Source organism: Homo sapiens, chromosome 1 (genome assembly GCF_000001405.40).
Source record: "Homo sapiens chromosome 1, GRCh38.p14 Primary Assembly".
Taxonomy (NCBI): domain Eukaryota; kingdom Metazoa; phylum Chordata; class Mammalia; order Primates; family Hominidae; genus Homo; species Homo sapiens.
In genome coordinates this window covers 227,709,502-227,847,043 of record NC_000001.11, presented here as the reverse complement: position 1 = coordinate 227,847,043, position 137,542 = coordinate 227,709,502, and the positions used below count along the sequence as shown (strand labels likewise).

Genomic DNA, 137,542 nt, shown 5'->3' with positions numbered 1-137,542 from the left:
ATATAGAGTTGTACACTCTCTCGTGTGGTTTCTTACCTTGTCTCAGTTGATGGATCATTTTCACTTGTCATTTCTCATTTTGTGTATTTTTGTTCTTATCTCCTGTGTTGGGTAGGTTAGTGATCTCTCCAACCCCTGTCCACTGTTTGATATTTTCCAAGGAGCAGACTTTTGAAATATGAGTTTTCGGTGCTTTTCTGACTTGGGGCTCCTTCATGCTTCTATCGTGTTTGTTCCTTCCTTGTGTCTACTTTCAGCTCCGGTTACCCCCACAACACACACTTTTTTTTTTTTTTTTGCAATTGGATGTTTAAATGTCTGCAGCTGTTTTATATGTACAGGCGTAGGCATGTAAGCAATGACCTTTCCTTGGGCCTGGGCTTTGACCACATCCCACAGATTCAGAGGAGTGTGTCTGTGTCATCGCCCCTCTGTTTCTGGAAAGAGCTGATTCGGCCTGTGCTTCTCCTTTTCTGAGAGCCTCAGGAGGGGTGATAGTCCCCCTTTCTGTGCATGGAAGAGGACAACGACTCCGGCAGGGGCGGAAGGAGCCACACAGGTGATCTCAGAGGCTTGCTTTGTAAATATTTAATGATCTTATCAAATCTCAGGTGCACTCTGCCCAAGCTGGGTTCTCCCTGACCAGCCCCTCTCCCCCTTCCCTTTTTTCTTTTGTACACTTGCTCATCACCTCCTGGACTCAGCATCCACCCCCGGGATAGGTGGCCCTTGTCTGCTTCAGAGAGGCCAGGACAGGAGATGCTTAGGGGTCTGGAGGCAGCTGGGCTGGGGCAGGGTGTGCAGCCATGAGAATCCTAGAGTGGGTATCCTGACCTCACAGCACTGACCAGCCAGCCAGCATGGCCATTAGGACGCTGAGAGTGGGCCCCAGAGCTGGAGAGAGAGCAGGGGCTGGCTGAGCAGGAGTGGGCGTGATTTCTATGTTATCACATATCCATTTTGAGAAATAGGAAACACTGGCATACACTCCAGGGTACAGAGGGTTGGAGCAGCCTCGGCCCCAGCTCACAATTCCAATCTGCAACCAGCTGCGGTTGAATTCACAGACAAGTGGGCCCCCGGAGTCGCCCTAGAAAGGAAGAGGGAGTTTTTTGTGAACTGGGAGTCCCAGGCCTGCCGCCTCCTGCACCTGTCCCCCAGGGTGCAAGGGGGTGGCTGTGCAGACCCTGCTGGAAGGGGCCAGTGCCCCCCTCTCACCCAGCCTCCCTACTGGCTGCAACACAGCCCAGAGTTGCAGGGGAGGCCTGCTGCAGGCATGCGGCGTTCACACATTGTCATACATCGCCCTGCTCAGCTTGGGGCATGGCTGCAGGGCTCCTGCTAGTCAGTGGGAGGCCAGAGTGGGGTCCTGTGGGGTCCACAGGCACAGGGCACCCATGACCTCTGTCTCATGGACCAGGAGGGGCACACCTCACACACGGTCTTAGCATTCAGGATGTCCCCAGCACACAGCATGTCGGGCATGATGTAGGACATGTGTCCGTAGAGCAGGTGGCACCAGGGCTCCAGGATCAGCGGGAGCTGCATCTCCTGCAGCTCGTCTGAGGTCTCACCTGTGGGAGGAGGGCTCCCGTGAGGGGGCAGCACCTGCTTCGTGTGGGGTGGGGGGATCCCTGCCCCACAGTGGACACCAAGGGGATAGCCCATGGAGAGGAGCCCCACTATACGTAGGAAGGAGCCCTGATGACACATAGGGATGAGTCCCACCACACATAGGGAGGAGTCCTGACCACACATAGGGAGGAGTCCTGACCACACATAGGAGCTCCACTATACATAGGGAGGAGCTCCACCACACATAGGGAGGAGCCCCACCACACATAGGGAGGAGCCCCACCACACATTAGGGAGGAGCCTCACCACACACAGGGAGGAGCCCCACCACGCATAGGGAGGAGCCCCACCACACATAGGGAGGAGTCCTGACCACACATAGGGAGGCACCCCACTAAACATAGGGAGGAGCTCCACCACACATAGGGAAGAGCCCCACCACACATAGAGAGCAGCCCCACCACACATAGGGAGGAGCCCCACTACACAGGGAGGAGTCCTGACCACACATAGGGAGGAGTCCCACCACACATAGGGAGGAGTCCCACCACACATAGGGAGGAGCCCTGACCGTACATAGGGAGGAGCCCCACCCCACATAGGGAGGAGTCCTGACCACACATAGGGAGGAGCCCCACTGCCCATGGTGAGGAGTCCCACCATACACAGGGAGGAACCCTGAACACTCAGAGGGAGGATCCCCACCAAATGAGGAGGAGCCCTCACCACACATAGGGAGGAGCTCCATCACACAGTGAGGAGTCCTGACCACACATAGGGAAAAGCCCTGACCACACATAGGGAGGACCCCACCACACATAAGGAGGAGCCCCACCACACATAGGGAGGAGCCCCACCACACATAGGGAAGAGCCCCACTACACATAGGGAGGAGTTTTGACCACACATAGGGAGGAGCCCCACCACATGTAGGGAGGAGCTCCACCACAAACCGGAAGGAGCACTGACCACACATAGGGAGGAGTCCCACCACACAGGTAGGAGTCCTGACTACACATAGGGAGGAGTCTCACCGCACATAGAGAGGAACCCTGACCACTCAGAGGAAGGAGCCCCACCACACGTAGGGAGAAGCTTTGCCCACTCACAGGGAGGAAACCTCACCACTCATGGGGGGTAGGGGAGGAAGCCTTGATCAGACAGGGAGTAACCCCGATGACCCATGAATGAAGTCCCGACCACAGATGGGGAGGAGCCCAGGTCTCACTGGGGAGGATCCCCACCACATATTGAAGGAACACTAACCTTAAGCCTAACCCCTAGCCCTAACCCCAATCCTGTGTTTGGTTTCCTGAATATTTATATCAAAAAAGAAACGATTATAAAAGTTAAAACAAAAGATGTCAGACAGAGTAAAAGAGTGTTCCATGAAGAGTCAAATCAGGACAGAACAGTCTGGGGAGTTGAAAGTAACACAGAGGGTTTTTTGTTTGTTTTGTTGTTGTTGTTACTGTTGTTTTGAGACAGGGTCTCACTCTGTCACCCAGGCTGGAGTGCATTGGTACAATCTTGGCTCACTGCAACCTCCACCTCCCGAGTAGCTGGGATTACAGGTGCGCACCACCACACCCGGCTAACTTTTATATTTTTAGTAGAGATAGGGTTTCACCTTGTTGGCCAGGCTGGTCTTGAACTCCTGACCTCAGGTGATCCACCTGCCTCGGCCTCCCAAAATGCTGGGATTACAGGCCTGAGCCACTGTGCTTGGTTGGTTTTTTGTTTGTTTGACATTTTTTTTTTAAGATGGAGTTTCACTCTTATTGCCCAGGCTGGAGTGCAATGCAATGGTGTGATCTTGGCTCACTGCAACCTCTGCCTCCCAGGTTCAAGCGATTCTCCTGCTTCAGACTCCCAAGTAGCTGGGATTACAGGCATGCGCCACCACACCTGGCTAATTTTGTATTTTTAGTAGAGACGGGGTTTCTCCATGTTGGTCAGGCTGGTCTCGAACTCCTGACCTCAGGTGATTCACCCATCTCAGCCTCCCAAAGTGCTGGGATTACAGGCGTGAGCCACCACGCCCGGCTGGTTTTTGTTTTTTGTTTTTGTGTGTTTATGTGTGTTCAAAGATTTGTTGGGTGTGGGAGAATGGGAGAAGAGGGAAAATGAAAGAGGAAATATGTGTTGTTGTGGAACTGGATATCATGTAATATCATCTAAGTGACCCAAATAAATATGAGGGCTACTTTTCAGTTACGTTTGGTTTTCTGGCCTTGACTGGAGCATCGTAAACCAAGTCTTGCGGCCTGCAGCTCATTTATGCATCCTGGAGCCCTGTGCTACATTATGTATGGATGGCTTTTTTACTAATTCTGCCAAGAGAAGGCTACACATGTCTCATAGAAAGGGCAAGGCTATTCCTAGTGTCCGTCTCAGGGTGTTAGGAGAATATAAAGGCCGGTCCTCATTAGAGACGGTGAAGTCTACTGCTCCTTTGATCAAGGTTGGAGCTTTCCAATCTGTGGGCTGTTGTTCCTGAGGGCAACGGATTCTCTGTAAAGGCCTGGGAATCCATGGATATACTTACCACGACTTGTCTGTCAAAGATGCATGGTAAGAAGTTCCCTCAGAGGCCGGGCATGGTGGCTCACACCTGTAGTCCCAGCACTTTGGGAGGCCGAGGCAGGTGGATCACCTGAGGCTGGGAGTTCGAGACCACCCTGACCAACATGGAGAAACCCCGTATTCTACTAAGAATACAAAATTAGGTGTGGTAGCACATGCCTGTAATCCCAGCTACTCAGGAGGCTGAGGCAGGAGAATCGCTAGAACCCAGAAGGCGGAGGTTGCGGTGAGCCAGAGATCACGCCATTGCACTCCAGCCTGAGCAACAAGAGTGAAACTCCATCTCAAAAAAAAAAAAAGAAGTTCCCTCAGAGAAGGAGAGGTGGAAGGCCAGATGGGGCAGGGCCACAAAAGCAGATACGTTATTGTCAATGCTCTAGTTTCCCTGTTGGATTGGTGTCCATATTATTATAAGCAAGCAAACACTGAAAGAGCACCATGCAGGAACAAATGTAGAGTAAATTTTTTTTTGATCTGAGAATTAGAATGAATCCAATTCTGTGCCCCAAACAAACAGAGATGGACAGACACCAGACATATGAAATGGCATTCAGTGTCTAAGAAGGGAGAGAGGGCAGAGCTGAATTTGGGAAAGCTTTCCTGGAATGAGAGTACCTTGAAGCATGGATATGACTTGGGCCTATAGATCACAGATAGACCTGCAGGCACTATTCGCCTGCCCTGCTGCTATAGTTGGGATGTTTGTCCCCTCCAAATCCCATGTTAAAATTCAACTCCAAATGTTCGAGGTGGGCCTAATGGGAGGCATTTGGGTCCTGGGGGGTGCATCCCTCATGAATAGATCAGTGCTGTGGAGGTGGGGGGAGTGAGTTCTCATTCTACTGGCTTCCAACAGAGAGAGCTGGTTGTTAAAAGGAGCCTGGGAACTCCCCTCCCCTCTGGCCATGTGGTCCCTTCCCCTTCCCCATGAGTGGAAGCAGCCTGAGGCCCTGAAGCAGATGCCAGCACCATGCTTCTTACAGAACCCTGAGCCAAACAAACCTCTTTTCTAGAAACTACCCAGCCTCAGGTATTCCTTTACAGCAACACAAATGGACTAAGACAACTGCCTGCTTACATGCCCTGGCAGAGAGGAGGAGGATGCACACATTTGTGAGATGGAGCTGGAGATTGAGGGCTGTTACTGGGAGGTGGGTGGTCCTGGTTTTGGGTGAACTGAATTTGGGCATTGGGTCAACCCTTTCCTGGTTGTGGTTAAAAATGAAAGACTAGTGAAAAATGTGGTCAAGGATTACTGGATTTAAAGCAGCATTCATGCCAATATAATGTATAGAAGAAAAATGCAGAACAAAAGTATAAGGGGTTAAAGAAGAAAATGGAGTTACGCTATTTAAAGTGTTTGTACTGCTGAGTAGTAAAATACAAGTTCAGGGGAAATGAACTGCACTAGTGGGTCCCCTTCCCCGCCTTTCCCACATGGGTGCCCTCTGCCATATGTCTTGCGGTTCCTCTCATCGAGGTGCGGTGTCACATTTCACCAGTCCTTGGATCTGAATTTTGCCACGGACGTGGTTTGGTCAACGGGATTTAAGCAGGGGCTTGGAAAAGTGCTTGTTTCTCATTGTCTTGAATCTTCACCACTGCTGAGGGGTGCAGCTAGGCCAGCCTGCTGGATGGAGACAGTTGCATGGGGCAGAGTCCAGCCCCCCAGCTCAGGCTATCCCAGGCCAGCCAGCAGCCTGATGGGAGAAGCTCAGCCAAACCAGAAGAACCCACAGGTTACATCACCGACCCACAACTGCCTGAGCTCAGTAAAGGCCCGTTGCTGGGTGAACCAGGCCTGCTCACTCTTTATAATGCAGCATTCTTGTGGCAATAGATAAAATGATACAGAAATGGTATCTAGGAATTAGAGGCTTCTCTAAAATACCAAAAACGTCGTCTTGGTTTTGGAAGCTGGTGGCTAGCAGCACTCACAGTAGAATCTGGAAAAATGAAGGGAAAACTGATATAGGAGGTCGGGAAGATGGTGGCTTGGGGGATGAAGTGGCACAAACTGTTGCTGATGGAGACATGGAAGGTATAAAATATGTTTAATGAACTTGAGAGACTTTGCAAGGTGACTTCCAGGCTGAATGACGAAAGCCAAGTGGCTGGTTCTAGCTGAGGATAAGGCACTACAGAAAAGAGAGAAACTCGAAAGAGAAGATGCCAATTTTCAAACAACTGTAGAGGACACACAGTGAAGAAGGGGTGAGCAAACTCTGTAAAGGGCCAAAGAGTAGACACCGTAGGCTCTGCAGGCCATCTCAGCTCTGCAGCCACTGCTCCACTCTCCTGTTGTGGAATGGAAATAGCCAGAGACAATATGTAAATAAATGGGCATGTATATGCTTGAAGAAAAATGTAGGGACACTGAATTTTGAGTTTTAAATAATTTTCATGTTTTATGAAATATTCCTCTTTTGGGTTCTTTTCCGCCCCAACCATTTAAAAGTGTAGGCTGGGTACACTGGCTCACCTGTAACCCCAGCATTTTGGGAGACTGAGGCAGGAGGATCGCTTGAGCCCAGGAGTTCGAGACCAGCCTGGGCAACATAGTGAGACCCCCATCTCTACAAAAAATACAAAAATTAGCTGGGTGTGGTGGCACACGCCTATAGTCCCAGCTACTCAGGAGGCTGAAGTGGGAGGACTGCTTGAGCCTGGGAGTTTGAGGCCTCAGTGAGCTATGATCACCGCACTGCACTCTAGCCTAAGACTGTGTCTCAAAATATAAAATAAGATTTTAAAAACAAAAGTGTAGAAACCATCCTAAGCTCACAGACAACACAGAACCAAGCAATGGAGTGGATCTGACTCCTCATCTGTAGTTTACTGACCCCTGTAAGACAGGGGCTGCGGTTTTCTGGGTTGGAAAATTAAACTGTTTCTGTTCGCAAGTCTTTCTAGCTAGCAAAATATTCTCAAGATAAAGCCGAGGGGCAAAGAGAAAATCAAGCAAGACATGGCTCAGAATAAAGATCCGCTGAGGGTGTGGCTGTTGGCACCTGTGCTAAGTCCTCGGAAGAATTAAGAAAGTGCCCGGTAGACATCCTCTGCTGGATGACGGTGACTCTAAGTACCCTCGGGGTGCTGTCCCTCAACAGTCTAACACACCCAAAAAGGCGGCGATGACATTTAGGAAGTGTTACCTCAAAAAGAGTGGTGGCACATCGAGGATGTCAGGAGAAGACATAGGAATCTGAGGTCCGCACTTGTAAAACTGTCGCCAGTCTGAGCCACAAGATGTTCACAGTCTCAAAAGACCACCAAGCCCTCAAGAAAGTCTGAGAAAGTTGCTCAAATGCAATACATATAAAAGACCTTTTAAAAATTTGTTTTTCAGTTACACACCTTTTTTTTTTTTCCTTGAGACAGGGTCCTGCTCTGGTTACATACCTTTTTTTTCTTTGAGACAGGCTCTTGCCCTGTTACAGGCTGGAGTGCAGTGGTGTGATTATGGCTCACTGCAGCCTGGACCTCCTGAGCTCAAACCATCCTCCTGCCTCAGCCTCCCAAGTAGCTGGGACTACAGGTATGCACCTCCATGTCTGGCTAATTATTTTATTTTATTTCCTTTTTTGTAGGGATGGGGTCTCACTATGTTGTCCAGACTGGTCTCAAACTCCCAGCTTCAAGCAATCCTCCTACCTCAGCCTCACAAATTGCTGGGATTACAGGCTTGAACCACTGCACCTGGCTCAGTTGCATACATTTAAACAGGGATGTGTTTTATTAAAGCATTCAGGCAACACTGACTTCCTTAGGGCTGGCAGGAAAGAAGCATAAAAATGCAAAACATTTTTGGCTGAACCTGAATGTATCCACGTTACCTCGCATGGACCAATTTGTGCTGCCAGAACACTTATTCCTTGGCATTAAAATGGAGCAGTAGAGCCGGGCGTGGTGGCTCATGCCTGTAATCCCAGCACTTTGGGAGGCCAAGGCAGGTGGATCACTTGAGCCCAGGAGCTCGAGACCTGGGCCTGGGCAACATAGTAAGGCCCTAGCTGAATTTTTTAAAATAAAATAAAGAATTTTATTTGAAAAGAGAAATACAGATATTGCATGTATTTACAATTATCATAGACACACAAATTGGTGAAATACTACAAAGAAATAGGAGTTTTCACATTATAATGGCCAAAACATCCATCTAACTTGCTCAAAGCAAACAAAACTTAAAGCTGAGTATGTAAGTCCTGTAGCTTAAGACATCCTGGCACCATGACAAATAGACAGAATGAACATTTTTCAAAGCCTGCTTAAGAAGTAGCCAAGGAGACGAATGCAGAAGAAAGGATGTCTCAGGGAACAGGACCAAGAGCCATGGAAAACAATGGATCATTCGAAACCTTAGCAGGCATTTTGTAGAAATGAGTAGGCTGACTCCAAACACAAGTGGAAATGCAAAGGCTCCAGAGCGCCCATGCTGGCTCTGACCACTAGACTACAACGCTCATCTGCAGGGCGGTGCTCAGGAGAGGGCCATGGACAGCACCACAGGCCCAGCGGGGGCCACACATGGAATCACAGCAGGCATGACGCCACCACCAGCTGGCTCAAACTTGGCCTTTTCCTCACACCATATGCAAAAATTAATTTCAGATGGATCTTATGCCTAAATATAAAAATTAAATTCAAAACGCTTCTAGAATAGATGTTGAAAATTATCTTTGTAAACTTACAATAGGCAAATCTTTATAAACAGAATATAAAAGACCCTATGTGTGAAACCAAAATATTAATATAAAAATAAATTGGACTTCATCAAAATCCAAAACTTTTTCCCATCAAAAGACACTACTAAGGAAATTAAAAGCTGGCCAGGTGCAATGGCTCACGACTGTCATCCCAACACCTTGGGAGGCTGAGGTGGGAGGAACGCTTGAGGCCAGAAGTTTGAAACCAGCCTGGGAAATAGAGCAAGACCCCATCTCTAAAAAAGAAAAAGAAAACAAAAAAAGAAAATTACAAACCAAGCCAGTGCGGTAGAAAATATTTGCAATACACGTTGAAGTACATGTATCCAGAATATATAAAGAAACTCCTACAAGTCAGCAAACCTCAAGAAGAGGCCATGACATGAGTAGCATAACTGAAATGAAAAAGATGGCACTACCAAGTATCGGCAAAGAGGTGCAGCAACTAGCACTCTCCTACATTGCTCACGGGATTGAAAAATGGCATGACCACTTTAGAAACGTGTTTGGCAGTTTCCAATAAAGTTGAATTTATCCCTACACCACAGCCAACAGATTCTACCAAGCATAGACCCAAGATAAACAAGTACCTATATTCCCCAAAAGACTTGCACAGTAAGTATCTGTTGCAGATTTGTTCACATGACCTAAACACTGATGGCAACCCAGACGTCTATTAGCAGGACTATGGAGAGAAGACACTTTGCTGCGTGCAAACACTGAAAGAACTCACAACAGGAAAAGAAGGATGAGCAGCTGATATGGAAACAACATGAATGAATCTCAAAAACAGTAGTCAGCGAAAAAAGCTGGGCACAGAGGAATCCATGGTGTGTGATTTCATTAACGAAGTTTAAGAAAAGGAAAAACTACTAAATGATGACAAAATTCAGAATAGTGTTTACCTTGGCAAGGCGGATTTGTCACCTGGGGAGACTGGAAGTTTTCTCTGGTGAGGAAATGTCCTTTATCTTGGAGGGTGGTGATGGTAGTGCAACAGGACTATTCATGAGTAAAAACTATCCAGGCATGGTGGCGCACGCCTGTAGTCCCAGCTCCTCTGAAGGCTGAGGCAGGAGGATCATTTGAGCCCAAGAGTTAGAGGCGGCAGTGAACTATGACTGTGCCGCTGCACTCCAGCCTGGGTGACAGAGCAAGACCCTGCCACTAAAAGAATAAAATAAGATTAAATAAATATATAAATAAAATGTTTGTCTACACTGAAATATTTATGGATGAAATATAGTATCTGGAATTTGCTTTAAAAATTCATTGTAACTCCAATGTTACAAGAAATAACATTTTAAAAAATGAAAAAAGAATATGTTAACATAATTCAGCTGTACACAATATTTGTGGATTTTAGAGTTTGTAAACAATGTCTCAAATAAAAATGTAGAGTATAAAATAAAGGCATTCTCACATGAAAGATGAGAGTTTCCAATGAAAATTCTGTTATGGAAGCTTTTATTTTATTTTTTTTTTTTTTTGAGACGGAGTCTCGCTCTGTCGCCCAGGCTGGAGTGCAGTGGCGGGATCTCGGCTCACTGCAAGCTCCGCCTCCCGGGTTCACGCCATTCTCCTGCCTCAGCCTCCCAAGTAGCTGGGACTACAGGCGCCCGCCACTACGCCCGGCTAATTTTTTGTATTTTTAGTAGAGACGGGGTTTCACCGTTTTAGCCGGGATGGTCTCGATCTCCTGACCTCGTGATCCGCCCGCCTCGGCCTCCCAAAGTGCTGGGATTACAGGCGTGAGCCACCGCGCCCGGCCGGAAGCTTTTATTAAAAACTTTTTTGGCTTGGTGTGGTGGCTCACACCTGTAATCCCAGCACTTTGAGAAGCGGGAGGATCCCTTGAGGCCAGCCTGGGCAGTAAAATGAGACCCCCATCTCTACAAAAAATAAAGAAAATTACCTGGATATGATGGTGCATGCCTGTGGTCCCAGCTACTCAGGAGGCTGAGGAAGAAGGATCGCTGGAGCCTAGGAGGTTGAGGCTGCAATAAGCTGTGTTCATATTACTGCACTCCAGTCTGGGCAACAGAGCAAGACCTTGTCTCGAAAAAAAAAAAAGTAAAAAACAAACAAACAAAATCTCTCTTTTATAACCAAAGTCTTGCTATGTTGCCCAGGCTTTTCTCAAACTCCTGGCCTTAAGCTATCGTCCTGCCACGGACTCCCAAAGTGCTGGGATTGCAAGCATGAGCCACCACACCTGGACAGCACTTTTTAAAAATCAAGGCAAAATTTACGTTACATTAAATTAAGCATTTTAAAGCAGACAAATCAGTGGCATTTAGTACATTCACAATGCCATATAATCATTATCACCTTCTAATTCCAAAACATTTTCATCAAGCCAAAAGTCACCCCAGACCCTGTCCTTGGTAGCCACCAATCTGTATTCCATCTGTATGATTTGCCTGTTCCAGATATTTCTTATACATCGAATCACACAATATAGGACTTTTAGTGTCTGGCTTTTTCACTTAGCATTGTGTTTTTGAGGCTCGACAGTGTTGTAGCACGTATTCCATTTTATGGTTGAAATACTTTTCCATCCTATGTTTATGCCCCAGTTTGTTTCATTTTTCCACTGTGGGACATGTGGGCTGTTTCCACCTTTTGGCTACGTGAATAGTGCTGCTATGAACACACATGTACATGTACTTGTTTGAACACTAGCTTTCAATCCCTTGAGTACATACCTAGGAGTGGAGTTGTTATGTGTGGTAATTGGGCCATAGGGTAATTCTATGTTTAACATTGTTTTTTAGAGTTGGGGTCTTGCTATGTTGCCCAGGCTGATCTCAAACTCCTGGGCTCAAGCAATCCTCCTGCCTTGGCCTCCCGAAGTGCCGGGATTAAAGATGAGCAGTGCACTTGGCCTGTTTAACTTTTTGAGGAACTTCTAAACTGTTTCTGCAGGGAGTATGTCATTTTAAATTCCCACCAGCAATGAACGAGGGCTCTGCTTTCTCCACGCCCTTGCCAGTACCTATTTTCCATTTGTTTGATTACAGCCATTTTGGCGAGGGATGAATGGATGCTGGGGTTCTGTCTTGTGTTTCCTAATGACTAATGACGTGGAGCATCCTTGCATGTGCTTGTGGACCATTTACATGTTATCTTTGGAGAAATGTCAGTTCAAGTCTTCTGCCCATTTTTAAATTGGGTTGCTTGCTTTTTGTTGAGTTGTAGGAGTTCTTTATATATTCTGGATACTAGGCTTTTATCAATTCATAATTTGAAAATATTTTCTTCCATTCTTATCACTTTCTTGGTATTGTCTTTGATATACAAAAGTTTTTAATTTCAATGAAGCCCAATTTATCAATTTTTTTTGAGACAATTTAGGTCTGTTACCTACCTAGGCTGGAGTGCAGTGGTGCAATCTTGGCTCACTGCAGCCTCGACCCGCTGAGCTCAGGTAATCCTCCCACCACAGCCTCCCCAGTAGCTGGCACTACAGGCACTCGCCACCACGCCCAGCTAATTTTTTTTTTTTGAAACAGAGTCTTGCTCTGTTGCCCAGGCTGGAGTGCAGTGGTGCAATCTCGGCTCACTGCAACCTCTGCCTCCCGGGTTCAAACGATCCTCCTGCCTCAGCCACCTGAGTACCTGGGATTACAGGTGCACACCACCACGCCCGGCTAATTTTTGTATTTTTTGTAGAGACTGAGTTTCACCATGTTGCCCTGGCTGGTCTCGAACTCCTAGGCTCAAGTAATCTGCCCGCCTTGGCCTCCCAAACTGTTGGGATTATACACACGAGCCACTACACCTGGCCAATTTATTTTGATGCTCATGTTTTTGTTGTATCTAAGAACCCATTGCCAAGTCCAAGGTTGTGATTTCTTGACCTATGTTTCTGTATTTGTTTCCTAGGGCTGCTGTCACAAAGTACCCCAAACTGGGCAGTTTCAAACGACAAAAAGTTTTTCTCTCACAGCTCTGCACACCTGAAGTCTGACGTTAAGGTGTCAGAAGGGCCAGGCTCCCTCTCAGGGGTCTCAGGGAGGATCCTTCTTTTCCTCTTCCTAGCTTCTTGTGGTTGCCAGAAATCCTTGGCTTTCTGTGGCTGGCAGGTGCATGGCTCCAGTCTCTGCCTCTGTCATCACATGCACACTCCATGTCTGTGTCCCTTCTCCCCTTCCTATATGTCCTTCAGTCATATTGGACAAGGCCCCACCCTAACATCCTCATCTTAACTTGATTACATCTGCAAATAGCCTATTTCTAAAATGTCCCATTTATGACTACTGGGGGTGTCAACTTCAACATATCTTTTGGGGGACATAATTCAACCAACAACAGTTTTATTCTAAAATTTTATACTTCGAGTTGATATACTTAGTCTTCAATAATTTCCGTGGTAAATTTTGTATATGGTATGAAGTAAGGGTCCAACTTCATTCTTTTGTATGTGAATGTCTAGTACAATTTGTTGAACAGACTGTTCCTTCCCCATGGAATGGACTTGGCACCTTCATTGAAAATGAATGGGCCAGTGATTCTGAACTCTCAATTCCATTCCATTGGTCTATATATCTCTCCTTATGCCATAACCCACGATTTTGACTATTGCAGCTTCATGGTATATTTTGAAATCAGGAAGTATGAGTCCTTCAACGTTGCTTTTTTTTTTTGAGATGGAGTCTCGCTCTTGTTGCCCAGGCTAGAGTGCAGTGCCACGATCTTGGCTCACTGCAACCTCTGCCTCCTTGGTTCAAGTGATTCTCCCGCCTCAACCTCCCAAGTAGCTGGGATTACAGGCACCCATGACCACGCCCGGCTAATTTTGTATTTTTAGTAGAGATGGGGTTTCACCATGTTGGCCAGGCTGGTTTCAAACTCCTGACCTCAGGTGATCTGCCCACCTCGGCCTCCCAAAGTGCTGGGATTACAGGTGTGAGCTACTGCACTCGGCCATGTTGTTCTTTTTTAAGATTGTTTTAGCTATTTGTGGCCTCTTCTAATTACATATAAATTTGAAGATTAGCTTTCTTATTTCTGCAAAAAGGGGCATTGGTATCTTGATAAGGACTGTGTTTGTAGATCACTTTGGGTAATATTGTCATCGTAACAATATTAAGTCTCCCAATCCATGAACATCAGCTGTCTTTGCATTTATTTAGGTTTTCAAAAATTTCTTTCTGTAACATTCTATAGTTTTCAATGTAGTTTTGTAGTTTTCATCTCCTTGGATACATTATTATAGGTATATTTTGGTTTGGGTGCTATTGCAGATGGAACAATTTTCTTAATTTCCTTTTTGAATTGTTCATTGAGGTTGTATAGAAGCACAACTTTTTTTGTGTGTGTTGATTTTGCATCCTGCCACTTGGCTGGATTTTAAAAATTATCCGTAGTTTGATTTTGTTGTTACTGTGTATTTGTTTTTAGGATTCATTGGGATTTTCTATATATATAGGATCATGTCATCTGCAAGTAGAGATAGTTTTACTTCTGCATTTCCAAAGTGAATTTCTTTTGTTTATTTTTCTCACCTAATTTGTCTGTCTAGAGCTTCTGGTATAATATGGAATACCAGTGGTGAAAGCAGGCATCTTAATTTTGTTCCTGATCTTGGAGGGAAGGCTTTCGGTATTTAACCATTGTTATATTTCACCAGAATTAAGTCAGTATTAATCTGACTGGATTGTGATAAACAAAGCAAGCCCTACAACCACTGTTTAGAAAACATCTTTTGAAATATAGTCTAAAAAATCAAGGGAAGAATGAAAATGGCATACCAAAAGGCACTTTGTTAACATAAAAGAAGGCATGGAAAAATGAATAGAGGAAAGAGAGTATATAGGTATATAGAAAACATTTAGCAAAATGGCAAATTTAAATCCACAAAATCAATAATTACATTAAACGTGAAGATGGACTAAATACTTCAGCCAAAAGGCAGAGATTTCCAGACTAGATAAAAAAGGAAGACCCAACTATATGCTTTCTACCAAAAGATACACTTTGGATTCAGAGGCATATATAGATTGAAAGTGAAAAGATGAAAAAAGATATCCGTGCAAATAGTAATTGTAAGACAGCCTAAATGGCTAGATCAATATCAGACAAAACAGACTTTAAAACAAATGTAACTAGGGACAAAGAAAGACAGTTGATTAAATGATAAGATAATCAACACACCAAGTAGACATGATTATAAATATGTATGCACCCAATCAGAGCCTGAAAAGACATGAAGCAAAACCTGGCATAATTGAAAGGAGAAATAAACAATTCAGCAGTCATAGAGATTTTAGTACTCTACTCTAAATAACTGCTTTTTTCTTTTTCTTTCTTTCTTTTTTTTGAGATGGAGTCTCGCTCTGTCACTCAGACTGGAGTGCAGTGGTGTAATCTTGGCTCACTGCAACCTCTGCCACCCAGCTTCAAATGATTCTCCTGTCTCAGCCTCCCAAGTAGCTGGGACTACAGGTGCATGCCACCACACCCAGCTAATTTTTTATATTTTTAGTAGAGATGAGGTTTCACCATGTTAGCCAGGGTGGTCTCAATCTCCTGACCTTGTGGAGTGTTGGGATTACAGGTGTGAGCCATCGCGCCTGGCCCAATAACTGCTTTTAAAAGACAGAAAACCAATAAGGATATAGAAGACTTAAAAACATTATCAGCCAACTTGACCTGTGACTTATAAAAATTTCCACACCAATGACAGCAAGACACATATTCTTTCCAAACACACATGGATCATTTACCAGGACAGACCATAGGCTAGGCCATAGTACATGTCTCCATAAGTTCAAAAAGTGTAAAATTATAGCAAGTATTTTTTTCTAAGCACAAGGGCATTAAAGTTAAAATTAACAATGGGAAGAAATTTTATTTGGAATTCACCAAATACTTAAAATTAAGAAACTTTGAAGAAAAAATTATGAGGGAAATTAGATAATATCCTCAACTAAATGAAAACAAAAACACAGTATACCAAAATTTGTGGGAAGCATTTAAAACAGTGCATAGAGGGAAATTTATAGCTTTAAATGCTTATATTAGAAGAAGAAGAAAGGTCACAAACCACTCTAAGCTTCTACCTTAGGAAACTAGAAAAAGAACAATTAAATTCAAAGCAATCAGAAGGAAGAAAATAAGAAAAATGAGAGTGGAAATCAATGAAATAGAAAACAGAAAAGTAATATGGAAAATCAGTGACCAAAAATCAGTTCTAGAAGACAACCAAAATTGATAAACCTTTAGTTATAATGACCAAGATAAAAATAGAGAAGATGCCAATTACCAAAATCAGAAAAGATGAAATATTACTACTATCCTTTTAGAAATTAAAATAAATGATGAGACTATTATGAACAACTGTGTGCTATCAAATTAGATACCTTAAGGCCGGGCACGGTGGCTCAAGCCTGTAATCCCAGCACTTTGGGGGGCCGAGGTGGGCAGATCACCTGAGGCCACGAGTTCGAGACCAGCCTGGCCAACATGGTGAAACCCTGTCCCTACTAAAAATAATAATAATAATAATAAAAATTAGCAGGGCTTGGTGGTGGGCGCCTGTAATCCCAGCTACTCAGGCAGGAGAATCGCTTGAACCCAGAGGCGGAGGTTGTAGTTAGCTGAGATCGCGCTATTGCACTTGCCTGAGTGACAAGAGCAAAACTCCATCTCAAAAAAAAAAAAAAAAAAAGTAGACACCTTAAACTAATTCAAGAAGAAATGGGAATCTGAATACACCTGTATAAGAAAAAGTAAAAGTAATAGGACAATAATAAATACATAAAGTATATAACAAACTAATAATAAAAATATCTTTCCATAAAGAAAAGCCCAGGCCCAGGTGGCTTTGCTCATGAATTCTATCAAATCTTTAAGAGGGAAACAATACCAATACTATAAACATGAATATTTTTCTTATACCAAAACCAGACAAAAACATCACAAGAAAAATTCAGCCAATATGTCTCATAAATGTAGTTGCAAAAATCTTTAACAAAGTATTAACAAATTGATTCCAGCAACCTAGAAAGACTATTATACACAATGACCAAGAGGGATTAATCACAGGAATGCAAGGTGAGTTTAATATCCAAAATTGAATATAATATATCAATAACATAAAAATCAGGAGCCACAGGAACATATCGATAGATGTAGAAAAAGCATTTCTTACTCCTATTCATAACAAAGATACTCAACAAACTAGGAACCAAAGAAGTCTTCCTCAATCTGTTAAAAGATATCTACAAAAAAACCCCACAGCTCACATCATTCTTGATGGTGAAAGACGAAACATTTCCCCCACTAAGATGAAGAACAAGGCAAGGATATCCACTATTCCCAGTTGTATTGAACATTATATTAGAGGTTGTAGCCAGTGTAATGAGGCAAGAGAGAGAAAGCCTACCCACACTGGAAAGTAAGAAGACTGTCTTTGCTCACAAACAACATAATATATGAAAAAACTCACAGTGAATTACAAAGAATTTAAACTACATTTCTCAGAATGAAATGAATAAAAATCAAGTGTACTTCAATATGCTAACAATGAACAATTAAAATGAAATTGAGAAAACTGCATTCACAATAGATTCAAAAATCATAAACTATATACAATATACTGTATATAGTAAACATATGTACAATAAAAGTATAAGTATATACAATATACTGCCTAAGGCCCATGAGCAAGAGCTAGTGGGAATTTCTTTGGGAGTGCTCAAAAGCACTTTTTGGACAAAGGAATAGACATTTTTCAAAAGAAGACATACAAATGACCAATAAGCATATGAAAAAATGCTCAATATCACTAATCGTCAGAGAAATTCAAAACCACAGTGAGATACCGTCTCACACTAGTCAGAATGATTATTATTAAAAAGTCAAAAAACAACAGAAATTGGTGAGGATGAAGAGAAAAGGGAAGGCTTATACACTGCTGGTGGAAATGAAAATTAGTACAAGACTAAAATGGCCAATTGGAAGCAGCTGCGGTCTGTGGCACTCACAGAGAGGAATGAAAGTGGTAAGTGAATTCAGCATTTTCAACTGAAATATCCAGGTTCTCGCGCTGGGACTGACTAGGCAAACAGGTCCACCCATAGAGAATGAAGAAAGGCAGGGTGGGGTGATGGCCTGCCCAGGAGCCACATGGACCCAAAGGAATCCCTGCCCTCAAGTCAAGGGAAGTGGTGAAGTGATTGTGTGATTCCACCCTGGGAAACCACACTTCTCCCATGAATCATTGCAACCAGCAGATCAGGTGATCCTCTCATAAGCCAGTATCACCAGGTCCTTGGGTCTCTCTACACAGAGCTGTGTGGAGTCCTGACAGAGTAGCCACTCAGGCACACACGGAGACCCAGGAGTTTTGTATACTCTGGCCCCAGGATTCCCAGCAAGGTGGGAAACCTGTCCCTACATAACCCTGGGGGGTGGTCCCTTGTGAGAAGGAACAGAATCAGGGACCCACTTACAGAAGCAGCCTGGCTGCTTCTTGGTAGTGCAGCTGTGCTCCTTTGTTGAGGACCCTTCTTCATCCAGATTGTCTGGACTCTCCAGAGCCGGCAGGCTGGAACAGCTGAGTTGACTCAACTGCAGAGATGGCACTGCTCCTCTCCCTGGGGAATTGGTCCTTCTTAAGCAGATTCCAGCCTATCGCGACTGGCAGGCTGGAATTCCAAGCCAGTAGTCTTAACTTGTGGGGTGCCATGGAGGTGAGGCTCACAGAATGATGCTGCTTGGCTCCCTGGACCCAAGTAATAGTAAAGGGTTCAACAAGAAAAGCTAACTATCCTAAATATATATGCACCCAATACAGGAGCACCCAGATTCATAACGCAAGTTATTAGAGACCTACAAAGAGACTTAGACTCCCACACAGTAATAGTGGGATACTTTAACACTCCACTGATAATATTAACAGATCATTGAGACAGAAAATTAACAAAGATATTCAGGATCTGAACTCAGATCTGGATCAAGTGGACCTAATAGATACTTACAGAACTCTCCACTCCAAAACAACAGAATATACATTCTTCTCATCACCACATGGCACTTACTCTAGAATTGATCATATAGCAAAAGTAAAACACTCCTTAGCGAATGCAGAAGAACTGAAAACATAATAAACAGTCCCTTAGACCACAGTGGAATCAAATTAGATCTCAAGATTAAGAAACTCACTCAAAACCACACAACTACATGGAAATTGAACAACCTGCTCTTGAATGATTTTAGGTAAATAATGAAATTAAGGCAGAAATCAAGAAGTTCTTTCAAACTAATGAGAACAAAGAGATAACATATCAGAATCTCTGGGATACAGCTAAAGCAGTGGTAACAGAGAAATTTATAGCACTAAATGCCCACATCAAAAAGCTAGAAAGATCTGAAGTTAACAACCTAACACCTCAACTAAAAGAACTAGAGAACCAAGAGCAAAAAACCCCAAAGCTAGCAGAAGACAAGAAATAACCAAGATCAGAGCTGAACTGAATGAGAGAGAGACATGGAAAACCCTTCAAAAAATCAATGAATTCAGAAGCTGGTTTTCTAAAAAAAAAAAAAATTAATAAGATAGATCACTAGCTAGACTAATAAAGAAGAAAAGAGAGAAGAATCAAATAAACACAATCAGAAATGATAAGAGGGATATTGCCACTGACCCCACAGAAATACAAACAACCATCAGAGAACACTATAAACACTTCTATGCAGATAAACTAAAAAAATCTAGAAAAGAAACTAGAAAATAAATTCCTGAACACATACACCCTCCCAAGACTGAACCAAGAAGAAATTGAAACCCTGAACAGACCAATAACAAGTTCTGAAATTGAAGCAGTAATAAATAGCCTACCGACCAAAAAAAGCCCAGGACCTGATGGATTTGCAGTTGAATTCTACCAGAGGTACAAAGAAGAGCCAGTTCCATTTCTACTGAAACCATTACAAAAAATTGAAAGGAGGAACTTCTTCCTAATTTGTTCTATGAGGCCAGCATCATCCTGATACCAAAACCTGGCAGAGATACTACAATGACCACAACAAAACTTCAGGTCAATATACTTGATGAACATCAATGCAAAAATCCTCAACAATATACTGGCAAACCGAATCCAGCAGCACATCAAAAAGCTTATCCACTACAATCAAGTTGGCTTCATCCCTGGGATGCAAGGGTGATTCGACATACGCAAGTCAATAAACGTAATCCATCACATAAGCAGAACCAATGACAAAAACCATATGATTATCTCAATAAATGCAGAAAAGGCCTTTGGTAAAATTAAACATTCTTTCATGTTAAAAACTCTAAACTAGGTGTTGAAGGAACAGACCTCAAAATAAGAGCCATATATGACAAACCCACAGCCAATATCATACTGAATGGGCAAAAGCTGGAGGCAGTCATTGCCCTTGAAAACCGTCACAAGAGAATGCCCTCTCTCACCACTTTTTTTTTTTTCTTGAGATGGAGGTTCACTCTGTCACTCAGGCTAGAGTGCAGTGGCACTATCTCGGCTCACTGCAACCTCTGCCTCCCGGGTTCAAGTGATTCTCCTGCCTTAGCATCCCGAGTAGCTGGGACTACAGATGTATGCCACCATGCACAGCTACTTTTTTATATTTTCAGTAGAGATGGGGTTTCACCGTGTTGGGCCAGGCTGCTCTCGAACTCCTAACCTCAGGTGATCCACCCGCCTCAACCTCCCAAAGTGTTGGGATTACAGGCGTTAGCCACCGCACTTGGCCTCACCACTTCTATTAAACGTAATATTGGACGTTCTGTCCAGGGCAATTAGGCAAGAGAAAGAAATCAACGGTGTTCAAATAGGAAGAGAAGTAGTCAAATTATCTTTGCAGATGACACGATCCTGTATCTAGAAAACCCCATCATCTCAGCCCAAAAGCTTCTTAAGCTGGTAAGCAACTTCAGCAAAGTCTCATGATATAAAATCAATATGCAAAACTTGCTAGCATTCCTATACACTGACAACAGGCAAGCAGAGAGCCAAATCATGAATGAATTCCCATTCATAATTGCTACAGAAAGAATAAAATACCTAGGAATACAGCTAACAAGGGAAGTGAAGGACCTCTTCAAAAAGAACTACAAACCACTGCTCAAAGAAATCAGAGGGGACACAAACAAACGGAGAAACATTCCATGCTCACAGACAGGAAGAATCAATATTGTGAAAATGACCATATTGCCTAAAGTAATTTATAGATTCAATACTATTCCCATTAAACTACCATTGACATTCTCCACAGAATTAGAAGAAAACTATTTTAAAATTCATATGGCACACAAAAAAAAGCCTGAATAGCCAAGACAATCCTAAGCAAAAAGAACGAAGTTGGAGGCACCATGCTACCCAATTTCAAATGATACTATAAGGCTACAGTAACCAAAACAGCATGGTACTGGTACAAGAACAGACACATAGACCAATAGAACAGGATAGAAAACTCAGAAATAAGACTGCACACCTACAATCATCTGATCTTCAACAAACCCGGCAAAAACAAGCAATGGGAAAAGGATTCTCTATTTAATAAATGGTGCTGGGAGAATTAGCTAGCCATATGCAGAAAGATGAAATTAGACCCCTTCCTTACACCACATACAAAAATTAACTCAAGATGGATTAAAGGCTTAAATGTAAAACCCACAACTTTAAAAAACCTAGAGGCCAGACGCGGTGGCTTACGCCTGTAATCACAGCACTTTGGGAGGCTGAGGCGGGCAGATCACAAGATCAGGAGATCGAGACCATCCCAGCCAACATGGTGAAACCCTGCCTCTACTAAAAATACAAAAACTAGCTGGGCGTGGTGGCATGTGCCTGTAATCCCAGCTACTCCAGAGGCTGAGGCAGGACAATTGCTTGAACCAGGGAGTTGGAGGTTGCAGTGAGCTGAAATCACTCTACTGCACTCCAGCCCAGCCTGGTGACAGACTGAGACTCTCTCAAAAAACAAAAAAATAAAAAACCTAGAAGAAAATCTAGGCAATACCATTCAGGACATAGGCACAGGCAAAGGTTTCATGACAAAAATGCCAAAAGCAATTGCAACAAAAGCAAAAATTGACAAATGGGATCTAATTAAACTAAAGAGCTTCTGCACAGCAAAATAAACTATCATCAGAGTGAACAGACAACCTACAGAATGGGAGAAAAATTTTGCAATCTATCCATCTGACAAAGGTCTAATATCCAGAGTCTACAAGGAACTTAAGCAAATTTACAAGAAAAAAAACAAACAGCCCCATTAAAAAGTAGCAAAGGTCATGAACAGACACTTCTCAAAAGAAGACATACATACAGCCAACAAACATGAAAAAAAGCTCAACATCACTGATCATTAGAGAAATGCAAGTCAAAACCACAATGAGATACCATCTCATGTCAGTCAGAATGGCTATTACTAAAAAGTCAAGAAACAACAGATGCTGGTGAGGTTGTAAGAACAAAGGAACATTTTTTACATTGTTGGTGGGAGTGTAAATTAGTTCAACCATTGCAGAAGACAGTGTGGCGAGTCCTCAAAAACCCAGAGGCAGAAATACTATCTGACCCAGCAATCTCATTACTGGGTATATTCCCAAAGTAATATAAATCATCCTATTATAAAGATATATGCATGCAAACGTCCATTGCAGCACTATTCACAATAGCAAAGACATGGAATCAAGCTAGATACCCATCAATGATAGACTGGATAAAAAAATGTGGTACATGTATACCATGGAATACTATGCAGCCATGAAAAAATGAGATCATGTCCTTTTCAGGGTCATGGATGGAGTTGGAAGCCATTATCCTCAGCAAACTAACGCAGGAACAGAAAAGCAAACATCACATGTTCTCACTCATAAGTGGGAGCTGAATTATGAGAACACATGGACACAGGGAGTGGGGAAACAACACACACTGGGGCCTGTTTGGGGGGATAGAGGGAGGGAAAGCATTAGGAAGAACAGCTAATGGATGCTGGGCTTAATACCTAGGTGATGGGATAATTTGTGCAGCAAACCACCATGGCACATGTTTACCTACATAACAAAACTGCACCTCTTGCATATGTACCCCTGAACTTAAAAGTTGAAGAAAAAAAAGAAAATTAGTACAACCTCTATTGAAAACTATATAGAGATCTCTCAAAGAACTAAAAATAGAGCTACCATTCAATCCAGCAGTCCCACCACTGGGTATTTATCCAAAGGAAAATAAGTCACTGTACAAAAAATACCTGCACTCACATGTTTATTGCAGCACTATTTGCAATAACAAAAATACGGCTATTAGTCTGTTTTGCATAGCTATAAAGGATAACTGAGGCTGGGGAAATTATAAGGAAAAGAGGTTTATTTTGGCTCACAGTTCTGCAGACTGTACAAGAAGTATAGTGCCAGCATCTGCCTCTGGTGAGGACCTCAGGAAGCTTACAATCAGGGAAGAAGGTGAAAGGGAAGCAGGCATGTCATATGATGCAAGAGGAAGTAAGAGAGATGTTAGGCTCTTAAACATTAGTCCAGCTTTTGCACAAACCAAATGGAGCAAGAATTCACTCATTACTGCAAAGATGGCACCAAGCCATTCATGAGGAATCCACCCCTATGATCCAAACACCTCCTACTGGCCCCACCTCAAACACTGGGGAGCACATTTTAACATGAGATTTGGAGGAAACAAACATCCAAACTATGTCAATATAGAACCAACCTTCGAGCCCACCCAGGGACAGCATGAACAAAAAAGAAAAAAAATAGAACCAAACCAAGTGCCCATCAACAAATGATTGGATAAAGAAAATGTGGTGTGTTTGTGTATATATATTATTTTATATTATATGTATAAATAAATAATATATATCATACACACCATGGAATACTACTCAGCCATAAAAAGGAATAAAATCATGTCTTTTGCAGCAATGTGGATGGAACTGGAGGCCATTATCTTAAGTGAAATAATTCAGAAAGTCAAATAATGCTTCTTCTCACTTATGAGTGGGAGCTAAATAAAGTTCACAACACAGAGAGTGGAATAATATGCATTGGAGACTCAGCAAGGTAGGAGGATGGGAAGGTGATGGGGGATGAGAAATTACCTATTGGGTAAAATGTTCACTATTTGGGTGATGGTTACTCTAAAATCCCAGACTTCACCCCTATGCAATATATCCATGTAGCAAACCTGCACTTGTACCTCCTAAATCTATAAAAATAAAAAATACATAATTTAAAAAGTAAATAAATTGGAAAAGATTTTTAGAAAAAGCACCTCTGTACTTGAGGGAATTTAGAAGGCCATGAACATGCCCAGGGTAAGACACATGCTCATAAGTAAACCTGAGAAGACCAAAACTTTCACCTCAGGCTGATCCCTAGGCTTGGTGCAAGCATGGCTAAGTATTGAAAAAGTGCCTTGGCACAGACCAACCTGCAAAGATCATAAGAAGAGATTTTTGGTTTTGTTGGTTTTTAGCTCCTGGCATTCAAGAAAATACTGTCAAAACAGTAGCTAACAGAAGCTAAGGAATAGCGACTTCAGTGACCACACATGAGAAAGGATACAGTCTTTGCAAAATAGTTTGGGAAAATCATTAAACAGACTACTATAGCTTTCAACAATCAAAACACCACAGAAAACCCTGGGGTTGGAGAGAATCTTATTTCCAGAGTTAACACATTATTATAATCAATATTCAGCCACATATAACATTCATTATATATTCAAAAGTATAAAACTCAACACTCCTGTTTTCAATAATAGTAATAATAACAACAAAAATCAGAAAAAAACTATGGCCCACTTAAGAAAACAAAATAAGTGGATAGAAACTGTCCCTAAAGAAGTCTAGACAAAGACTTTAAACAAGTGTATTAAATATGCTCAAAGAGCTAAGGGAAAACATAGACAAAGAATTAAAGAAAATCAGGAAAATAATATATGAACAAAAAGATACTATTAGTAAACAGAAATTATCAAAGGAACCAAACAGAATATTTGGCATTAAAATGGCAAATAATGGAAATGAAAACTTCACTAAAGGGGCAAAGCAGACAATTTGAGCAAGCACAAGAGAGCATAGGTGAACTTGAAGATGGGACAATTCAGATTATAAAATCTAAGGATTAGAAAGGAAAAAAGAGGAAGGAAAGTAAAGAGAGCCTAAGAGACTCCTGGGACACCATCAAATGAACCACATATGTGTTATGGTATTTTCAGAAGGAGAAGAGAGACAGAATGAGGTAGAAAGAATATTTGAAGAAATAATGGTCCAAAATTTTGCAATCTGCTGAAATATTTAAATCTACAAATTCAGACTGAACAAACTTCAAGTATTATAAACTCAAATAACCCCCAACAAGACACATTATAATCAAACTGTCAAAAACTAAAGGCAATGAATCTTGAAATGAGCAAGAGAGAAGTGTCTAGTCATGTACAAGGATCCTCAATCAGATTAATAGCCAATTTCTCATAAAAAACTAAGGAGATCAGAAGACAGTGTTATGATGTACTTAAAGTGCTAAAAGAAAAAACCTTTCAACCAAGAATCCTATATCTGACAACATCGTCCTTCAGAAATGAGGGAGAAATTAAGTCGTTCACGGATAAACAAGAGCCATGGAAGTCTGCACCACTAGATCTTCCATAGAGGAAATGCTAACTGGAGTGCTTCACATTGAAAAGAAAGGACACAAAACAGTAAGTCAAAGCCATATGACAAATTAAAGGACTTTGGTAAAGGTAAATGCACGGGCAAATATAAAAACCATTAAACCATGATATAAATCATTCTATTATAAAGATACATGCATGCATATATTTATTGCAGCACTATTCACAATGGCAAAGACATGGAATCAACCTAAATGCCCATCAATGATAGACTGGATTAAAAAAATGTGATACATGTATACCATGGAATATTGTGCAAAAAAAAAAATGAGATCATGTCCTTTGCAGGGACATGGATGGAGTTGGAAGCCATTATCCTCAGCAAACTAGTACAGGAACAGAAAACCAAAACACCACATGTTCTCACTCATAAGTGAGTTTGGTTTTTAATTCCACTTTTTATTTGGTTTTTAATTCCACTTTTTATCTGCAACAGGATTCAAAAAACAAATGCACAAAAATGATTATAAATTTGTGAAATAACTTATCTTGCAAATGAGATAACTTGGATGAAATAGACAAATTTCTACAAACGTATGAATTATCTAAACTTACACAGAAGAAATAGGAAATCTGAAAAGATCTATAACAAGTAAAGAGATTGATTCAACAATAAGAATCTCCCAACAAAGAAAAGTACAGGACCAGATGGCTTCACTGGTAAATTCTACCAAATATTTAAAGAAGAATTAATCAATCTTTATCACACTCCACCAAAAAAATAGAAGAGGAAGCAACACTTCATAATTCATTCTATGAGACAAGAATTATCCTGATGCCAAAGCCAAAGACACCATAAGAAAATATAACTACAGATCATACCTTTAAGAATATAGATGTAAAAACCCTCAGCAAAATATTAGCAAACTGTAACCAACAGCATATAAAACCATGACAAAGCGAGATTTATCCAAGAAATACAAGTGTAATTCAACATAAGAACATCAATCAATGTAATATACATTAATAGAATAAACGAAAAAAGACAACATAGGATCATCTCAATTGATGTAGAAAAACTTCATCAACATTAAGGCATTTTTTTAAAAACTGACAGCTAACATCATATTCAATGGTTAAAGACTGAAAGCATTTCCCATGAGATCAGAAACAAAACAAGGATTTCCACTTTGATCACTGCTATTTAATTTGTACTAGAAATTCTAGACAAATAATTTAGACAAGGAAAAGAAATAACAGCCATTCAAATTGGAAACAAAGAAGTAAAACAATCTCTATTCATAGATGACATGATCCTATACATAGAAAATCCCAATTAATCTTTAAAAAAAAAACAAAACTACTACATATAATAAACAAATTCAGTAAAGTTGCAGGGTATAAGGCCAACACATAAAAAAATCAGTTGTGTTGCTTTTTTTTTTTTTTTTTTTTTTTTGAGATGGAGTTTCACTCTTGTTGCCCAGGCTGGAGTGCAATGGCGTGATCTCAGCTCACTGCAACCTCCACCTCCTGGGTTCAAGTGATTCTCTTACCTCAGCCTCCCAAGTAGCTGGGATTACAGGCAAGTGCCACCACACCCAGCTAATTTTTATATTTTTAGTAGAGACGGGGTTTCACCATGTTGGCCAGGATAGTCTCAATCTCTTGACCTTGTGAACCGCCCGCCTTGGCCTCCCAAAGTGCTGGGATTACAGGCGTGAGCCACTGCACCCGGCCAAAAATCAGTTGTGTTCCTATACACCCCCAAAGAACAATCCAAAAAAGATAGTTATGAAAGCAATTTCATTTACAATAGCATCTAAAATAATAACATACCTTGGAAATAAATTTAATGAAGGAGGTGAAAAACTTGCATACTCGAATCTATAAATCATTGCTGAAAGAAATTAAAGACTCAAATAAATGGAAATACATTCCATGTTTATGGATAGGCAGGTTTAATATTGTTAAAATGTCAACATTACTCAACATGGTCTGAATATTCAATGCAATTCCTATAAAATTCCAATGGCCTTTTTTGTAGATATGAAAAATTTTGTCCTATACTTTTGGATATAGACAAAATCAAAATAGGGTGCACATACTTTTGAGAAACGAATAACAAATATGTAAGAATTCAAAGCCTGTAACATGACCAAAGGAGACTTTGAAAGCTATAATCTTCAATTTATTCATAGAAAAAGTATGAAATGTTGAATCTTTTGTATTTTCAGCTCAAAAAATTAGAAAAGTTTGGTTAAGCAAACTTAGAGTATAAAAAGTTTAACGAATGAATAGATGGCTATAGGAGTGAATAGCAAAGCACCCAACATATAAAGTCCCATGCACCACCATCTCCCCACATACACCAATGCAAAATCTGTAGCAGGTAGTTTTATATAAAAAAGGCAATAGAATAGACAATTTTGGCAACTATGATAAGGAATTAAGAGAAGTCAGAAAAGTAATAATAAGAGCACATGAATTACAGTCTTACACAATATCATTATATTCAAAATCTGGAATAAAATGAACAACTTTCTAGAAAAATATAATCCATCAAAATTGGCCTAAGAATAAATTTTAAAATTGGAATGAACCAGTAGCCATAACAGAGAGTAAGACAGAGTAATCATTTATACCCGCAAAAGGTACTAGGATCAGAGTGTTTTATGGCCACATCAAACCTTCAAGAAATAGCTAATCTTTACTTTAATAGAAACTATTGCAGAGAATACAAATAGATGGGAAAGTTTTGATTCATTCTACAAAGTCAGCAGTACACTCATGCCAAAGATAAAATCAGCTAAGAAAAAAAATTCTAGACCCATCTCACATTAAATACGTTTTTTTTTTTTTTTTTTTTTTTTGAGAGAAGGTCTCACTGTTGCCCAGGCTTTGGTGCAGATATGCAGTTTTGGCTCACTGCAGCCTTGACCTTCTGGGATCAAGAGATCTTTCCACGTTAGCCTCCTGAGTAGCTGGGACTACAGGCACATGCCGTCAAGCCCAGCTAAGTCAGCATTTTTTGTAGAGACAGGATCTCACTATGTTGCCCAGGCTGGTCTCAAACTCCTGGGCTCAAGCGATCCTCCCACCTCAGCCTCCCAAAGTGCTGGGATTTACAGGTGTGAGCCACTGCACCCAGCTTAAATGCCTATTCTTGGCATCAATAGATTAAAAGAGCAGAACTATATGATCCTCTCAAGAGTTGCCGCAAACATTTCAATAAAATCAATAATTTTCTATAATTTTTTAAAAATTAAGTAAATCAGCTATAAAAGGTAACTTTCTTAATCTGGTGTAATATATCAACCTGAAATCTCCAGGCCTGGCCACAAATGCTATAGTGAACCATTATAAGCATTTCCAATCAAACCAAAACCAAGACAAGATCTGGCATCATTTCTACTGGAGGTTCCAACCATTGTAAGAAGACAAGAAAAATAAATAAAAGATAAAATATGGGAAGAGAGTGATAAAATAGTCTTTACTAGAAGAAAATATTATCTTTTGTCTAGAACTGTCAAAATAATCAGTTGATAAACTACTAAAAATAAATTCTATAAGATGACTGGATATAAGATCAATGTGCAAAAATCACACATAGTCACAGCTAATTAGCTGTGACTAATTAGCAAATGCAATTTTAAAAATCTCTTTTGAATAGACCTAAATATTGTAAAGTGCCCAGGTATAAATCTAGAAAGAATGCACAGGCCTTTCTGGAGAAAAGTTTAATAACAAACGGTTTTTAGATAAGCTAAAAGAGATTTCTAAATTCCGTTTACAATCTTAAGGAAAACTGCTTTTAAATTTGTGTTCTTGATATACTGCATACCAACTTCACATCAAAGTAGCTGTATTTTTCTGCATACAACAAAGCCAGTCAGAAATAAAACAAAACAACAAAATATCCACACTGACAAACAAATAAATGTTGATTGACAGGTGGGGATTCCAGTCCCCAAACACCTGGACCCCCTTAGCTGGCAGAGCATTTTCTTCCCTGTGGTGGAAGAGAAGCCTTCATCCTGCCCACAAAGCCCTGCACTGTATTCCTACCTTGTTTTGAGACTAGTCCCCATCCCGTAGCCCAGCAATTGGCACTGGTAAGGTTCACTTCTGGAGTTGCAAGGCAAACCGGGAGCACGGACTCAGAAAACACAATGCGGGTCTTCAGCTGCACCAGGGCCACGTCACCTCCGATGGGGTGGTACATCTCATATGTGGGGTGCAGGATCACCCTGTTCACCTCATACCACTGGGTGTGGTTGCCGGCCACCCTGAGGTTTACGAGGCCTACGTACATGTCATAGATTTTGATATTCTTGTCCCTGTGGGGGTGAGAACAGAGGTACAATGCCCGCAGCTTCCTGTGTGGTCAGCCCACAGGCCTGGGGAGGCCAAGCGCAAGGGGCTGGCACTCACTCGGTGGGATTGAAAAGCCAGTTTCTTCCTGCAGCATAGTAGGGACCTATCTGGCTGTCTGGAAGAGTTGCCCCCTAAAGAGTCGACTTGGCCCATGGAGGCTCTGGGGACCCAAGTCTGTACACGACCACCAGCTGTACAGGCCAGCAGCCCATGCATGTGAGACCTGCTCTGACTCTTACTGACAACCTGGTTGCACACATCCCTCTGGAGGCCAGATGGCCACAGGAGAGGCGTGCCTGCTGTGCGGGGCAGCTGTGGTGAATGGGGCTGTTGGAGGAGCAATCGGGAAGGCCAGGTGCTTAGAGACCAGCCTTGCTTATGAGGACCTGGCTGTGCACTTGAGGAGCAGCCTCACTTTTGTGGGACCTGGCTGTGCACTTGAGGACCAGCCTCACTTGTGGGAATCTGGCTGTGCCCTTGAGGACCAGCCTCACTTGTGGGAATCTGGCTGTGCCCTTGAGGACCAGCCTCACTCGTGGGGACCTGGTCGTGCACTTAGGGGACCAGCCTTGCACATGGGGACCAGGCTGTGCATTTGAGGACCAACCTAGCTCATGGGAACCTAACTGTACACTTAGGGGATCAGCCTTGCATATGAGGACCTGGCTGTGATCTTGGGGACCAGCATCACTCTTGAGGACCTGGCTGTGCACTTGGGGGACCAGCCTCAAGAATGGGGACCCAGCTGTGTGTTTGGGGACCAGCCTCACTGGTGGGGACCTGGCCTTGCGCGGGTCGACAGTGGTGAAGGGAGTCGACAATGGTGATGGGGGAGGCTTGCGTGGGGTCCATCCAAGCCGCTGTGGGCACTCCGTGCAGGCCCAGCTACCCACACCATCCCAGGCCGGCGCCCGCTTACCTGTGAAAGCAGTGCGCAGCTGACAGCACCCAGTACTCATTGAGGATGGAGCCGCCGCAGACGTGGAGGCCTGCGTAGTGCACGCTGACCTGCCACGGCCACTTCCTCTCGGGCGCAGGGACGCCGCCCAGGATTTTCCCCTCCATGCTGGGCCGACCACAGGCTGCAGGGAGAACGGAGCTGACGGTGGAGCCATGCTGGGGCCACGGGAGAGGTAGGGCAGGCAGGGGACGTGGGGGAGGGGCAGGGGACACAGGAGGAAGGGAAGGCAGGGGACATGGGGGAGGGGAAGGGATGGGCAGGCGACATGGGGGAGGAGGCCCAGCACCGACAGACGCCCCAAGGGCACTGTCTCCAGCCGCCCATCCGCCCCTGGGGCAGGGCCTACCCACGCTGCCAGTTAGGGAGATTCCCTGGTTCTCTGGCTGTCTGTGGACCAATGCTGCGACCCGGGGAGGGGCCACCACCAGGAGCAGCAGCAGAAGGCCCAGGGCAGAGGGCCCGAGTGGGCCCATGACGGAAGCAGGGGCAGCCATGAGGCTCGAGGCAGCGCCCCCAGCGGGTGACTAGCTCCCGACATGTGACTGTGTCTCCAGCACAGGATTGCGCCCCCAACAGGTGGTTGCACCCCAACATGTGACTGGCTCCCACTAGCAGATGGCACTCCCAGCAAGTGAGGGCACCTGACCTGGACATGCGACTGCACCCCCAGCACATGTCTGTGTCTCGTGGATTTACCTCTCCCGACCTGGGCACATGATGGCTCCCAAGCTGGACATGTGACAGTGCCCCAACCATACCTCATATGCCTAGGTGTGGCATTCCATTCCACAGTCAGGTCTAAACACACTGGTCCATTTGAGAATTCTGTGTTTTGAATCGTGATGTTCTCAGTTTTCTCCATGGCCCAGCTTAATTCTGTTAGGTCAATGACAATTTATACATCTGCCACCCAGCTATCAAAAAAAAAAAAAAAAAGAAAGAAAAGAAAAAGAAATAGGCTGGGCACCGTGGCTCACACCATAATGCCAGCACTTTGGGAGGGTGAGGCAGATGGATCACTTGAGGTCAGGAGTTTGAGACTAGACTGGCCAATGTGGCGAAACCCTGTCTCTACTGAAAATACAAAAATTGGCTAGGTGTGGTGGCGTGCAACTGAAATCCTGGTTCCTTGGGAGGCTGAGACAGGAGAATCGCTTGAACCTGAGAGGCAGAGGTTGCAGTGAGCCGAGATCACACCACTGCACTCCAGCCTGGGTGACAGAGCAAGTCTCTGTCTCAAAAAAAAAAAAAAAAAAAATTCATTAAGCCTTCATTTATATCTACTAAAATTTATCCCATTGATTCTACATTATGGTGAGTTGTATAATTATTTCATGATATATTACAATGTAATAATAATAGAAATAAAGTGGACAATAAATGTAATATGCTTGAATCATCCCAAAACAATTTCCCTGCCAGGAGGCAACTTTGGAACTGGGTAACAGGCAGAGGTTGCAACAGTTTAGAGGGCTCAGAAGAAGACAGGAAAATATGGGAAAGTTTGGAATTTCCTAGAGACTTGTTGAATGGCTTTGACCAAAATGCTGATAATGATATGGACAATGAAATCCAGGCTGAGGTGGTCTCAGATGGAGATAAGGACTGGAGTAAAGGTAATGCTTGCCATGTTTTATCAAAGAGACTGGCAGCATTTTGCCCCTGCTGTAGAGATTTGTGGAACTTTAAACTTGAGGGAGATGATTTAGCATATCTGGTGGAAAAAATATCTAAGCAGCAAAGCATCAAGAGGTGACGTGGGTGCTGTTAAAAGCATTCAGTTTTAAAAGGGAAACAGAGCATAAAAGTTTGGAAAATTTGTAGCCTGATGATGTGATAGAAAAAGAAAAACCCATTTTCTGAGGAGAAATTCAAACTGGCTGCAGAAATTTGCATAAGTAATGAGGAAACAAATGTTAATGGCCAAGACAACAGGGAAAATGTCTCTCCAGGGCATGTCAAAGAGCTTTCTCACAGCCCCTCTCATCACAGGCCTGGAGGCCTAGGAGGAAAAAATGGTTTCTTGGGCCAGTCCCAGGGCCCCCATGCTGTGTGCAGCCTAGGGACTTGGTGCCCTGCATTCCAGCTGCTCTAGCCATGGCTGAAAGGGACAAAGGTACAGCTCAGGCCATGGCTGCAGAGGGTGCAAGCCCCAAGCCTTGGCAGCTTCTACATGGTGTTGAGCCTGTGGGTGCACACAAGTCAAGAACTGAGGTTTGGGGACTTCCGCCTAGATTTCGCAGTATGTATGGAAACGCCTGGATATTCAGGCAGAAGTTTGCAGCAGGGGTGGGGCCCTCATTGAGAGCCTCTGCTAGGGCAGTGCAGAAGGGAAATGTGGGGTTGAAGCCCCCACACAGAGCCCCCACTGGGGCACTGCCTAGTGGAGCTGTGAGAAGAGGGCCACTGTCCTCCAGACCCCAGAATGGTAGATCCACCGACACCTTGCACTGTTCACCTGGAAAAGCTGCAGTCACTCAAGGCCAGCCTGTGAAAGCAGCCAGGAGGGATGCTGTACCCTGCAAATCCACAGAGCAGAGCTGCCCAAGACCATGGGAACCCACCTCTTGCATCAGCATGACCTAAATATGAGGCATGGAGTCAAAGGAGATTATTTTGGAGCTTTAAGATTTGACTGCCCCGCTGGATTTCTGACTTGCATGGGGCCTTTAGCCCCTTTGTTTTGGCCCATTTCTCCCATTTGGAATGGGTGTATTTATTCAATGCCTGTACCCCCATTGTATCTAGGAAGTAACTAACTTGCTTTTGATTTTACAGGTTCATAGGCAGAAGGGACTTACCTTGTCTTGCATGAGATTTTGGACTGTGGACTTTTTAGTTAATGCTGAAATGAGTTAAGACTTTAGGGGACTGTTAGGAAGGCATGATTGGCTTTGAAATGTGAGAACATGAGATTTGGGAGGGCCCAGGGGTGGAATGATATGGTTTGGCTGTGTCCCCACTCAAATCTCATCTTGAATTGTAGCTCCCATAATTCCCATGTGTTGTGGGAGGGACTCCAGTGGTAGATAATTGAGTCATGGGGGCAGTTTCCCCTGTACTGTTCTCATGGTGGTGAATAAGTCTCATGAGATCTGATGGCTTTATAAGAGGAAACCCCTTTCACTTGGTTCTCATTCTCTCTTGCTTGCCACCATGTAAGATATGACTTGCTCCCCCTTGCCTTCCTCCATGATTGTGAGGCCTCCCCAGCCACGTGAACTGTGAGTCCATTAAAACTCTTTTTCTCTATAAATTACCCAGTCTCAAGTATGTCTTTATCAGCAGCATAAAAACGGACTAATACAATGCAATTCCATTTGTCTATTTTTCTTTTGTTGCCTGAGCCTTTGGGGTCATATCCAAAGATTCCTTGCCTAAGCCAATATTGTGAAGTTTTTCCCTATGTTTTCTTCTGGTAGGTTTATAGTTTTAGGTCTAAGTCTTTAACCCGTTTTGAGTTGAGTTTTGTGCAGGATGTAAGATGAGGGTCTAATTTTATTCTTCTGCATGAGGATAACCAGTTTTCCCAGCATCATTTATTGAATAGTCTGTCCTTTCTCCAATGTATGTTCTAAGCGTCTTTGTCAAAAATCAATTGACTATAAATGCACAGGCTTATTTCTTGGCTTTCTATCAGATTCTATTGGTCAGTGATTCTGTTGTTTTTTGTTTGTTTGTTTGGTTGGTTTTGTTTTGTTTTGGCCAGGATCATTCTGTTTTGATTGCTTCATAATATATTTTGAAGTCAGGTAGTACGATGCCTCTAGCTTTGTTCTTTTTGCTCAAGATTGTTTTGACAATTTGAGGTCTTTTGTGGTTCCATATGAATTTAAGGATTATTTTTTCTATGACATTTTCTATGAAAAATGACATTGGAATGTTGATATGAATTGCATTGAATCTGTAGATTGCTTTGAGTAGTACAGACATTTTAATAATGTTAATTCTTTTACTCCGTTAACGTGGGATATCTTTACATTTATTTGTATTTTCTTCAATTTCTTTCACAAGGGTTTTACAGTTTTTAGTATACAAGTCCTATAAAGAAGTATTTGATAACAAAATATGAATATAAACAGACAATAAAATAAGTATTTTGTTATTGTTGCTATTGTAAATGGAATTGTTTTCTTAATTTCTTTTTCAGATAGCTTGTTATTAGTGTATAAAAATGCCACTAATTTTTAAATATTGATTTTGTTTCCTACAACTTTACTGAATTTATCAGTTCTAACAGCTTTTTGGTGGAGTCTTTAGGATTTTCTTTGTATAATATCATGTCATCAACAGAGACAATTTCACTTTTTCCTTTCCAGTTAGGATATCTTTTATTTTCTTGTCTTGCCTAATTGCTCTGGTTAGGATTTCCAGAACTATGTTGAAAAAAAGTAATGAAAGTAGGCATCCTTGTCTTGTCCCTGATTTTAGAGGAAAAGCTTTCAACTTTCACTATTGAATATAATGTTAGCTATACATTTGTCATATATGGCTTTTATTGTGTTCAGGTATATTGCATGTATACCTATTCTGTTAACAATGTTTATCATAAAAGGTATTGAATTTTAGGCTGGGCATGGTGGCTTACACCTGTAATCCCAGCACTTTGGGAGGCTGAGGTGGGTGGATCACCTGAGGTCAGGAGTTCAAGACCAGCCTGGCAAACATGGTGAAACCCCATCTCTACTAGAAATACAAAAATTATCCAGGTGTGGTGGCGCATTCCTGTAATCCCAGCTACTTGGGAGGCTGAGGCAGGAGAATTTCTTGAGCCCAGGAGGCAGAGGATGCAGTGAGCTGAGATTGCACCACTGCACTCCAGCCTGGGAAACAGAGCGAGACTCCATCTCAAGAATAAAAAAGGTATTGAATTTTATGAAATGCTTTTTCTGCGTCTATTGAGATAATCATATGGTTTCATCCTTCATTTTGTTGCTGTGATGAATCACATTTATTGATTTGCCTATATTGAACCATGCTTGCATTTCAGAGATAAATCCTACTTGATCATAGTGAATGATCTTTTTAATGTGCTGTTGAATTTGGTTTGCTAGAATTTTGTTAAGGACTTTTGTATCCATATTCATCAGGGATATTTGTATTTGTATCTGTTCATCTGTAATTTCCCTTTCTTGTAATACCTTTGTCTGGCTTTAGTATTACAGTAATACTGGCCTCATAAAATGAGTTTGGAAGTGTTGCCTCTTCTTTAATTTTTTGGAAGAGTTTCAGAGGGATTGATGTTGCTTTTTCTTTAAATTTTTGATAAAACTTAGCCATGAAGCCATTAAATCCTGGGCTTTTCTTTGATGGAAGAACTTTATTATTGATTCAATCACTTTAGTTGTTATTGGTTTGTTCAGGTTTTCTATTTCTTCATGATTCAGTCTTGGAAGGTTTTATGTGTCTAAGAATGTATTCATTTCTTCTAGATATCCAATTTTTGGTATACAATTGTTTATAGTAGTTTCTTGTGATCCTTTTTACTTCTGTGATATCAGTTGTTATGCCACCACTTTCCTTTCTGATATATGAGTCTTTTCTTTCTTTTTCTAGTCTAGTAAGGGTTTGTCAGTTTTGTTCATCTTTTCAAAAAACTAGCTGTTAGTTTTATTTATTTTGTTCTATTGTTTTTCTAGTCACAATTTTATTTATTCTGCTCTAGTATTTATTATGACCTTCCTTCTGCTAGCTTTGGGCTTAGTTTTTTCTTTTTCTAGTTCCTCAATGTGTAGCATTAGTGTGTTAGGCCATTTTTGCATCACTATAAAGAAATACTGGAGACTGGGTAATTCATAAGGAAAAGAGGTTTTTTGAATTGGCTTACTATTATTCAGGCTGTATAGGAAGCATAGCACCAGCATCTGCTTTTAGTGAGGGCCTCAGGAAGCTTCCAGTCATGGTAGAAGGTGAAGGGGAGCAAGCGTGTCACATGGTGAGAGCAGGGGAGAGAGGAGGGAGTCCCAGGCTTTTGAAAAACCAGATCTCATGTGAACTAACTGAGCATGAACTCACTTATTACCAAGGGAATGCTGCTAAACCATTCATGAGGGATCTGCCCACGTGATCCAATCTCCTCCCACCAATCCCCACCTCCAACACTGAGGATCACATTTCAACATGAGATTTGGAAGGGACAGATATCCAAACCATTTCAATTAGAATGTTTATTTAAAATCTTTTCTCTTTTTTGCCATAAGCATTTCTTGCTATAAATTTCCCTTTTAGGACTGCTTTTGGTGCATCCCATAAGTTTTGGTATGCTGTGTTTTCATTGTTTGTCTCAAGGGCTTTTTAAATTCCCTTTGTAATTTCTTCTATGATTTGTTGGTTGTTTAGGAACATGTTGTTTAATTTCCACATATTTGTGAATTTTCCAAGATTTCTCATTATGATTTCTAGTTTCATGCCTTTGTGACCCAAAAAAATACTTGATATATTTTCAGTTCTTAAGTTTGTTAAGACTTGTTGTGTGGCCTAGACCTAACATAGGATCTATCCAGAAGAATGTTCTGTGTGCACTTGAGAAGAAAGTGTATTATGTTGCTGTTGAGTGAAATGTTCTGCATAAGTCTGCTAGGTCCAAGTGGTCTAAAGTGTAATTCAATCCAGTGTTTCCTTATTAATGTTCCATCTATATGATCTGTTCATTGTTGAAAGTGGGGTAGTGTATTACTGTAAAATACTATTATTGTATCAAGTCTATCTTTCCCTTCAGGTCACTTAATAATCACGTTGTGTATTTAGATGCCCCAATGTTGGGTGTGTGTATATTTACAATTATTATTTCCTCTTAATGAATTGAGTCCTTTACCATTATATAATGACCTTCTTTTTCTCTTTTTATCGTTTTTGACTTAAAGTTGATTTTATGTTATATTAGTATAACTACTCCTGCTCTCTTTTGGTTTCCATCCGTGTTGAATATTTTTTTCCATCCCTTCACTTTCACTCTGTGTGTCCTTACTAGTAAAGTGAGTCTCTTGTAGGCAGTGTATAGTTGTTTCCTGTTTTTTAAAAAAATCCATTCACCCACCCAGTGTCTTCTGATTGAACAATTTGATTCATTTACATTCCAGTCAAATATTGATAGGTAAGGACTTACTGCTGCAATTTTGTAATTTGTTTTCTGGTTGTTTCATAGATTATTTGTTTCTTCCTCCCTTGGTGTCTTCCTTTGTGATTTGGTGGTTTCCTGTGTTGGTCTGCTTTGAATCCCTTCTTTTTATATTTTTTACATCTACTATACGTTCATGCTTTGTGGTTACCATAAGACCTATTGGCTTAGTCCCTTTTCTGTTTTTATACCAGAATACCACAAACTGGGTAATTTATAAACAATAGAAGTTTATTTATCTCACAGTTCTGGAGGCTAAGAAGTCCAAGAGCATGGTGTTGGCATCTGATGAGAGCCTTCTTGCTGAGTCATGACATAATGGAAGGCATCACATGGCAAGAGACCAAAATCAAGAAAGCCAGAGAGAGCTGCTTTTGTAATAAAGCCAGTCTCATGATAGTGACATTAATCCATTCATGAGGGCAGAGGGATTACATTTCCAACACATGAACTTTTGGGTGGCACATTCAAATCCTAGCATTTATATAAAAATCTTATAATTAAAACAGGCTATTTTAAGCTGATAACAACTTTGATTGCAAACAAAAACTCTACACTTTCACTCCCCCCAACATCTTTTATGATTTTTTGTGTTAAAATTTACCCTTTTTTCTAATTTGGGTCCCTTAACAATTTATTATAGCTACAGTTGTTTGCAATAGTTTTGTCTTTTAACCTTCATAATAGAGATACAATTGCTTTTCACACCACACTTACAGTATTTTGAATATGACTATGTATTACTTATGCCATTGAGTTTTTACTTTCATATGTTTTATGTTATTAGGTAGTAGCCTTTCATTTCAGCTTAAATAACTTCCTTTAGCAATTCCAAGCCTAGTGCAAGCCTAGTGGTGATCAAATCCCTCACCTTTGTTTGTCTGGGAAAGTTACTTCTGTCTTACTTCTGAAGGAAAATATTCTTGGATAGCAGGGTCTTTTTCCCTTCAGCACTTTGAATATATCATTCTACCCTCTCCTGGCCTGCAGGGTTTCTGCCAAGAAATCCACTGACAGCTGTATTGGAACTCTCTTGACTGTGATATGTTTTTTCGCTCTTACTGTTTTCAGTATTCTTTCTTTGTTTTTGATTTTTGATAATTTGATTATGATGTATTTTGGTGAACTGTTGGATTGGATTTCATTGACAGCCTCTTAGCTTTCAGTACCTGGACGTTGTCATCTTTCCCCAGATTTGAAAACTTTTCAGCCATTAGTTCATTAAATATACTTTCTGGGCCTTTTTGTCTCTCCTTCAAGGACTCCTATTTTGCATAGGTTAGTCTCTTGATGTTGTCCCATAATTCCCATAGACCTTTATTTTTCTTTTCTTTTTGCTTGTCTGACTGGATAATTTCAAAATTCCTATCTTTGTGTTCACTGATTCTTTCTTCTGCTTGATCAAGTCTACTATTGTAGCTTTCTGTCAAACACTTTAGTTCAGTTATTGTATTCTTTATCTCTAGGGTTTCTATTTGATTTTTATTGTTACTATTTTGCCCAACATAGCTTTTAAATGCACACTAAAAAATTATTTTAAAAGTTATAATTCATGTGGAAGAGTAATGGTTCAAGAAGAATAAGGCAGACAAAATTTCCCTATAAGATACCAAATCTTATTATGATGCTACAGTAATTAAAACCTCAGTGGTGCATATGCAGAGACAAAAAAATATTGATCGAGAATGCAATTGTCTTAGTCAATCAGGCTGCTGTAACCAAATACCATAAACTGGGTGGTTTATAGATAACAGACATTTATTTCTTACAGATCTGGAGGCTGGAAGCCTGGGATCAGGGTGCCAGTATGGTTAGGTTCTGATGAGAGTTCTCTTCTGGGTTGAAGACTGCCATTTTTTCACTGTGACTTCACATAGTAGGAGGATAAAAGAGTACTCAGGGGCCGGGTGCGATGGCTCACACCTGTAATCCCAGCACTTTGGGAGGCCAAGGCAGGCGGATCACCTGAGGTCGGGAGTTCAAGACCAGCCTGACCAATATGGAGAAACCCTGTACTAAAGATACAAAAATTTAGCTAGGCATGGTGGCTCATGCCTGTAATCTCAGCTACTCAGGAGGCTGAGGCAGGAGAATCTCTTGAACCTGGGAGGCGGAGGTTGCGGTGAGCCGAGATCGCACCATTGCACTCCAGCCCGGGCAACAAGGGCAAAACTCTAAAAAAATAAAATAATTAAATAAATAAATAAATAAAATTGTACTCAGGGTCCCCTTTTATAAGGGAACCAATGCCATTAATGAAGACGCCACTCTCAACCTAACCATCTCCCAAAGGCCCCACCTCCTAATACCATTACACTGGGGGTTAGGATTTCAACATCTGAATTTGGGGGGAACACAAACATTCAGTCCATTACAGGAGCCGAGCTCAGAATTAAATCCTTATAGGTATGGAATTTCAATACATGACTGAGGTGGCATGGGAGATCAGTGGGGAAAAGAGGAACTATTCAATGAATGGTTCTTGGAAAAGTGGTTATCCACATGGGGAAAAATGAAATAAGAACCCTATCTCATGCTTTATTTTTTAAAAAAAGCAAACCCTTAAATGACAAAGAGAACACTTTATGACTTTAGACTGAAATATAGACACGTTTCCAATAATGGTGAACAATGTAATAAGGGCCAGCCTTCCCAATCAACACAACTCTTTTTTTTTTTTTTTTTTTTTTTTTTTTTGAGACAGAGTCTCGGTCTGTCACTGAGGCTGGAGTGCAGTGGCACAATCTTGTCTCAATGCAACCTCTGCCTCCGGGTTCAAGCGATTCTTGTGCCTCAGCCTCCCAAGTAGCTGAGATTATATGCATGTGCTACCATGCTGGTCTAGTTTTTTTGTGTTTTAGTAGAGATAGGGTTTCACCATGTTGGCCAGGCTGGGTCTTGAATTCCTGGCCTCAAGCAATCCACCCGCCTCAGCCTCCCAAAGTGCTAGGATTATAGGAATGAGCCACCGTGCCCGGCCACAATTAACAATTTATGACAAAACATAAAAGCCATCTCCATAGAAGCAGGAAATATCAAAAACATGGCAATGAATCACCAGAATAATATCGAGAGGAGTGAGGAGATCTAAGCATTCAAGCTTGTTTCTGCCCTTTAAGAAAGGGCAGCCAAGTGACTTTGTGTCATTTTTTTGGCAGTCTTTTTAGTCTAAGGAAACACATGTGGGAGTCTAGGATTCACCAAGGGTGTGGACCATGCTAAACCACACCTGCTTTGGGCTGAAAACAAGAATGGATGTACCCTAGGAGTAAGGGTGAATCAGAAGTAAACCAACCCTTTGATGGACTGAAGCCCAGCTTTGAGTCATCTTGGTGGCTCGGAAAATCTCAAGCCCTGAACTTGGTGTAAGGTAAATCCAGATTGCTAGTGCCCCCACGTGCTTAGCAGAAGCAGATAATAATCCTCTTAAGGTGATGATAATATCACCCCTAGCTTTAAATTATTTCTAAAAATAAAATTTAAATACCTTTCAGCACATAAACAAAGATGACCAGAAATGTGAGATATTATACCATGACCGAGAAACAATAGAAAATCAGACCTGAAGAAATGCAAATACTTGAATTATCAGCCAAAACTGTAAAATGAATGTGCTTATTATGCTCTAGGGGATAAAACTAGGCTTGTGAATTTTTTGCAACAACTGGAAACTATAAATTTGATGGAGATTATTTTTACGAACCAAAAAGAAACTTCAAGAAATGAAAGGCACAGACTCTAAATTCAGAACTCCCTGAATGGCTTTAACAACAGTTCAGACCCAGATAAAGAGAGAATTCATGATTTAGAAGATAAGTCAGAAGAAACTACCCAGAATGGGAAGAAAAAAAAAGATGCTCTAAAAGGAAAAGTATGAATGTACTTCAATGCTGTATACATGTACTGTTTTTAAAGCACTATTTTTGTTTTAATTTTGTTTGAATCAAACAATAAAAATAATTTATACTTCTGGCCGCCAAGAGGTAGTAACAAGAGCCAAATTTACCTTTCATCTGAAACAACAACAAAGAATAAATATAGAAAAATGAGTTTTCAGGACTTGAACATCAAGCAATGAATGACTGCCATCCCTGAGAGACAGGAAAGAAAAGGAGTTAGCCCTGTGATTGTCTCAGCTTCCAGGCCATAGCACAAGAAGAAGAAACCCATATTGAGCCTAGCAGAGTACCTGAATTGATGAGACAGGTGAGAGTCCAGGAGACCAAGATGACTAGAGTTCTCAGGACAGAGTACCAGAGATGTAAGATATGCAGACAGAGAGAACCTTAGAGAACTGAAGAAAGTTTACTTTACATACTTAGCTGAGTGCTGATCAGCACGAGCATATGAGAAACATACCCTAGGCTGGATAAAGAATTTCCCAAAAGAAAGAAAATACTACTCAGTGCTTATATCCAGGGCTGGGAATAGTGCCTGTTTCTACTAGCCAGATATGAAAAGTTCATAATTCCTGTTCGTATGATGTTCCTGCCTGAGCAATAAGGAATAATTCACACTAGACTGAGCAGTACTCAAAGAATACCAGGCATATAAAGAATCAAGAAAACACAACCCATAATGAGTAGAATAATTGGTCAACTGAAACTGACCAGTGGCTGACTCAAATGTCAGAATGAGTAGACAAGGACATTAAAACGGATATTATAACTGCATTCCATGAGATCAAAAATTTACATGGAAACCTGAAAGATGTAAAAAAGACAAACAATTTATAGAAATGAAAGAATAATGTCTGAAATTAAAAGTATAATGGATAACATTAATGGTAGATTAGATGTTATAGATAGAAAGATTAGTAAACTTAAAGCCAGCAATAGAAACTATATAAAAAGAAACACAAAGAAAAAAAGTGACAAAACAGGCATGAGACATATAGAACACAGAAAGCAAAATGGCAGACATATATCCAACAATATCAATAATAACATTAAATATAAATGAATTAAAATATCCAATCAAAATGCTGAGATTGTCAGACTGACAAAAACAAAGCAAAACAAAACAAGATCCTACTACATGTCCACAGGTGACACATTGTAGATTCAAAGATACATAGATTGAAAATAAAAGGATGGAAAAACATGTATTATGAAAACAGAAAGCATAAAAGGACTAGGATAGCTGTAATACTACCAGACAAAATTATCTTTAAAACAAAAATTATTGCTAGAAAATAAAAATAGACACTTAAAAATTATACAAAGGGTTGATTCATTATAAAGATATAATAACTCTAAACATATATGCATCTAGCAACAGAACCCCAAAATCCAGGCAGCAAAAAATTGACAATTGAAGAGAGAATAGACAGTTAAACAATAACAAGCTAGATACTCTAATAGCCCACTTTTAAGAATGAATAAGACAACTAGAATAAAGATCAAATAGGATGTGTAAGAATGGAACAACACCACTAACCAGCTAGCACTAACAGAGATCTATAGAATACTTCATGCAACAACAGCAGAATACATATTTTTCTCCAGACACATGAAATGTTCCTCAGAATAGACCATATGCTAGACCAAAAAAAAAACTCAATGAATTTAAAGGATTGAAATCATACAAATAAAATCCTCTAGCCAAAATGGAAATAAATCTGAAATAACAAAAAAAACTGGGAAATTCACAAATACATAGATATTAACACGCTCAAATAACCAGTGAGTCAAATATATCACAAGATAAGTTAGAAAATATTTTGAGATAAATGAAAAGGAAAGCACAACATAAGAGATGTAGTTAAAGCAAGTCGTGGAGGTAAACTCATAGCTTTAAATGCCTACATGAAAAAAAAGAGAAAGTTTTAAAATCAATAACCTAATCTTCCACTTTATGCAACAGAGAGAAGAGCAAACCAAACCCAAAGCAAACAGCAGAAAGGCATAATAAAGATCAGAGTAGAAATCAATGAAATAGAAAACAGAAAAAATATAGAAAAATCAACAAAACCAAAAGTTTGTTATTTGAAAAGATCAATTAATAAACTCTTAGCTAGAGTGACAATAAAAACAGAAAGACTCAACTTACTAAAATCAGGGATGATTTACAGAAAAAAAGGCTTATAGGGGAATACTATGAAGCACTTTATGCCAACAAATGAGATAACTTAGATGAAATGAACGCCTTCCTAAAAAGACACAAACTACCCAAACTTACTCAAGTAGAAATAAAGCAGCTGAATAGGCTATTACAAGAATAATTTTAAGACTTCCCACAAAGAAAAGCCCAGGTCTAGATGGCTCCAATGATTAATTCTACCACATAGTTAAAGAATTATTAATATAATTCTTTCATATACTCTTCCAAAAATAGAAGAAGAAAGAACATTTTATTTATTTATTTTAGAAATAGGGTATCACTATGTTGCCCATGCTGGTCTCAAAGTCCTGGGCTCAAGCGATCTTCCTGCCTCAGCCTCCTCAGCAGCTGGGACTACAGGTGCATGCCACTGAGTCAGGCTTTTGACTCTTTCTTTGAGGCATCTCCCTGATGCCAGAACCAGATGCAGTCATCACGAGAAAATAAAACTACAGACCAATATCTCTTATGATAGGTACACAAATTTCTCAACAGAATACTAAGGAACTGAATCCAACAATATATTGAAAGTATTATACATCATGGCCAAGTGAGATTTATCCCAGGAATGCAAGGTTGGACTAACATTCAAAAATCAATTAAGTTCATCTGTCATGGTTGCAGTGTAAAAAAATAAAAATAAAACAAACAAGCAAAAAGCCACAGAAGTCAATTAAGAACAAAATCCACATGATCATCTCAATAGGTGCAGAAAAAGCATTTGAAAGAAGTCAGGCCGAGTGCAGTGGCTCAGGCCTGTAATCCCAGCACTTTGGGAGGCCGAGGTGGGTGGATAGCCTGAAGTCAGGAGTTCGAGACCAGCCTGGCCAACATGGTGAAACCCCATCTCTACTAAAGTACCCAAAAAAGTTAGCTGGGCGTGGCAGTGGGTGCCTGCAATCCCAGCTACTTAGGTGGCTGAGGCAGGAGAATTGCTTGAGGCAGGAGAATTGCTTGAACCTGAGAGGCGGAGGTTGCAGTGAGCCAAGATCACGCCACTGCACTACAGCGTGGGTAACAGAGCGAGACCCCATCTGAAAAAAGAAAAGGAAAGAAAGAAGTCAACACCCTTTCATGATAAAGTACCCAACAAACTAGATACAGAAGGGAACTTCCTCAACCTAATAAGAGACAGCTACAAAAACCCACAGCTAATATCATACTTAATGGTAAAAGATTAAATGCTTTCTCCATAAGATGTGGAACAAGACAAAGGTATCTCCTCTTACCACCTGTATTCAACATTGTACTGAAGACTCCAGTCAGGAAAATTTGGCAGGAAAAGAAATAAAAGATATCCAGATTGGAAAGGAAGAATTAAAATGATCTCTATTTGCAAACATAATCCTGCATATAGAAAACTCTCAGGAATCCACTTAAAAAACTGTTAGAACTAACAATAGTTGCTGGATACAGGATCAATATATGGGGATTGATTTATTAATTTATTAATTGATGGCGAAACCTTGTCTCTGCTAAATATACACTAGCAATGAACAATTCAAACATGAAATAGAACAATTCGAACATGAAATAAAACAATTCCATATACAATATCATCAAAAGGAATAAAATACTTAAAAATAAACAAAAGAAGTGTGAGATTTGCACGTTACAAAATGTTGAACGAAATCAAAAGATATCTAAATAAATTCAAGGACATTTAATGTTCATAGATCAGAAGATTTGATATTAAGATGGCAATACTCCCCCAAATTATCTACAGTTAATGAAATTCCTATCAAAATCCTAATTGCCTTTTAATTTCTTTCAGAAATCAATAAACTGATCCTAAAATTCATATGAAAATTCAGGAGATCCAGAATTGCCATAACAATCTTTATAAAGAACAAAGTTGGAAGACTCACACTTCCTGATTTCAAGGTTACAAAGTTACACAAAGACAGCATTGGCTGTCTGTTGGTATTGGCATAAGGATACATATAGAGGTCAATGGAATACAATTAAGGATCCAGAAATAAACCCTCATATTTACAGTCAAGACAATTCAATTAGGAAAGAATAGCCATTTCAATAAATGTTGCTGGGGATGACTGGATGCTTAGCTGCAAACTAATGAAGTTGAACACCACCTCACACCACACAGAAAACTTAAAAGGGATCATAGGCCGGGCACAGTGGCTCACACCTGCAATCCCAGCACTTTGGGAGGCTGAGGTGGGAGGATTATTTGATCCCAGGAGTTTGAGATCAATCTGGGCAACATAGCGAGACCCCATCTCAAAAAAAATGTATATATATACACATATATACACATATATGTGTGGGTGTGTATATATATATACACACACACTATATTTTATATATATATACTATATTTTATATATATACACACTATATTTTTTATATATATACTATATATTTTATATATACACTATATTTTTATATATATACTATATATTTTATATATATATATATATATATATATATATATATCCAGGTGTGGTGGCACGTGCCTGTGGTCCCAGTTACTCAGGAAGCTGAGGTGGGAGCATTGTGTAAGCCTGGGAGTTCAAGGCTGTAGTGAGCCATGATCATACCACTGCACTCCAGCCTGGGTGACAGAGGAAGAAGAAGAAAGAAGAAAGAAGAAGAAGAAGGAGAAGGAGAAGGAGGGGGGCTGGGGGAGGGTGGAGGCAAATGAAAGATAGAAAGAGCAGGGCATGGTGGCTCATGCCTGTAATCCCAGCACTTTAGGAGGCCAAGGTGAGCAGATAGCCTCAGGTCAGGAGTTCGAAACCAGCCTGGCCAACATGGTGAAACTCTGTCTCTACTAAATATACAAAAATTAGCTGGGCGTGGTGGCACACACCTGTAATGCCAGCTACTCAGGAGGCTGAGGCATGAGAATTGCTTGAACCCAGGAGGTAGAGGCTGCAGTGAGATGAGACTGTGCCACTTCAGCCTGGGTGACAGAGTGAGACTCCATCTCAAAAACAAACAAAAAGAAAGAAAGAAGGAAGGAAAGAGGGAAGGAAGGAAAGAAGGAAGGAAGGAAGGAAGGAAGGAGGGAGAAAAAAATCATAAATCTAAATGTAAGAGCTAAAACTGTAGAACTCTTAGAAGAAAACATGAATAAATCTTCATGATTTTGGATTAGGCAATATTTTCTGATATGCTGTAAATTCCACTTCGTTATGGTATATAATCCTTTTTATATGTTTTTCTTTACTAAATACTCCTTGGGTTTTGGCAAACTTTTGATTAACTTCCAGAGTTCTGAAAAATTGGTTTTGACAATATTTGTCATTGCTTTATGGAGAAGTGGATTTTTGGGGCAGCATGACTCTACACAGTGGTGTAAGAGCTCCTTGGAGGTGACAGAGCTGTTCTGTATCCTGGTGGCAGTGGTGGTTCCAAGAATCTCCACACAGGATCCAGTGGCATAGAACTAGATGTGTTCACACACACACGCAAGGACGAAGGTTTTAAAAAAGGCTGAAAACCGAATAAGGTCTGCAGTAAAGTTGTCTGCATTGTACTCTACAGTTAGATAAGATGTCATGATTGGGGAGGTTGAAGGGCAATGGGGACTCTGAGTACTACAGCTGCGGCTCCCTGCAGGTACCTAGACATTTCAAAACAAAGACACTGAATGGTTGGACAAGCATACATACTGGACAGGTTACAGGAGGAACTATGAAGATTCACAAATTCTTGCGGTGGGGGGGACACACACATGCATACTGAACAAACATGCATGTAACATACAGTGCATGTTCACTTTGGGGTTGAGACTTAACATTTAAATGTGCTACAGTTAGGCTCTAGATATCAAAAGGTGAAGCAGGGACATGATGGTGTGGAAGTGCACAGCCTCTGTAAACTGGCCAGAACCAGTTCGTAGTCGTGGTCTCTCATCAGGAGAAAGCTCCTGAAGTCAGTGTCCCATCCATTGAACGCTGCAGTCATGGCTGGTGGAGCAGGAGGTCGGAGAGTCAGCCTCTGTGAGCTGGATGAACTGCAATTGTCTTAATGTTGCTTAGCTCAAGGCCAGTGCTTGATTGGCTGCTGGAAAAAAAGAAAACCCTTGTAGCACAGCCAGAACACAGTTTATTCTTTAAGTGTAGGGTTGTGTGACTTAACTCCTTGCCTGGCAGGGTCTTAGGTTTTGTTTACAATTTGGCACCTTCTGCCACAAAAAGTTTGTTCTGTCAGTCTATGGTCTCTGTTTTAACAGACCACAGGGACAAATCCGTCTTCAAGGTCCTCATCTTGACAATGGCCACGTCATCTCCAGAGTCTTCCAGAGAGTTTGGTGCAAGCCACCTGCTTTTGTCTGTAATCTTTGAAGACCTGGTGCAATCTCCCGTGGTGTGGTGTCTACCTGGATTCAGCAAAATTCGCCCAGCTGGACCTGCAGCAGATGCCACGTGTTGGGCGTCTTCCACATGATCAGCAGGCACACGGCAAGAAAGCTGCCTACACGGACCCCACACGGTGTTAGGACAGATGCCTTGTGATCTCTATGTCTCGTGTGACCCTCTATCACACAAACTGGCTTTAATCTCAGAATCTGGGGTCAGGGAGAGTCACACAGCCTTCACGTTAGAAGTGAATGGGATCCACAGAGCCTACTGCCAGAAACGGAAGACACCCTGCTGTCCAGGTGCACAGCTGCCCAGCAAGGCCCCACTCAGAGGCACGAAGCTCCTGTGGCATCTTAGATGCCTCCCAAGCTTCAAAGCGGGACAGGCCTAGAGCATCACGCATGGCTCCACTGAAGCCAGAGCTCCCAGGACCCAGGTCCCTCTGAGGGATGGCCCAGAGAGAAAGCAACGCAGCCACATGGCCCTGGTCCCACTACAGTGATCACAGAGGTCCAAAAGGGGCATTTCTCTTCTCTTTGTGTCTTCATGTTCCATCTAGTGAATATGTCATCCTCATTCCTTTGGATTTTGTTAGCGATTACAAGAATCCAGTTGCGTTGGGTCACATAAATTGCTAAGGAATCTGGATCACGGTCACCTTCTGGATCTGTTGGGTGCTGTAGTCTGGCTGTTCCCCTTATGCCACTGGCCAGGTAATTAGACTCAAATATGTGGGTGAATTTACTGCCTCCCTTCTGCCTCCTGCTTTTTTTTTTTTTTTTTTTTTTTTTTGAGACAGGGTCTTGTTCTGTCACCCGGGCTGGAGTGCAGTGGTGTGATCACATCTCACTGCATCCTCCCACTCCCAGGTTCAAGCCATCCTCCCACCTCACCTCCCAAAGCAATGTGACTACAGGAATGGGCCACTATACCCGGCCCACATTTACCCTTTTAATTGATTTGTTTTCTACTGCCTTTTTGAATCACATACTTTGAAATGCATACATTCTTTGGGTACAGTTTAATGATATTCTACAAATTTACTCACGCCTGTGTTTATCTCCCCAGCAAAGACACAGAATGTTTTCATCTCCTTGGAAATTTCCTACAGTCATCTGTGATTTTGTGCCTACCCCTACCCTCACAGGGACATCTGCTTCTTTCTTGTGGGTGGGTGAGGAGGCTTCTGTGTAAACTTACCTGGGCAGGTGAGCATTCAGGAGCAAAGCGGCCCCAGTCCTGTAGCAGGGCCATTGCCCCACAGACCCTGCCATTATCCAGGCCAGCTGGAGCTGCAGGTGGTCCCTGAGCCATCACCGCACCCACCTTCCTCCTGTGTCCTCTTTCCCTCGAGGCTCTCACAGCCCCCACCTGTGTGGAAGAGTGGAGTGGGGTCAGTGGTCCTGGGGCCCCCAGGCCACAGCAGCTACTTGGGCTGCCCAGGGCTTCCTGTCTGTGGATGGAGGATGCTGGAGAAGTGAGGCTGTGGTCCTGGCACCACCCCTGCTGTGTCTGGAGCCACCTGACCCATCCTGGGTGTCTGCTGGCCACTCACCATATGCCACCCCATTTTCAGCTGGGCAGAAAGAAGCTTGTAAGGCCATCACAGACAGAGAAACTGAGGCAGAGGAGAGGCTGGTCTGAGCTGGGACAGCCTGAAGCCCGGATGCTCGACAGAGCCAAGGGGGAATGGGGGCTGCAGCAGGCCAGGCCTCGAGGTGGGGTGAGAAGGTACATTCCCAACCCCAGGAGGGTGAGGTGGGGGCAGCTGCATGCTGGAGGGTTTCATGGTCCCTTTGGAGGAAGGATTATGGGAGGTGCTCCTGGATCTCTCTTGGGATGATGGGGTTTGCTACAGAGACAGCCTGGGCTAGGCCCCCTGGTCACTGAGCACAGTTCCAGACTTTTTGAGTTAGGTGCACCTGACACCTCCACCCAGCCCCTTACATAGAACATGCTTCGTCAGGCCTACCACCAGCCCATACCACCAGCCACCCCTGGGGTCGTCCAAGCACTCCTCAGGGACCCACCTCCTCCTGCTCTGCAGCCCATCAGGGCTCCCCGTTGACAGATGAGGCTGGAGAGGGCTGTGTCCAGGAGGGGATGGGACTGTGGGTGGGGCCGGCAGTAGGCCCAAGGGGAGTTTGGGCAGCTGCTGTGAGTAACCAGCCCACCATGCGCCATGCAGGGCACATTGCAGGTACATGGCAGGGGGTTCCAGAGAGGGCCTGGGGGTGCAGGGAGTTCTAGAGTGGGCCTGGGGGTTAGCAGGGAGTTCTAGATCAGGCCCTGTGGGTGACAGTGGCTTCTGTTTGGAAGGACTTTGAGAGAGGAATGGGAATGTTGAGGGGTTTGTCCACCCAACTCTGCAGTCCCGTGGCAACTGTGCCCTGTATGTGAGACCACTGATAAACCCCTGCATTGGATGGGTGGATGGTGTATGGATAGGATGTGAGGGGCTTTGGTATTTGACCTCTAGGCCAGAATACCTGTCCCTGAGCTGTGCAGGCTCCGAGAGCCCAGAATGTCTTACCAGTCACTGGCCTCCCTCAGGATGGGCTAGAAGCTCTAAAGGCCACACAGTGCCCACAGTCCAAATCCCAGCAGAGCTGAGTCCCCGTGTCCAGCTGAGATACGATCCCTGGGAAGCAGCTCTGCTCCTACACCAGGGGCCCTGCTGAGGCGCTGGAGCTCATGTTCCTGTGTGCAAGGAGCTCCCAGAGTGTCCCCAGGTCCCAGGCCACCAAGGCCCCCCCTCAGACCAGAGCCCCAGGTCTGCTCTGCACCAGAGGCCAGGAAGGGGTAGGGGAGCTCCTGAGGAAGGAGGGGGTTGGGGGAGCTCCCGAGGGAAGGAGGGGGTTGGGGGAGCTCCCGTGGGAATGAGGGAGTGGGGGGAGCTCCCGTGGGAAGGAGGGGGTGGTGGAGGGAGCTCCCGTGGGAATGAGGGAGTGGGGGGAGCTCCCGTGGGAAGGATGGGGTGGTGGAGGGAGCTCCCGAGGGAAGGAAGGAGGTTGGGGGAGCTCCCATGGGAAGGAGGGGGTGGGGGCAGCTCCCGTGGGAAGGAGGGGGTTGGGGGAGCTCCCGTGGGAAGGAGTGGGTGGGGGGAGCTCCCGTGGGAAGAAGGGGGTGGTGGAGGGAGCTCACGAGGGAAGGAGGAGGTTGGGGGAGCTCCCGTGGGAAGGAGGGGGTTGGGGGAGCTCCCCTGGAAGGAGGGTGTTGGGGGGAGCTCCCGTGGGAAGGAGAGGGTGGGGGGAGCTCCCGTGGGAAGGAGGGGGTTGGGGGAGCTCCTGTGGGAACGAGGGGGTGGTGGAGGGAGCTCCTGAGGGAAGGAGGAACTAGTGTGGGGAGCTCCTGAGGGAAGGAGGGGGTGGGGGGCACCTCCTGAGGGAAGCCGGGGGTGGTGGGGGGAGCTCCTGAGGGAAGGCGGGGCTGGGGGGGCGGCTCCTGTGGGAAGGAGGGGTTGGGGGCACCTCCTGAGGGAAAGAGGAGTTCAGGAGGTCGTGGGAGGACACCTGCCGGGGCCCTGGCGAGGCTGCGGTGCCTGTGCTGCCCGCTGGCTTGGAAGGCAGCCTGGTCTATCGAGAAGGGACCTGCCCTGGGGCCCAGCCCCGCCTGTGTGTTGCTGCCCCTCCCCACAGCTGGGCCTGTCCCAAGGTGTCTTCCTCCAACCCTCTTTGCCCCTCATAGGAGAACAGCAGTGTGAGGCGCGGTGTGAGGCTGCTGGGTGGCCTGGAGGATCCCTGCCTAGAGAAGCCCCTGGGGTCTGGAGCGCAGGTGTCTGAGCACACTGCTTCCTTTGGCGCTGGGCCCTGCAGCTCCTGCCCCAATGCCTGACCTTCCCAGCTACCCTCTGTGTCCTGCCAGGGACCCTCCTGCCAGGGCCACACCACCCCTCAGCCCTGAGCCAGCCACAGTGCCCCTCTCACCCTCTGTGATCCCCCAGTCCAGGGCCCAGCCTCTCTGTAAGTCTCAGCCAAAGTGGAACTGATCTCTGTCTCCTCCCCAGCACCCAGTGGGCCCACCCACCTCGGCTCCCTGACTGGAGGCCAGCCTGACTTCCAGCTCCTGCAGAGCCGTGGCCGCCCACGGCATTGGTCCTGTGCCCAAGCTGGTGTGGTGGAATTTGGCCCAGCAGCCCAGACATGGCTAGATCCTCCCTCTGCAATGGCTGGGGTGCCGGGGGGCTCCCAGTATGAAATTCCCTTCGCCACAGCTGTCATGTTCCTGGGACGGCCCTCTGGAGCTGGCCTGAGGAGCATCCCAGTGGGCGATGCCCCTGCCCCCTGCTGCCAAGAGGCACAGAACCAGCTCTGATGGCACTGGGTGCTGGGGAAGCTGGGGCAGCCAGCTTCTCTCAGGGCAGGGCCCTGTGTGGCTGGACAGGGGTGTGCTGCAGCTCCACACCCCAGGCCTCAGTTTCTCCCACCGTAAGAGCTTCCTGGGGATTTCCTGGGAGCCAGGAGGGAGTGCAGGGCCCTGCTCTCCCCGCAGGCACATCCCCCACTGCCCCAGCCAGCACAGCTGGTCCTGATTAGAGTAGGGCCCAGCTCCCCTCCTGAAATGAGCAAGTCAGGCAGGGGAGGAAACCTGATCCCAGTCCCTCATCCCACATTCCAGCCCAGCAGCCGCAGGCAGCATGGCTCCTGACTTCTCTTGGCCCCAGAGGGCTGGGGGGACTCCTGGGAAGTGCGGCTGGGATGTGGCTTCCAGCAGGAGACCTGTTTGGAGAGAGGTCTCCTCCCATGGCCTGGCTTCCCAGGGATGCTGGCTTTTGGCTCAGGCCTCCTCGGAAGGCATGAGGGCTGCCTGTCTTCCTCCCAGGGCCAAGTACTGGCTGATCCCAGCACAGTAGGCTCCGAGCTCTGGGGCATTTGAGAAGATAGCCCCTCAGGCCACCTCCCATCCCCTAGCACCACAGGGCCTGCCAAGCAAAATGGAAGGGCAGAAGTCCCCAGGACCCTGGGGCAGCCCAGCCCTGACTTGAGCGGCCCCAGCTTTGCTCTCCCAATCCCTCTTCCGTGCAGCTGGCTGGAGGCTGGGCTGCCCTGGCCCAGCATCGGGAGAGCAGTGGGTGGCACACTCGGTCACTTGTGCAGGAGGTCATGCTGGAGTGACCAGGACTTCCCAGGACCCTTTGAGGGGCCCAGGCCCTGATTCCCAGCCTCCTTGGAAGAGGCTCCTGCTGGTGTGGGATCTACCTTGGGAAGTTTATGGGACCCTGCACCCCCGTGAGCACAGGCCCCTGGGGCAGGGAGACAGCCCCATGCAGGGGGATCACCCACATCAGGCTGTGCCTCTGTCTCCAGCAGAGCATTTGCCATGGGTTGGGGTGAGCTGTGCCTGCCAGAGATGCCACAGAGGCCCTTGACCCCTGCGAGGCCTGGCACAGCCCTGAGGTGGAGGGCTTCGGCTCCCAGACCCATGCTCTGGAGCAGAGGCCCCTGGAGCACCTATGATCGGCTAAGGCCCTGGCTTAGGAGCCTGTGGTCAACCCCTGGGGCCTGTGTGTCCCTGAGTTGCCTCCAGCTGGGGCAGCAACCCAGGATCCCCTCCCCAGGCTAGGTTTCTGTGGCCTGAGGTTGGCTGGGCAGCTTGAAGGCTCTGGGCTTCCCCAGACACAGCCAGCAGACACCCAGCCTCAGCTGCGGGGTCCGTGTGGCTCTCAGCATTCACAGTGGGAGAGGTCGAGGACACAGCCCTGAGAGTCTCCAGAGCCCCGCTCAGACCCTCGGCCCTGCCCCTCCACCAGATGCTGGACACTCACGCACAAGGGCCTGAGCAGCAGCAGCTCCCTCTGCTGGGCCGCTGACATCCCCACTGCACAGATGGGGAAATGGAGGCCTGTGGAGGGAGAGACATGCCAAAGAGCACGTGGTGCCCCAGCCTGGACAGGCCTCTGGGCCACGAAGCCTTCCTCTGTCCTGACACAGGGAGGAGATTGGACACGGTGTGTGTTGGGGGGTTTCCAAATGCGAACCCTGCCCCTCCTCAAAGTACCCGCTGTGATCCCCACATCACATTTGGCCCCGAGAGGACAGCCTCTGACAGCCCAGACACTGAAGATTACAAAGCATGGAGATCTGGGGCACTGGAGCCTGGCTGCAGGGTAGGCACCACAGGACCTCTGAGGCCTCTGGAGGGAGCCTGCTTGGGCCAGGGCCTCTCCTGGACTGCTCACAAATGAGATCCCAGGGCCCCTGCAGGGGGGTTCTGTGCTTCACCTGAGGAAGCAGCCTGACCTTCTGGTAACTCCATATTTACTTTCTGAGATGTTCTGTGCATCACGGTGCTCCGTGCACATGCTGTGTGTGTGTGTGTTTCCCCGTGTGTCTGTGTGTGCTTCCCCGTGTGTCTGTGTGTGCATCCCATGTGCCTGAGACGGTCTCTCAGCATCTGCCTGCTGCTGTGCGTCTGTGTCTATGTGTTTGTGGATTTCAAACTTACTTTTGGCAATGAATCAAATGAAATCAGTATTTTGAATTATGCATTTTTATGTATGTCAAGCAGAATACTTCTAAAGGCAGTAAGGATAACAAGACTGTTTTGATACATACAAAAATGCAAAATCTGGGACTCTGAATGGCCGTGTGGTCTCAGCTACAACATATTGTGTTTTGTCCAATAAATTCAATGGTTTTTTAAAAAGCTTGACTTCTACAGCAAAGCACATTTTAATTAAACTGACCCAGAAGTCAAGAGAAGGAAAACATTTGCTGCAAAGCTCAATCATAGCTGCTTGTGTTTGTAATTATAAATAATGCAAGTCAGCAAGATGCATCCAAACTTACAAGAACCTTAAAACATCCCTAATACGTGAAGACATTTAGTTCAAACATAGGGTTAGGGTCCTGGTCAGGGTGTGAGTTGGGGGGTCAGGGTCAAGGTTAGGGTTAGCAGTAGGATCAGAATTATGGTCAGGACTAGAGTCAGTGTCATAGTTAGGTTCAGAGTTAGGGTTAGGATCAAGGTCATAAGGTCATAAGGTCAGGGTTAGGGTTGGGGCGGTGGTTAGGGTTATGGTCAGCGTCAGCATCAGGGTATCAGTATCATAAGGTCAGGTTCTGGGTTAGGGTTAGAGCCTGGGTTAGAGTTAGGGTCAAGTTCATGGTCAGTGTTAGTGTTACGATCAGGTTTAGGGCTAGACTTAGGGTCAGGGTCAGGGTCTTGGTCACAGTGTCACAGTGAGAGTCAGCGATACAGTGAGGGTTAGGGTCAGGGTTCATGTCAGGATCACTGGTAGGGTCAGTATTAAAGTCAGTGTTAGGGTCAGGGTTAGTGTCAGGGTTATTGGTAGGGTCAGTGTTAGGTAGAGGATCAGGGTTAGTGTTAGGGTCACAGGATGAATGTTATGGAGCTCCTAGACACTGGGACAGGTTATGAAGAACACTGGGCTGAGGTGATCTGCATCTCCTGCAAATCTCATTGCAGCCATGGGTGTCTGGGACCCCACCCACCCAGCATGCCTTGGCAGAAGACCCTGCCTTGACCTCAGAGAAGCCCTCTGAGAACAGCTCTTTGTAGAAAGCAGTGCCTGGATTAAACCTGCTTCTCCCAGGAAGCATCACCTATCTAGGTTCATGCTGTGAGGCACAGAAACACAGATCTATCCACCCTTGGCTTTGGCCCCAGGCATCTCAGAGGCCAGAGCCGTGCTCCACAGCCGCCTGTCTACCCAGTTTCATTGTCTGCCTTCTCTTCCAAACAGTGAGCACTCCCTGATTTCTATTCAATGCTGGTAGACCTGTTCTATCTCAAGCGTAAGAATACATGTCTTGGCTGGGCACGGTGGCTCATGCCTGTAATCCCAACACTCTGGGAGGCTGAGGTGGGTGGATCACCTGAGGTCAGGAGTTCAAGACCAGCCTAGCCAACATGGTGAAACCCAGTCTCTACTAAAAATACAAAAATTAGCCATGTGTGGTGGCGGGTGTCTGTAATCCCAGCTATTTGGGAGGCTGAGGCAGGAGAATCACTTGAACCTGGGAGGTGGAGGTTGCAGTGAGCCGAGATCATGTCATTGCACTCCAGCCTGGGCAACAGAGTGAGATTCCATCTCAAAACAAACAAACAAACAAACAACACATGCCTTGGATAAAGGGATTGGCCCGTCAATTATGGTGGGCCATTATTACGGAATCATTATTCCATGATTCCATATTTGTGGCTTTATTTTTCTCCTCCTCTGTTCGATTTTCTTAAACTTTTAAAAACTTGTTTGGCCTCTTTCAGAGAAGACCTGGAAAGGCAAAAATTGAGTTAAGGACGCCTTCCTTGGGCAGAGATGGTTTTGCCCAGTGGGGCTACTCAGGGGTTGACCACTCGAGGTCCTGAGTGGGGTCAAGCCATCTGTTTTGGTTTCTAAGAGGGAACCTTGCTGCAGTGCTCCTAGAGTGGAAGAACTTTGTGGGGCCTGCTGGGCAGGTGGCCTTGGGCAGCCTGAGCTCCCTTAGAGGGTCTCTGCTTCCTGTCTGTCACAAGATCAGGCTTAAACCAAGGGCCTCTGCTTCTCATCAACTGGGTTCCTAATCCACCTGGCTCTGTGCTCTGTGCAGGCATTGGCTGCTCAGGAAGGAGGTGAGCTGGGCTTTGAAAAAAATGAGAGCCACAGTGGGGGGCAACCCTGGCCAGAGCCTCCTGTGGCAGCCACAGAAAACACCATGCACTTCACAGGGATGTTCTGACCCACGAGGCATGGCGGACCCGGATGGTGCCTCCACACAGGGCCTGTCCAGCAGTCCGCAGTGAGGCCACTGAGGGTCTCCTGCCCCTAAGAGGGGAGCCAGGAGAAGCAGGGGCCCAGCCTGTGAGAGCTATGGCCACCAGATGGCCAGCCTGGGCCTGAAGCCAGATAGCCGCTTACATTGTCATCCCTCCCAGCCCTCAGCTGCTCAAGGAGGCACCCAGGCCTGGCTAGTGCCATGCCCAGAGCCCAACCCAAAGTCCTGGCATGGGGTCTGAAGGGCAGTGGCCAGGAACTGACCAGCTCATGCCCACCTGGACAAGCAGGAGACAGCCTGGAGGGGCCGGGGCTCAGGGCTGTGACTGCAGGAGCCAGCACCTGAGGTCAGGCAGATGTGGGTGTGAAGCCCACTTCTCTGCATCTGCCGGGGCCTGAAGACGGGCATTGGGTGTCAGAGTCTTCGCGATGAATTAGGGAGAGTGCCCAGACCCCCCATCAGGAGGAGCAGGACAGAAGACCGGGCCTCAGACATGTAGCACCCCCAGAAGGCTGCAGGAGGGCAAAGGGCAACTGGGGCGGGTAGGCCTGCAGGGTCCGGGAGGCAGGAGGGGAGTCTGAGCAGGGGCCACTCCCTGGCTCGTTTGAGGAGCGCCAGGGGAAGGTGGGCTGCCCTGAAGTCACTGGGGTGGTGAGCTGCGAGCTGATTCTCTGTCGACCACGTGGATCCCAGATGCAACCAGGGCTCCTTCCCGGTCAGGTTTGGGAAGCTCGGTCCTGGTCTGCTCAGGGCTGCCTGGTTCAGCACTGAAGCCCCACAGGCAGCGAAATCCCTCCTGCCATGGGAAGACGCCGGTGTTTGGGGAGGAATGTGCCAGACTGGAAGAAATGTGAAAAATCCAGAATGGTCCCCAAATGGGGGCTTGAAAGCAACAGAGTTCTTAGTGTCCAGTGGATACGGCCCCGCCCCCACAGACAAGCAAACCCGAGCGCACACACACCACGCAGTGCACACACTTACACTCACACACCTGAGTGTACACACACCACGCAGTGCACACACACCCGACCACACACGACTCACCTTCCCTAGGCAGGGTCCCTCCATTCCCTCCGGGACGCCCCACCTGCCCCAAGCCACCTTTGGAGCGGCGGGGAGGACGCCCGCTCTGATAGAGCTCCCGGGCGGACTCCTGCAAAGCCCTAGGTCCCCGGCGCTGGGCAGGCTGCGGAAGTCTCGCCGGCCCGGGACTCCGCGGCGGGGGCGAAGGACGTGGGTCCCTTGGTCTTTCCTCCCCCACCCTGACACTCCAAGGCAACGCAGCATCCCTTCCGCTCCTCCGCCGCCCGGGCTCCTGCCCTCCACTCGCGCCCTCGCGGGGCTCCGGCAGCCGGAGGGGCTCCTGCGCTACCTGGAGGAGCCCGCATCTCCCCTCCTCTGCCTTCTCCGCTGGACGCCCTGCTCCCGCCCCCGGGCCCGACACTCCTTCCGCGCCGATCGCCCCGCCCAGATCCCAACGCGGGTGTCTACAGACCCCAGTCCCAGGCCGACCACTTCGCCCGGACACGCCCTCTGTCCCCACCCCACGCCTTCTGCGCCCACCCACGGCCCGCCCACTTCGTCCCAGCCCCACTATCACGCCCGCACCTAGGACCTAACCATCGCTTCCCACGCCCTCCGCCCGCCCCTACCCACCCAGGACCCCGCCCACCCTGCCACCCATACCATGGCCCCGCCCTTCTCCCCACCCACTCCCTCCCCTCCCATCCCACGCCTTCTGCGTCCACCCAAGGCCCGCCCCTGTGTCGTGCTCACCCCTAGGCCGTGCCCTACGCATACCCCAGCTCACGCTCACCGTCACGGCCCACCCAGGCCGCGCCCTAACCCCGCCCCCGCCTGGCCACACCCACAGCCCCTCCCTCGCCCGCGGCGAACTGCTAGCTCTGCCCTGGCTAGTCCCGGCGCCTGCACCTGCGGGGCACGCTCCTCTCGAGCGCGCTCAGGAACTAGCCGGGAGGCGCCTCCTCAGAGCGCGTCTGGAACCTAGTCCACGCAGCGTAGCCCTCGGAGCTGTTGTCCCAACAGGCCCGGTCTCTACCGGTCTCCAAATGTAAGCTCTGGAGGGATCGCTTCCAAATCTAGGTCAAGACCTTGGTTTTGGAAGCGTCTCCTTTGAAATCACGGAAAGTCTATGCCGACAGGCTTTCTTCTGAAAATGCTGAGCCATAGGTTCACTGGGGCTGCGCGCTCGCCGGGAAGGCCGCTGAGCGTGTGCTTTCGGTGAAGCCCGGCTCTGTCGCGGACACTCTGGGCCTTGGATCGGAATCCGGCGGCCTCAGGACCGCGCTTCTGCTGGGCTCGCCCTGCCTGTCCCGGCCCGGCTCTGCGGGGCCCCCCTCCTCCCTCCTGCGCTCTGATTCCTTCCCACTCATGCTGCAAAATGGAAAGAAAGCAAAGGAGACCGGTATCGTGGGTGCCAGACAGTGAATCGCTCCGGCCACACCGAGACCCCTACCTTCTCCGGCTCCCAGAGACTCTGTGGAGGTCGGGCACCCTGGCTTTTCTGGGGACACGCCAGTATCAGCGTCTCTCTGTGCCTATTAACAGCGCCCACCTCTCCGCAGCTGCAAAGCTGCAGTGTCTTGCTCTGTCTACTGCATTTCAGTCAGAGGCACCGCGGCCTGCCAGGCTGGCCCTGCCCCACACCCTGGTTCCCTCAGACTAGCTGTGCCCTGCGCCCTCCTGAGACACCACACACACCCACCTCTGGCCCTGGTCCCCTGCTCGGAGTCACAGTGAAGGCTCCCAGTTCTCCCCACCAGTGGCCTTACCTCTTCCTGATACCACTGGGGACCACGTTCTCCCTCCTCCGCAGGGAGGCCGGTGTGTCCGTTCCTTCCTCCCGGGACTCCGAGTCGCCTCCGTCCAGGGCGGCCTTGCCTCCTTTCCAGGGGGTGAGTGTGGCACTATCTCAGGGCCGCGCTCTGGAGCCTCCCAGAGTGGTGGGTGCGGAAGGGTGGCCTTGGCCCCGAGCCTCCGGCCATGCAGCATGCACAACCGACCCAACTCCCCCAGCGCCAGAGGGCCGGGGAACCCTGAGTGTGCGGAGCAAGCCGCTGAAGGCCGGGACCCTGGTCCCGCCGCCTCTCCCGCGGTCTCCTCCCTGGGACTGAGGTGCCCATCAAGCGTTCCGTATTCGTGACCAGTGGGCAAACTATGACGTCCCCTCTCGGGCTGGCCGGCAGCAGTGCCCCGTGTACTGGACAGGACTCCTGACCTCACTGCTGTAAATACTCCACCGATAGAAACCACTGAATTAAAACATGTGGAGCAAATTCTAACATCTCCATGTCGGAGGCTTGTATCCAGCTGGCCTTTTTCACAGCAAGTCAACAGAGCAGAAGCAGCCCTTCTTTTCCTGGGGCTTGCAGTTGCTGTGGGCCGCCACACCTCCCTGGCCCATCCTGGCTTTCCGGGCTGGCTGCCACCCTGCAGCCGCCATGCCCGGGAACTTGTAGCAGCCAGAGGGGCCTATGACAGGTGCCACGTGCTTCTCAGCAGCAAGGTCTCTCCACAGTGCGCTGCGTGCCTTCCACCTCCCTCAAAGACATCAAGGGAGGGGAAAGGAGGGGATGTCTCCCAGGCTCACCACCTCTGTGGGACGTCTGAACACAAGTGACCATCAGGAGAGGCATCAGTACATCTCCATCAGCCCCTGAGCTGAGGGAGGAGGGCAGCAGTGGCGGGTGGTGACATGTGCTGTGAGTGGGACAAGAAATTGCAGAGAGGTGGCAATGCCTACTCACTGGGACCTGCGTGCGGGGTTGGGGTGAGGTTCCCAGTGGGTGGGACACTGTGTCTTCAGAACTGTGCGTGGGATGTGTGGACATCCCCACGTTATTGATTCAGAGACAGACATTCAGAGACGGGAAGTACTTTCCTGAGGCCTGGCACACAGTACATGGAGGGATGAAGCATCCACCCCGACCAGGTAAGCGAGAAGGGAGGGCTGGCCCATGGACTTCTGGATGGAGGAAACGCTGGGCGGTGGATCCCAAGATGCCTGAGACTCCTGGCCCTGGTGCACTGCAGCTTCTCTCAACCCCTCAGTCAAACACTAATTAAGGGCTGGAAAGGATTCTGCAGGTGTCATTAAGGCCCAATGATAGGGGTTGGCTGTGTCCCCGCCCAAATCTCATTTTGAATTGTAATCTCCGTAATCCCAGGTCGCTGGGAGGGACCTGGTGGCAAGTGACTGGATCATGGGGACAGTTTCTCCTATGCTGTTCTTGTGATAGTGAGTTCTTATGAGATCTGATGGTTTTATAAGCATCTGGAAATTCCCCTGCTTGCACTCACTCACTTCTTCCTGCCGCCCTGTGAAGGTGCCTACTTCTGCTTTGCCTTCCGCTATGATTGTAAGTTTCTTGAGGCCTCCCCGGCCATGCAGAACAGAGTCAATTAAACCTTTTTTTTTTTTTTTAATAAATTACCTAGTCTCAGGTATTTCTTAGACCAGGTGCGGTGGCTCATGCCTGTAATCCTAGCACTTTGGGAGGCCGAGGCGAGCAGATCACGAGGTCAGGAGTTCGAGACCAGCCTGATCAACATGGTGAAACCCTGTCTTCCAAAGTGGCTGCACCATTTTGCATTTCCACCAGCAATGGATGCGAGTTCCTGTTGCTCCATGTCCTCCCCAGCAACTGGTGGTGTTAGTGTTTTGGATTCTGCCCATTCTAGCAGGTGTGTAGTTGTACCTCCTTGTTTTAATTTGCAGTTCCCTAATGGCATGCGATGTGAAACATCTCTTCAGATGCTTATTTGCCATCTGTATATCTTTTGGTGAGGTGTTTGTTATGGTCTTTGGGTACCACTTTTACTTGGGTTTTAATTTTTGCTGAGTTTTAAGAGTTCAGAAAAGTTTTTTTTTAGATTTTAGCATTGTTATTAGAGATGGGGGTCTGGCTTGGTTGCCCAGGCTGGTCTCAAACTTATGGCCTCAAAGGATCCTCCCCCGTCTCAGCCCCCTGAGTTGTTGGGAGCCATGCCTGGCTTCAAGAGTTCTTTTTCTATTTTGGATGAAGTCCTGTGTCAGACATCTTTTGCAAATATTTTCTCCCAGTCTGTGGCTTGTCATTTCATTCTCTTGACAGTGTCATTTGCAGAGCATTAAGTTTTAAATTTTAATAAAGTCCAGCTTGTCAATTTATTGTTTCATGGATCATGGCTTTGTTATTATGCTATATCTAAAAAGCCATTACCAAGGGAATGTAAATTAGCCACCAATTAACCACTAGGGAAAACAGTTTGGAGGTTCCTCAAAAAACTAAAAAGAGAGCTACCATATTATCCAACAGTCCCACTGCTGGGTATATACCCAAAAGAAAGGAAGTCAGTATATCAAAGAGGTATCTGCACTCCCATGTTTGTTGCAGCAGTGTTCACAATAGCCAAGATTTGGAAGCAACCCAAGGGTCCATCAACAGACCAATGGATAAGAAAGTATATACACATTCACACAATGGAGCACTATTTGGCCATAAAAAGAATGAGATCCTCTCATTTGCAACAATATAGATGGAACTGGAGATCATTATGTTATAAAGTGAAATAAACCAAATACAGAAAGAGAAACTTCACATGTTCTCACTTCTTTGTGGAAAATTAAAACAATCAAATTCATGGAGATACAGAGTAGAAGGATCGTTACCAGAGGCTGGGAAGGGTAAGTGGAGGTTTGGGGAGGAGGCAAGGATGGTTAATGGGTACAAAAATACAGTTAGAAAGATGAAATATGCCCTTTGATTTGACAGTACAACAGGGTGACTATAGTCAATAAATTGTACATTAAAAATTACTAAAAGAGTATAATTGGATTGTTTGTAAAAAAGCATAGAAACCCTGTCTCTACTAAAAATACAGACATTGCATGTCTGTATCAAAACATCTCATGTGCCCCATAAATACCTATTATGTACCCACAGATATTAACAATTAAATGAGTGAAAAAAATTTATAAGCTATCATCGTACCTAAGGTAACCTACATTTTCTCCTATGATATATTCCAGGACATTTCTAGTTTGCATTTTACTTTTAGGTCTATGATCCCTTTGAATAATTTTTTTTTTTTTTTTGAGACAGAATCTCACCCTGTCACCCAGGCTGGAGTGCAGTGGCGTGATCTTGTCTCACCTCCGCCTCCCAGGTTCAAGCAATTCTCCTGCCTCAGCCTCCCGAGTAGCTGGGATCACAGGTGCTCGCCATCATGCCCAGCTAATTTTGTATTTTTAGTAGAGACAGGGTTTCACCATGTTGGCCAGGCTGGTCTCGAACTCCTGACCTCAAGTGATCCACCTGCCTTGGCTTCCCAAAGTGCTGGGATTACAGGCATGAGCCACCGCGCCCAGCTCCTTTTCATTAATTTCTGTTTAGGGTGTAGGGTCTGTTTGATTTCTTTTGCACATGCGGACATCTAGTTGTCCCAGCACCATTGTGGGACCATTTTCTGCATTGTGGTGCCTTTGAATCTTCTCAGAAGATGAGTTGACTATATTTATATGGGTCTATTTCTGGGTCCCCTAATCTGTTCTATTATTTGTCTCTCCTTTTACCAATAACACACTGGTTTGGTAACTGCAGCTTTGTAGTAAGTCTTCTAGTCAGGTAGCGTCAGTCCTCCAACTCTGCTCCTCTCCTTCAGTATTGAATTGATTATTCTGGGTCTTTTGCCTCTCCATAAAAACTTTAGGATCATCTGTTAATATCCACAAAATAACTTGCAGGGATTTTGATTGAAATTGCATTGAATCTATAGATCAAGCTGGAAGGAACAAACATGTTGAAAATACTGAGTCTTCTTATCCATAAACATGGAATTTTTCTCCATTTATTTGGTTCTTCTTTTGTTCATCAGGGTTTTGTAGTTTTTCTCATATATATAGAAAGAGTACACTTTTTTTAGACTTGTACCTAAGTATTTTATTGTTTGGGGGTGCTAAAGTAGAAGTACTTTGTTTTTAACTTCAAATCCACTCATCCATTGTTGGTATATAGGAAAGTGATTAACTTTTGTATATTTTGAAATCTTGAATAGTTGTTCATTATTCTAGGGGATTTTCTTGATCCCTTTTTACACTTTCTACCTGGAAAATGTCATTTGTGAACAAAGAGAGTTTGTTTCTTCTTTCAGTATCATTAAACTTTAACTTCCTTTTCTTGCCTTGTTCCATCTGTTAGAGCTTAAAGTGCTGAAAGGAGATGGTGAGAGCGGATGTATGGGCCTTGGTCGTGATTTTAGTGGGAAAGTTTCTACATTCTTACTACTGTATATCATGTTAGTTTTGAGGTCCAGTGGACAAGGAATGGTCAAGTGACACAAAAGGCCTCACCTGATATTGCAAGGACTTGCTGACAGTGAGAGGTCAGGGACAGGGGAGACCCCACCCACACTGTGAAGTCCTGAGAACAGCGAGGGGTCAGGGACAGAGGAGACCCCACTCACACTGTGAGGTCCTGAGGACAGGGTGCAGCCTCTTCCAGGCTTGATGGGGGTCTGCACGGTGGCTGCAGGCATGGTGAGCCCTTGCTGCCGGCTCCCAGCACTGACAGGAGGGGGGGCCATGGTGTCCGCATGCCTTGGGCTAGGCTTGAGGGCCAACACTGGCCTCCTTGGGGTGTCCAGACAGGCTGGGAGCACTCACTCACCTGTGGCCTTAGTGGAAGGACCCCAGAGGGGACAGGGCAAGGTCTCCTTCTGCAGGCTGCTAAGTATAAACCAAATAAGAAAAAGCAGAAAACAATTTCCCAGATCAAACAAAAAATAACATCAGAGTGCTGGGTGCAGTGGCTCACGCCTGTAATCTCAGCACTGTGGGAGGCTGAGGCGGGCGGATCACTTGAGGTCGAGAGGTTGAGACCAGGCTGACCAACATGGAGAAACCCCATCTCTACTAAAAATACAAAGTTAGCCAGGTGTGGTGGCGCATGCCTGTAATCCCAGCTACTCGGGAGGCTGAGGCAGGAGAATCGCTTGAACCTGGGAGGCGGAGGTTGTGGTGAGCTGAGATCATGCCATTGCACTCCAGCCTGGGCAACAAGAGTGAAACTCCCTCTCAAAAAAAAAAAAAAAAAAAAAAAATCAGAGCTCCCTGGGCTGTGGCTTTCTAGAGAGGCTGCTTCCCAGTTTTCCTGCCAGGCACCTGCACTGGCTCTGGCGACTGGCATTGCAGCCCCTAGTCCAGCTGGAGCCTCAGAGCAGGACCTCCTGTGGAACTGGGGTCTTAGCAGACATTCTCAGTGAGTGACATCAAGACCAGGCCATCCTGGATTAGGTTGGGCCCTGGACCTGTGGCAGGCGGCCGTGCAGGGTCCTCCCCAGAACCTTTGGAGGGAGCACGCCCAGGATATCTCAACGTGGGGCTTCTGGCTGCAAAGCTGCGAGGGCCCCTGTGTGTGAGGCTCACTGAGCAGCCCTGGGAAGGCAGCACCACTGGGCATTGGGTGCACCAGCGTGGAGGCCCCACAGGCTGGGCCGTGGCACCATCCTGGGACTCGCCTCCCATGTGCCCGCACCCTTCCTTGCAGCCCTGCACGGGGCATCTGAAAGCAGCATGGCAAAGGGGCACCACCCGCAATGTGACGCGCAGTCCCGCCAGAGGCCATGCTCACCTACCCCAGGGCCTCTGAGGGAGTGGCCACTGACCCAGACACAAGGCACCAGGTGGAAACACTGGCACCCATCTTCAAAAACCACTCTGAAGCCAGCATTTCCCTTTATTTCTGGATGGAAACGGGGCCCTAAAAGCAGAAATCAATATTTTTGTTTGAAAGATGCAGTCATGCTAATTTCACTTTTGGCTAAAACCGAGACGATAAAAGAACAGTTGGGTGTTTATAGGATGCCCTCAAAGTGAGCTGGCTAAGTGAGCTGGGCTCTAACTTCACTCACAAATTTATAGTACAGCTAAGAAGGCCAGTCTGTCCATGAAAGGGAGCCGAGACAAGACGAGGGCGGCCTCTTCCAGGCCTGTGCCAAGTGTCCTTGGGGTCCCGCCATGGTCCACACTTCTGCAGCATCCGCAGAACATGTGGCCGGGTCCTGCCCAGCAGCAGGGACAGCCAAGTGGGAGGCAGGCATGGTGCACACCTGGGGAGGCCCCTGGTGCAGAAGCAGCCCCACAGTAGCAGCCCCATCCAGAGGAAGACCACTCCGGAGGGCCACAGGCCTCTGCAGCCCTGGCACTGCCGCCCAGCCCTCCATCTCAGCGGGATGTGCAGGGTGAGACAGGAATGCAGGGACGTTCTGCCCCTAGGTCAGCCTCTTCATCCGCCTGTTGTGCTTGTCGATGGTCAAGGTTGCCCTGTCCACAGCTGCTGCAACGCCATCCAGGGCTTCGTCTTGTCTCTCCAGCTCACTCTCGGCCTCCAGGGCCAGCCCCTTCATCCTCCTCAGGATCTGGGGAGAAGCACAAGATCACAGCAGAGGCTGCCATCTCTGCAAACTCTAGCACAGACAACATCTCCCCCTCTCACACACCCAAGAGCCTTTGCGTTACCACCTGGGTGATGCCATCTGCGAGCCAGCAGGAGGGAGCCGGCAGCCCAGCACCAGGGTCAGGTCATGGCTCTGCCTCTGCCAGTACAGGCCTGATGAGATGAGGTGCCTGCCCCACCTCCTGCCAGCTGCCTGCCCGCACCTCCTGCCTGGTGCAGTGGCCACACCCTGGCCTGCCATCTCCAGGCTGCGGAGTGCTCTGTTTGGCTGACCTTGTGGGAGCGTTGCATGTGGGTGTGGAATTCCTGCCCACAGTGGGGCAGCTGGGGACCTGGGCACGCAGCTCGGATTTGAGTCCCAGCTCTCACCCAGCCACTATGCTGGGTGAGACCTGTCTGCATGTGGGTCCCTAACTGCAGACTGGAGTGGGAAAGCAGGATTAAAAAGAAACACAAACCCCTTCTCTTGTCTCTAAGTGTGAGATGTTTCATGCACAATGCAAATGACAGAATGAAACTCTCCATACGGTGGAGGGCAGCCAGCACCGTGGGGGTGTGGGAGATGGTCCCCGGCCCAGCAGATGCAGAAGGTGGAGGCACGCAGGGCCAGGCAGGTGTGGATAGGGAAGGCTGGATGGGGTGGGCCGCCCCAGGAATGCTAGCACAGAGATGTGTCCCCTGGTTGCAGCAGGGGCGATGAGCTAAGGGCTGAGCTGGTGCTGTGTCTGTGGCTTAATGAGCTGTGTTCTATGAGGAATCTAGGAAGGTGAACCACACTGTGAAGCGCTGCTTTACACACTCAGCCTAGGTCTAGAAGCCTCATATGCCCACCTGACAATGGAGAAGAATACACTGGAAAGGAAACTTGAGTGACCCACCACTTGCAATAAATGTCCATGTCCTCTTTCAGGGAAAGTTCTGGATCACTGCTTAGGTCAGGAGAAGGAACCCTCAGTGCTGTGTACCCACCAGTTGGACAGCAGTGACCATCCAAGGTCTAGGGCGTGGTGATCTTGAGGGGGGCCCCTACAGCTCCTCTGGTTGCCTCTAGGAACAGCACTCCTGAGCCCTGGGGGAGCAGCCTCCCCACGCTCCGCCCAGTGACATGGCGGGAGGCTCAGCATCCTGTGGGGTTGGGCAGCCAGGGCAGGTGATTCAGTGCTCCCCAGCAGGGTGGCCAGCAGTGGGACACATGCAGCTTGGGATTCAGGGTCACAAGCAATGCCCCCGCCTATGGTCCGGCCTTCATCTGACCCATGAGAAACAGTATGAAGGCGGCCAGGACAGAGGGCCAGCTGGTCAGATCCAGCTCCCTCCACTGAACGGTGTGGCTCACATGAGATCACAAATGCGAACAAGCTGTGAAAACCGGAATGGGCCCAGCCAGGGTGGCTGCCATGCTGCAGAAGGAGCCCTTCCCCGGCCAGCTGCCCAGCCCCTCTGCAGATGGCACAGGGAGTTGGGGGCTGAGGTCACTCACAGGCACACGGCAGAGGTGAAATGAGCCACATGTCCCTTTCCAAACCTGGCCTTCCTGCTGAGATATTTGTCATAAGACAGATGAATAAATGCCTGACTAGAGCCCCAGTCCCAGACAGCAGGGCTTCTACACCCTCGGGAGCTGGCAGAAACTCCATCTGTTGAGTCATGACTTAGATCGCTGGATGGGGCTCTGGAAAGTATATGGTGGGGTCAGTGGCTCCAGGAGGACGGGCAGATGACCTCACACAGGAGGTCTTTTCCACCGCCTGGCCCATGATCTCACGTGGCCCACACCCAAATTGTGCTGTGACAGGGAAGAAAGCCTCAGCCCACCCCTTGCTGGCTCTGCTAACCTGCTCCCTTCTCACCTGCCCCTGCTGTCAGTGTGATCCTGAGGGCATTGCTGGAACCAGCAGGCACAGCCCTTGGAAGGGATGGCTGGGCTGCACACTCACACTGTCCCTGTGCCCACATCCTGTGAGGAGGCCTCCTGGAAGCCAGGGACATGGATCCGCTCGGGATCTGGTCTCAGTCCCTATGTCCCTCGTCAACCATACTAAAATGTGATTTAAGTGTATTTAGAATTTAAATGTCCTTCAGGGCCACAGGGCTCCCATGAGCTGACGGCTGGGGAGATGGCCCAAGGCCCCTGCCAGGACCCACAGCTCCAATGCCTCCCACTAGCCCCTGCATCAGCTCTGCCCTCTCCATGACCATGGCGTGCAGTGCTATCAGGAGACACCACTATTTGTCTTTTCTGTTAATAACTGCATGTAGAAAACCAGGAAACATGAGAGAAGTTAAGGAATAAAACAAAATCTGCCCATAATACAGACCACTGTTAGGCTGGCACCATCAGTGACACAAGCACACTCCTATCTGGCTTTTTCCCCCGTCGCTATGTCCATACACTCTTGCGAATAACTCAAATTTGGGATTAAAGTACATACACAACTTTGTCTTCTGTTTTTACCATCCTATAGCTATCCTGAATGAAAGCTGAGTTATTGGATATGCAATGTAAGCTGACATTGTTCTAAGAACGTGGCACATTTTATCTGTTTCACAGAGAGGGTGACCTGCCCCCGGTCCTGAGGATACACTCATTGCACATAGAGATGCTGTGGGGCATGACCCAGACCACATCCCGGGTCACCGCCAGAAGTCCTATACCCCTTACAGATGGTGGCAGGGCCCTGGGACATCCAAGGGAGGCTGGGCCAGGACCTGCTCTGGCTCTCTGACTGGAGTGTCTTTGGCAGGATGACACTAAGAGTAGCTGAATAAGCTGTATTAAATCTGTCTAACCCTGACCCAGATGTTCAAAGGTAAAAATGATAGGGAAAACAAATAAAATACTGTACTGAACCCAATAGACATAGAGTACCATTTGACATACATCAATGCCAATAATTATTAAACATACATCATATTCTTCTTTTATATACAGTCCTAGCAAGCCGCCATGAAGGTTACACTACCTACGGCAAGGCCCAGCAGAGACCCGCAACAACTCAGGGATCAGGAGCCACATGGAGATCAGGACCACAGGGAGGCATGAAGCCCGTCCACCTGGGGCCACCTCCACACAGACCCCAACAGCCCCACACTCCCGTTCACTATCTTCCCCACAAGACGCCTGTCCCCCAGGGTCATCTCCAACAGACCCAGGCAGCCCGGCACCCCTGTGCGCCACCTTCCCTGCAAGGCTGAGTGGTGCGTGCCCAAGATACTGGCCGTGCTAGTGACCCTGGTTGTGATGTGATCACTTTATGTTTCATGTATGGAAAACTTCACTACGTAACCCATGAGTATGTACAATTATTCTCAACCTAAAAATATTGTCTATGACATCTCCCCAGAATATAAAGAAGAAAATAAAATAACTTTTTTTTTTAAAAAAGACATCAAATTCATGCCTTTTTCTAGTGCATAAGAAAGCAGTGGGAATAGCAAAAATTTCTATAGTTTAGGGTTTTGCCTATTAAGCACAGTAATAATATGCACAATTTATTTGTGACTAAGACCAGCTGATCTGCCTATAGAAGCGGAATATTTTATTGTGTACACAGACAAAATAAAGGCTGGCTCCTGCTGTACTTTTTGATTTGAAAATGTCTCACTACGTTGAAGGCCTTAAAAGAGAACTCATTCCAAATAGCCTGTTGAGACCCTTGGCCTGCCTGCCAAAATTGCACTTGAAGTTAATTAATAGTGCAAAAACACAAGAGCGATCTGTACAGCTGCTAGGTCTGCAGACAAAGAACATTCCTGAGCGAACCTTCAAACTGCTAGTGTCCTGGAGTGCAGGTCCAGATTCTTTTTCCTTTGAGAAGGGACTGAAGTAATTACATGGCATCGTGTGCATTCCACATAACAGGGATGGAAAGAATGGAGAATGTGAAGTCTGGCCAAACCCTAGAAACAGTTGTTCCTCTGCGGCCTGGGGTGACAAGCCATCTAGCCATTGTGCAGGATGCTGTCAGCTCCGAGGCAGCCAGTGGCCTCACACAGGAACCTTCATGGGCTCTGAGTCAGAGGCGAGGCGCAAATCAGACTTCCTTGAGTCCCTGCTACATGAGTAAAGAAATCCAGGAACCAGCCTTCCTTCCAGCCAGTTCGACCTCCACAGAAACTACCTGATTAAAAGTGCTTTGGGTTTTGGGGGAAACAAACTTTTATAAACTTCAAAGAAATAGAGCAAGGAGTGCTTGAAGGACAGTACAATCCAGGCTGGCCCTGGGGCATGCCTGCGAGCCAGACCTGATAGAAGTGTTCCTAAGAGAAGCTGCAGCTTAGAGCATCAGTGGATGCCTGGCCAGACCCATGGCCAGACTCTGTGGTCCTGAGCGGCTTGTGGGACCCGCTGAGGGCGTCAGAGCCAGGAAGGGGAGCAGCCCTGGGTGACTCAGGCAGGCAGCAAGAGGCACAACCTGAACAAAGAAACGCAACTGATGCGTGGCTGACACTGCCAGCTTATGGCCATGGTCCCCCAGGATAGCACCAAAGCCACTTTCCTCCAACACATCCGTGAGGAGGATGCCCTGGGCGCTGTGGGCCTGGCCGGCTCCCTCATGCCCTGAGCAAAGGCTGTTCTGGAAGAAAAGCTTCCGCTTGCTGCCCTGCTAGGAAAGTCTCTGTCTCCACAAAGCTCCTGCAGACTCGGAGCAAAGCATCACCAACACTGTCTGGGTTGACAGCGACATAGGCCGGAAGCCCTGCAGAGCAAAAACAAGAGAATTTAGCATTCTCACCATTTCCATTTTGTTTATAAAGGCAAAAAATAAATATAGAAAAATAGCCTAATGAAGTAGGGTGGGCCCACCTACAAAGCAGCTGTGTGTCCATGCGCGCACCATTAGGGCAAGGCTGAGTGCTGGGGGCCTGAAGACGTCCCAGCCTTGTGCGTTCGCTGCCACCAGCAGCCCGGGAAGACAGTGCTCCAGAGGCACGCACGGCCTTGGCCTCCAAACTCTGCGGGACATCGGCTCTTGTGTCCCATGGGACATGTCTGCTCTGGCTCGCCTCGCGACGCCGGAGTGCGGCACATCACCGTACCAAGCCAAGCACCGAGAGCAGTCTGCTGTTAGCTGGGCTGCCCTGGCCGTGTCATTAAGCTGACTCACTGAGGAACTGTGAATTTTCTTGCAGTGAGAAATTAGCAACCATTTAAGAACAGAGCTGGGATAAATCAAGCTGTCTACAACTCAAAATAGTTCTACCAGTTGGGGCCATTAATATGCTGCAGAGAATGTAAAGGGGGAAAATTGGCTCTCACCGCAGCCAAGCTCTGGAGGCCGTAAAGAACACTCTCTGCTGCGATCTGTCACACTCGGCACTCGCAGACCACCCTGCGGCCCGCCCAAGTCCCCTCCGCTGCATTCCTGGAGGCCAAGGTGGTCTGTGCACTAGCCGGGGGGGCAGATGCAGGGCCCCCCTCCTCAGGACGCCCCCGCGGCGGTGGGTCGAGGCAATGAGCACGGCGGCCTCGCTGCTCAGAGGGGACTTTGATTCAGCCGGGCCAGCTGAGCTCACTCCAGGCGTGCACAGGAAACGCCATGCAGAGCAAGGAGCTGGGCCTGGACTGGATTGTCCTGCCCAAGAGCGCTCCCTGCTCCTAGACCAGGGATGGAGATTCCCATTAAGAGACCCGAGTGCTTGAGGGACGATGAACCCTCACTAAAGTGTTCAGTGAATGTGAACTGAGTGCCACTGAAGGTGCATCGCACACGTGGAAGAACCTCAGTGGTACCCTCAAAATAGGAAACAAACTGAAAATGCACTAAAATGTGGCTCTTTCAAGAGGTTGGCCACAGCCCCACAAAACCCACTTCCCAGCCTGAACCAACACGGCCAGAGCTGTGGCCAATGAGTCTGCTCCCAACTTGCCAGGCACCTCATGCTCTGCCCTGCGCGCTGCGGCCCGGTCCCCCTTGCCTCTCACCTACACCTCGAGGCGGGACACTGCTGTGCATGGAGGGGACAGGAACAGGGCCCAACACTCAGGGCTGTGACACACAGCTCAGCAGCAGCCACAGTGCTGACCCCTGCCATTGAGGGCCACTCTGCAGCCTCACTCTCCCGGTGGGTGACACCTGGCCCAGTGAACCTACCTCCGGCATTGCTCTTTCATCCTTCAACACATGGTGTCAACAGCTGCACAAACCCACTTCCCAGCCTGAACCAAGACTGCGTAATACCTGCTGACCACATTTAAAGGCTAGCAAACGTGTCAAAATGAACAGAACAGCTAAGCAGAGGATCCATACAGAAACAGGAACAGGCAGCCTGCACAGCACTATAAACCCATGGCCCAGGAGACCAGTGCAGAGAGCTCCACCTACAACCGCAGGAGCCCATTCTCCTCTGTACCAGATGCCTCCATGGGCCACAGGCTGGGAGATGGGCCACGGACTGGGAGGCAGCCCTCAACAAGCCTAGAGAGATGGATCCACAGCAGGTGTCTCCTCCAACCACAGCAGAGGGAAGCTAGCAACACGGCAAACTGAAGTGTTTACAAATTAAACAACCAACAGGTGATGGAAGGGAAATTAGTAAATTATTTGAGATGAATGAAAACAAAATCATGATATACTAAAATAGTCATGTGCTGCCTAATGATGTGGATGCATCCTGAGGAACCATGGCTCGGGGTCTCATCGTGGGACAACGCTAGAGTACACATACACACACTGAGGGGGCAGGGCCTGTGGTGGCCGGCTGTGTAGCGGGGCACACCCCCCCAAGCTGCAGGCCTGCATGGCACACCACAGCACCAAGCAGCACAAGTAGCTGGAGCACCACGCTAACTACCTGCACATCTAAACGTGGAGAAGGTGCCGTAAATGTGCAGCATAAAGATACGAAATGGCACGCAGTGTAGAGCGCTTCCCGTGAGCAGGGCTGGCAGGACTGGACGCGGCCCTGGGTGTGTGGTGAGTGAGCGTGAAGGCTTAGGCATGACTGAACACTACTGTGGACTTTATCAACACTGCGCACTAAGGCTCCACTAAATTTATTTTAAAAAGTCTTTCTTCAATAACAGGTGAGCCTTAGCTTCCTGTAACTTTTGTATATTACAAACTACGATTTTCTTTAACTCTGACTCTTCTGTAATAAAATTTCAAACACAAACACTATATAGCCGTGCCAGAATAATTTTTCTTTATATTCTTATCCTATATGCTGTTTTCTCTTTTTAACTTATTTTATTTTTTACTTTTGAAACTTTTTTTTGGCCAGGCACAGTGGCTCATGCCCATAATCTCAGCACTTTGGGAGGCTGAGAAGGGAAGGCTGCTTGAGCCCAGGAGTTCAAGACCAGCCTGGGCAACATAGGGAGACTCCATGTCTACAAAAAAAAAAAAAAAAAAAAAAAATTAGCTGGACGTGGTGGTGCACACCTATAGTCCCAATTACTTGGGAGGCTGAGGTGGGAGAATCACCTGAGCCTGGGAGGCGGAGATTGCAGTGAACCGAGATCATGCCACTGCACTCCAGCCTGGGAGACAGAGTGAGACCCTGTCTCAAAATAAAAAATACAAAAAACCTTATGACAAAGCTACAGTAATCAAAACAGTGACATTAGACTGCAAAATGGAATTAAGTGAGAAACCAGAGATAAACTCATATTATCTATGGCTAACGGATTTTCAACAAGGGTGTCAAGACCATTCAATGGGGAAAGAACAGCTGGTTTACCAGATGGTGTTGGGAAAACTCGATCTGGACACACAGAAGAATAAATCTGGGTCCTCACCTCACTCCGCACACAAACATTAACTCAGAATGGGCTCACAACCTAAAGAGGAAACCAAAACCACAGAACTCCTAAGAAAACATGGGGGTAAAGCTTTATGATCTAGGGGTCTTAGAGCATTTCCCTTGATAATAAGAGGACCACTGTGTACCCCAAAGACTTGAGAGCAGGGCCTCAAACAGATGCTCACGTGAACGCTTACAGCGGCATTCTCCATAGCAGCCCAAAGGAGGAAACAGCTCGTACATCCACCAACAGAGGGGTTTTCAGTGCATGGGCCCTGAAAACCGTATGCCAAGTGAAATAAGGCAGGCACAAAAGGACAAGGGCTGCGTGACTCCCCTGCTGTAAGGAACCCAGAGTGGCAGGCTGGCAGAGAGGGAAGGCAGAGTGGTGGGCGGGGGGCTGGGGCAGAAACGTGGGTTCGTGTCTCACAGAAACTGTTTCTGTGCAGGATGATGGTGGTGAATTTCATTAACTCCACTGAATTGTACACTTAAAAATGGTTAAAATGGCAAAATTTGTGTTTTATATATTTCACCACAATTTTTAAAAAGTGAATAATGAGAAACTCCCCACTGCTATAACACGTATTACCTTCCACAGCCAGGGCCTCCATGACACCCAGCACTTGCCCCGCACACTTGGCCTTCATTAAAGCGACAACTGGGAGGACAGGAAAGGCTTGGGGTGGGGTGAGTCCTCCAAGCCTGAAGTCCCACTCAGCACTCGGTCAAGCACTCGGTCTCTGCTTGACCTGTTCAGCTGGTGCAGCCTGGTAGTGGCCTTGGGAGGGCTTGTCAGGTGCTGGCCTCCGGCCCTCAGCACAGGTCCCACACTCTCTCCTGCCAGGCCCTTTGCACCGGTAGTTTCCCAGGTGGTTTCTGGGTACTGGTTGGTGTGAGCATCTGGGACCCCAAGGGCTGTGCCTGGCATGGCCTCCTGTCCCCATCACTCTGAAGCCATGGGCCCTGCTCAGCCCAGGGTCCTGGGTCCTCTGCAGTCATGCCCAGCACAATGGGAGTTTGGGGGGCATGGGCACAGGAGTGGCTCACCCGCAAAAGCAGAGGGTGGGGGTGGGGGTGGGGGTGGGCGGGGTGCACAGAGGCGGGTGAGCAGGCGTTCACTGTCACAAACCCATTAGCCAAAGAGCATACAGGTTAAAAGGGAAGGCGTGGTGTTCCCCTGTGATGCCGCCTCCACTCAGCTGCCATAAGTCTGAGTTACAGGGCACCCTCAAGCTACGTGCATGCAGGGCCCCCACACCTGGTCCAGGGCGCCCCTGGGACATGGCCTCCTGCTGTGTGCATGTTGGGCTGCAGGGCACCCTGTCCCCATTCCCAGCCTCTTCTTATGGATCAGCATTTAGAAAGTGCATGCAATGTGGTGTCAGGGGCATGAGTAATAGGAACTCATAGTAAAGGCACAGATCCCCAAACATGGCGGCTTAGCTCAGCGCTTCTATCTGACTGCTGTCAAGGCCATAAATAAAAACAGCATCACAAAACCTCACAGCCCCCCAAAATATTGACCTCCTGCCTGTGTCGTGATGAACACTTGACATGAACAGCCTGGAAAAGCAGGAAAGTACGGGACGCTGAGAGCCTGAGTGGAGAAGGAGCCTGGCCTCCCCACCCCTCCTCACTCACAAGCAAGGCCCACTCCTGCCTGGCTAGCCTCGGAGGGTGGGTGCTGCGTTCAGTGCCCCCGCAGAGCCCAGTCACCTTGGGGGTGGCCAGTCCCACCATCCCCTCTGGCCATAACCTGTTCTCCAACTCGCCTGCTCCACACACTCCCAGTGGGCCCAGGCAGGAGAGCGACACTTGTGTCAGGTGCGCTCAGGACAGAGCATGGTGTCCATGCAGCTTCTCCAGCCCCCGGGGACTGCAGGCGCCCAAAGTCACATGGGGCTGTTGGCCCCGACATGGTCGGTGAGCTCAAAGAAGCCAGGGCGGTCATACACTGATTAAGACCCTTATTTCAAGTACTAGGGAGACACTCTGTGAATATGATTATCTTACATTCATTAGGTACACACACATGTTTTTTCCCCTGACTAGGAGAGGACACAGATTAATTGAGGAAAGTTTAGATTAGAGACATCAGGGATAGGGAAGTGAGGGAAGCCAGACCAGGAACGGGGGTCCCTGAGGAAGATGCAATGCATTCTCCAGTTCCTAAAAAAGAGAAACAAAAGGAAAGAAAGGGATGTTACCTTCTGAAAATAGTTTCATAGAAGGCAGGGAGCCCCAGAATGACTTCAGAATGTTCCAGCAAATCACCAGAACTGGTCCACATGGGACATGACGCTGTGGAGTGGGCAGAGGGTTTCTGCCAAACAAAGACGTGAGGACAGAAACACCTGGCTCCCCACATGCCCAGAAGCTGCAGTCCCACACCTCCACGTGAGCCCTACCTGAGCCCCAAGTGAGCCTGACCGCACCCTCAGTCTCACCCCCGTCCCAGCACCAGGCTCGGCTCCCTGGGAACCCTTTGACTCTGAATGGAATGAGTTGCATGGCTTTCCTGTTACCATGTGTGTTTGCATTTGTTGTTTATGGAGACGTCACAGGCAGTGGTACGCTGGTCGCCCCATGCCATAAGGCAGGAGGCTGAGGCGTCACCCAAGCAACCCCTGGGACCTGTGCCCACAGGGACCGGCCATGGCACATCTGTTCCTATCAGGAACCACGGCAGGAGTGCAGCAGGCTTCTTTCCCACCATCAGGCACCAGCGAGGCTCCCACCCACTCTCCCGCCAGACCCAGTGTCTGTCGACACTGAGTGTCCACCTGGTTCCTCCCTGGAGACAGAGGGACGTGGACACAGCAACCCCAAAGCAGGACAAGACAGATGAGGCTGCATGAGCTGGAGTGTCCCAGGGAACTGCCCTAGACCACCTCCAGTTCTACTGTGTCCAGGCACCGCGTCCATGGCGTGGGCCCTAGTGGATTCCACAGCCGCAAAGAGAAGCGGACAACAGAAGCAAGTCAGGGGCTCTGTCAAATCCACCTCCTACAGCCCCCGGCCCTCCACCCTCCACAACCACAGTGACACAGTGGCCAGGGCCCCAGAGACAGAAGGGCTCGCCGTGTCACCCCTGCCTGTCCTGTGTGATCACAGCCACCCTCTCCTGAGCACCCCCAGTTGCAACCCACACCACTGGGACACGTTTCAGCATGATGGCTTTAATAGCATCTGCAACAAAAACCACAGCTGGATGAAGGGGGGTTTCGTGCATTTTTATTTTCCCCAGAAATGTAACTCACTCTGGCTTCTGCTTGAGCTTCAACTGTGCACTAGGAATTCTCTAAATAGGAAACACATGTATTGCCTCAAAAAGACAGTCTCCTGTGAAACTAGGCTCCTCCTGCAAGGAAGGGGGCCCGCATCTGACCAACGTGCTGCCCTTGCCCCCAAGGCACACCAGGCCTTCCTGGGCCCTCCCAACCCCATACCTTGGGTGACTGCTTCCTCCCGCTCTGCCACTGGCCTTGATGCCACAGTCGTGAATGTGAAGCCTGTTCCTCCCGGTGTTGAGCCACTGGGCTTGCTGGATCTTTAATGATGGCAGTGCCCATGCAGCCCCAGGGGAGACACAGCCTGGATGGCTGGTGGGGAGCCCCACTCACCCTCAGCTCCGTGCAGTCACCTGACCACCTCCCCAACGCTCCCGGGCTTTGAGGTGAAGAACACGCCACACGTGACAGGAGAGTCTGATGTGTGGACACTTGAGGGCCTCTCCAACTACATGGCCACCATTGCAATTAACAGGTAAAATTCCTATTTTTTCATCTTAAAGCTTTGCTCCTACTTCAGTCTAAACACAACCGTGGGATACAGTGAGTATCTCGGCCGTGGACACCTTTGTGGGGTGTGGGAGTGGGGTGTGCTCAGATCCTGCCAGTCTCAGCCACGTGCCGAGGCACTCTCAGGAGGATGGCTGGGAAAGAATCAGGTAAGTCTATCTTTACAGTATTGGGATTTCTCAAAAACCCTGAGCAAACGAGACCCAGGCCAAGAATGTTCTGGAGGCAGTGAGTGTATCTGAAGGTGACTAGGAACCTGCAGAGTGAGCTGGCTACACCTACCAGGCAGTGCTGTGTGTGCCATTACCAGACATGACTAAGTGAGGCCGGGAGGAAAAAGTGACAGGCTGTGTCCACTTGAATTACCCCAGAGCAAATATGAACACCTTTTTCCCCAAACAAGCTGGCCTCAAAGGAGTTTATGCCTACACAGACACGTAAAGTAAGAATTGGTTTTTAAAAACAGGCATAAGAGACAGAGTGTCTTTATCCACCTCCTGGTGGACATGGGCAGAGCCATCCACAAAACACTCCCTACAAAAACAGGGCCGGGCCTGACAGAGCCCCAGACCCACCTGCCGACTCAGAGGCTCAGGGACGGGGAGCCCATGCCCTGCGTGGACACAGAACTGCAAGATCCAAAGTGCACAGTCTCAGCCCAACAGACAGCTTTGCTTTTTCCAGGAATCAACTGTAGGGGAAGACGAGACGGAAGCTGCACCTGGAGACTGCATGTGCGCCACATACCCTGTGGGACACACCCTTCAGCAAGGGCTCAGAAGGTGGGAGCACTGCCTGGATACTGGATGGTGCTGAGGAATGACTTCCTGTTTCCTAAGGCGACAGTGGCAGTACGGTTCTTTCTGAATGGCTCTTATCCTTTAATGATACATATGGAGATATTTACAAATGAAGTGATATGATGACTGAGTACAGCTTCAAAAATTACTTGGAAAGCCAGCATGTTAGGCAACAACCTCTGGACAAGATAGGAGTATTTACACTGAACATTAAAATTCCAGCCTCCCAGGCACAAAGTGCTGAGCCTCCTTAAGAACCAGTGCTCAGCACATGAGGGCTGAGTGAGCCATGCACCCGACTGTGCATGCATACAGTGCACACACAGAACACGCAACACACAGCAGGCATGTACCTGCATGCATGCACAGTATACAGAGCACACATGCACGCACATGCACAGCACACACAGAGTACACATACATGTACAGTACATGCACGCTCCACACACAAGACATGCACATATACACATGCCCATGCACAGTACACACAAGGTACACATACAGCACATATACATGCATAGTACATGCAACACATACACCACATGCACAGCACACACATGTGCATACACACACAACACACACAACACACACATGTACTCACAAGTACACACACATGCACATGCACATACACAGTACAAGTACATGCATAACATATGTACACATAGCACACATACTACACACAAATGCACAATGTGTACAGTACATGCACACTACACACAGCATGCACATGTACATGCACGGTAAACATACACACCTGTGCACACACACACACGGACATGTACAATGGGTGCAGGTGGTAGCCAGGGCAGCTGTGTGTGCATAGGAATGTGTCTGAATGTGGTGCATGTTGTGTTCCAGGAAGTGTGTGGACCTGGGACGGACACTGCCCTTCCTCCCTCCCTGCAGCTGCCGAGTGGAGGCCAGCAGCTCCTCCTTGGTGCGAGGCCAATACGGATGGATGACCCAGAGCTTGTTTGTGATCAGAAAGGCAAGAGGAGCAGCCTGCGGGAAGACTGGGACACAGCGCTGGCTGGCATGGCACTGGGGACATCTTACCTGGGTTAGTTCCTGGGTATCTGCCTCAGAAAGGGCTGGCAGGCTTGTCTGCAGGTGCAGTGCTGTGCCCTCCTGGTCTCCTGCGGGTGGCTCACGGTGCAGGGTACGGCCCATCAGCCCAGATGCTGCAAGGAGAGCAGATGGTCAGCAGTGACATCTCTCGGAGTTGCAACAACCCTCGTGTGCTCTGGATGGCAGAGCGTGGTCTTTGAGGCGGTGTTCCTCCCGCCACCACACGCAGGACTGCTTCCTCTCTCGACCTCTGTGAGCCTTGCCTTGCCACCCGGCCCCGAAGGATTAGGGTCTGCAACACTGCAAACAGACGGTGGCCACTCTGTACCTCTCAGAGTAAAAGCCCTACATCCCAAGTGGTTTTATTTTATTTTATTTTTGAGAAAGGCTGAAGATTTGGAGTAAAAAACACAAGAATCATTGAACTCTGGTGAAATGCACATCACACACGACTGGGGAACTGCAGCGACATCTGAGCTACTCTGCAGAAGGCTGAGGTTCTGGAGAGCACAGGAAGTGGCCCACAGCCCAGGCCAAGCACTGCCACACGTCTGCGCCACCGAGGTGGGAGGTGAGTCAGAGCTGCCCGTGGTCAGGCTCAGAGAGGACCTGGGTGTTTCCACCCTGTGGTGAGCCTCAGGGCTCCAAGCCACCTGCCAGAGGCAGTCTCGCTCCGCAGAAGGTGGCCCAGTGTGCCTCCTGCAGAGGCCACCTGCCCTTTATTTACAGAGCAGCTTCAACAGCAGCCTTGACACCCCGGGGCCCAGATAAGGGCGCAATGTTGTTTGCTCTTCTGCAGCACACGCAGCTCCCCTACGTCTGGTGCAGCCGTCATTTACGAGGATGTCAGGAAACAGGCAGGGAGAGTGCAGCTGCAGTGCCAGCTCCTGATGGGGCAGGCAGGCAGGTGGGTGGCCTCAGCATCCCTCCCAGGTTCCTACCTCAGCCAGCAGAGCCCGTACCCTCCTCAATCCTGATGGATGCAGCCCGGGAGCAGTGGCTGAGCGTGACATCAGAAAAGGAGAGGAAAGGGGGGATACCTGGGGGTGCACTCTTGCTGGGGCCAAGGGCATACCCCCTCTAGCCTATCACTCCCTAAATGATCTTGACAAGCTCACCTTCCAACCCCACCCTCCACAGGAGAGATGCCACCTCCAAGATGCCACCCCCGCCAGCCTATCAACCCCCAAATGATCCTGACAAGCTCACCCTCCCTGACAGCACCCGGCTGAGCAGAGAAGGACCAGCCTTGCCCAGGGCCACAGGGGACTGAGCACAGGGATGGCCCTAAAGAGGGAGCAGCTCCAGGCCCAGCAGATGGGTGCGAGTGCAAGTGGGGAAGTGGGGTGAGACTCAGGTGGGAAGTAAGGGGCTCCCTTCACAGATAGCACCAGCGGGACAGATTGCCCAGTGGGCTGTTTTCCTATCCCACTCTTCAGAAACAAACTCTGGTTACAACCAACAACAATTTCACAACCTAGGTTTGCAACACCCAAGCTGTATGTGGGTGCTCTCTGGGAAGCTGCGGCCCACTACTGTGCTTCTCTGAATTTGTGCATTACCCATAGGAGCCTGCAGGCCCTCACATGAAGCTGCTCACTGAGGAGCCCTTCTCTGAAACACTGAGCCACAGTGCACAGGCCAAGCTAGGCTGGAAGACACAGCCACAAACTCAGAGGATGTGTGCCTCTGGTGACCTGAGATCACAGGGTGGCCCCCGTCCACCTCGCAGCACCAGCACAGCCTAGGCCACAGGAATGGAGGGGCACAAACTGCCCAGCCTGCGCTGCACCAGTGCCTCCTTCCTCCAAGAGCCCCATACCCCACCCCGCCCTGCCCAAGGCTCTCGTAGTCTGGTCTGCAGTGTGCTGTCTGCAATGTGCTGTGTGATGGTCTATAAGCCTGCTATGTGCTGGTGCCCTTTGACTTGCTGGGTGTTGGGAGCTGAAGGACTGTGTGCTTTCCTCAGCATCTTCTCAAGCTGCAATTCCTTGGCTACAATGTGGGCTTTAAAAAACAACAACTATTTATTTTGTAGAGATAGCATGTCACCTAGGTTGGTCTCAAACTCCTGGCTCGAGTGATCCTCTTGCTTCAGCCTCCCGAGTAGCTGAGAACACAGGCATGCAGCACTACGACCTGCTAATTTTTGTGTTTTTGTTTGTTTTGAGACAGAGTCTTGCTCTGTCGCCCAGGCTGGAGTGCAGTGGTGTGATCGCGGCTCACCACAACCTCCGCCTCCCAGGTTCAAGGGATTCTCCTGCCTCAGCCTCCCGAGCAGCTGGGAGTACAGGTGCACACCACCACACCCGGCTAATTTTTTTTATTTTTAGTAACATGGGGCTTCACCATATCGGTCAGGCTGGTCTTGAACTCCTGACCTCGTGATTCGCCCGCCTCTGCCTCCCCAACTGCTGGGATTGCAGGTGTGAGCCACCGCGCCTGGCTTAATTTTTGTATTTTTTTATAGAGACGGGGGTCTTAATATGTTACCCAGGCTGGTCTCGTCCTCCTGCACCCAAGTGATCCTCCCACATTGGCTTCCCAAAGTGCTGGGCTGCAGGCATGAACCACCGTGCCCAGCCGACACAGGCTCTTCAGGGCAGAGCCCCTGGGCCTCCCTACCTACGACATGGCTTTCATTTCAGCACCTGAGGCTGCGTGACAGAGACACTCAGGCCGTTCTGGAATTTTAACAAATAGGACTTTGCTTAAACACTCAGAAGGCTGGACAGAATTCTTACGCCTCAAGCCATGGATGTTTCTGCTGGGCGCGGTGGCTGGGATCCTGGTGAGGCTGCATGCTGCCATCTCCAGAGCCACAGTGCTCGTGGAGCTGCTGAGTCACTCTTTTTAACATTTCTTCCAGGAAAGCTTAATTTGGTTCTGTAAGGATGGTTTCTGCCTTGGGGTCATGAGTGACTGCAATTAAACAAAAGCATCACAGGTGGTTCACAGCAAGAAGGGTGGGGTGACTCGACTGTCCGGGAGTAGGAAGTGTTCCAGACACCTATGCACAGCCTTGCTGGCCTGGGGGTGCAGGAAGCCAGCCCAGGAAGAGCCCAGGGCACACTGCTGGCTGCAGAATGTCTTGGTCATCTGGAAAGAGAGTGCCCTGAGGCCACAGGCCCCTGTGCAAGACACAGCTCTGTCTTCACTGCCAGTGCTGAGGAGGGGCTGCCTGCACCTGCCTGGGAGCGGGGACCTGGGCCACCAGCCTGTCTGTCTCCAGCAAGCCCCTTCCCTCAGCCCTGGCCTCCAACACTCACCTGTCACCCAGGAAAGGCCTCTGCTGGGCCTAGTGGGCCTGTGAAGCTAGCGCACAGGTAAGGACAGCGTAGGGAGCTGAATGGAGGAGACAGCAGCTTGTGTGCTCCATCTCCCACTCAACCAATACGCACGCGCAGGTGGGGGCTGAGCGGCATCCTCTGATAGGCTCCAGGCCAGCTGATGCAGTACCCCCAGGCTCCCCAGTCAGCCCAACCCGAGCCCGCGGTGCCACAGCAGGCTCCTGGGTGCTTCAGCTCCAGTGGGAACTTCCCTGCCTCAAAAGACGCCTGGCACTAACGAACTGCAGAGACAACCTCAGCCACCCCAATGCTCTGGTCCTTTACTAACTGCCCACTGCATCCGCCTGCCTCCTGCCCTGTCCTGCTGCTGGTGCTGCTGTGCAGACAGACACACGGCCCGGGGAAGCAGAGGTACAGGCAAGGCTGTCATCAGGGAGCTGGAAGCCCAGGCAGGCCTTACCCCCAAGACAGGCAGTGAGTGACAAAGAAAAATCTCAGTGATCAAACAGCCTTCAAATACGCTGTGCACAGCAGGGTAGAGGCTCACGCCTGAAATCCCAGCACTCTGGGAGGCTGAGGTGAGAGGATCACTTGAGCCCAGGAGTTCAAGACCAGCCTAGGCAACACGGCAAGACCCCATAATTAAAAAAAAAAAAAATTAGCTGGGCATGGTGATATGTGCCTATAGTCCCAGCTACTTGAGAGGCCAAGGCAGGAGGATGTCTTGGGCCCAGGAGATTGAAGTTACAGTGAGCTATGATTGCACCTCTGCACTCCAGCCTGGATGACAGGGCAAGGCCCTGTCTCTAAAAGAAAAAAATAAATAAAAAGAAAAAGAAAATACTGTGCATGTCCCTTGGTAGGATGTGTGGGAAGGAAACCTCACCCTGTGGCCTTCCTCCCAAACCACAGCCCAGGCCGACTGCAAGAAAATCTGAGACAGAGGCTGCTGTGCAAGCCCTGGCCCAGCCTCCAGAAGGCTGTCAGAAGCCACAGGGCCCAGAGACATGTGAGGAGGGTGATTGTGCGGTCCTGGGTGCTCCTCAACGCAAGGACGAGTGTCTAGAATAAAATAAAACGTGCACTTGGCACGCAGCCCTGCAGAGGTCTCTGGAAAGGCTCCCCGCCCCGGGTGTCCCTCCCTGACAAGCGCCCATCCGGTGTCGCGAGGCTGCCACCCTGTGGCCACACGTGCACCAGCGCTCGTCCCAGAGGCAGGGATTTCTGAGACATCCGTCATGGTTTCCACCTCCAGGGAGCCCACAGTTTCCAGCTGAGAGCAGTAAACACAGGGAAGCTGGCACAGAGTCCCTGTGCCTACGCATGGACAACAGCAGCAGGCGGCAGGCAGAGGCAAGGCCTCAGAGCCACAAGTGCCCCACAGACTACTGAGCTCCCATCAAACGGGGCGCCGCCTTCTTGCTAACATAGCACCAGGCAGGGCACCACACGCTCCAACCCCTGCATGGAGCCTCTTCAAGAACACCCTCTGGAGGCACAGCTGCCCCCATGAGACCAGCACTTACCTGGACAGGCCAGGTTGCCCATGGGGGTGAAAGTGAGCACGGAAAGGTGGCACAACAGTCCCCCACAGGAGCAACAGTCCATCTCACACATGCAGCAGGTCCCTGTGGGACTGTGTGCTGTGTGTGCCACATGGCAAGATGGCTGCCCCAGGTACTCAAAACACCACGGGCCGGGTGCAGCTGTGCAAGTGAAAAGACGGTGCTCGCTGTGGCTACAACCCACACTCAGGTGACCTGAACTAAGGGGGCCCTCCTAGCCGAGCAGGGAGGGTGACGCCATCAGTCCTGAATCCTGAATGCACGTTGAGGCCCCCAGAAAAGGTGATAGCCCTCTGACCTCAAACGGCACAGATTGCAGGAACCCACTTACAAACACCAGCCTGCGGAACACAGGAGTGCTCGCCACCACGGTGCAGCCAGGTCGGCAACATGGCAGGGCCACTAAACACACTGAGTGCTTCTCTACTGGGACCCTGGAGAGCAGTCCTGAACTCCACAGAATGTCACAAACTTCCTGCCTGACGCCACACATACCCAGGGACCCCTCTTCAGTCCCCACACCACCAGTCCACAGCACGTCACATACCTCCTCCCTGAAGCCACGTGCAGGAGTACGCCTGTACCATTTACCTTGAATGTGGGTGAAGACCTCTGCTTCCTATGCTTCTGTAGCCTGTCTCCCACTAGGACACTCGGGTTCAGGCCTGCACTTTAGTGACAGCAGCTCATGGTGACCTTTGATCTCATCTTGATCAATGGATTTCATTACATTTCACACCACATGCTCCATTCCATAGGGGTCAATGCCTCTCTTTGCAACCCCTGACTTTAAGACATATACAGAAAGGTGGTAGGTTTTCTGTGATTCAACTACGTGCTGCATATCTAAGGTGTGCACCTTTCATTTTTAGGGTGTGTATTCAGCCCTGGGGCTCATGGGACTCAATCTATTATTATGTGTATTTCTTTCCGAAACTTGAAGCCATCTGGAATAGCAAGCAAAACATTTTCATGTTAGAGAAACAGGTTATAGGAACTGAAATCTTTCTCTTAAGAGAAAAATTAGAGAAACCGAAAGGGTAGCAAATATCTCTTACTTTTAACAGACACCTGGCATTTAAAATCCTGAAGAATACAGCTTTACATGCTGTACGTATAGACACGCATTATAGTGTGGACGTACATGTCACATACATGCACAATACATAGGCATTGATACACATGTGTACATATGTATACATGCATGCGTATTAGCTATAATGCTAATATTAGAAAATGGAGTCTTTTATGACATTCAGATTTCTTAATCAGAGCTCGAAGACAAACTGCAGGGGAAAATCGGTGGATTTTACCATGGCAAGATAAAAGATTTCTGTAAGGGAGGAAGAGACTCTAGAGGAAGTGGCTATAGCCTCTAAAGCCAGCCAAGGCTGATGGACTAGGATAGTAGGAAAGTCGTGCACATCTGTGGGGGAAGAAAGCACATGAGGAAAGAAGAAAACAGAACAGGCCATCCATAGAGCAAAACCTGCAGGGCCAAAACAAATACAACGCATCAGAGGCCCCACCTCCTAACCAAGGAAAGGGTAAAGGCAAGAATAACACCAAGAGGCCACCAGCCTCCCATCAGACGGGCAGGACCATGGCGGCTCCTAGCACATAAGCCTCGGTCCTGTGCTAGGGAGGAGGTAGGCCAAACGTGGTGGACGTGCCAAGACCCAGGGTGTCTGCCCCTCAGCCCGGCCCCCAGGACAGGCCAGCTGAGCATTCACAATCTACAATGGAGTCTGCGGGAAGGTACCATGGCCACTCCACACACATCTGAGAATGCCACAAACACACAGAACCACGCTGCACAGTTCTCCAACACACAGATCCCTAATAGCATGTTTGGGCGCCAGGCTAGGAAAACCTAGATTAAATGCCCAGGGAAACAAGAGTGGGCAAAGTAGGGGTGATGGGAATGGCCCCACCAGGGGAAGTGGAGATGGTGCCAGTAACAATCCTGAGGTGCTGGTTCCCACATCAAAATGAGGGGAGATGACAGAGACAACAGCAGGAGCTTCCTTTTGCTCTGATGCACTCATTCTGAAAGCCCTTTCTGTGTCGTAGCAGGTTCTGCATCACCATAACTGAGCACCTGAGACTGGGTAATTTACGAAGAACAGACCTTTAGTCAACTGACAGTTCTGTGGGCTGGGAAGTCCAAGGGCATGCCCTGGCTTCCACCAAGGGCTCTCGTGTTGTGGCAGAGACACTCAAGGGGGAAGCGGACACAGGCAAAGAGACAGAATCAGAGGGGCATCCTGCCTCCTAACAACCCACTCTTGGGAACTAATGCATTCCCAGAATTCATCCAGGCTTCCCAGAGGGAGCACTCACTCACTACCATGAGAACATCACTGAGCCACCCAGAGGGCAGAGTCCTTGTGACCAAACACCTCCCAGCCCTGCCACACTGGCGACCAAATTTCCACATGAGCTTTGGTGAGGATAAACTGTATCCAAAGCATGGTACCAACCGCTTTGGAATTCACGCACCTATCAAGTGTACAGTTAACTCTCAGTGATTTCAGATTCACAGATGTCAAGTACAAGGAAAATGGTCTGGAATTGTTTTTATGTATAAACAAACGAGCTGTCTCTAGCAAGCTGGAGGCCAGCAGCTGCTCTAGGTGACGCATCTGTTAGGCATTTCCCACAGGCGTGCTGAGTCTGCCTGTAATTTTAGAAGTCTGTGCACGCGCTCACTGCCTTGTCGGTCACTAACCTGCATGCCAGACTGAGCAGCTCTTCTCTGCGGGGGAAGAGGTTCTTGCGCTTCTGAGCACCAATGCATCTTCTAACAGCTCCATCTTCTTGCTGAACTGCACTTCTAAAATGGGGATAACCTCTGGCATCTTGGCAGATATCAAACGATAGGCCATGTCTGGCTTTCCAATAAACCGCTGGCGGATGCTAATTTCGTAAGGTGAGTGGACCTTGATGTCGTCCACGTCTTCTCTTTCAAACCTGTGCATGAGCAAAGAACTGGAGTCATGTATTTCCAACCCAGACACAAGGACGGTGAGCCTCCCTGGTTTAACGTGAGACTCTGTTCTGTGGGAAATAACAGCAGGAATTTTTATCAGTATCCCTTCTTTCCCAAAGGGTTCACAACTGGTCATGGAGACATCTTCCCTGGGCTTTGTTTCCGGTGGTGTCTTCCAAAGCTTGGAGCTAAAGGGCCACCAAGCAGGAGATTCCAGTTCTGTCAGCAATCTGAAAAAGCAAACAAAACATGGAAAACTGGATCAGTTCATTTTTAAGGAGTAATACCTTTTTTTTTGGAAAACGGTTTTAACCTTTGTAAAGCATGTTGCCATTTTACTCTACTTCATTTCCACAAGCACTCCATGAAGCAGGAGGCACAGGGACTTTTATCTCCAGTGTGAGAAGAGAAAGCTGGGGGCCAGCAGTGAGAACATTCATCTAGATGCAAAGCCAACCAGCAAAAAGACAGCAAAAATGCACACCTTCTGCCTAGAATATCACTCTGCCCACACCCTGCTGCCTTGATCTGGGTCATCTTGATTCAAAATGAAACCTGTACTTACTGTCTAGGGAGCTATCTAACAGACCTTTCTGCAGTGATGGAATGTTCTACGTCTGCGCTGTCCATACTGTAGCAGGCACACGTGACAACTGAAGCTCTGCCTAGCAGGCCCCTTCCCCCAGCCTCAGCCAGACTCAGCATTAGATGCTTCCCCACCACCCACACTCTCAACACCCACTCTCGTCCGCATGCTCCAGATTCCTGTTGGTGCCGACTGCACCTCCTCCTCAGAGTACACTCTGCACCCTGTCTTTCAGCCTCTGCTGGGATTGGAGTCTAGTTGAGCATCTACAGGTGTGGGGACAGAAGCTGAGGAGAACCCGGCACGTCTTGCAGGATGAATCTCCCTAGACTGGGAGGAAGGGCTACCTCTACTGGCCAGGAAGTTTCTGTGGCCTTCAGGGACTCAGCGTCCCCAGCTTCTGCAGACTGCAGCCATGCGTCTACACTGGGGTTCTCAGGGTCCCATTCCTTCTCGGTCATGCCCTCAATGTCACAGCAGATGCCATGCACAGTTAGAATTCAGCCATCTGCAGCAGGAGACTCCAGATTCTGTTTTCACAAAGCTCTGTCCTGCAGCTACAGGAGCTAAGGGCTTCCCTTGGGGCAGATCCAGAAACGTCCAGGCTGTTCCTGGAGCACCCTGAGCTCATTTGTTTCTTTCCCCATGCTGCCCAGCAGGGTGACTGCGTCAGTCAGGTTCTCCAGAGAACAGAATCAGTGGGTATGCTGGGGGGAGAGAAGGAGGGGCTTATTTGAAGGAATGGCTGCCATGGTTGTGGCACTGCACCTAAGCTAACTGCCATGGGCCAGCCTATTAGAATTATTAGCAAGATTACATGGGGAAAATCATGGCTACTTTCACTAACTTCCAGTTGAATGTGGCATTTCCTTCCATCCTGACTGTAGACAGCTTCAGTATTAGTTGAACCTTTGACTGTCACCAACAGAAGTCTCATCACATTAGTTATTGCAGATCTCAATATATCACATTAACCCCTGCTTTAAAATAACTGCAGTTACTAGACCTGCCGTTGGCTTCAGTATCCCATACATCAATGGGAAGACATTATATGACCTCAGCAAGAGTTTACAGTACACATCCTGCATTTCTTATAGGCCATTCTTAGTCAAGATTATGTATCATTATCCAAATTAAAACAAAAGGTGCACAGTTTGCTGACTGGCGTTTGGGATTTTGATGAAGGTAGATGAGTGAGCACTCCGTGGCTTCCTTGCCCTGACTTATCTCTAAGTGACTGTAAGATTTTTGATGCAGTAGATGGATGTGAAATGTCAAAATGGTGCCCTGTGCTGGCTGCACCCAAGATGGTCTGTTTTAGTTGCCAAGAGCCACACTCACACGTTTTCTTTTACAGTGATGACTTTAGGTTTTCTTTTACAGTGATGACTCCTAGCCCTATAGTGAAGCTCTAGGGATGAACGTGGAGACTTCTGGTTCCAAAATCATGCCATAGACACAAGCTGGCTCCACTCCTTCAGCTGAAAACCAGAAACAAAGGCACAGCACCAGCAATATCCCAGAACTCAAATGTGAGAATGGGATGGCCCCTGGAGCCACAGAGAAAGGAACAATTCCTAGAGAGACTAAGGGAATTGAACTTCCACATCTGAGACGTCCCTCATCTGGAGAAAGTTCCCCTGACTCACAGTCTCTAACCTGGAAAAAGTGAGATCGAGGTGAACAACCTGCTTCCCTGCCTCTTGGGCTCCCTGGCAGGAGGCCTGCTCCCACCTCAACCCATGGGAAGCACTGCCAAGGGAGAAACGTCCCTGAGCACAGCCAGAAACAGTGGGGCATGGCAGGACCAGGACGCTCAGCCCTGGGTGCTGTGCACGGTAACTTGGCCTAAGCAGACACCTAGAGCTGCTGTTGGGCAGCAACACGCCATGGGAGGTGCAATCCCCAGGACCCCAGGCAAAAGTCCCTCGCCAGCCTCTCCACATGATTGGGACATCCCCTCCAAGATCTACCCCATTTCAGACAGGCAGCACCCTAACTGTTTGCTGGAAATACACGTGGGCAGAGCCACCACCATCGGGGCACTGCTGAGGATGGTAGGATGCTTCTGAGCAGGCAGAAGGACAGGCAGGAGCCTGATCTAAATGGCCGGGGCCGGGTCCAGAAATATTCTGTGTATCAAAGTGGCACCTGGTCACGCACAGGGGATTTTCTTAAAGGTGACTAATTTGCAAATTAGATCTTAAAGGAAACTGATATTGACAAAGAAAGAAGAAAAATCATACTCATACCTAGGAATCTCAAAACTGAAAGGGGACTGAAGGTCCTCTGGGCTGGGGTCCAATGTGAGTCGCGTTACACAATCCAAAAGAGATGAGAGACGCACTGCTCATGTGACAACTTACTAGGCTTTCAACAACTGTATATAGTCAGAAGTGTTGCTTTTATTAAGCCAAATTTTCTTTCCTATTACTTTACCACTGTTGATTTAAAAAGCCACACTCTGTAATATATTTTAAGAGATTTATTCTGAGCCAAATGTGAGGACCATGACCAGTGACACAGCCTCAGGAGGTCCTGCGAACATGTGCCCAAGGTAGTTGGGTTACAGCTTGGGTTTATATGTTTTAGTGGGACATAAGACATCAATCAATGCATTGGTTCAGTCTGGAAAGACAGGACAACGCAAAGCAGATGCTTACATGTTACAGGTAGATTCAAAGATTTTCTGATTGGCAATTGGTTAAAAGATTGGTTAAAAGATGGCAATTGGTTAAAAGTGGCCCCCTGGCGTTGGGCCACTCAGTGGCCCAGGTTCTCCTCCAATTGTCCCAGACAAACTCCACGTCATTCTGCTGGTTGGTGGCCTGCAGGTGAGCCAGTGCCTGTGGGTGCATTCCTGTCACCTTTAGTTAAGAGTTATTATCTAAAAACCTGGACTCCCAGCATGGGCACAAAGTGAGACTCCATCTCTACAAAAAAATAAAAAAACTAGGCTGGGTATGGTGGCTCACGCCTATAATCCCAGCACTTCAGGAGGCCGAGGTGGATTACTTGAGGCCCAGGAGTTCAAGACCAGCCCGGCCAACATGGCAAAACCCTGTCTCTATTAAAAATTCAAAAATTAGCTGGGCATGGTGGTGTGCACCTGTTATCCCAGCTACTCAGGAGGCTGAGGTGGGAGAATTGATTGAACCCGGAAGGCAGATGTTGCAGTGAGCCGAGATCACGCCACTGCATTCCTGCCTGGGTGACAGAGCGAGACTCCATCTCAAATAAAAGAAAAAAAGAAAAAAAAGAAAACAAAACTAGCCAGACATGGTAATGCATGCCTGTGGTCCAGCTACATGGGAGGCTGAGGTGGGAGGATCACTTAAGCCCAGGAGTTGGAGGCTGGAATGAGCTGTGATCGCGCCACTGCACTCCAGCCCAAGTGACGGAGTAAGATCCTGTCTCAAAAAGTAAATAAATAAAAACCTGGAATCAACTGAAAGGAGTGTCTGGGCTGGAGATAAGGGGAGGCCAAGGTTGTTATGAAGATTAGGTCTTATAGGTGGCCGCACTTAGAGATGACAGATGGCAAGTGTTTCCTATTCCAACCTTCAGGAGGAGGAGGGCATAATGAGGCATGTCTGACCCCCTCCTTCTTTTCATGGTCTGAACTAGTTTTTCAGGATTACTTTGGAATCCCCTTGGCCAAGATGGGATCCATTCAGTTGGCTGGGGTGCTTAGGATTTTACTTTTGGTTTATACAACTAAAGGACCTAGTTTAGCGTTCTAAAGAAAAAGGTCTCAAGTGACAGCCATCAGTTATTTTAGGCAGTCTTGGTCAGCTTTCCTCTCCAGGCAAAACACTTTTGATTCCCTCTCACAGGTCCTGGTTTTAGTCCTCTCAATTTCCTGTGACCCCCTCATTTCCTCAGTGTTCCCCTCAAAGGCCTGCAATGCTCCTGTGCCTCCTGAAGGAGCAGGGCAGGCCACCAGCTCTGATCACAGTGCCGTGAGGTGACCTGCCAAGCACACAATGACATGGGTGCACACACTTTAAAAATCTCTATACAGCCACTGAGGAAAACAGCATGGAGGCTCCTCAAAAAATCAAGGAGGAACCGTTTTGGAAGTGCTGGAAAGGGAAGGGCGTGGTCCCTTTAAATGATATGGAAGAGGGGAAGGGAAATGCTGGGTAGAGGAGGGCGTGGTCCCTGGCTAGGGCTCCACCCTTACGGATGGACAGATGGAGGAAGGTAAAGACAGGCATTTTTGTTTTCCTGCCCAAATGCACTTCCCAAGACCACCCTGGCCTGCCACACCCCCATCCTGTGCCTATAAACACCCTGAGACCCTAGCAGGCAGACACACAGGTGGCCAGACCTCAAGAGGAGCACATCAGTAAAGGGACACAAGGGCAGCTGGATGTCAAGAGGAATGCACACAGGCACCAGCACGGCTGTAGGCCACCAACTGGCAGAATGATGCAGAGTTTGGCTGGGGCAGTTGGAGGAGAGCCCAGGCCACTGAGTGGCCCAACTCCAGGGGAAAACCATCTCCCTTCGGGCTTCCCCATCTGCTGAGAGCTACTTCCACTCAATAAAACCTTGCACTTATTTTCCAAGCCCATGTGCAATCTGATTCTTCTGGTACACCAAGGCAAGAATCCCAGGATACAGAAAGCCCTCTGTCCTTGCAACAGGGTAGAGAGTCTAATTGAGCTGGTTAACACAAGCCACCTACAGATGGCTAAACTAAAAGAGCACATGGTAGCACACACCCACTGGGGCTCCAGGAGCAGTAAACATCCACCCCTAGATGCTGTCGTGGGGTTGGAGACCCATAGCCTGCCTGTCTGTATGCTCCCCTAGGAGGTTTGGGCAGCAGGGCACTGAAGCCAGCCGTGGCTTCAGTGGCTGGCTTCAGTGCCCTGTTGAATGCCCTGTGAGGGGGACAAGGGAACCTTTCCTATTTCAGAACCACCATGATTTTGCAATCCTGCTTGTGGGTTTACACCTGTTCCATGGTGAGCAGGCCTATGTAAAACTGCCTCCGATGTGAGGAAGCTGAGAGGCTGCAGAAAGAGGATGACAGACCCCGCTTCTCAGAAGGAAGCATCTAACAGCGACTTATGGACAGGGAGGCAGGTCTGTGTCTTAGGCAGCAGTGAGATGAGGCAGTGGATCCCATGCCATGGCCCCCAGACCCAGGGTTTCTGCACCACAGGGGACATATGTGTAGGACAGACCCGGCAGGAAAAGATAAGAATGCCCCGTGAACCTGCCCAAGGGCAGAGTATGTGGTTAAGTACCTGCTCTTACACAAGGAACAATAAGTGAGGTAGAAATCTTAGAGGCATCCCCAGAAATGGGGTTAATCAGATGTTAACAAGGCCTATTAGTATCCAAGATGGAGTTGCTTTAGCCTCCACAATAGCCAAAGGAAATAAAACCAGTATCTCAAAGTGACACCGGCACTCCCAAGTTCACTGCAGCATGCTTCACTATAGCCAAGGCATGGAAACCACGTGTCCATCCACAGACGGATGGATTGAGAAAATGGAACAGTACTGACTCCAAGTTAGAGAAAAGCTTGTTTACTTGAACACAATTATTGCTTTGCTTGAGTCTGCAGATTATTAAAAATGCCTTGGGAAAACAGGACCTTCAACAGAAATAAAAGAAAATACACCAACCAACAACTCTGAGAACCAACAACTCACTCTGGGACTCAACAGCTCTGGGAACCAACAGCTCTGGGAATGGGCTGGCCAGCCTAAGAATAGGCTGATGGTGCCTGCAGAAGGCCACAAGGCATTGACCAAGAAAGCAAGGATTAACTGCCCATCTGAGACTCTGCAGGTTTCACAAGGGTGCTTTAATCATCTCCCTTAATTTCCCTTAAAAACCCCTGATCTGGAGTCACAACTCCAGGGGAGGTGATCTTTGAAAACAAGTCTACCACCCAGAGGTTGCTGGCTTCCTTAATAAAGCTAACTTTCCTTTCACCAAAGCTCATCTCTTGGATTTTGGCTTTCAAGCAATGAGTGGCCGAGACCTGAGTTCGGGTACAAAAATACAGTGTCTATATGCCATGGAATTTTATTCAGCCACAAAAAAGAAGGAAATCCTGCCATTTCACCAAGATGGACAGACCTGGAGCACATTATGCTGAGTGAAAGGCACCAGATAGAGAGAAAAACCCTGCATGACGCATGTGGGACCTAAAGAAGCCAAACTCACAGAAACAGAGAGAAGGGCAGGTGTGGGGCGGGTGGGGAAGCGGGGAGAGAGTGGCCAAGGGCACCAGCTTCAGTTACGGGATGAATGAGCTCTGGGCAGTAATGACATGGTAGCTGCAGCTCTCCATACTAATAGTACACTTGAAATCTGCCAAGAACACAGATCTTAGGTGTTCTTAACATTCTCAAGGAAAAAAAGAAAAAGGGAACAAAATGACAGGCATGTGAGGTGAGAGATGTGTTCGTGCGTATGACTGTGGTGGTGACTTCACAGTGGGTACAAACACTGCATCACCAAGCCACATGCCTGAAATATACACAGGTTTTCTCAGCAATACCTCAATAAAGCTGCAAAAAATAATTATACTTAAAAACAAAGTCTTGGCCGGGCGCGGTGGTTCACGCCTGTAATCCCAGCACTTTGGGAGGCTGAGGCGGGTGGATCACGAGGTCAGGAGATTGAAACCATCCTGGTTAACACGGTGAAACCCCATCTCTACTAAAAAATACAAAAAAATTAGCCAGGCGCGGTAGCGGGCACCTGCAGTCCCAGCTACTTGGGAGGCTGAGGCAGGAGAATGGCAGGAACCCGGGAGGCGGAGTTTGCAGTGAGCAGAGATCGCGCCACTGCACTCCAGCCTGGGAGACAGAGCGAGACTCCGTCTCAAAAAAAAAAAAAAAAAAAAAAAAAAAAAAAAAAAAACCAAGTCTTTATGTAATTGGCCCCATTCCTTCGCATTGTTTTTCTGACCTGCTTTTCAAAATCCTGTGTCAGATTTGTCTTTTTCTTGTGTCTGTTCTGTTTCTTGCATGTCCTGGAGGCTGGGCGCCCTGCCTGTGGGCCTGGGGAAGGCACCAAGGCTGCCTGCACCTGAAGGGACCGGCGTGGGCAAAGGCCAGGTGGTCTCCGACACTGCGACCTGCAGTCCTGCCAGGCTGACGACCTCAATCCTCCTGCCTGGCGGGAAAGAACTCTGAGCACCAGCACTAAGAAGGAACTGGACATGAATACAGGCAGGCACAGGGCCTCACTCTGCTGTGCTCCTCAGCACACAAGAATGGGGGTGCTGAGGATCAGCTGAGAGTGCACCTGGCCGGCGGTGGGGCCTGCGGTGGCCAGGACAGGTAGTGGGACAGGTGGTGGGGCTGGCGCAGGGTGGCAGGCTACCTCTGGGAGACAGCTGCTGAGCAGGAGAGAGACGTGGCGGTGCAGGCCGACGCAGGTGAACATAGGACGGCCTGTCCCAGGAGAGTGGGCGACACAGGGCGGGCTCTTCTTCACCGCACAATCAAAGCCACAGTGTTCAGGGAGCACTAAAGGGGCCCAGGGGCTGGGTCAGATGCCGGCACTGTGGGTGGAACTCTTGTTTCTCTGGCTCGGCCAGTCTTTGGGTCACCCACTACATTTCCAGAAGAAGGGACAGGCCCATCGCTTGGTGCCCGGCTCATTTCCCAGCAGGAGTCCATAGCAAACATGGGGGCTCTGGGTCCATGCCATGGATAATCGTGTGCCTTGGCAGCCTCCTCCCAATCTCCCTCTACACAGTCTCTGGGTGCACCCAACGCTGGCACTGATGCCATGTGGCCACACAGAAACTCGGCTGGGCACAGAAAAAGATGCTCCTTCTCCATGGCATTTGTTTTTTCTGTGACTGGGAGGAGGATGACACCCCAGGAAGCAGGGAAAGCCACATTGTGCACCCACAGCCTCCCCTCCAGGACCGCAGCACCCTCGCCTATGGCCAGGGCTCAGTCCTCTGCGAATATCCCCAGGCCTCCCCCTGCAGACACTGTCAGGGTCCAGCCCAGGGACACCCCTCAGCAGCGAGCCAGGGCAGGGAGAAGCCAGGACGGAGGCACCATGGGGAGGGCTCCAGAACCCCACAGGCGGGAGGGCAGAGGGCCAGTCCCAGCTTGCCAGGGCATGTGCCTCCCAGGAGGCTGTGATGGTCACATTAGTGTCCACATAGCAGGGCCACAAGGCCCAGTCGTCAAGCACTACTCTGCACGTGTCTGTGATGGTGTGTGTCCATGAGATTAAATAGAAATTGGCGGACTCCCAGGAAAGCAGCTCGGCCTGTAATGTGGGCAGGCCCCGTGCAACCTGCTGAAGGCCTTAAAAGAACAAGAACTGATCCGAGAAACAGAGTCATGGCCTTCGGCCTGCAACTGTCCGTGGGGCTCCAGCTGCTGGCCCCCTGCAGACTCTGACTAGGGCAAAACACACACCTGCCATCTACACAGAAGAGCTGGGATTGTCGGGGGCTCTGTCATCTTCCGGCTCCGGCCTTGTGCCAGCAAAGCTCTGACTGAAAGGATCTCCTCTTAGTCAAGTACAAGATGTGACCTCAGTCCAACTAACCTGCATGCAATACTGATGCACCAATATGACCCCAGCTTAGGGCTGAGGGACAGTGGCCAATGCCAAGGCGGGATTCCAGGGACACAGAGGTTCTGCCCACTGCAGCTGTGGGTGCTAGGAGGAAGTTCTCACTTTCCTCCGAACAATCACAAAACGAGAAACAACACGCTTCAAAATGACTTTTCAAGAAATAATAAAAGTAATTGAAAGCATGTAAAAACCTGAGCTATGTGTACTGAAACACACACACACAGATGACACACACAAATACACACAGACACAAACAGAAACACACAGACACACATACACATACAGACGACACACAGACACACACAGACACACACACAGGCTCTCAAGGACGTGTCCTTAAAAAAGGGGTAGAGAGCAATAGAGAAGGACGGCAAACTCAACACACACTTCTCCAAAGACAAAGGAAACAGACAAATATAGTGGCAGCCTGACACTGAAAAGCGGGCAGACTGGCAAATCCAGGAAGGTGGATAGTATGCCAGCAGCGGCATGCTGAGAGACCATGCAATTAGGGTGCCAGAGCCCTATGGGGTGATGAGGAGGGAGTACCAGCACCCTCCCAGCAGAGGTAGGAAGAACCAGCAACACGCAGGCACAAGTCCATGTGGCACTGCACTGGGAGATCCTCGGCTCCCAGATGGACCCACCCAAGTGGGCACCCCCGGATCCCAGAAGAGGGACTGGATGGAACCTGAGGGCAGAGGGAGTAAACTTTCTACCTGAGCCAGAAAGCAGCCCCCCAAGACTCACGCTCCAGACAGGACCCCAGGACGAGGAACTGAGGGTCCCAGTAAACAGCCCATGGGTGATACCTCAGCCCCACACACACCATCTTAGGAAAAACGACCGCGACAAAAAAGGCAATAAACAAGCACCTTGAAAACCCAGAAACCATAAGCAAAACAAGGCTATTAATAATATCCAAACACAGAAGATGCTCGGGCCATGACGCAAGACCCGAAGGTTTTTCCAGGAAACTGGAGGAACACAAAAGAGTTCTAAGAAATTACAAGTACAAATGATAAATGGTAGGAAGATAAAAACCAGAAACACACACTAGAATAGCAACACTAAAAGAAAGCCAAATACGAAAGGAGTACCCAAACAGAAGATAGCAGGACTCAGAAAGCAAAAATCGGACTTGGAAAAAGAAAAGCATTCTTAAACAAACTGAAGAAATTTTCTGGACATACACTAGGATTTTCATACTAAGAAACATAACAGAAGAACATAGCTCATGAACAAATGGCCAATGCTGACAGGAGACACCTCACTCACAGAGACTGTCACCAAGACAGACCTCACTCCACCCTCTGTGACCTCAGAGGCCAGGGCCCATCCCCATTACCACATAGGAGCCACAGATGCTGACAGGAGACACCTCACTAACAGAGGCCGTCATCAAGACAGACCTCACTCCATCCTCTGTGACCTCAGAGGCCAGGGCCTGTCCCCATCACCACATAGGAGCCAGAAACAGAGGAATGTGTACAGGAGGTCACAGCACAGTCTCTGCTTGCTGGGTGTGGACTCAGCATGGTGCAGTGGACGGCAGTGGTGCCAGGCACCCAGTGAGCCAGCACTCACTCAGATCTCACGGTGTGTTTCCAGCAGAGTGTACCGTGTATTCACAGCCTCGCTTTCCGAGTGCTGGATCTTAATGTGCGTACCCACTAAGCATGTACAGCAGGTGCACAGCCAGGATCTCAGAATGCTGGATGTGTGCAAATATGGTGCAGTGGCCTGGAACAGTGCCTGTGAGCCTCCACACATGTGCATCTTACTCTGTGTGTGCCTTGCAAAGTGTACACAGCAAGCCCACCTGTCCGCCACCTCCAGGTCTGACTCCATCTTGTCCAGGCCTCTCATGACGCTGTCCAGCTGCTGGCCCTGGTGGTGCAGGACCCTCGCCGTGTCCTCCAGGCGTTTCTGGGATCCAGCCATGAGTCCCGTCAGCTCCTCGCCCCGGGTCCTTGGGACAGATGCGTCTGCCACGGCTCCAGGCTGAGACAGCAGCAGCTCCCTCCAGAAATGCTCGATGATGCTGAAGACCACATTTCGACTTGGCCGCAGGGAGCTGAACCAGTGCTTGGCATGGCCCTTCTCCAGGATGGTGATGGAGCTGAAGATAAAATGTGAAGCCTCCTTCTTGATCTCAACTATGCTGGAGAGGGGGAAGCTGACCAGAATCTCTCCAGTGCTGTCAGTCATGAACCTGAGCGACAGCGATGTTAAGGACAGCTGTCCAGTAACCCATCGCCTCTTGGGCTCCAGGTAGTAGGTGCACGGCCAGGTGTGGATGCAGACATCCCTGCTCATCTGTTCCTGGGTCTGTGTGCGCCAAGGTCCAGGCCTCTTCTGCCTCTGAAGGAGAAGAGACAGTAACGTTCTGCCGTCACCCATGGACTGGAGACACAAGCAACCCCACAAGGATGCTGCCTCCCCTGCGGCTCTGGGCTCACACAGGCTGCAGCACGTGGCTGACTCTCGATCCACCTGTGGCTGCATGACGAAGCCCATGTACCCTCTCAGCAGGTGAAGGAAGAGCAGCCAGAGCAGGAGGGCTGGTTTGGAACCAGGACCCCTGAGTCCCAGACTTATGCCCATCCCCCAGGCAGAGGGTTCACACTGTCATCCCCCTCACCACACTCTGTGCCCCTGCACCCAGCAAAGCCACCCTGCTTGGATCAGTGTCCACTGCTGGACGAGACTTGAGGAGGACATCACTGGAGACTTTGCCAGGGCCCTGGGCCTCGGACCTCAGTCCCAGGACGTACTCTCAGACCGTTCCAAGGAGCGCTGTCTTTTGGCCATAATGTTCCCTCTAGATGCACATTCCCCTTTGGAAACTTCCATTCATCAACTTCATTGCATAGAGAAAACAATCCTGCAGACAAGCGTTTTCCCTTCTCATAACCCCACCTAACCTTATAGCGTTCTACAGAACTGAGTAGTAACACGTACGCGTACTAACTTATTGTGCGTATGTAGTTTTACATAGCTGCAAGCAATGAAGGTGTCCTATCATGTTTTCACATCTACATTTATCAGTACAGTTTGGAAAGTCTTGGATGATAGATTTGAACGAATCCTCATGGAACATGCAGCCCAACTGTCTCATCGTACAGATAATGTAAGGTTAAGAAAACAAGAGGGCCTTGTGCAAGATCCAGGCACGAGTGCAGGACTCTGCCAGGGCCAGAGCCAGGCCGGGGATGCCTCACCAAGGTTCTGACAGCAGAGAAAGGTCCAAGGGTAGGGTGGCATTTCTCCCACTTCTCTCACAGAATTTCACTGTAACGTGACTTTACTTATACAAACAGGACAGCCAGCCAGTGTAATCCCCCCAGACATCAAAAAGTGTGGGCTTTCCATGGCACAGCTAGAGGCTGTGGGGTCCTCCTCATTCTGGCAGCACGTTCATGAGTCCTGCTATGTGCCAAATTATCTGCTGGGCACCACCTACCCTGATCCGTCCCTGGTTCCTGCAGCTCATGCAGTTACACTCTTAAGAGCCAGGTCTTTCATGTAACTGCTGCACTGGACACCATGCCCCCAACACAAGTCTAGACAAGACACACTGAAAAGCCACACCTGCATTGGAAGAGCTTGCATCAAATGGGACCTTAATTGTATGAGGACACAGCCATCTGAGAACGCACAATATGTCGTCACACGCAGACCACAGGGTGTGCAACCACTGCAGGGAAGGAGGTGTGGCTGGACTGTGGGGGCTGCCTGGCTAGGTCCCCAGTCCACAGAATACCCATGTGGCCACAGATGGAGCCCCACCCACCTTCTCCCACACCTGTCCTCCTTCTGGGGCATGGCACTCAGCACATGGAGGGTGCCGCCTGCTCATCTGGCTGGAAGTCATGAGAGGGGAAGGGCCCCATTTCATTAATTACCCTCCTTGGCAACAACCTGTCACTGAGTGAATGGGATGGATGTTTGGGGCTTTCAGATGTCTGTGCAGCTGGGCCCCTGGGGCATGGCTGAGGTGGCAGCCTTGACTGAATGCCCTGTGACTGGACAGATTTGGTCCCAGCCAGGCTAATCAATGAGAAATCCCGCTGGAAGCCTAGACAGGATGAGACTGGGTGGATGTGGATGGGATGCACCTCTCCTCACATCCCTGAGTGTCCGTGGCAGCTTTGGCCCAGACTGTTTTCCAGAATGCCTGCGTGGCGAGCAGCCTGGGGCTGCGACTGGTTTCTCCCTCTTGGCCAGAGAGAGGATGTGAGCCGGGTACTAAGGATGCCGTCTCCTCTGGGGGCAGAGGTAAGCAGGCTTGTCTTGCTGACATGCCCATTACAGCATGGGGGAGTTCCTGAACCCGGGGCTCTCCAGCTGTGACACTGATCCACCATGTGTGTAGCATCCACCTGGGACCCAGGCAGACAGGAAGCCCGCTGTGCCGAGACAGCTGAGACCATCAAGGCTGGGGCCTCCTACAGGAAGGTAGAAGCCGTCTCAGACCCATGTAGCCCCTGGGTGATGTGTATGACATCTGCAAGGCCACTCTATTCTGGGGTGTGGGTCCTTCACACCAGACTGCTCTCTGATGCCACTAAGTATTTAGGCAGCAAATGCCACACACCCGCTCTCAGCTCACAACACCCTAAGATGTTTCTATTCGGGGACATCAAGACTTTCTACAAATTTTATTTCGTTTGGAAAGTAAGCATATGAAAAGTTCAACATTAGGAGGTCAGGAAGATGGCTGCACCTGGGGAGAGGGGAAGGCCCTGCAGGGGCCTCTGTGGGGCTGCTTCTGTCCACCCCTTGCCCTGGGTGCACTTGTGATTTTGCATGCTCTGTTTTGATTCGTTGGTATTTCTGTACATAATGGTTCAATTAAAGGTTTATTGGATGTTTATAACAAACAATAGAAAATCACATTAAAATTAATAAACGCATGCATGACAGGTGTACCAGAACTAAATTTCAGCTGGGTGCTACAATTCCAAGAGCATTTGAAACCACTGCCTCAGGCAAAAGCCCAGGGAGAAGAGCACAGCCACACAGGCCACACAGATCCTGGCACGCTTCCTCTCACCGACAATACAGGTGCAGAGTCAGGGCAACCAGCTCCACCCAAGGCTGTGGGCTCAGGCAAGTGAGCGAGCCCCTCCCTCCTGCCCCTATCCCTGAGTGGGGCTGACAGTTGTGTGGCCCCACAGCCTCATGAGGTCAGCAGGGCGCTCCCAGGTGCTTGGCACAGCACAGCCACTCCCCGAGGCAGGACTATCCCTGGGAGCACCCAGGAGCACCCACAAGCACTAGCTTGGCCTGGCAGGCAGGAGCGCCTAGGGCCTGCCGTTTTCTTGAATCCACCTGTTTCATGACTGCCAGGGCGTTGCCACACCCAGGATCTGCCATTGGTCTCTCTGTTTTTAGTATCTGAACAGAGCTGGCCATAGACAACACCTAACCACAAAAGCTCACACACAGAAGGATGAGGAGGAAGGAGAGGAGGGGGAGGGAGGGAGAAGGGGAAGAGAGGAGGGGGAGGAAACTTCACTTGCAATGTGCTCAATATATACAAAAGTAAGGGGCCACATTAAAGCGAAATGACCCGACTCCTTCACAGCACAATGAATTTAACTTCTACGCTGATGTGGCTTAAGTATTCCACAAATACCTCCCAGTATTCCTCTTAAATCTCCGTAGAAAGGTCAGGACTGAATTTCCCAGACATGCATACATGCCAATCAGCTGTTGGTGTCCACTCTGTAGATCAGTCCAGATCACCAGCTCTCATTGCTCGTGTGAACTGATCACTAATCACCAGTACAGCCAGCCCGCCACATCCTTGGGCTCCACATCCGTGGATTCAACAACCCACAGGTCAAAAAATACTAAAAAAAAAAAAAAAAAGCTGTCCCTGCACTGAACATACACAGACTGTTTTTCCTGTCTTTATTCCCTAAGCAACACAGCACCAACCACAGCACGCCACCGTGGCAGGCTTGTAAGTGACAGAGATGACATAAGGCTGATGGCAGGACGCACAGAGAGGACACGTGATACCACGCCACTTCACACCAGGGACCTCGGCGTCTGCAGGAGGTCCTGGGACCAAACCACAGGTACTGAAGGTCGGCTGTACCTGAGATTAGGAGAAGCTGAAAAGGAAGCTGCTATATTAAGTAAGAGAATTCTATCATCAACACACAATAAGATACGAGACTTACAAATAATAAAAATGTCAGGGTTCGAGGGATGCTGTAGACAGCTTATTGTGGTGAAAGCTCAAGGAACCCAGGGCACCTTGGCTGACCCCGTCTCCCAACTCCAAGAAAGCAGCTCTTAGGGTATGGGTATCTAAGGAGACAAAGGACACAGTCCAGGCACCAAGGGAGGTCCAGGGGAGCAGACAGATAGTGACATTCAAAGACCAGCAACGATGACACGGCCTGTGACTGCCACTGAGCAGTGAAGGGAGCAGGTGTCAGAGAACCTTCTAGAAGAGCCTGCAAGGCCTGGGACTGCCGGGAAGGTGAGCCTTCTGTAGTCTCGAACACGCAATGCAGAGGCAGCAAGGGGCCGAGGCCAGCAGTGACTACAGCACCCAGTCACAGAGGAGAGGCGGGGCTCAGGGAGGCTGGAGCCCATGGGAGGCCGGAGCCCACGGGAGGCCTTGTGAGAACCTGTCTCAGCCAGACTGCAGGGAACCCCAACATCAACAAACACAAAGCACCTCGCACTCTCCCTGCCCAGGAAGGCTCTAGGAGATTTAAGGCTGGCCTCCTCTTCTGGGGAGGGCCTGACAGGTGGGTTTGCAGCACACACCAAGGCCAAGCAGATCCGTGGGTGGGCCAGAGCCGCCCTTCCTAGGCGACACCATCTCTCACCACCAGGAGGAGGCCAGAGGGAGCCCTAGGCAGCAGGTATCTCACTGCACCTTCCTCTGCAACCGGGGAATACTCACCTGAGCACCCCACATGGCCCCTCAGGAGACACAGAAGAGGGCGCCAAGACCTTCAGTACCATGGTCAACCTAGCTACACCCCCAGGGTCACAGCAAGGGCCCAGTGGGCCATACACAGGACCCACCCCCTCCAGGGCCACCCACTCCCCACCAGGGCCATGGCGAGGGTCGGCAGGCCACACACAGGACCCATGATGCCGTTCTGCCACAGCAGCTGCAAGGCCACCCAGCAGGCTCTGGACTATGGGGACACAAAGATGTCTGCTTCTCAGAATTAGGAGGAGGATAAACTACACCAACTCAGTCATGCTCCTCAAAGTCAGGCAAGCCAGTACCCACAGGAGGGGCTGTGGCCCTCCCTGCTCAGCCCTGGAGTTGCTGTGCCCATGCTCCTGGCTGAAGAGGCTGCCCAGACCTCAGCCATACCTGGCCTTCGAGGGGAGGGACCACGCCTCACCACCACCACCTCTATACAGAGAGCTAGACACGGTGTGGACAGTGAATGTGTGCTAACCATTGCTAAGCAGGCATGGTTGGGAGGTATTTCAGGAGTGTGGAGGGAAATTATGCACAACCTCCCCGGAGAAGTCCTGTTACTGGTGTTGCAGCACAGTTTACAGCTCTGGAAACATCACCTCACCTTCTGGACCTTTTTACCCACCGTCAAAATAACTAAAAGACCTAAGGTCACCAGCTCTAAAATCTTTCAAATTCAAAAAGAAAGCTGGGCATGCTGGTGTGCACCTGTGGTCCCAGCTACTCAGGAGGCTGAGGTAGGAGGATCACTTGAGCCTGGGAGGTCCAGGCTGCAGTGAGTCGTGATTGTACCACTGCACTCCAGCCTGGGCAACAGAGTGAAATTCCGTCTAATTGAACAATGAGAACACATGGACACAGGAAGGAGAACATCACACTCTGGGGACTGTTGTGGGCTAGGGGCAGGGGGGAGGGATAGCATTAGGAGATATACCTAATGCTAAATGACGAGTTAGTGGGTGCAGCACACCAGCATGGCACATGTATACATATGTAACTAACCTGCACATTGTGCACACGTACCCTAAAACTTAAAGTATAATAATAATAAAATAAAATAAAAAAAGAAAAAAAAGAAAAAAAAGACCAAAAAATTAGGACATGAATAACCAAGGCTCTTCTCATTATCACATTTTAAACAATAAATATAAGGAAAGTATTCAAGTTTGACAACAGCCCAGGAAGAAGCAAGAAGAGAAACTTGTAGCCACCCTTTTCCAACTGCAGGTTTCCAGGGCTTCTTTCCCAGAAAACCTTAGTCAACGGAGATGCAGTGCAAGGACGGAAGTGAAGACACCCCATGGAACATCAGAAGCAGCCCAATCTTGAACACGGCCCCCACGCCGGCCAGCCATTCCCCTACCCGACGACACGCCTGGCCCCACACAGAGGCCACAGGAGAACGTGGTCCCTTTTCACCTCCAAGGCCAGACCCTCCTCCCGGGGCCCTGATCCCACCCTCTCTCTCTCAGCCCCCAGACCTCTCCGGCCCTCCCATGCCAGGCACTGCACTCTCCGTGAAGGACCACGCATGGTCTCCGTCACCACTACACAGCTCTGCTGGGGTGGAATGAAAGTGGCCACACACAAGACATCAACATGGGGTGTGCCACCCCACAGGACCTCACTTACAAAAATGTGGTAGCTGGACCTGGCCCATGAGCCAAGGGGCCTTGCTGAGAGTCACTGCACCCTGGCTCCCTGGCCACTACCCTCTCCAGGTCTCCAGCCCCACTTCCATGAGTGCCTGCGTCCACTCTCCTTGGCCATAGCCTCCTCATGCACCTGACTGCACAGGGCACAACCTCTCCTCCTTGCACCCTCTTTTTCCAGGTGAGACAACACAGGCCAGAAACTCAACATCACCCCCAAGCCGTTGCCTCCCAAACACCCACTCCAGCCAGACTCCCTCACGCTTCAAACTTGGACATCTGATCACTCGCTGATCTGCCCCCACCCCTAACAGGCACTTGAACTTCACATTCCTTCCATCAGCTCCTCCCCTATCACCTGCTGGGTATCTGCCCCCATCCCTAACGGGCAACCCAACTTCACAGGCCCTCCCCTATCACCCGCTGGGCATCTGTCCCTGACCCTAACAGGCACCCCAATTTCACAGCCCCTCCTGTCACCCGCTGGGCATCTGCCCCCACCCCTAACGGGCACCCCAACTTCACAGCCCCTCCTTCAGCTTTCAGCTCCTCCCCTATCACCTGCTGGGCACCTCCTCCCACCCCTAATGGGCACCCCAGTGTAGCAGCACCAGAGTCAGTTCCTCTCTCAGTAAAGTCACCACGGGCCCAGGACTTCTGACTCCTCTCTTCCTCCCCCTCAAGAAACATGCCATGAGCATGTCCTGGCAGCTGTGTCCCCACCCTCCACCCCAAGACCACATCACTGACCTGGCACAGGCATTGTCTGGGCCAACCAGCACAAGCAACACACTTGGGGGAAGGTGTTGTAGTCACAGGGACTCACTCATCACACACTGCAATCTGTACAATGGGTCTCTCTCAGTCTTTCCATTATATGTGTGCCCCCTGAATGAGACTCAATCTCCAGGAAACAATCTACTTTTAGTTACTTTCCACAGTTCCACCATCCAAGGCAGTCCTCCCTCCCTCCACACCTGGACAACATCTCAGGCAACCTCCTGACCTCATCCTGTCCCCATCACCCATTCCCCCTCCAGCAGTCAATGAGATAGTCATTGAACAGAATTAGAATATGTCACTTCTCTGCCCAAAGCCTTTCCCTGTGTACTTGGAATGAGATCCAAGTTCCTTACCGCAGCCTCATGGACTCTGCAGGACCTGCGGCCTCCCTGCCCTGGCCTTCCCCTGCCCTCTGCTCCCAGCAGCCTTTCCACACCAGGGAGTCTCATTGGTGGCTCCACTCCGCAGGTCTCTGTTCGGAGGGCTTCCTCGCCTTCCTAAGGCACTGTCACCAACCATGGCCCAAGCAAAACTCCAGAGAGTTGGTGCTTTCATGACTGTCGCACTACAGAAGGCACTATCATGGGAGGGCCGCAAGGCCCGCTACACACCATGGGCACCCAATGAATTTGTGCTGAGTTGACCACAACCACACCACATGGAAACAGAGCTGTGCCTATGCCCTCCTGTACCACATAGTTCTGCAATCAGTCCAGGTCCTGGAGCCCTCACGGTGTCCCTGCCTGTTGCAATCTGCAACCTCCTTCCTCCAGTGCAGGTGTGGGCCTGGGGACCCGCGCTGACCCTGAGAACACACAGCTGAATCCTCGAGGGAGGTCATGGCCAGGGGCCCAAGGGTGTCTGCAGCCAACCCACACAAGTGACGCTCTTGGGGAGGAAGTCTGCAGCACAGGGATGGCTCAGCACGCAGGGCGATCTGTACAATGGGTCTCTTTCAGCATTTCCATCACTCAAGGGTCCCCTGAGTGAGGCTCAGTACCCAGTAAACAACTTATTTTTAGTTAATTTCCGCAGTCACAGAACAAACATCTTGCACACCTTCCACTACCTCGCAACCAAGAAGCTAAGTGAGAACAGTGGTGGCTGTGTGTGCCCACAGGGGCGGTAGGGTGCGGCCAATCTTTCCAGGCTCCCCTCCCCTGCTCCTCAGACCCTCTTTCCACTCCCTCAGAGGTTCCCAACTCTAGCCACAAAGTGCAGACACCCTCACTGGGGCTGTTTGCATGCAACACAGTGACAGAGGAGCACATATTCGGCACAAAGCGTACTGCATTTTCTCCAAAGTGCTGACTTAAAACCCGTCCTGGCCAGGCACAGTGGCTCATACCTGTAATCTCAGCACTCTGGGAGGCTGAGGTGGAGGATCACTTCAGCCCAGAAGGCAGAGGTTGCAGTGAGCCAAGATAGCGCTATTGCATTCCAGCCTGAGTGACAGAGGAAGACCCCGTTTTAAAACAAAAACAAAAAACCATCCTAATGGAGTATTGTGTGGGGCCCAAGAATGTGGATTTCTTGCCATTCCCAAGCGATGCCAGGGCTGATCTAGCGGGCTCTGGGTGACACAAGCCTATGTTCCAGTCCCATGAGAGCTGATAACACTCCAGGCCTCCTGCGTATACAGTGGTGACACTGACCCGAGGGGGCACCCTGCGGACCAGCGAACTAAACCACAGAGTTCCATCTCAAGAACGAGAGCTCCATCTCCCACCAAGTCCTAGGGGCTCAGTGATCTCAGGGAGCTGTGGACCTGCTAGCCCAAATGCTCCTTTCTTAGGAAACAGGCTCAACCACGGAGCTGCAGGAACTCCTTCCAGGCAATGCCCACCTGAATTTCAGTTTCCCCATGAGGCAAACTCGGAACCATATTCCAAGATCTTGAGACAATTATAAACACTCTGCTCCCCACATCTTCCCCATTGGCCTCCCATGATCTGCATGCACCACAACCAAAATCAAATGACTACTAGCAATTAAGGAACAATATGTGGCAAGATCAATTAAGGTCAATTAATTGTCAATATTGAGGTCAATATGTGGCAAGATGTTACAGCATATTGTTAAATAAAAAACAAAAGACTAAAAGCAGCAAAAGTTTATATATGTATATTATACACGATGGAGAAAGAGACTGTGTATGTGTGAGTGTGTGTGCATACATGTGCGTGAACGTATAGGCAAGGACTGGGGGGAGAGAAGAGTGGAGAGAGAGAATGAATGAATGAATGAATGTATGTGTGAAGGAATGTAGAAAAGCCGGCTCTACACCAGGAATAAAAAACGGTCATCTCGGCTGGGTGTGCGGTGGCTCACGCCTGTAATCCCAGCACTTTGGGAGGCCGAGTCGGGCAGATCACAAGGTCAGGAGTTCGAGACCAGCCTGACCAACATGGTGAAACCCCGTCTCTACTAAAAATACAAAAATTAGCTGGGCGTGGTGGTGCGCGCCTGTAATCTTCGCTACTCAGGAGGCTGAGGCAGGAGAATCACTTGAACCTGGGAGGCGGAGGTTGCAGTGAGCCAAGATCATGCCATTGCACTCCAGCCTGGGTGACAGAATAAGACGCGGTCTCAAAACAGCAAAAACAACAAAACAAAAAACAAAAAACAAAAAAACCAAAAAAAACCAAAGCAAAAAAACCCCAGTCATCTCTGGACGGAACTGGAGGTGATTCTTTCTCTGCAACTGTAACTTCTCCAGACATTCTGATTCTCTAGTGTAAAAAAAACCCCAATAAACAATTGCATACCGTGATCACACAAGCCACAATAGGGCTGACTAGGAAGGGACCATAGCACGCACTGAATCACACAATCCCCAAAACAACTCTCCGCCTCCTGTCCCTGCCCTCATATCCCACCTTTACCTGGACTCAGACTCCCAAAACTCACTTTCCTCCTAGTCCTCCCTCCAACTCCTCAGACCTTGGTCCTCCCTCTTCTGCTCCTCCCTGTTCTCCTGGGTAAACCTCACACCCCTTGGAAAGAGTCTTCCAGCAAGGCTCAGAGCCCCAGCACTCCTAGAACCTCCCATATCCCCACTTATAAGAGTAAATAAAACAACATTTCCATTGCTTCATAAAGGGAAGGCAGGTGCCCCTCTCCCGCTTAGGATGCCTCTGTTTGGTCTGGAATGAGATAGCCCAGTGTCCAGATTTTACAAGACACAGTCATGGTCTGATGGCCCCTAGAATGTCATCAGACCTCCAAACCTAACTCAAAGGCCTCGCACTGTGTGCAAACCAGCACAAGCTGCCTCTCATTTCTCTGGGAGAGATGAGCGGTTCTAACTGTTCCTCCTTCCACCTCCCTGTCAAGACGCCTGGGAAATGCTGCCCAGACTCTGCACTCTCTCGCAGAGCACCTATGTGCACACAGCCTGCCAGGCTTCGGGGGCAATAAATCTGCTATCTTTCCTTCTGCATCCATGTGGGTAGCTTTGAGCTGATTTCTCCAGCACACCAAGACATACATCACATAGGGTCCCCCATGGCCCCACTTTCGTGTCCTGGCCGAAAATCACAGAGTACCCTGATCCCTCTGTGCCCCAACCACAGGTTTTCCCCACCAGGCTTCAACCCAATCCAGGGCCTTTAACATTTCCAGGCATGGAAGAAAGTATCTAGGTTTACTACAAAGAAAACGGCCTTGGCCCTGAGCCAAATTCCTGAAACCTTCCTATAAACTCCATAACCCACACCCCTTCCAAGAGACATACCTAGGGAGGACATCCCTTTTCCCTTACTGCCCGTCTCGAGGACTACCGCAGCCCACTCTATATGAAAGTTCCCCTAACAAAACCTCTAGGCAGGGCCTGGCGCAGTGGCTCACACCTGTAATCCCAGCACTTAGGGAGGCCAAGGCAGAAGGATTGCTTGAGCCCAAACGTTCAACACCGGCTTGGGCAACACAGAGACCCTGTCTCTACAAAAAAAAAAAAAAAAAACAAAAACAAAAAAACAAAACTAAGCTGGGCATAGTGGCTCATGCCTGTAGTCCCAGCTACTTGGGAGGCTGAAGCAGAATTAAAGAATTCATCAAGCCCAGGAGGTGGAAGCTGCAGTAAGCTGTGATGGTGCCACTGCATACTGTCTCAAAAAAAAAAAAAAAAAAAAAAAAAAAAAAAAAAACTGCTCTGGGCTTACCATGCATTTAGCACTTCTTTCTTTGGTATCCCAACTGGTCCCACCTGAGGATAGTGTGGGGAACTCCCTTGCCGCCACTTTTGGGGTAACTCCAGTTGCAAGTTTGGCAAAACACTCCTCATGTCACTACTCCGATGTCCTCCCACTTCAGCCCTGCTCATGTGTACACAGCCCCAAATCCCTACCCACACTCCCACCACACCTTCATTTCACACCCTCCCTCATTCCCCACCATCTTCTCCAGACACCCGTCATCCCCTGGGGCCCCTTGCCATGCCCTCCAGGTCCCCTGTGGGCCCCATTCGCCCATCTAGGTTACCCTGCCCCCTCCAGCCCTCCCACCATTTTCCTCCAGGTCCCCACCATCCTCTCTAGATCCCATGTCCCCTCCAGGTGCCACTGATCCCTCCAGGAACCCACTGTCCCCATCCCTTCCAAGTGCTACCGTCCCCTCCAAATCCCCACTGTCCCCTCCAGGTCCTCAATGTCCCCATCTCCTCCAAGTGCCACCGTCCTCTCCAGGTCCCCACCGTCCTCTCCAGGTCCCCACTGTACCCATCCCCTCCAGATCCCACCGTCCTCTCCAGGTCCCCACTGTCCCCATCCCCTCCAGGTCCCACCGTCCCCTCCAGATCCCGTCTCCATCCCCTCCAAGTGCCACCGTCCTCTCCAGGTCCCCACCATCTCCTCCAGGACCCTACCATCTCCGCTAGATCCCACCATCCCAGGGCCCCCCAGCTCTCCCTCTGGGTCCCACCGTTCTCTCCGGGTCCCATCATCCCTGGGCGCCCCCGCACCGCCGCACTCCCGCCCCCAGAACCGCCTCTGTCCCCGCCCCTCTCCCAGCGCAGCCCGCATACCCCCCACCCCCCGGGGATGCGGGAAGGAGGGCTCGGGCTGTGTCAGCCACAGCGCGCGGACTGAGCCGAGGGCGGACGCTACGGCTTGGCTTGGGCCGGGCGCCCAACAGACCAACACCGTCGCTCACCTGAGGGACGCCAGACGAGTCCCAGAGCCGACCGCGGCGCCTCGGCCGCTCGGCGCCTGCGCAGTGAAGACCGCGGCGAGCCGCGCGCATGCGTGCAGGCCCGGAGCCCCAGGCGCTGGCGGGGCAGAAACGCGGCGCCCTGCGTCTTCTGGTTCCGAGGCTGGTCCTCACCGTTTCCGCTCCGGCGGAAGTGAGGAGGAGGGTCCTTCGACCCGTGCTGAGCTGGATGGACCGCGAGACGCGCGCCCTCGCCGACAGCCACTTCCGAGGCCTGGGGGTCGATGTCCCCGGCGTCGGCCAGGCTCCGGGCCGGGTAGCCTTCGTCTCGGAGCCGGGCGCCTTCTCCTACGCCGACTTTGTGCGGGGCTTCTTGCTGCCCAACCTGCCCTGCGTGTTTTCCAGCGCCTTCACGCAGGGCTGGGGCAGCCGGCGGCGCTGGGTGACGCCCGCGGGGAGGCCCGACTTCGACCACCTGCTACGGACCTACGGTGGGGCGGCGGCCGCAGACCCCGGGCGGGGAGGAAAGGCCGGCGGGACCCAGGCCCGGGAGGCCCCCGCCTAGAGAGGGGCACCAGGGAGGGTGAGGGAGGCCAGGCGCGTGGCCCCTGGAGAGTTCCTCTGCAGACGGTTTGGAGTGAGGACGGGGCCCAGGGAGATGGCATGGACCGTGCCTTTCATTTCAGGAGACGTGGTTGTACCAGTTGCAAACTGTGGGGTCCAGGAATACAACTCGAACCCCAAAGAGCACATGACTCTCAGAGACTACATCACCTACTGGAAAGAGTACATACAGGCGGGCTACTCCTCTCCCAGGGGCTGTCTCTACCTCAAAGACTGGCACTTGTGCAGGTAATGGGGCTTGGGACGCACCGAGGCGCTGCCTTCCCTAGCGCTGCGTGAACCCAGAGGCCTTTCTGATGAAGGTGGCCCCTGGGTGCACAACGGAGCTATTTTTCCCCGTGAGGCACTTTAATCAGTTTAAAAGAAACTGGATTGTCTTCCGCATGGCTGCAAGTGTTGTTCTTTGGGAGGTCAATATGGTTTTTTTTCCTTTTTTTTTGAGAGAGATCTCCTCAGCCTCCCTAGTACCTGGGATTACAGGAAGGCGTCTCCACTCCCGGCTTTTTTTTTTTTTTTTTTTTTTTTTAAAGAGACTAGGTTTCACCATGTTGCCCAGGCTGGTCTTGAACTCCTGAGCTCAGGTGATGCATCCACCTCAGCATCTCAAAGCACTGGGATTATAGGCATGATCAGTACTTTCTAATAAGCAGAACCATTGTAGTCAGACTGCCCCGCCCCCTCCCCCGCCAGCAGCGTCTGGCTCAGAGGAGGGTCTGGGGCTCTTTGGGGGCTGCAGCCATCTGGAAGCTCCACTGGAGCCGATTGGTCTCAGTTGCCCCACTCGTGCTGCCCTAGTCTCCTCGTGCCTCACGTGCTGTCGGTGGTGCCCTTGCGCCCTCCTCACAGGGACTTTCCGGTGGAGGACGTTTTCACCCTGCCTGTGTACTTCTCGTCCGACTGGCTGAATGAGTTCTGGGATGCACTGGATGTGGATGACTACCGCTTTGTCTACGCGGGGCCTGCGGGCAGCTGGTGAGGCCACGGATGTGGGAGTGGAACCCGAAGGGGCCTGGTGACAGAACGGACTGGGAGGCCCAGGGTGGCAGGAGGGGGGCTGCTTGGCACAGGCCTCACAGTGGGTGCCATCCCTTGAGACCAAGGGGCCACCCCTCCTTCAGTTGGACCAGGCCTCTGGGGTGCCAAGCAAAGCCCATACCAGCCCCTACAGGCATGAACCAGGCGCTCTTGCTGCCGCAGGTCCCCGTTCCATGCTGACATCTTCCGCTCCTTCAGCTGGTCTGTCAATGTCTGTGGGAGGAAGAAGTGGCTCCTCTTCCCCCCAGGGCAGGAAGAGGCCCTGCGGGACCGCCACGGCAACCTGCCCTACGACGTGACCTCCCCAGCACTCTGCGACACACACCTGCACCCACGGAACCAGCTTGCTGGCCCACCCTTGGAGATCACGCAGGAAGCGGGCGAGATGGTGTTTGTGCCCAGTGGCTGGCACCACCAGGTGCACAACCTGGTAATGTGCTGCTTCTCCTGCCCCCTATCAGGGGCCTTCCTGCAGGAAGACGGCAGCACCACCTCCCCACTCTCCCAGCCAGAGCTGGGCTGGAATGGGGTGGCTCATGGGTGAGGCTGACCCCTTCACAAGGTGGTGTCGCTGAGGCCTAGCCTCTGTTTCACCCACTGCCGGTCCCTGGGTCTACTTGCTCTGGGTTCACTGTGGCCTGAGGTGGTCCGAGCCCGCCACCCACTTCCCTGCTGAGCAAGCCCTGCTGGGAGACAGGAGGGCCCTCTTGGCTGCAGAGGGCTGGACCCCACAGTGGGTTCCTGGCGCAGGAGATGTGGGTTGGTCAGGGGGCACCTGCCATGGGCTCAGGCCTGCCTGCACTGTGCCCCTTCCAGGATGACACCATCTCCATCAACCACAACTGGGTCAATGGCTTCAACCTGGCCAACATGTGGCGCTTCTTGCAGCAGGAGCTATGCGCCGTGCAGGAGGAGGTCAGCGAGTGGAGGGACTCCATGCCCGACTGGCACCACCACTGCCAGGTGGGGTGGCTACGCATGGAGGCTACCCTCCTGGGGGAGGCTTTTAGGCTGCATGGCTCAGACTCCCTTGGTCACCGCGCAGCTTCTCAGTGCCTCTGTCTTAATGGTCCCTTCTTCGTCCTTGGGGACTGGGCGCATGTCGGGTCCTTTGCAGCTTGGACTGTGTCCATGGTGTTAGCTCACTGGCCTCTTCCCTCTGCCCAGGTCATCATGAGGTCCTGCTCGGGCATCAACTTTGAAGAGTTTTACCACTTCCTCAAGGTCATCGCTGAGAAGAGGCTCCTGGTCCTGAGGGAGGCAGCCGCTGAGGACGGTGCTGGGTTGGGTTTCGAACAGGCAGCCTTTGATGTTGGGCGCATCACAGAGGTGCTGGCCTCCTTGGTTGCGCACCCCGACTTCCAGAGAGTGGACACCAGCGCGTTCTCACCACAGCCCAAAGAGCTGCTGCAGCAGCTGAGAGAGGCTGTTGATGCTGCTGCGGCCCCATAGCACCTGTCGTGAGGATAGAAGGACGGGTGGAAGAGAGGCAGCCTCCTGCTCCGGGGCCCTTCCAGAAATAAAGACCGCCCTCCCTGTGACCTGGGGCCCACCCCTGTCGAGGCTTGTGGCCTGGCTGTTCATGGCCACTGCCTGGGTGCCTGTTTTCAGGTGAGGCCCAATGAGGTCAGGGACCCAAGATGGGATGTGGCCCTTCTGACCTGCAGCAGGCCTGCTGGGAGCTCGGAGATGGTGCCAGGACCTGGCTCTTTTGGGGGCCCTGCCTCCTTAGGCCAGGACGCCTGAGCTGACAGGAGTCTGTGTCTGGTGTGCCTTCTCTGGTGGCTCCTCTTAATAGGCCAGCCCTGTCCCCTCGTCTCAGGCCATTGGACCACCCCTGGCTCTGCCCTGTGGGTTCAGGGAGGGGTTGGAGCAGTGCTGGGCAAGCTCACCAGGGCCTCCAGGCAGGGCTGGGGTTGGCCTCCATCACCTCCAGGTGATGGGCTGTGGAACCAGCGGCCTGCGCCTTCCTCTGGGTACCCAGAGTGGAGGGCTGGGTTGGGCTGGCCTTTGCCACCTCCCTGCCTTTGCAGGGCCTGTGGACAGCTGGAGAGGCCACAGATGGGGTGGAATCCCATCTGCTGCTGAATCCTCACCTGGGCCTGAGGGACTGTGCCTGCTGTGCACTCACAGCTGGGTCTTCCCAAGGATGCTGTTCTCAGGAGTGGTGGGTCCCCAGCCCCTCTTCACACTGGGTATGATGGAGGTGTGGGCGGGCTCGTCCAGGCCGATCAAGGCACAGCAGTGAGCAGCGGAGGCCTGTGGTGGGGAATGGACTCTCGTGGGATCCTCTTGCAGAGGATGCCCCAGGCCTGAACCCTCTAGTGGATCCACAGTTTGTGGAGACTGGCACTCTCCCAGCCCTGTCCTTGACCGAGAGTCCAGCATTTTTTCAGTTGGCCCCTGGTTGGCTGCCTCACCCCAGCAGGGGAGGAGGCATCCGAATCCACAGGGACGGCACGTGCCATGGCTATGCACATTGCCTGCCCGTGGCATCAACTGGGGCCGCTGGCACTTGTCTAGGATGGAAGCCCCCAAGAAGGGCAGGGGTTTCTGTCTGCTCTGTTCAGTGAATCATGTGAAGTGCTTGCAAAGGCAGCTTTACACAGTAGGTGCTTCATATGTGTCTGTCGAATGAATGCGCTCCAGCCAACAGCTTTCCAGGGACCTGTATGCTGGGCCCCCCTGCTAGCTCCCGGGGACCCCTGGTCTGTACGGGAATGCCCTGAGACATCCGGCCTCCTACAGATGGAGCTGGCGCTGCCCAAACCACGGGCAGCAAAGGTGCTTTGTCGGGGAGGAGGGGGAGGTAGCAAACATGCACGGCTGCAGCCTTGCCAGGACCAGGCCCAGGCTGAGTGTGGGCGTGGCTCACCCATTTAGCCCCTCCGGTAACCTCTGAGCTTGGGCCTCTTGGCACCCTGCCACACAGGCACACCTGAGGCCAAGAGTGGGGGTATGTGCCTCGGACACTGCCAGCAGGCAGCTGAGGTGACCTGTCCTTCAGCTTCTGTCATGATGAGGGCAGCACTGTGGACCCCAGGGCAGCCAGGGCCCAGTGCGAACTGGCAGCACAAGGTAGCACAGGTCGCAGCCCATTACCATCCAGGCTGCTTGGTCCTGCGCTCCTGAACTGTATGTGAAGACCCTCATGCTTCCGCAGTCAGGAGGCAGTGCACAGACGCTCCCGAGAGCCCTGCTAGCCTCAGTCACTTTTTCTTGGTTAAAGCAGGCATTGAGAATCTCAGGCTGGGGCTGTTACAGATGCAGCAAAAACAGCAAATGCCAGAAGCTCTGTGGGGGGAGATAGAGCCCTCCACAGGGCAACGGCTGAACTGCAGCCGGCATCGATGACTCCATAGTCAATGACCATGACTCCTTTTGCATACCTCACTCCAGATTGGCAAAAAAAAAAAAAATGCTGACACCAGGGCCAGGTGGGTTGTGGGGCAGCCGCTGTGCAGAGTGTGGCTAGACAGCAGTTTGAAGTGTCAGGCAGGATGCCCCTTTCCCAAGTATGCCGCCCTGGGATCCTGTCCGGGGTTGGGGAGGCATGCTGTCAGCACATGTGAGGGCCTTCGCAAAGGGAATTTCACCTCTGCAAGAGGCCTGACAGGCCACGTCTCCCTGGGAACCAACCTCCTGGGGTACGAGGTGAGGAGCTGCAGATGTGCGGTGGTTAGCCCCTGCCCTTTGCGTGTCATCCCTATCAAGTGTGAGAAAGGACAGGCAGGCTGCAGCTAACTAGTGTTCCTGAGGAAAGGGGTCAGAGAAACAATGCAGATGCTCAAGACCTAAGGCTACGTGGGAGCTGCACATAGATGGATATACTTGCAAGTGTGGGGACAATGGCTGTGCACCCCACCATGCCTGGGTGAGGGCGTGCAGTGGCCCAGATTCCTTGGGGAGTGGGACCTGTGGGCCCCCATAGGAAGGCTGGAAAAGTCAGGCCCTGCTGTCTGCACAGACTCTAGCCTGGGAGGACACAGAGTGAGGGAACATGATGGGGCCTAGGGGCTCCTCCAGCACGTGCCTGCCCTGCCCTGGGCTTGCAATTGTGATTGGCTGGAATCCATGGAGGTGGAGACAGGAGCCCCAGGTCAAGTTGTTGCTGGCTGTGGCAAAACCAGGCTCCCTGCATCCTGGGGGCTGTGGCCTCCGGAGAAGGTGCCTCCCCCAGGGACCAAGACCATCCTCATGCTTGTGCCTTTCCGCCTGCTGACCCAGCCGAAGGGGCAGCTCCTTGGCCAGCTACCCTGAAGCCCACATCCCAGGTCTGGGGCATCCCTGAGAGCCACATCCAAGGCCACATCCTTCCCTTTGCTCATCCATGCTCCAGAGTGTCAACCTCAGCCCTGTCCCCCATCCACCACTGTGGGTGGTTTTGGCAGGTGATTGTGCCAGCGTCCCACAGAACTGCAACTACCAGCTGCACCTTGGGTCCCCAGGCAGAAAGAAGGCAGGCCCTGGTTTCCAAGTCAGTGACTTGTTCCACTGGCCTAGAAGCCAAGGGTAGGGACCAAGATGTCCAGTGTCCTGTTGTCTGTACCCCCAAAGTCAGCAGCCCTGGAGGCAGGAACTCCAGGGACCTGGGCCTCTCACTCCTGCCTGGGGTCTGACCCCAGAAGTCCCCTTCCACAGGCCCCAGTTACCCTCCCACTGCAGGCTCTGACCTACAGGAAAACAGCTGGAGCTGGGCTCCTACCCTGTTCCTCTGGGAGAGCCAAACCCTGTCCTGAAGCTAGAGGAAAATCCACGGGCAGAATCCTGCAGACGCACACCCCAGATAGACCCCACCTGGGGCCCCACGCCCTAATCAGACCCCGCCTGGACCCCTCGCCCCACCTAGAGAGCCGCAGCTCGTGGATCCTGGCCTTCCTCTGCAGCCTGCCGCCCCCCTCCCCTGCGTGAAGGCACCAGAGTGTCCACCCCCGCGGCCCCACTCAGAGATGCGTGCCTGCTCCCATCGGAGGCCTTCGGCTCCGCGGCAGGGCCTGCCTGCTCCCGAGACCGTTCCCCTCGCCTCTCCTGTCGGGAATCGGGGTCTTGGGTATTACCTTCAAATCCGGCCATCTTCCCGCCACAGCGAAGGAGAATCAGACAGCCCGTGCCAGGGACGTGGGCCAGGTCCTCACTGCCCTTGCTTCTGGGACCCTGTGAGGGCAGGAACCGGAGCCTTGCCCTCATGACTTTGGTTGGGGGCAGTGCCAGGTGGGAGGTTTCCTGTCGGGCACTAGGTTGGGGCGGGAGGCGGGGCGGGGCCGGGAGGGACAGGCGGGGAGGGGGCGGGAGGCTGGATCGAGAGGGCAGGGGCGGGAGGAAGGAGGCGGGACCGGGGCGGGAGAGCCAGGTGGGGCGGGGCTGGGAGGGAGGCGGGGAGAGGACGGGATGGGAGGGGCAGGCGGGGCAGGCAGGGCGGGCGGCGGGGCCCAGGACGACCCTGGGGCTTCCCTGGCTTCAGGTCCCTTCTGAGCACAGCGGGGCCCGCCCCCCCCGCTCCGGTGGCAAGCACCGGCCCTGCAGCCCCAGCCAAGAAACCCAGTAACAACCCTTCCCTACCCTTGTGTTCCGGGCAGCGGGACGCCCAGGGTCCAGCGAACCCTGCAGGTGCAGGAGCAATGAGGCGAGCCTGGGAAAACCTCCTAGCCCGGAGGTGCCCGTTGACTCACCGCCTGTGGTTCCAGCAGGGACTCTGTGCGCCACAGACTGTACAACCCCAGGTCCTTGTTCTCCCAGCCCGGCAGGCTGCTGTCTGTTCAGAAGGAACTCCAGGCAACTTAAATATGTGGAATCAATCAGTGCACTTCAAACTTATGAAAAGGTCGAAGAAGAAATGAAAAGGGACATTAGAAAATACACTGAATGGCCGGGCGTGGTGGCTCAGGCCTATAATCCCAGCACTTTGGGAGGCCGAGGTGGGTGGATCACCTGAGGTCAGGAGTTCGAGATCAGCCTAACCAACACGATGAAACCCCCGTCTCTACTAAAAATAGAAAAGTTAGCCGGGCGTGGTAGCGCAGGCCTGTAATCCCAGCTACTTGGGAGGCTGAGGCAGGAGATTCGCTTGAACCTGGGAGGCGGAGGTTGCAGTGAGCCAAGACTGTGCCACTGCACTCCAGCCTGGGCAACGGAGTGAGACTGTCTCTAAAGAAAAAGAAAACGAGGAGGTCTGAGAAGTTCCCAGGTATGTGCAGTTATCTCTTCACGTCACCTCATGGGTCCCATGTGCAAACTGAGGGGGAGTTAGTATGAAACATGCATCGAAATTCAGGCCATGAAGTCAACAAGCTCATTCTGTGGAAATTCCGGCTGGCCATATTGGTTCCAATTGGTTTCAGGCAGTTTTTTCTTTTTTAAGAGACAGCCTCCCTCCATGTTGCCCAGGCTGGGGCACAGTGGCCTGGAACTCCTGGGCTCAAGCGACCCACCCACCTCAGCCTCCCTAACAGCTGGGACCACAGCATGCCCGACCACGCTAGACTTATTTTTACTTTTTGTAGGGACAGTGTCTCCCTGTTTTTTTCTCCCTCAATTTTTTTTCTTGATATCATAACATGGGGGAGTTTCAGGGTTTCAGCAAGTTGTTTATTTTCTTATGTGCCATCCTGCAAGCTCAAGAATTTCTGCTAGTCATTGGTCTTTGGTGTGAGGTTTTGAGACTATGTTTTCTGAAGAGGCCATATATGCAAAGTGACTCCCAAACACAGAAGGAACTGAGAAACCAAAGAATGAGGCAGACAAATCCAGTTTGTCACTTGGAGGTGATTTTTTGGGGAACTCACAGAAGCATGGTCTTGGGCAGCCACAAGACGGGTAGATCTCTGCACTGTTACCCCCTAGACTCAGGGCTTATATATTTTTGGGGAAAAAGTATATGTGTCCTGGAAGGAATGTGCAGGCAACTGAAATAGTGCTATGGGCATCACAGTTTATGATGTATGCTGTAGCATCGAGGGTTGTTTTGGAGGAATGGCGAGACTTACGGTAGATAGGTGTTTCTACATAGAGTACGACTTCAACTAGACATCTTGGAGGCACTCCCAGACTCATGCTTAGTTAGGCATCAGTGTGGCAGATTAGAATCTAAGAGGAGTGACTCTTGTCCCCATACTAAAGATGGAACATTTTTCAAAAAAGTACAAGAAGACAGAATCCAGCAACATATAGAAATAATTATCTTCCATGCCAAAGTTGGATTCCTCCCAATACAAGATTGGTTAACAGCCAAAAATCATTTAATATAATATGCCATATCAATACAATCATAAACAAAACCACATGACCATCTTAACAAATGCAGAAAATAAATTTGACAAAATCCAGCATCTTTATGATGAAAACATTCAACGAGATAAGAACAGGAGGGAATATGCTCAGACTGCTAAAGGGCACATGAAAACCCTGCAGTGGCTCACGCCTGTAATCCCAGTACTTTGGGAGGCCAAGATGGGTGGATCATTTGAGGTCAGGAGTTCGAGACCAGCCTGACCAACATGGTGAAACCCCATCTCTACTTAAAATACAAAATTAGCTGGACATGGTGGTACATGTCTGTAATCCCAGCTACTTGGGAGGCTGAGGCAGGAGAAACGCTTGAACCCGGGAGGCAGAGGTTGCAGTGAGCCAAGATTGTGCCATTGCACTCCAGCCCAGGCCACAAGAGTGAAACTCTGTCTCAAAAAAAAAAAAAAAAAAAAAAAGAAAAAGGAAAGAAAACCCTGCAGCTAACACCATGCTTCGTGGTGGAAGCCTGTATACTAATGTCCTAAGATCAGGAACAAGATATATACATCCACTCTAATGACATCTGTTTATCATTGTACTGGAGGTGCTAACCAGGACAATTTGGCAACAGAAATGAATAAAAGCCATCTAGATTGGAAAGGAAGAAGTACGATGATCTTTGTTCACAAATGATATGATCTTATATTTAGAAAAATGTAAGAAATTCACTAAAACATATTAGAATAAAGGAATTCAGCAAACTTAACAGATGCAAAAAATTGGTTATATTTTTGCACTTAAGAAATGAGCATTGAAAATGAAATTTAAAAAGCCTTCTATTTACAATAAACTCAAAAGCAAAATAATTAGAAATAACTTTAATGACAGACATGTAAACTGGAACACTGAAAACTGTATCTCAAGTGTGGTGCAAGGTCAGAGACAAGGAAGCCCATGGATATATGTGTCTTTCCACAATGTCAGGCTTTTATTGATTCTATTCAATCACAAAAGCCACAAGCTACATGGAGTTCCCGAGGAGGCAATTCTCCTTAGTAGTTCCCGTTCACTAGGTAGTCAGAGCCACAGGCACACAGGCTCAAGCCACTCCACAAGTCAGTAAATATTGCAAACACTACCTAATAGTATACTTAATATGTAAATGTTATAGATTAAACATTTGACAACAAAGTAACATTAACATCAAGAGAAGAGATAGGAGAAAATGTTAAAGAACCAGTTCGAGGAGAACTTAAATGAAGACAAAGAGAATCTTCTGGTCTGGGCCAGGCAGTCCATCAATCTTGCAAGAAAGAATCTTTGATGGGGCAGACAGAGGCTTTGGCAGCAGATGTCGAGTTCTTATTATGAGTGCCAGCAAGATGGTGTTAGTTAAGACAGCTGTTTTGAGCTGCTGATGGCCTGCTATTTTTATGACAACAGAGTCCACTGGTGAGAACTGATAGTGGATGAGTATGCTTGTTTATATCCTTATATGGTTGGATGCAGGCCTTTTTTTAAAATTTATTAAGCAAAATATCTTATCCTTGTTGTCAAAGTGTCCTAAGAAATGTAAAATGGAGTCTTTTTTCTAAGATGGGGTTACTTAAGTCAAGGGTGCTCTCTACACTACAATACATGGTTATCATCCTTGAGCCTTCTCTCCTTGGCTCTGAGGACTTTACCTTCTTGGGGAAAAAAGGGGATTGCATTCTTGGCCTTTATATTATTAGAGGTGGGCTCTGGGTAAGGTCTACACAACCAAATGAGTGTTCCTATTTCCATTTTTATGGATAGAAGCCTGAGGCCCACAAAGGGAGGAAATGATGATCCATATCCCAGAGGGCAGAATATCAGGCAACATTTCCCTCTACCCAGCCCCTCCCCACTGTCCTGTATTTAAGGTACCCCCAGATGTGATACCAATGGGTGTTTAAGAGAAAGCCCTGGGATCCGGGAGTCTGAGGAAGGGGGATTAGGGATTCCAAGTCTGAGGTGTAAAAAAAAAAAAAAAAAATGACCAAGGCAAGTCTCAATCACTTTAAGAGGTTTATTTTCCAAGGTTAAGGATGTGGAATAGAAAAGAATACAGAACCACGGGAAAAACTGTGGCCCATGGTTTCTCCAAGGAGGATCTGGGGACCTCAACATTTAAAATGAAAAGGGTGGGTATTGGGGATTGAGGAAGGAATTGTGAAAAGGGTGTGGGTAAATAAGAGGCAAGCGGTTGCATCCTTTTGAGTCTTTGATCAGCCATTCAATGAATACACAATTTACGTTGGGGGGGTGGGTAGAGAAATAGTCACACATTTATCTAGCTTGGTGAATCTGCATTTTTGCATAAGATAAAATAAACATAGGGCACAGGAAGCAATCAGATATGCATATATCTCAGGCAGAGGGATGACTTTGAGTTCTGTTCTTTGTTCCATACCTGTGAATATAAGCTATCAATTTACATTGTCAGGGTGAAATGAAACAGAACTGTTTTAGGGTAAAAATCTTGGAGCCCACAATTTGTGGGCAAATTGTGAGAGAGGTGCGATGCTTTTTTTTTTTTTTAAATCTTTGTAGCTATCTTATGTAGACACGAAATGGGAGGCAGGTTTGTGTGACCCAGTTCCCAGACTGACTTTTCCGTTTGGCTTATTTAGTTTAGGGTCTTGAGATTTATTTTCCTTTCACAGGGGCAAGAGGGCCCTGGGAAGATCAAGGCTGAGCGTCCAGGTTCCACAGAATGGAGTCACTGAGGGGCAATTGTAGAATAAGAGAGTGTGGAAAGTAGAAAAGTTCCTCTTCAGAGCTCGTCTTAGTTTAAAAATAAAATAATAGACACTAGAGATAATAGCTTCTTGCTCTAAAGCCCCCTATCAACTATTAGTTCTTACACTTTAGCCCACTTAGTTGCTTTGCCTTACTCAGGCATGTCTGGACAGGCCCCAGCAAGTCTTAGTTCATAGCTCATGCCCCTTCCTTATTTGGAAATGTTATTGCTTCTTTAAACCTTTCATAAGCAATTTCCTCTCCTTTTTTGTTCTCCCTTGCACTTACCTATTTAGGAAAGTTTCAGGTTGTTAGCAAATCAGGTATCAGTTTAAGATTGTGAGGTCCAGGTCCAGCCAATGGATGCAGGACACAGCAGAAGGATGACCCAAATGCATAAGGGATAAATATGTCTGCTTTTCATTTGTTCAAGTGTACTCTCATCATTGTTCCATCTGCGAGGATATCAGGGGAAATTCAGCCAGATATCGGGCAAAATTCAGCCAGATATTGGGTGAAATTCACCCCCAATATTTCACGTAGGTTCTTTTCTATATTCCCTAAGTGTCAACTGGTCTGAGAAATAAAGGGACAGAGTACAAAAGAGAGAAATTTTAAAGCTGGGAGTCAGGGGGAGACATCACATGTCAGCAGGTTCTGTGATGCCCCCTGAGCCGCAAAACTAGCAAGTTTTTATTAGTGATTTTCAAAAAGGGAGGGAGTGTATGAATAGGGTGTGGGTCACAGAGATCACATGCTTCACAAGGTAATAGACTATCACAAGGCAAATGGAGGCAGGGCGAGATCACAGGACCACAGGACTGGGGCAAAATTAAAATTGCTAATGAAGTTTCAGGCATGCATTGTCATTGATAACATCTTTAAGGAGACAGGGTTTGAGAGCAGACAACTGGTCTGACCAAAATTTATTAGGCGGGAATTTCCTTGTCCTAATAAGCCTGGGAGCGCTATGGGAGACTGGGGCTTGTTTCATCCCTACAGCTCGACCATAAAAGACGGCCGCCCACCGAAGCGGCCATTTCAGAGGCCTACCCTCAGGGATTCATTCTCTTTCTCAGGGATGTTCCTTGCTGAGAAAAAGAATTCAGCAATATTTCTCCTATTTGCTTTTGAAAGAAGAGAAATATGGCTCTGTTCTGCCTGGCTCACCGGCGGTCAGAGTTTAAGGTTATCTCTCTTGTTCCCTGAACATTGCTGTTATCCTGTTCCTTTTTCAACGTGCCCAGATTTCATATTTTTCAAACACACATGGTTCTACAATTTGTGCAGTTAATGCAATCATCACAGGGTCCTGAGGCGACATACATCCTCCTCAGCTTATGAGATGACAGGATTAATAGATTAAAGACACACATAGGAAATCACAAGGGTATTGATTGGGGAAGTGATAAGTGTCCATGAAATCTTCACAATTTATGTTCAGAGACTGCAGTAAAGACAGACATAAGAAATTATACAAGTATTAATTTGGGGGACTAATAAATGTCCATGAAATCTTCACAATCCATGTTCTTCTGCCATGGCTTCAGCTGGTCCCTCCGTTCAGGGTTCCTGACTTCCCACAACACGAGGAGCACCCTTTCTGCAGAAAGTAAAAATGGCCTTGCTGAGAGAATTAAGTTTATGTTCGAGTGTGATTTCTTTGTGGCACTGGGGAACAAGCATTTCTAACAGGATAATGGAATCTGAACAAGGCAGAGCATGCATTAGGAAAACAGAAAACCAGAAGGAGGTCTTGGACAAGAGTGAAATCTCTCACACCCCTACCCACCACCCCCCAAACTCTACCCCCACTTTGCTCCACCCTCCATTTCACCACTCAAGGCCGGACCAAGTCGATGACTCAAACTCCACATTTTGCTGTTTGAAGAGGAAGGGCAGTAATGGCAGGGGCTCCAAGAAAACCCTGTGAAGGACCTCTTTCCTAGTTCAGATCCACCACACACACACTCTTGTCAATGAAAAGAGTCAAACCCTGTAAAATATTTGAAGAGATTTATTCTGAGCCAAATATGAGTGTCCATTGCCTGTGACACAGCCCTCAGGAGACCCTGAGAACATGTGCCCAAAATGGTTGGAGCACAGCTTGGTTTTATATATTTGGGGAGATATGAGACATCAATCAAATGCATTTAAGATATACATTAGTTTGGTCCAGAATGGCGGGACAATTTGAAGTGGGGCTTCCAGGTTCTAGGTAGATTCAGAAGTTTTCTAATTGGCAATTGGTTGAAAGAGTTATTATTAATAGAAAGGAATGTCTGGGTTATGATAAGAGGTTGTGGAGACCAAAGTTTGATCATGCAGATGAAGCCTCCAGGTAGCAGTCTTTGGAGAGAATAGATCGTAAATGTTTTCTGTCAGACTTAAGGTCTGTGTTAATGTTAATGCTGGAGGTTATAATGAGGCATGTCTGACCCTCACTTCCCATCACTGCCAGAACCAGTCTTTCTGGTTAACTTTGGAATGCCCTGGCAGAGAAGTCCATTCAGATGGTTGGGGGAGGCCTGGGGGCTTAGAGTTGTTAGATATGAGTTCTAAATTTCTTTTCAAAGAATATGTCAGTATGTTCTATTCTTTGCCTTCTACTTTTAAACTTAACTTTCTCGTAAAGCAACCTTTTTCGATTACCTACTCCACCCTGACTCATTCTGATCACCTGCTCCACCCTACATTCCAATCACCTGCTCCACCCTAACTCATTCCAATTACCTGCTATCTGCTCTGCCCTGACTCCTGCCAAAGCACTCACCTTGTCATTCTCTTTAAATTAGCCAACTGGAATTAGTTTTGCCTGTGCGGTCTAACCCTAGCCAATAAGGGAATGACACAGCAGCAGAGGCCACGTGCGTCAGGGATAAGAACCCCTTCCTCTCCCTTGTCCAAGTGTGCGCTCACCATTGTTCCATCTGTAAGGGCGCACCCTTCTATATAGAAGTAACTTGCCTTGCTGAGAATTAAAAAGAAAATTTTATATTTGAGTGCTATTTCTTTTGTGTCACCAAAACTTTATATATAACAATTTGGGGGCTTGTCTAGGATTACATCCCCCTCCGAGGATGGTCTCTGGTTCTCTCTCATGAGGAGGTGCACCCTGCCCTATTGTGGCGGCCTCAGGGGTGAGAAATCAAGACCCACCCAGTGCAAGGAATAACTCGAGCTCTCAGCAATGCAGAAAAAAAAAAAAAACTGGCCAGCAACCTAGCTTAAAGGATCCTCACATACTGTGGCGACAACTCTGTGCACTGACCAAGGAAGGCGAAGCTGCGGGAGCCGGTAAAGCACTTCCTTGGTGGTCAAATTCTGGAGGGCTAAATGTGTGTGTGCGTGAATGATCACAAACAACCCTGCTTGCGGTGTTGTTCATGTGGATGGTGACAAGTCCTGCTGGATGGGGTGAGTGGGTCCTCTCTGTGGTTCCATAGCTACTTCATATGGCTTAGGGCGGATCCTGCCATAGGATTTATACTGGTATGCCAACACTAAAAAGGGCCTGATTCTACCTTGGGGGAGCAGCCAGAGAGGAGGGCATGAGTGGGAAGTGTGCAAAGGACCTTCAGAGGAGGAAAGGGGAGAAACAGGTCAACCTTCCAGGACAGGCAAAACACTCCCTGGTTTGAGGGGTTGAACCTTCCAGGACAGGCAAGATACCCCCTGGTTTGAGAGGTTGAGCCTTCCAGGGCAAGCAAGGCAAGATGCCCCCTGGTTTGAGTGATTGAGTCTTCCAGGACAGGCAAGACACCCCATGGTTTGAGGGGTTGAGCCTTCCAGGACAGGAAAGGTTAGACGCCCCCTGATTTGAGGGGTTGAGCCTTCCCGGACAGGCAAGGCAAGACACCCCCTGGTTTGAGGGGTTGAGCCTTCTGGGACAGGCAAGGCAAGACATCCCTCGTGTTGAGGGGTTGAGAATTCTGCTAATTTCAAGGGTTGAACCTGAAACAACCCCCCGCTTCCTTTCTTCTCAGGGGAAGAAAGAGTAGCTCAACTCCTGTAGGTCCCTACCCTAGGGGAAGAGAGAAAGAGAGAGAGATAGAGAGGAGAGAGAGGGAGATAGGATAGAGAGAGACAGAGAGGAGAGAGAGAGAGACAGTGAGGAGAGAGAGAGAGACAGAGGAGAAAAAGAGAGACAGAGGAGAAAAAGAGGGACAAAGGAGAAGAAGATATAGCAGGACGAGCTGCAGACAAAACTCCTCAGACACCGAGTTAAAGAAGGAAGGGGTTTATTTGGCCGGGAACATCGGCAAGGCTCCTGTCTCAAGAGCCAAGCTCCCTGAGTGAGCAATTCCTGTCGCTTTTAAGGGCTCACAACTCTAAGGGGGTCTGCATAAGTGGGTCGTGATCGATTGAGCAAGGAGTGGGTACGTGACAGGGGCTGCATGCACCAGTGGTCAGAGTGAAACAGAACAGACTGGGAAGTTTCACAGTGTCTTTTCTATACAATGTCTGGAATATATAGATAACATAACCAGTTAAGTCAGGGGTCAACTTTTAACTACGAGGCTTAGGTCAGGCAGGCCCAGGCCTCATTTCAGGTCTGGTTCCTTGGTTTCAGGTCTGGTTCCTAGGCGCTGGGCTACCTGCCATTTGTTTTTCTTTTCTTTTCTGAGTATAAAATAATATAAAACAATATGAGAGGGTCTGTCTCTCTTCTCTCATTTCCCCCCTTTGAGACTCTCACTTTTTATTAGTGGGAGTTCTCACTCTTATTTTCACTACTTATGTCTTCCTGTGCAATAGGTTGATAATGATTCATATAGTACACTTGTGCTGATACATAACATGAAGTGACATTAACAGACTGGGCTATATGCTCGGCTAATTGCAAGAACAAATTTCTTGTTTTTCCTGGAATTTCTGGTACTGGCATATTCAGTTCATCATAGAAGGTTTGAAATACTGGCTCAGGAGAGTGTTTATAAACTTTTTCTCAAACCACGATATTTACTTGAAGATCCAGTCCAGCTCCATCAATTTCAGGGTTATACATTCTCTTTTATCTAGCAAGGATTAAGGGGGTTGGTTATAACTAGTTCTAAGGGATTACACTGACCACTGGTATAGGAAGGGCCAGTTTTCCCTTGCTGAAGGTGGACAGGATTTTTTCATTTTTTTTTTATTCAAGTAGCCTAAATGACACAAGACCAGTATCTACATTTATTTTCACACAGTCTTAATTCATGATAAACGTACTTATTTTTTGCCATATAGTCTATTTTCTAATTAAGAGAACCACATCCTATTTTTAATTTATTATTATTAATGACAGCACAGGCATCAAATTTTAAGGTGACTTGTTTGGGCATCTCTTTTTTTTGTTTTATTTTGGCTAACACTTTACTCATATTGTTTATGAGCCCCCACCAGTCTTCAGTTCTTAATCTTATTTTAAAAACTGTGGTCATGGGAGGCTCAGATGGGTCATAACACACATCAGGTTGGTCATTTCCTGGGCTAAATACATTATTTGTATATTGTATTATAAATAATTGTATAGAATAACATTATAAAAACAAGTTCTTTTTAGAGTTCCAGTACACTTATAATAACTGTAAAATAATAGGACTGTAGCAACCTTTTGTCCTACCTCAGTGACTTGATGTATACTCTGGGAACAGCCCTCAGTCTGAGGAAGGTCAGTTGAAGTCTTTACTGTACAAGTCTAAATTTTAAGGAAAATGAGTCCTGTGATGAGTTTCCTCATGCTTCAGCCATGCGTGGACTAGTCAGCTTCCAGATGTGACTGGAGCAGGGTTTGTGGTCTTCTTCAGAGTCACTTTGCAGGGGTTGGCAAAGCTGCTCCCATCCACGTACAGCTCCCAGTCTACTGATGTTCAACGATGGTCTTGGAGGTTGGGCCTACTAGAATAAACTGAGTCTAATACCTCTACATAGTTATGTTTAACTGGGCTCTCTGATACTGGGAGCAAGGTGGCAGGGTTTAGGGTGTTGTAAACTTCAATGGTTATGTGGGGATTTTTCACAGAGCAAGCTTTGGTATCTAGTTAGTCTAGCATTTGTTAACTAATGATGTCCTTTGGTATTTAGAATGCTTCCAGCTTTTGCCCATTCAGTATGATATTGACTGTGGGTTTGTCATAAATAGTTATTATTATTTTGAGATATGTTCCATCAATACCTAGTTTACTGAGAGTTTTTAACATGAAGGGATGTTGAATTTTATTGAAGGCCTTTTCTGCATCTTTTGAGATAATCATGTGGTTATTGTCATTGGTTATGTTTATGTGATGGATTACATTTATTGATTTGCGTATGTTGAACCAGCCTTGCATCCCAGAGATGGACCCAACTTGATCATGGTGGATAAGCTTTTTGATGTGCTGCTGTATTCGGTTTGCCAGTATTTTATTGAGGATTTTTTGCGTCATTGTTCATCAGGGATATTGGCCTGAAATTTTCTTTTTTTGTTGTGTCTCTGCCAGGTTTTAGTATCAGGATGATGCTAGCCTCATAAAATGAGTTAGGGAGGAGTCCCTCTTTTTCAATTGTTTGAAAGTTTCTGAAGGAAAGTTACTGATTTTTTGTACCTGTGGTAGAATTCAGCTGTGAATCCATCTGGTCCTGGGCTTTTTTTGCTTGGTAGGTGATTTATGACTGTCTCAATTTCAGAACTTGTTATTGGTCTATTCAGGGATTCAACTTCTTCCTGGTTTAGTCTTGAGAGGGTGTATGTGTCCAGGAATTTACCAATTCCTTCTAGATTTTCTAGTTTATTTGTATAGAAGTGTTTATAGTATTCTCTGATGGTAGTTTGCATTTTCTTGGGGTCAGTGGTGATATTCCCTTTATCTTTTTTTATTATGTCTATTTGATTCTTCTCTCTTTTCTTCTATATTAGTTTAGCTAATGGTCTATCTATTTTGTTAATCTTTTCAAAAAACCACCTCCTGGATTCATTGATTTTTCTGAAGGGTTTTTCTTGTCTCTCCCTCTTTCAATTGTACTCTGATCTTAGTTATTTCTTGTCTTCTGCTACTTTTGGGTTTGTTTGCTCTTGCTTCTCTAGTTCTTTTAATTGGGATATTAGGGTGTTGATTTGAGATCTTTCTAGCTTTCTGATGTGGGCATTTAATGCTATAAATTTCCCTCTTAACACTGCTTTAGCTGTGTCCCAGAGATTCTGGTATGTTGTCTCTTTGTTCTCACTGGTTTCAAATAACTTCTTGATTTCTGCCTTAATTTCATAATTTGCCCAGGAATCATTCAGGAGCAGGCTGTTCAATTTCCATGTAGTTGTGTGGTTTTGAGTGAGTTTCTTAATCCTGAGTTCTAATTTGATTACACTGTGGTCTGACAGACTGTTGTAATTTCAGTTCTTTTGCATTTGCTGAGGAGTGTTTTACTTCCAATTATGTGGCCAATTTTAGAGTAAGTGCCATGTGACACTGCGAATAATATATATTCTGTTGTTTTGGGGTGGGGAGTTCTGTAGATATCTATTAGGTCCACTTGATCCAGAGTTGAGTTCAAGTCCTGAATATCCTTATATCCTTTTAATTTTTTTTTCCTTTTTTTTTTTTTTTTTGAGACAGAGTCTCACTCTGTTGCCCAGGCTGGAGTGCAGTGGCACAAACTCGGCCCACTGCAGCCTCCATCTCCTGAGTTAAAGTGATTCTCCTGCCTCTGCCCCCTGAGTAGCTGGGATTACAGGCGCCTGCCACCACATCCGGCTAATTGTTGTATTTTTAGTAGAGACAGCATTTCACCATGTTGGTCAAGCTGGTCTCGAACTCCTGACCTCATGATCCACCTGCCTCAGCCTTCCAAAGTGCTGGGATTACAGGCATGAGCCACTGCACCAGGCCATATCCTTTTAGTTTTGTGTCATTGATCTGTCTAATAGTGACAGTGGGATGTTAAATCTCCCAGTATTATTGTGTGGGAGTCTAAATCTCTTTGTAGGTTTGTAGGAACTCATTTTATGAATCTGGGTGCTCCCATATTAGTTACATGTATATTTAGGATAGTTAGCTTTTCTTCTTGTTGAATTTATCCCTTTACCATTATATAATGTCCTTCTTTGTCTTTTTTGATCTTTGTTAGTTTAAAGTCTGTTTTGTCAGAGACTGGGATTGCAACCCCTGCTTTTTTCTGCTTTCCATTTGCTTTGTAAATTTTCCTCCATCCCTTTATTTTGAACCTATGTGTGTCTTTGCACACGAGCTGGGTCTCTTGAATACAGCACACTGATGGGTCTTGACTCTATCCAATTTGCCAGTTTTTGTCTTTTAATTTGGGCATTTAGTCTATTTACATTTAGGGTTAATGTTGTTATGTGTGAATTTGATCCTGTCATCATGATGCTAGCTGGTTATTTTTCACACTAGTTGATGCCATTTCTTCATAGTGTCATTGGTCTTTACATTTTTGTGTGTTTTGCCATGGCTGGTACCGGTTTTTCTTTTTCATATTAAGTGTTTCCTTTAGGAGCTCTTGCAAGGCATGCCTGGTGGTGAGGAAGTCCCTCAGCATTTGCTTTTCTGAAAAGGATTCAATTTCTCCTTTGCTTATGAAGCTTAGTTTGGCTGGACATGAAATTCTTGGTTGAAAAAAGTCTTTTTGTTAAGAATGTTGAATATTGGCCTCCACTGTCTTCTGGTTTGTAAGGGTTTCTGCTGAGGAATCTCCTGTTAGTCTGATGGGCTTCCCTTTGTAAGTAACCTGAACTTTCTCTCTGGCTGCCCGTAACATTTTTTCCTTCATTTCGACCTTGGAGAATCTAATGATTATCTGTCTTGAGGTTGATCTTCTTGTGGACTATCTTAGTGGGGTTCTCTGTAATTCCTGAATTTGAATGTTGGCCTGTTTTCTCAGTTGGGGAAGTTCTCCTGGATAATATCAAGTTTTCCAACTTGATTCCATTATCCTTGTCTTTTTCAGGTACTCCAATCAGTTTTAGGTTCATTTTTTTAATAGTTCCACATTTCTTGGAGGTTTTGTTCATTCCTTTTTATTCTTTTTTCTCTAATCTTGTCTGCCTGCCTTATTTCAGCAAGATAGTCTTCCATCTCTGATATTTTTTCTTCTACTTGATTGATTGGGCTATTGATACTTGTATATGCTCCACGAAGTTCTCTTGCTGTGTTTTTCAGCTCCATCCGGTCATTTATGTACATCTCTAAACTGGTTATTCTAGGTAGCAGCTCCTCTAACCTTTTTTTAAGGTTTGTAACTTCTTTGCATTGAGTTAGAACATGCTCCTTTACCTCAGTGAAGTTTGTTATTACCCTCCTTCTGAAGCCTACTTCTGTGAATTCGTCCATCTCATCCTCTGTCCAGTTCTGTGCCCTTGCTGGAGAGATGTTGCAATCATTTAGAGAAGAGGCAGTCTGTCCTCTTCTCTAACGCTGAGTTAGATTTTTTTTTGTTGACTCTTTCTCATCTTCATGAGTTTATCTAGTTTCAATCTTTGAGGCTGCTGACCCTTGGATGAGGTTTTCGTGGGTACTTGTTTTGTTGATGCTGTCGTTGCTTTTTGTTTTTTTGTTTTTCTTTCAATAGTCAGATTCCTCTTCTGTAGGGCTACTGCAGTTTGCTGGGGGTTCACTTCAGTCACTATTCATCTGGTTTGCTCCCACACCTGGAGATGTCACTCGAGCCTGGAGAACAGCCAAGGCCTGCTCCTTTCTCTGGAATCTCTGACCTTGAGGGACACCAACCTGATGCCAGTAGGAACGCTCCTGTATAGGATATCTGACAGCTCCTGCTGGGGGGTCTGACCCAGTTGGGTGGCACAGGAAGCAGGACCCATTTAACATAGCACTTTGGCTGTCCCTTGGTGAAGGAGGTTTGCTGCATTTGGGGGAAACCCACTCGTCTGGGCTGCCCGGATTCCTCAGAGCTAGAAGGAGGAAAGAATAAGTCTGCTGGTCCGCGGAGACTATGGGCACCCCTCCGCCTAGGGGCTCAGGTCCAGGGAGATCAGAGTTCTGTACCTAAGCCCCTGAGTGGAGTTGGAGTTCCCGCAGGGAGGTCCTGCAGCTTCAGTGTTGGCAGCTGCCCCTCCACCAAGGATCTCAGATGGCTTAGATGGCAGACAGCCACAGCAGTGGTGATGGCTGCCCCTCTCCCTGGGAACTCAGCAGGCTTAGGCCGATTCTAGCCAAGTGGCTGTTGAGAATCTGCGCAGCTCCCTGATTGAGACCCAAGGCCCCAGTGGCGTGGGCTCCCGAGTGGGATCTTCCGATCCGTGGGTTGCACAGTTTTGTGGAAAAAGCATGAGTGAGGGTAGCACTCTCACTCACCACCTCCCTTGGCTGGGAGTGGGGGCTCCTCTGCCCCTTGTCACTCTCAGGTGGGCTGCCGCACCACACTGCTCTTCTTTTCTCTGATTGGGTCATGCCAACCACCTAGTCAGTCCTAATGACAGAATCTGGATATCTCGGTTGCTGGTGCAGGATTTTCGTGCCATTTTGGATCTTTTCAATGGGAGCCTCCAATTGCCACTGCTTCTAGTTGGCCATCTTGGCACCCCCCCCCCCCCTTTTAAGTATTTTATATTATAAAATCTGACTGGGCATGGTGGTTCACGCCTGTAATTCCAGCACTTTGGGAGGCCAAGGCGGGTGGATCACTTGAGGCCAGGAGTTTGAGACCAGCCTGGCCAACATGGTAAAACCTGTCTCTACCAAAAAATACAAAAATTAGCTGGGTATGGTGATGCATGCCTGTAGTCCCAGCTACTTGAGAGGCTGAGGCAGGAGAAACGCTTGAACCTGGGAGGTGGAGGTTGCAGTGAGCCAAGATAACACCACTGTACTCCAGCTTGGGGTGACAGAGTGAGACCCTGTCTTAAAAAAAAAATAAAGTCTATTGTCTCTACTTAATATTTTCTATCTGTGTCACATGTACATTTCCTGTACTCTAGACTTTGCTTCAGATTGTCCATCTCATTCTCTCTCTCTCTCTTTTTAACTACACCAAGTCAAGTCTTTCTTCCACAGAAGCAACTCATACTGAATAGAAATATGCAAATTATGGCTACCATGCCAGATTTAGACCACTTTCTCTTTCTATATGACCTATGAGTGCCTTTCTTGGATTATTGGTTGTAACTTTTTTGATTTTTTTTGTTTTGATTTTTAAATTTTTTTGTGGAGACAGGATCTCACTGTGTTGCTCAGGCTTGTCTCCAACTCCTGGCCTCAAGTGATCCTCCCTCCTTGGCCTCCCAAAGTGCTGGGATTACAGGCATGAGCCACTGCACCTGGCCTGATGGTTGTTTTATGGTTCATCATATTCATGTTTGACTTACAGGCTACCTTCAAGTAGTATTATGCCATCTCATGTATAATATACAAACTTTATAAGATGCTTCCCTTTAGCTCTTCCCAGCTTCCATGCTTATCATACTTTTTACTCCTACATGTTATAAACTCCACAATACATTATTTTCTTGCTTCAAAGGGTCAGTGACTTTTCAATGAGTTCAGAAATAAGATTAATATATATGTTTACTCACATATCTACCATTTCCATTGTTTTGTTTATTTGTATTTACCCAGATTTCTGTTATCTTTTTTTGTGTGTGACAATTTTATCATTGTATACCCTTGGCGTGCTTATCTCTATGTTGTTTTTTTCTGTAAGAGGTTTAGATGTCCCCAAGCCTATGATTCTTCTGATAACAGCTGCAAATTTGGGTGTCCCCAAGAAAACCCACAGGTTCAGTAATCCTAGAAGGAATTAAGAACTTAGAAAAGGCTTTATATTCACAGTTATGATTTATTACTATGAAAAGCTCAAATAAAATTAACCAAGGAACAGGGTGCATAGCACAGGATCTGTGAACCACCTGGCACAAGTTTCTAGTTGTTTGCTCTTTGTGGAGCCTTGTGGTCATTGTCTATTTCTGCCAACAATACATATCAGTACCCACAGGACATTGACAACACAAGGATCTCATTCGAGTCTGTGTTCAAAGTTTTTATTACAGTTTGGCTCTTTCCTTTGTAAACTGCCCAGTCTCAGAAATGTTGGCCTCGTCCCTCTGATGCCGAGCCAAAGCTGGACTGTACTGCTGCCATCTCGGCTCACTGCAACCTCCCTGCCTGATTCTCCTGCCTCAGCCTGCCGAGTGCCTGCGATTGCAGGTGCGCGCCGCCACACCTGACTGGTTTTCGTATTTTTTGGTGGAGACGGGGTTTCGCTGTGTTGGCCGGGCTGGTCTCCAGCTCCTAACTGCGAGTGATCCGCCAGCCTCGGCCTCCCGAGGTGCCGGGATGGCAGACGGAGTCGCGTTCACTCAGTGCTCAATGGTGCCCAGGCTGGAGTGCAGTGGCGTGATCTCTGCTCGCTACAACCTCCACCTCCCAGCTGCCTGCCTTGGCCCCCCAAAGTGCCGAGATTGCAGCCTCTGCCCGGCCGCCACCCCGTCTGGGAAGTGAGGAGCGTCTCTGCCTGGCCGCCCATCGTCTGGGATGTGAGGAGCCTCTCTGCCTGGCTGCCCAGTCTGGAAAGTGAGGAGCGTCTCTGCCCGGCCGCCATCCCATCTAGGAAGTGAGGAGCGTCTCTGCCAGGCCGCCCATCGTCTGAGACGTGGGGAGCGCCTCTGCCCTGCCGCCCCATCTGGGATGTGAGGAGCGTCTCTGCCCGGCCGCCCCGTCTGAGAAGTGAGGAGACCCTCTGCCTGGCAACTGCCCCGTCTGAGAAGTGAGGAGCCCCTCCGCCCGGCAGCCACACCGTCTGAGAAGTGAGGAGCCCCTCCGCCCGGCAGCCACCCCGTCTGGGAAGTGAGGAGCGTCTCCGCCCGGCAGCCACCCTGTCCGGGAGGGAGGTGGGGGTCACCCCCCGCCTGGCCAGCCACCCTGTCCGGGAAGGAGGTGGGGGGGACAGCCCCCCGCCCGGCCAGCCGCCCTGTCCGGGAGGGAGGTGGGGGGGTCAGCCCCCCGCCCGGCCAGCCGCCCCGTCCGGCAGGTGAGGGGCGCCTCTGCCCGGCCGCCCCTACTGGGAAGTGAGGAGCCCCTCTGCCCGGCCAGCCGCCCCGTCCGGGAGGGAGGTGGGGGGGTCAGCCCCCCGCCTGGCCAGCCGCCCCCTCCGGGAGGGAGGTGGGGGGTCAGCCCCCCCACCCGGCCAGCCGCCCCATCTGGGAGGTGAGGGGCGCCTCTGCCCCGCCGCCCCTACTGGGAAGTGAGGAGCCCCTCTGCCTGGCCAGCTGCCCCTTCCGGGAGGGAGGTGGGAGGGTCAGCCCCCCGCCCGGCCAGCCGCCCCATCCGGGAGGTGAGGGGCGCCTCTGCCCGGCCGCCCCTACTGGGAAGTGAGGAGCCTCTCTGCCCGGCCACCACCCCGTCTGGGAGGTGTACTCAACAGCTCATTCAGAACGGGCCATGATGACAATGGCGGTTTTGTGGAATAGAAAGGGGGGAAAGGTGGGGAAAAGACTGAGAAATCGGATGGTTGCCGTGTCTGTGTAGAAGGAGGTAGACATGGGAGACTTTTCATTTTGTTCTGTACTAAGAAAAATTCTTCTGCCTTGGGATCCTGTTGATCTGTGACCTTACCCCCAACCCTGTGCTCTCTGAAACATGTGCTGTGTCCACTCAGGGTTGAATGGATTAAGGGTGGTGCAAGATGTCCTTTGTTAAACAGATGCTTGAAGGCAGCATGCTCGTTAAGAGTCATCACCACTCCCTAATCTCAAGTACCCAGGGACACAAACACTGCGGAAGGCCGCAGGGTCCTCTGCCTAGGAAAACCAGAGACCTTTGTTCACTTGTTTATCTGCTGACCTTCCCTCCACTATTGTCCTGTGACCCTGCCAAATTCCCCTCTGCGAGAAACACCCAAGAATGATCAATAAAAAAAAAAAAAAAAAAAAAGAAATGTTGGCCTCAAAAAAAAAACAAAAAAAAAACAAAGTTTTTATTACAGTTTGGTTATGTAGACTTGCTGACTACATGTCTAGATTTTGGTTATGTTGACTACCAATGTGGCTGCCTTTTTATGAAGGTACCCTCTTAGGAGGGCACCCATGTGACCTCTTGTGAGGTCATAAGAGTTGAGACCTTTAATCCAGTAGGATTGATGGTCTTATAAGAAGAGGAAGAGAGAGATCTAGCTATTTCTGTTATGTGAGTACACATCAAGAAGGCTGTGTCATATGTAAACCAGGAGGAGAGACCTCATTAGGAAGTGATTTGTCTGGCATCTGGATCTTGGACTTTTCAGCCTCCAGAATTGTGAGCAACAAAATTTCTGTTGTTTAAGTCACCCAGTCCGTGGAATGTGTTATGGCAGACACAGCTGACTAATACAGGGAGGAAGGACCAGGTTTTAGGTGAACAGAAATATAACCTACCACACACTGTCTATTCTTGT

The 137,542-nt window shown here is 48.5% G+C and overlaps 3 protein-coding genes and 1 long non-coding RNA gene across 26 annotated transcripts, besides 28 other annotated features; 1 reads left to right on the top strand and 3 right to left on the bottom strand.

Moving 5' to 3' along the window:
• Positions 1–573: 573 nt before the first annotated feature.
• PRSS38 (serine protease 38) lies at positions 574–31,369 on the bottom strand. 3 transcript variants are annotated; one of them, XM_011544175.3, is made up of 5 exons: positions 31,180–31,369; positions 30,792–30,954; positions 29,564–29,835; positions 27,335–27,395; positions 574–1,090 (listed from the first exon to the last, which is right to left on the bottom strand). In XM_011544175.3, the coding sequence occupies exons 1-5, from the start codon at positions 31,325–31,327 to the stop codon at positions 1,027–1,029; spliced, it is 708 nt and encodes a 235-aa protein (XP_011542477.1). In that variant the 5' UTR covers positions 31,328–31,369; the 3' UTR covers positions 574–1,026. The 3 variants fall into 3 exon arrangements, with proteins under 3 accessions (XP_011542477.1, NP_898885.1, NP_001361586.1); NM_183062.3 differs by lacking the exon at positions 27,335–27,395 and adding an exon at positions 1,432–1,574; NM_001374657.2 differs by lacking the exon at positions 27,335–27,395.
• Positions 50,910–51,110: a silencer, noted in NCBI's record as "peak748 fragment used in MPRA reporter construct". NCBI's record gives its function as "represses an SCP1 promoter by STARR-seq MPRAs in K562 erythroleukemia cells {active_cell/tissue: K562}" and the evidence as "EXISTENCE:reporter gene assay evidence [ECO:0000049][PMID:32103011]".
• Positions 52,525–53,188: an enhancer, noted in NCBI's record as "H3K4me1 hESC enhancer chr1:227981557-227982220 (GRCh37/hg19 assembly coordinates)". NCBI's record gives its function as "activates a minimal SCP1, AML or CMV promoter by ChIP-STARR-seq in primed H9 embryonic stem cells {active_cell/tissue: H9 hESC(primed)}" and the evidence as "EXISTENCE:reporter gene assay evidence [ECO:0000049][PMID:30033119]".
• Positions 52,753–52,921: a silencer, noted in NCBI's record as "fragment chr1:227981824-227981992 (GRCh37/hg19 assembly coordinates)". NCBI's record gives its function as "represses an EF-1alpha promoter that drives an FKBP-Casp9 reporter gene in an ReSE screen in HepG2 liver carcinoma cells {active_cell/tissue: HepG2}" and the evidence as "EXISTENCE:reporter gene assay evidence [ECO:0000049][PMID:32094911]".
• Positions 53,853–54,516: an enhancer, noted in NCBI's record as "H3K4me1 hESC enhancer chr1:227980229-227980892 (GRCh37/hg19 assembly coordinates)". NCBI's record gives its function as "activates a minimal SCP1, AML or CMV promoter by ChIP-STARR-seq in naive H9 embryonic stem cells {active_cell/tissue: H9 hESC(naive)}" and the evidence as "EXISTENCE:reporter gene assay evidence [ECO:0000049][PMID:30033119]".
• LOC105373289 (uncharacterized) lies at positions 54,857–60,232 on the bottom strand. Of its 6 annotated transcripts, none has more exons than NR_168380.1 (2): positions 59,893–60,232; positions 54,857–57,939 (listed from the first exon to the last, which is right to left on the bottom strand). It is a non-coding gene; the product is annotated as an uncharacterized LOC105373289 (long non-coding RNA). The 6 variants fall into 6 exon arrangements; NR_168381.1 differs by having other exon boundaries at positions 54,857–57,896; NR_168382.1 differs by lacking the exon at positions 59,893–60,232 and adding an exon at positions 59,577–59,653.
• Positions 58,466–58,815: a silencer, noted in NCBI's record as "silent region_1902". NCBI's record gives its function as "represses an Ori minimal core promoter by ATAC-STARR-seq in GM12878 lymphoblastoid cells {active_cell/tissue: GM12878}" and the evidence as "EXISTENCE:reporter gene assay evidence [ECO:0000049][PMID:35858748]".
• Positions 58,846–59,065: a silencer, noted in NCBI's record as "silent region_1901". NCBI's record gives its function as "represses an Ori minimal core promoter by ATAC-STARR-seq in GM12878 lymphoblastoid cells {active_cell/tissue: GM12878}" and the evidence as "EXISTENCE:reporter gene assay evidence [ECO:0000049][PMID:35858748]".
• A 5,585-nt stretch (positions 60,233–65,817) lies between the features above and the next one.
• Positions 65,818–118,876, bottom strand: SNAP47 (synaptosome associated protein 47). Of its 14 annotated transcripts, NM_001323933.2 has the most exons (7): positions 118,760–118,876; positions 118,258–118,354; positions 115,297–115,459; positions 98,811–99,352; positions 87,559–88,049; positions 79,961–80,085; positions 65,818–66,517 (listed from the first exon to the last, which is right to left on the bottom strand). In NM_001323933.2, exons 4-7 carry the CDS (start codon positions 99,305–99,307, stop codon positions 66,371–66,373), a joined length of 1,260 nt encoding a protein of 419 aa, NP_001310862.1. In that variant the 5' UTR covers positions 99,308–99,352; positions 115,297–115,459; positions 118,258–118,354; positions 118,760–118,876; the 3' UTR covers positions 65,818–66,370. The 14 variants fall into 14 exon arrangements, 10 of the variants coding, with proteins under 10 accessions (NP_001310862.1, XP_047300075.1, NP_001310861.1 ...); NR_136655.2 differs by lacking the exons at positions 115,297–115,459; positions 118,258–118,354; positions 118,760–118,876 and adding exons at positions 78,680–78,795; positions 111,545–111,609; XM_047444119.1 differs by lacking the exon at positions 118,760–118,876 and having other exon boundaries at positions 111,545–115,459; positions 118,258–118,413.
• Positions 68,155–68,937: an enhancer, noted in NCBI's record as "H3K4me1 hESC enhancer chr1:227965808-227966590 (GRCh37/hg19 assembly coordinates)". NCBI's record gives its function as "activates a minimal SCP1, AML or CMV promoter by ChIP-STARR-seq in naive H9 embryonic stem cells {active_cell/tissue: H9 hESC(naive)}" and the evidence as "EXISTENCE:reporter gene assay evidence [ECO:0000049][PMID:30033119]".
• Positions 70,250–70,450: a silencer, noted in NCBI's record as "peak747 fragment used in MPRA reporter construct". NCBI's record gives its function as "represses an SCP1 promoter by STARR-seq MPRAs in K562 erythroleukemia cells {active_cell/tissue: K562}" and the evidence as "EXISTENCE:reporter gene assay evidence [ECO:0000049][PMID:32103011]".
• Positions 72,162–72,979: an enhancer, noted in NCBI's record as "H3K4me1 hESC enhancer chr1:227961766-227962583 (GRCh37/hg19 assembly coordinates)". NCBI's record gives its function as "activates a minimal SCP1, AML or CMV promoter by ChIP-STARR-seq in primed H9 embryonic stem cells {active_cell/tissue: H9 hESC(primed)}" and the evidence as "EXISTENCE:reporter gene assay evidence [ECO:0000049][PMID:30033119]".
• Positions 80,325–81,074: an enhancer, noted in NCBI's record as "H3K4me1 hESC enhancer chr1:227953671-227954420 (GRCh37/hg19 assembly coordinates)". NCBI's record gives its function as "activates a minimal SCP1, AML or CMV promoter by ChIP-STARR-seq in naive H9 embryonic stem cells {active_cell/tissue: H9 hESC(naive)}" and the evidence as "EXISTENCE:reporter gene assay evidence [ECO:0000049][PMID:30033119]".
• Positions 81,075–81,824: an enhancer, noted in NCBI's record as "H3K27ac-H3K4me1 hESC enhancer chr1:227952921-227953670 (GRCh37/hg19 assembly coordinates)". NCBI's record gives its function as "activates a minimal SCP1, AML or CMV promoter by ChIP-STARR-seq in naive H9 embryonic stem cells {active_cell/tissue: H9 hESC(naive)}" and the evidence as "EXISTENCE:reporter gene assay evidence [ECO:0000049][PMID:30033119]".
• Positions 84,083–84,172: an enhancer, noted in NCBI's record as "active region_2685". NCBI's record gives its function as "activates an Ori minimal core promoter by ATAC-STARR-seq in GM12878 lymphoblastoid cells {active_cell/tissue: GM12878}" and the evidence as "EXISTENCE:reporter gene assay evidence [ECO:0000049][PMID:35858748]".
• Positions 84,493–84,642: an enhancer, noted in NCBI's record as "active region_2684". NCBI's record gives its function as "activates an Ori minimal core promoter by ATAC-STARR-seq in GM12878 lymphoblastoid cells {active_cell/tissue: GM12878}" and the evidence as "EXISTENCE:reporter gene assay evidence [ECO:0000049][PMID:35858748]".
• Positions 84,826–85,576: an enhancer, noted in NCBI's record as "H3K27ac-H3K4me1 hESC enhancer chr1:227949169-227949919 (GRCh37/hg19 assembly coordinates)". NCBI's record gives its function as "activates a minimal SCP1, AML or CMV promoter by ChIP-STARR-seq in naive H9 embryonic stem cells {active_cell/tissue: H9 hESC(naive)}" and the evidence as "EXISTENCE:reporter gene assay evidence [ECO:0000049][PMID:30033119]".
• Positions 88,645–88,704: an enhancer, noted in NCBI's record as "active region_2683". NCBI's record gives its function as "activates an Ori minimal core promoter by ATAC-STARR-seq in GM12878 lymphoblastoid cells {active_cell/tissue: GM12878}" and the evidence as "EXISTENCE:reporter gene assay evidence [ECO:0000049][PMID:35858748]".
• Positions 90,504–90,593: an enhancer, noted in NCBI's record as "active region_2682". NCBI's record gives its function as "activates an Ori minimal core promoter by ATAC-STARR-seq in GM12878 lymphoblastoid cells {active_cell/tissue: GM12878}" and the evidence as "EXISTENCE:reporter gene assay evidence [ECO:0000049][PMID:35858748]".
• Positions 90,634–90,683: an enhancer, noted in NCBI's record as "active region_2681". NCBI's record gives its function as "activates an Ori minimal core promoter by ATAC-STARR-seq in GM12878 lymphoblastoid cells {active_cell/tissue: GM12878}" and the evidence as "EXISTENCE:reporter gene assay evidence [ECO:0000049][PMID:35858748]".
• Positions 96,539–97,040: an enhancer, noted in NCBI's record as "H3K27ac hESC enhancer chr1:227937705-227938206 (GRCh37/hg19 assembly coordinates)". NCBI's record gives its function as "activates a minimal SCP1, AML or CMV promoter by ChIP-STARR-seq in primed H9 embryonic stem cells {active_cell/tissue: H9 hESC(primed)}" and the evidence as "EXISTENCE:reporter gene assay evidence [ECO:0000049][PMID:30033119]".
• Positions 105,069–105,272: a silencer, noted in NCBI's record as "fragment chr1:227929473-227929676 (GRCh37/hg19 assembly coordinates)". NCBI's record gives its function as "represses an EF-1alpha promoter that drives an FKBP-Casp9 reporter gene in an ReSE screen in K562 erythroleukemia cells {active_cell/tissue: K562}" and the evidence as "EXISTENCE:reporter gene assay evidence [ECO:0000049][PMID:32094911]".
• Positions 105,260–105,804: an enhancer, noted in NCBI's record as "H3K4me1 hESC enhancer chr1:227928941-227929485 (GRCh37/hg19 assembly coordinates)". NCBI's record gives its function as "activates a minimal SCP1, AML or CMV promoter by ChIP-STARR-seq in primed H9 embryonic stem cells {active_cell/tissue: H9 hESC(primed)}" and the evidence as "EXISTENCE:reporter gene assay evidence [ECO:0000049][PMID:30033119]".
• Positions 105,805–106,350: an enhancer, noted in NCBI's record as "H3K4me1 hESC enhancer chr1:227928395-227928940 (GRCh37/hg19 assembly coordinates)". NCBI's record gives its function as "activates a minimal SCP1, AML or CMV promoter by ChIP-STARR-seq in primed H9 embryonic stem cells {active_cell/tissue: H9 hESC(primed)}" and the evidence as "EXISTENCE:reporter gene assay evidence [ECO:0000049][PMID:30033119]".
• Positions 111,271–111,560: a silencer, noted in NCBI's record as "silent region_1900". NCBI's record gives its function as "represses an Ori minimal core promoter by ATAC-STARR-seq in GM12878 lymphoblastoid cells {active_cell/tissue: GM12878}" and the evidence as "EXISTENCE:reporter gene assay evidence [ECO:0000049][PMID:35858748]".
• Positions 111,742–115,853, top strand: JMJD4 (jumonji domain containing 4). 3 transcript variants are annotated; one of them, NM_001161465.2, is made up of 6 exons: positions 111,742–112,032; positions 112,228–112,393; positions 113,012–113,137; positions 113,363–113,630; positions 114,017–114,115; positions 114,368–115,853. In NM_001161465.2, the coding sequence occupies exons 1-6, from the start codon at positions 111,771–111,773 to the stop codon at positions 114,650–114,652; spliced, it is 1,206 nt and encodes a 401-aa protein (NP_001154937.2). In that variant the 5' UTR covers positions 111,742–111,770; the 3' UTR covers positions 114,653–115,853. The 3 variants fall into 3 exon arrangements, with proteins under 3 accessions (NP_001154937.2, NP_075383.3, XP_011542564.2); NM_023007.3 differs by having other exon boundaries at positions 114,017–114,163; XM_011544262.4 differs by lacking the exon at positions 114,017–114,115.
• Positions 112,021–112,220: a silencer, noted in NCBI's record as "silent region_1899". NCBI's record gives its function as "represses an Ori minimal core promoter by ATAC-STARR-seq in GM12878 lymphoblastoid cells {active_cell/tissue: GM12878}" and the evidence as "EXISTENCE:reporter gene assay evidence [ECO:0000049][PMID:35858748]".
• Positions 116,674–116,723: an enhancer, noted in NCBI's record as "active region_2680". NCBI's record gives its function as "activates an Ori minimal core promoter by ATAC-STARR-seq in GM12878 lymphoblastoid cells {active_cell/tissue: GM12878}" and the evidence as "EXISTENCE:reporter gene assay evidence [ECO:0000049][PMID:35858748]".
• Positions 118,524–118,863: a silencer, noted in NCBI's record as "silent region_1898". NCBI's record gives its function as "represses an Ori minimal core promoter by ATAC-STARR-seq in GM12878 lymphoblastoid cells {active_cell/tissue: GM12878}" and the evidence as "EXISTENCE:reporter gene assay evidence [ECO:0000049][PMID:35858748]".
• Positions 118,524–119,142: a biological region, named in NCBI's record as "H3K4me1 hESC enhancer GRCh37_chr1:227915603-227916208".
• Positions 118,537–119,142: an enhancer, noted in NCBI's record as "H3K4me1 hESC enhancer chr1:227915603-227916208 (GRCh37/hg19 assembly coordinates)". NCBI's record gives its function as "activates a minimal SCP1, AML or CMV promoter by ChIP-STARR-seq in naive H9 embryonic stem cells {active_cell/tissue: H9 hESC(naive)}" and the evidence as "EXISTENCE:reporter gene assay evidence [ECO:0000049][PMID:30033119]".
• Positions 135,274–136,210: an enhancer, noted in NCBI's record as "H3K27ac hESC enhancer chr1:227898535-227899471 (GRCh37/hg19 assembly coordinates)". NCBI's record gives its function as "activates a minimal SCP1, AML or CMV promoter by ChIP-STARR-seq in naive H9 embryonic stem cells {active_cell/tissue: H9 hESC(naive)}" and the evidence as "EXISTENCE:reporter gene assay evidence [ECO:0000049][PMID:30033119]".

Coding starts and splice junctions, on each gene's coding strand:
- JMJD4 (NM_023007.3), top strand. CDS start 111,771: ATGGACCGCGAGACGCGCGCCCTCGCCGACAGCCACTTCCGAGGCCTG. Junction 112,033..112,227: donor CCACCTGCTACGGACCTACG/GTGGGGCGGCGG, acceptor CTTTCATTTCAG/GAGACGTGGTTGTACCAGTT. Junction 112,394..113,011: donor AAAGACTGGCACTTGTGCAG/GTAATGGGGCTT, acceptor CCCTCCTCACAG/GGACTTTCCGGTGGAGGACG.
- SNAP47 (XM_047444119.1), bottom strand. CDS start 111,634: ATGCGCGCGGCTCGCCGCGGTCTTCACTGCGCAGGCGCCGAGCGGCCG. Junction 88,050..98,810: donor GACCTGGAGGTGGCGGACAG/GTGGGCTTGCTG, acceptor TTGCTTTTTCAG/ATTGCTGACAGAACTGGAAT. Junction 80,086..87,558: donor CTGCTCAGTCTGGCATGCAG/GTTAGTGACCGA, acceptor CTCTCCTTGCAG/CATCTGGGCTGATGGGCCGT.
- PRSS38 (NM_183062.3), bottom strand. CDS start 31,327: ATGGCTGCCCCTGCTTCCGTCATGGGCCCACTCGGGCCCTCTGCCCTG. Junction 1,575..29,563: donor GGGACTAGTCTCAAAACAAG/GTAGGAATACAG, acceptor CTCCTCCCACAG/GTGAGACCTCAGACGAGCTG. Junction 1,091..1,431: donor ATGCTAAGACCGTGTGTGAG/GTGTGCCCCTCC, acceptor CTTCCTTTCTAG/GGCGACTCCGGGGGCCCACT.